This window comes from Amblyraja radiata, chromosome 2 (genome assembly GCF_010909765.2).
Source record: "Amblyraja radiata isolate CabotCenter1 chromosome 2, sAmbRad1.1.pri, whole genome shotgun sequence".
Taxonomy (NCBI): Eukaryota; Metazoa; Chordata; class Chondrichthyes; order Rajiformes; family Rajidae; genus Amblyraja; species Amblyraja radiata.
In genome coordinates, this window is record NC_045957.1 from 65,375,197 (window position 1) to 65,497,590 (window position 122,394).

Consider the following 122,394-nt stretch of genomic DNA (forward strand, 5'->3'; position numbering starts at 1 on the left):
AACCACACTGGAATAGCTTGGCTAGTGATCTGGGTAGTTCTGTAGTGCTACAGCCAGGCTGTTATCTGGTCTCATGAATTTCACTGTACCCTGTGTGTTCAGTCCTCTCTTTATATCACAGTGATATAAAGCAAAATGTGAACAAGGAATTCCATTATATCCTGATGTATATGACTATAAACTAATAGTAAATTGATTCAAATTGACAAGATTAATTTTGTTATGGCAGGAATCTCAGATAGAAAGCACGATAACCTATTCAGACTGCTGACTGAATGCTTGCAATGCAGCATAGTCCTACGTGATGCAAATAGAATTAAAAGAGTGAACAGCCCCATTTCTGAAAGGAACTTATGAACTAGCTAGACATTTGGGCTTAGAGCTAAGAGCCTCTGCAGTGATATCCTAGAGCCAAGATGACTTGACCCCCACATCCACAACCACCTTCCACTGCGTATGGTAGGAATCCAACCACTGGAGTCCATTGAAGTCAGTTTTACCAGGTCTGTTTAATGTCATACTTCACCAAACATTGACCACGTTAAAGGACTGAAAGCATTTCACTGTACCTCAGTACACGTGACAATAAACTAAACCAAGAACTAAGATTCTAAGCTCATCTCTGAAATGCAGCTGTTCATTCCATGTCTGACACAAATTGGGCATCTCAGAAAAAGTTACTTGTGACCAATGGCCAAATAGTGGATATGGAGAGGATGTTTCCACTAGTGGGAGACTAGGTGTCATAGCCTCAGAATTAAAGGATGTTCTTTTAGGAAGTAGAAGAGAATTTTTTTTATGTCAGAAGGTGGTAAATCTGTGGAATTATTTGCCACAGAAGGCTGTGGAGGCCAAGTCAGTGGATATTTTTAAGGCAGTGATAGATTAAGATAAGATAAGATAATCTTTATTGTCATTGTACAAGACAACGAAATTCTGTTGGAGCAGTCCTCCAGCTGCACAGGAATATAAGTATAAAAATACAATTTAAAAAAAGAACTCTTAAAAAATTTAACTATAACCATAAACATACAGGAGTATTGGCGGGTGTGTGAGAGAGAGGGGGGGGATCAGTGTGGGAGGGGGATAGAGTTCAGTAGTGTCACAGCTCTATGGTAGAAGCTGTTTTTCAGTCTTGTCGTGCGGGCGCTCAGTGTCCTGTATCGTCTTCCTGAGGACAGGAGGGTGAAGAGACAGTGTCCAGGGTGTGTGCTGTCTCTAATGATGCCCTTGACCCTCCGGATGCAGCGGGTCCGGTAGATGTCCTCCAGACTGGGGAGCTGGGTGCCAGTGATCCTCTCAGCAGTCTTGATGACGCGTTGGAGAGCTTTCCTGTTCTCTGCGGTACAGCCAGAGTACCATACTGTGATGCAGTATGTAAGAACTGACTCAATGGCTGACCTGTAGAAGCTCACCAGCAGCTGTTGTGGGAGACGTGCCCTCTTCAAGCACCTCAGGAAGTGAAGCCTTTGAAGTCCTTTCTTGGCCGTCGCCGTGGTGTTGACGGTCCAGGTCAGGTCATGGCTGATGTTGACCCCGAGGTACCTGATGTTCTGCACAGCCTCCACTGTCTCGCCGTTAATGGTGATGGGCTGATGGACGAAGGTCTTCGGTCTCCTCCTGAAGTCCAGGATCATCTCCTTTGTTTTTTTTGCGTTGAGGATCAGGTTGTTCCCACGGCTCCAGCTCACCAGGTTCTCTACCTCTGTCCTGTAGGCGGCCTCGTTGTTACTCGTGATCCTGCCTACCACGATGGTGTCATCTGCAAACTTAAATATGGTGTTGGCCTCGTGGGTGGGTTTGCAGTCGAGAGTGTAGAGGGAGAAAAGGAAGGGGCTCAACACACAGCCCTGTGGTGCACCGATGTTCAAGGTGATGCTGGAGGAGACCTGCCTCCCCATGCGCACAGTCTGTGATCGGCCGGTGAGAAAGTCCAGGACCCAGCTGCTCAGGTGTGTGTTGAGGCCCAGGTGGTCCAGCTTAGTGACTAGTTTATGGGGGTGGATGGTGTTAAAGGCGGAGCTATAATCTATGAATAGCATCCGCACATAACTGTCCCGCTGGTCAAGGTGTGTCAGGGTGGAGTGGAGGGCCAGTGACACTGCGTCCTCCGTCGACCTGTTTGCCCTATAGGCAAATTGGTGGTGGTCTAAGGAGGGGGGGATGCTGTTCTTCAAGTGTCCCAGTACCAGACGTTCGAAGCACTTCATCACCACCGGTGTCAGCGCCACTGGCCGATAGTCATTGAGGGACCTGATGGCTGATTGTTTTGGCACAGGGATGATTGTGGCTGTCTTGAGATTGTTGATTAGTACAGGTGTAGATGTTATGGGGAGAAGGCAGGAGAATGGGGTTAGGAAGGATAGATTAGCCATGATTCAAGGGCTTTGATATGATCCACTGGTTGTGGGATCACTGCCCTCTGTCTTTTGGATGCTGGTATTGCTGTTAGAATGTATGTAATCTTGCACTGCAGCTTCACTAGGTTAGTACTTTATGTCTAGGTACACCAAAATGCTCTTCTAGGCACAACCTTTGGCATTCATCCTTGAATTAATGTAGTTCATTTGGCTTGATTGTAATAGTAGAATGAGGAATTTGCCAGGATATGATGATAAAAAATATGCCAGGATGCAGCTCTGCTGCTGAAGGTCCACATGGACACACAGCTTCTGGATACTCTGTTCTGAGTTACAGTGTCTGTTATAGATCTATTCCATTCAGCATAACAGAAAACACACAACATGATGAGGTTGTTCTCAATATTTGTCTCCACAAGGACTGTGTGAAGGTCATTTCTATGAAAGCATGGATCGGCATGGATCAAGGAGGTTCATCCCTTGGTCTGGTTGATTCACCATCTGCCATTGACCCAGTCTCACAAGTATGTCCACTGGAATTTAACACGCCTCAGTTAGTGATGATACTACCAAGCCACTCTTGATAATGAACACTTCACTGCCCCACCCAGTGTACATCAATGCCATCACATCTTCCAGTTCTTCTTCCATTTGTGCTCAACATCACGGAGTACTGATTAATTAGACAACCACATTGGTGCTGTTTGTTCGGCTGGAGTATCAAAGAAGGAATTTATGCAGTTGACATGAGAGGGATTTGAAATTGTAGCTCATGATCACTCATCTAAGCATCTGGGTTATTAATATCATAAATTTAAAACAATGTCATCACCAGATTCCTGGTTCATTTCTGGATCACCAGCTTTAGTTGTTGATACATTGTACATGTTTTAATATACCTGTAGCTTTATTTCAGCTTTAATATACATAGATATAATTATGTGCACTGAAGTCACTTTTAGTTATTTAGTTATTTGGAATCAAGCTGCGTCAATCTTACGGTATTTAGCGTGCAATATAGGATGCAGACTGAAAAGAACATACAGAGAAAATGCTAAATGAGGGGGAAATGGAGAAATGCTATCAGCAGTAAATTGTGCAAATCTTTAGAGAACAATTTTCTTCCCTCAGCTTCAAGCAGCATTGAAGTTTGAGATATATTTGTTTCCATTAGAAAGGCTTGTGACCAAAATCTGCAAAGCCTGTAGCTCCACAGCCTTTTGACACCTTTGCTCTGGATATTAATTGGGAGAAGAACTTCTAGAACCTCATGGCAGACCAACAATTTGTTCTCCAATAGACCATTGGAATTATTAAAGTGCCATACTGGAAGTACTTTCCAAGGGGTGGAAGAGTGGAGAGCTTTATCAGGATCCCCCCCCCTTTATCCCCCCCCCCCCCCCCAATGTTTTGTGAAACATGTATTTTGCAATCAGTTCCCACCCGACTGTGTGCTGCGGAGTTGCGGTGGCCTGCCTGGTCAGCTAGCTCAGACTGAAAAGAATTGGACCACTATGCTGCTTTCCTTACAATCTTCGAATACGCCACTTGTTGGTGGCGGCGCGACTCGTTGCAGCGGCTCCTACAGCCTGTCTGTCTTTTTTTTATTTTTCTCTAGTTAAATGTAGTGTTTGTGTTTTTTTAAGCTTGGTTTTAAATGTGTATATGTGGGGGGCGGGGGAAACCGTTTTAAATCTCTTCCCTGTTCGGGAGACCCGACCTTTTCCCAGTCGGGTCTCCGTTGTCGTTGGGGCCTAGCACCGTGGAGCGGCCTCCAACCTGAACGACCCGGGGGCTCGGGAGACTGCGGACTGCGGACTACTCACCATCGTGGAGCTGGCCGGCCTCGGAGCGTGGTGAGCGGTGGTGACTCGCTGCTGCGACTCGACTCCTGGGGCTCGGAGGCTCCAGCAACGCAGCCGCAGGTCCGGTGGACTGGGACATCGGGAGCTCACGGGTCCGGGGGGAGAGAGAGACCGCTTCCCGGAGCTCCCGCAACGCGACTTCTCCAGCCCGTGTCGCGGGGTTGGAACGACCCGGAGCGGGGTCATACATCGCCCGGCACGGCTTCATGGCCGTGGGACATTACAGCGCCCGCCGGGGGCTCCGACCTTGTACTTTCAGACCGGGAGCGGGGCCGTAAATCGCCCCGCGCGGCCTAAAATGGCCATGGGACATATCATCACCCGCCTGGGGCTTGGACATCGGGAGAGACATGGCGAGCAGGGGAGAGAAAAGACTTTGCCTTCCATCACAGTGCGTTCACTGTGATGGATGTTTGTGTGAACTTAATTGTGTGTATGTCTGTAGGACATTGTTTTTGTTTGTATGGCTGTGGAAACAAAATTTCGTTTGAGTCTCACTGGGGCTCAAATGACAATAAATTTGTATTGTATTGTATTGTTGTTGAATGACCTCATTCAATGTTACAACCATTATATAATTCTACGGAAGGAACTGCAGATGCTGGTATATACCAAAGAAAGGCACAAAGTGCTGCAGTAACTCAGATGGTCAGGCAGCTTCTCTGGAGTTAAAGGATGGGTAAAGTTTCGGGTCGGTGCCCTTGTTCGAAGAGGAAGAAACCTACATGGTCAGAGGGAGAAAGGGCAAACTCCACACAGATGGCACCCAAAGTCAGAATTAAACCCGGGTTTCTGGCGCTGTGAGGCAGCAGCTCTAGTGGGCTGAGAAGTCTGAAGAAGGGTCCTGACCAGAAATGTCACCCATGCTTTTTCTCCGTATGATTCCACGACACTGGTGGCAAACTAACTTTCCAGAAACTGAATGGTATGCATATAATAATGTAGCAATTCGCGCTTTATAAAAGCTGTTCTCGATTGTTAGTAATCACATTCAATTTAACAGGTAATTTCTTTCAGCGATCCACAAGACAACAACACACCTGTTCACAACTAAACCAGAGGACAAACAGGTGATGAGTGCTACTGAAAATTATACCAACAATGATGGTTTCCTCATTGGTTTGTTTTAGCTTTCTTTTATACGTGCCATTTATAATACTTGCCATTACGTTTTAATAAAATAGCCACCTGGAGTCAATCATGATCAATACAGTTTGCTACATTTCAGAAGGAAATCCACCTTAGGTAAAAGCTTCAATTCTTTTATCACAAAGCACCTGTATCTCGACTAGTGGGAGCTGAAGACTCGATGGGAAATTAAAGGGCCTGTCCCACTTACGCGATTTTTTTCGGCGACTGCCGGCACCTGTCACTAATTACCGTCCAGAGGGCCCACGGCTGAAGCCTCCGAAGCCTCGTGTGTGTGTGTGAGTGTGCGCATGCGCGCACGGCCGCCAAGAAATTGTGTCCCCCCCATGTTTTGATATCGATTTCCGTGCCTGGGTGAGCCTAACATCTGTGGTAGGCAAGTTACTAGAGAGGATTCTGAGATAAGATATGTGTGCAGTGATGAGTGGTGTGCCTTTTGGATTGGTGCTGGGCCCATTGCTGGTTGTGGTTTATATCAATGATTTAGTTGATAATGTCCAAGGCACCATTAGTATGTTTGCAGATAACACGAAAGGAGGTGGTATCATAGAGAGTGAAGATAGTTATCAAAAATTACAGCCAAATCTTGATTAGTTGGGCAAGCGAGTTGAATAATGGTTAATGGAATTTGATGCATACAGTAAGTAAGAGGTATTGAATTTTGGGAAGTCGACCCTGAACAGGACCTTCACAGTGAATGGCAGGGCAGAACAGAAGGATCTAAGGGTACAGGTACACAGTTCCTGGAAAGTGGCATCAGTTAGGTAAAGTGGTAAACAAGACTTTGGTACATTTAGCTTCATTATTCAGGGTATAGAAGTGGGACATCATGTTACAGTTGTACAAGATGTAGGTAAGGAAGCATTTTGAGTATTGTCTTCAGTTTTGGATGGATGTTATTAAGAGTGCAGAGATTTACAGAGACATTGCCGGGATGCGGGTTTGAGCTATAGGGAGAGTTTGGACACGCTAAAACTTTATTCCTACTAAGGGTATATATTAGAGAGGTGTATAAAACAATCCTGTTTATAGATTTTAGCTCGGCCTTTAATACTATACACCCGATTAAACTCTACAATAAAATGTTGGACATGAGCATCCACCCAGCCATGTGCCATTGGATTCTACACTTTCTAACAAACAGACAGCAAAGAGTCAAGGTGGGTGAAAAACTCTCCAGCCCTTTGACTCTCAACATAGGAGCCCCCCAAGGGTGCGTTCTGTCACCCCAGCTCTTCTCACTTTACACCAACAACCTCACATCCCAATGCAGCTCAGTTAAAAAATTTAAATATGCAGACGACACAACAATAATTGGCCTTATCTCAGACAACAAAGAATCACAATACCATCTAACAGTCGATAGCGCAGTCAAATGGTGCGCAGACAACAACCTCCAGCTTAATACTTCAAAAACCTTAGAAATCATCATAGATTTCAGACGCAATCAAAACCACAAACCCCCGGTCCATGTCAACTCTTACCCCATAACCTCCACGAACTCATTTAAGTTTCTAGGCACCTATATCTCCAATAATCTAAAATGGCACATCAATGCAGACCACGTCATCAAGAAAGGTCAACAACGCCTATATTTCCTCAGACTGCTCAAAAAGTTCAGTCGATAAACACCTCCTGGTCCGTTTCTATCAATCAATCATTGAAAGCATCATCACCTCCTCAATCACAGTCTGGTACGGTAACACCGATAGTCACTCACTACACAGAATACAACGCATTGTCTCCAAGGCCTCCAGGATCATCAACTCCCCCCTCCCCTCAATCCATTCCAGTTATCTCCAACGTATCTCACAACGGGCAAAAAAGATCATCTCGGACCACTCCCATCCAGCAAATCACCTTTTTCAGTCTCTCCCTTCGGGGAGGCGCCTCAGGTCACTTGCTACTAAAACCACCCGCTTTAAAAACAGTTTCTTCCCCTCAGCAATAAGAACTCTCAATTCCGTCCAATAATCAGACAATAATATGACTTTTGATGTGTACAGTGTCTTGTCTATGGTCTTTGTTTGTTCTTTTGCACTATGTATTGTTGGTGAGATTTGTGATTTGTGATGTGGCATGGATGCACTTTATTACGGTGATCTGTGTTATTAGTGGTATGTAACAAAAGCAGTGTACCATCATGTACCGAACCCAAATACCACCAACCCTGGTTGCGTGGCAATTAAAGATTCTATTCTATTCTATTCTATTCTTTTACCCACTGTGGTGGAATCAAGAACCAGAGGACATACATAGGTTTAAAGTGAGAAAGAAAAGATTGAATGAGAACCGTAGAGGGTGATGGGTATATGAAATGCGCTGCCAGAGGAGGTAGGTGAGGTAATAACAAGATTTCATACACAATACACAATAACAACCCCCCACATTGGATCCCTATCAGTTTGCCTACCGCAAGAATAGGAGTACGGAGGATGCCATCTCAACGGCACTTCACTCCGCCCACTCCCACCTCGACAACAGAGACACTTATGTAAGAATGCTGTTCATCGATTACAGCTCAACATTCAACACCATTATACCCTCTAAACTGATCACCAAACTCGGTAACCTGGGCATCGACCCCTCCCTCAGCAACTGGATACTGGACTTTCTAACCAACAGACCCCAGTCTGTTTGGTTAGACAAGCACACCACTTCAACCCTCACCCTGAACACCGGCGTTCCACAGGGCTGTGTGCTGAGCCCCCTCCTCTACTCCCTCTTCACTTACGACTGCACACCTGTACATGGTACTAACACCATCATCAAGTATGCAGATGATACAACGGTGATTGGCCTCATCAGCAACAACGATGAATCGGCCTATAGGGAGGAGGTCCAGCTCCTAGCAGCATGGTGCGCTGACAACAACCTGGCCCTTAACTCCAAGAAGACCAAGAAGCTCATTGTAGACTTCAGGAAGTCTAGGGGCGGCACGCACACCCCCATCCACATCAACGGGACGGAGGTGGAACGTGTTTCCAGCTTCAGGTTCCTGGGGGTCAACATCTCCGATGACCTCTCTTGGACCCACAATACCTCAACTCTGGTCAAGAAGGCTCACCAGCGTCTCTTCTTCCTGAGGAGACTGAAGAAGGTCCATCTGTCTCCTCAGATTCTGGTGAACTTCTACCGCTGCACCATCGAGAGCATCCTTACCAACTGTATCAGTATCAGTATATCTTTATTGTCATTTCCTGAGTACTCACATACCCAGAGGAAACAAAAAAACGTTGCTCAACCAGTGTCCATTCAGTGTGCAGTGCAAATAACAACAAATAACTAGAAATAAAAAACATATATCATGAACAAATTAAATTAAACACTCTACTCTCTACTAAACATCAACAGGCGTTCCGATCGACAGCTGCTGCAGTGTGTCCAGGTTGGTGGTTGGTGCGCGATACTTTGGCAGGGGGCTAAATCCGTTTATCAGTCTTGTAGCCTGCGGGAAGAAGCTGAGGAGCATCCTGCTGGTTTTGCAGCTAATGCTCCTGTACCTCTTCCCAGATGGCAGGATGGAGAATATGTGATGCGATGGGTGGTAGGGGTCTTTGATGATGGAGAAGGCTCTGTTGATACATCTCTTCCTGTATATATCCAGCAAGAAAGGGAGTGGAGCACCAATAATCCTGCTGGCGGTCTTCACAATCCTGTCAAGTTGGTGCCGTTCGTACTCCTTGCAGCTCCCGAACCAGGAAGTGATGCCGTTGGTTAATGTGCTCTCGATTGTCCCCCTATAAAAAGTTCGTAGGTGTGTAGTGGGGAGACCTGCTTTACGTAGTCTTCGGAGAGGGTGTAGTCGCTGCTGGGCTCTCTTGACCAGTGCTGTGGTGTTGGTCGAGGACGTCAGGTCATCTGACAGGTGGAGTCCTAGGAACTTCACGCTGCTGACCCTTTCCACATCAGCTCCATCGATGTGCAGAGGTGTATGGTGTTGTTTTCCCGCCCTCCTGAAGTCAACCACCATCTCCTTAGTTTTTCCCACGTTGAGAATGAGGTTGTGGGATTTGCACCATCCTGTGAGCAGCTCCACCTCCATCCTGTACGCCGACTCATCATTGTCACTGATGAGACCCACCACTGTTGTGTCATCAGCGAACTTGTTGATGAAGTTGTTATTGAGTCTAGCAGTACAGTCGTGTGTAAGCAGACTAAACAGCAGGGGGCTTAGGACACAGCCTTGGGGCGAGCCAGTGCTCACGGCTATGGTTTTTGATGTCCTACTGCCCACCCTGACTGTCTGCTGCCGTTGCGATAGAAAGTTCAGGACCCAGTTACATGTGCCAGCATCAACCCCCAATAGCTCCAAGTTCTCCACCAGCTGCTGCGGAATGATTGTGTTAAACGCAGAGCTGAAGTCTATGAAGAGGATCCTGGCATAAGTATTTTTCCGATCAAGGTGTGACAGTACAAGGTTCAGTGTTGTTGAGACTGCGTCCTCTGTGGATCGGTTGGCTCTGTAGGCGAACTGCAGTGGGTCTAGGTCGGCAGGTAGACTCTTTTTGATGTGCTGCATAACCAGTCGCTCAAAACACTTCATTGCTATGGGTGTTAGAGCCACTGGTCGAAAGTCATTATGGCAGGCTGGGTTTGTTTTCTTCGGGACAGGGACGATGGTGGCACTCTTAAGACAGTTGGGCACTACTGCCTGGCTGAGTGAGATGTTAAAAATGTCTGTGAAGACATCTTTCAGTTGCTCGGCGCAGTCTCTTAAAACGCATCCAGGAACTGTATCACAGTATGGTATGGCAACTGCTCTGTCTCCGACCGGAAAGCATTGCAGAGCGTGGTGAAAATTGCCCAACGCATCACCGGTTCCTCGCTCCCCTCCATTGAGTCTGTCCAAAGCAAGCGTTGTCTGCAGAAGGTGCTCAGCATCGCCAAGGACTGCTCTCACCCCAACCATGGACTGTTTACCCTTCTACCATCCGGGAGGCGCTACAGGTCTCTCCGTTGCCGGACCAGCAGGTCCAGGAACAGCTTCTTCCCTGCGGCTGTCACACTACTCAACAATGTACCTCGGTGACTGCCAATCACCCCCCCCCCCCCGGACACTCCTCCCACAGGGAAATAAACTATGTCTGTATACATGTAAATAGATTTATTTATTGAAATCATATTCTATGTCGCTCTTCCAGGGAGATGCTAACTGCATTTCGTTGTCTCTGTATTGTACACTGACAATGACAATTAAAGTTGAATCTGAATCTGAATCTGAATCTGATTTAAAAGACACTTGGACAGGTTCACAGAAAGGAAAGGTTTAGAGGGATATGGGGCAAATGAGACTGACGTAGATGGGGCATCTTGGTCGAGTTGAGCTAAAGGTCTTCTTTCCCTGTTGTATGACTCTACTGAGATTCACTAAGCATAAGGGGACTGCAGTTAGATAAAGGAATATACATAACTAGTATGGCCCAGAAAAGATCACACACAAAATTCCTGCCCCGGAGGAATCAGTTGGGGATTTTTATAGTCAGTAGACCAAGTTATGTTCATGCATTGACCTGCTGAATAGCCTGTGTCAGGCATCCAGGAAAATCATTCCAACAGCTCACTGCACTCCTGGAGCCCACCTTTTACAGCATGGATATAGAGGACTGCTCTTTGATGGGAACTTGCAGGAAGGAGCAGATGACAACAAAGTGGGAGACCTTCTCTGCACAGAATTGCATGTCACCTGTGAGCACTCCAGACACTGGCAATGGTGGTCTTCAAAATGATCCCTATGGTTTTGATTGTAATTCCCCCCTTCAGCACTTCCAAGTCCCCTGTCCAGAGTGGCGAATCATGGAAACTGGATTAGTATTCGTTGTTCCAAAACTCCACTTCTAATGGTACAGAACCTGATAAAGGGCATGCACACCTGTATTGCTCAGGATGAAAGAGTTATGCAAGCTTTCCAGATGTGGCATTGACCCAAGGATGTACTGGCAGTATTAACACACTAAGCATATTCAGAGAATAACTATTTTTGCAGTTGGTTCACAAAGCAGTTTTTCCTACCCCAAATCTTTGGAAAGACACTAAACTATTATTGAAATATAGGAAAGTTTATACCAGTGCAGCATGATGACCTTTACTTCAATGGTAACTATTTGTACTATCTATACACAGAAGTGAGAAGAGGCAGATGTCAGCCACTGCCTGGAATGGTTAGAGATTAAGATGTTCTGACTGATGATCATCTGAATGGACAGAGTGATGAGGCATTTTAGCCCACGAGGCATGTAACCATATTTCTTCCCAATGCTTTTTTTAAAAGACTCAAACACTGCTGGACTAACATTGTGTCCAAATACAGTCCAAAAGCCTTCCCCTAAAATTAAAATAATTGTTTATTGGATAAATCGACTGTTACCATTTAGAAATTAGTCATCACAAGCAGCTTATAACCTCTTCAATCTGTCAGTGAAATTTGTGAATTATATTAATATCTTTGTGCTTATTCCTAGTAAAATATTTGAATAGCAATATTGAGTTTTAAAAACACAAATCAGGAAAATGTATCAACCCCAACAGTTGCATTGGATCCAATTGGGCTTGAGAGAGGAAATACTCTGGTGGAACACTTTTTTAGGTTAAAAATGATCCACAAATGCAAGTACCTAATTAAATCTGTTACTCTGGCACCGTGTCCACAGAAAATGCTGGAGTGGGGGGAACATGGCTTAATTTCTGCAGCGAACATTGGCTTTGACTGCACATCCAACAATAATGGCCAGGATGGAACGGAACATGAAAAGCTACATTTATTTTATTTTAGTTTAGTTTAGATATACGGCTCAGCAACAGACCCTTCGGCCCACCGCGTCCTCGTCGACCAGCGTTCCATGCACATTAACACAATCCGACACACACTAGGGCCAATTTTTACATTTACCAAGCCAATTAACCTACACACCTGTACATCTTTGGAGTGTGGGAAGAAACCGAAGATCTCTGAGAAAACCCACGCAGGTCACAGGGAAAACGTACAAACTCCTTATAGGCATCACCCAGAGTCGGGATCGAACCCGGGTCGACGGCGCTGCATTCGCTGTTAGGCAGCAACTCTATCGCTGCGCCACCGTGCTGCCCTTTTTAGTGATGGTTTCAGTGGATTATTCACTAGAAGGAATTCAACTGCACCATTGTATCTCACAAAATCAAAAAGGTTATCTTGTGTTTACATTCTGTTCTTTTTATTGTGTCATGAAGAACAAAACCTCATATCAGTCACTTATTGTTCAGATATTATGTTTTGTAATAACTGGACCTTTGGGACATTTTTTCCAACGTAACAGTTTGTCTATATTTTTCTTCAATGCAAGTTCCCTGTGGACTTGCAGCACAGGCAACAAGGGAAAACTGACAATAAGTTGCTTTATGATTTGAGAAATGCATCAGTAAGACTGTATAGGGATGTTTTTTGCCATCTAGTGGCTGGGACAGCACAGCAGCAGTTTGTCTTCCTTCCTCACCAAACAATTTGACTTGAAGGTTTTAAGACAGGGTGGGAATGTGTTCTTGTAATTAAAAAGTGTCTCAATTTCAGAGTGCTCCAGCCCTGATCTAATTTGTGTAATTATTACCAGATATTGTTAGCGAAACCAGGAAAGCAATAAAAAGTATCAGAACATAAGAAATAGGAATACACCCCTTATATCTGCTCCGCCATTCAATAAGATCATGGCTGAATTTATTTATTTTCTCAGTGCCATATTCATGCATTAATGCCATAGCCTTTATTTTCATTAATACCAACAACAACAAAAAATGTCCTGTATTGCATGCATACACCAAATACAGGCTGGGTGATAAATTCCTCAAGTTCACCACACTCAGGATGCAAAGATTTCTTCTCATCTCAGTACTGAATGACGTCCATTTTTGAAAATGCTTCTAGACATCACAGCTAGGGGCACATTTACTTCCATAGCTAATAAGACTGAAGAATCATTAGCAACCCAAAGTATGAACATAGTAACATGAAACATAATGTTCAATTGATTACAATAAGAGAAATAAGAGGAACATATGGGAATATAGAGAAAAAATATATATTTTAAAGCTTCAGCAGCAACTAATTTTGATACACTCGACACTTGTAAAAGTTAGTTTCCAGGGTTAGAGGTAGTCCAAGCGAATTTAAGGCTCACCATGTCATTAAAAGGGCTATGGATATTTTTCTGATGAATTCAATACCTTTATCTGATTTCAAGGCTCTATTTAGCCTCTTTTAGACATTTCAATACAGGAATGGTATTAAGACCATCCTTGTCTTTGGATAATCTTCAAATTTTTCCAGATACCATCTGCAATGAAAAGATAAATGATATGGCTTGCGAATATCAACAGAAATATTTCATGACACGAATTTCCATTATTTGGACTATATTTTCTGTTTTCCTTAAGTGTTATAACCCAATGATTCCCAACCTTTTAAAAAGTTACACTTGTTCACACAAGTACAGTTAAATGCACCTGTACTTCCCAAATAAATGCTGACTGGTGACATAATCAAAATAATCAACATAATCATGGACCATCTTCACCCTGGTCATCCCCTCTTCTCCCTTCTCCAGAAACGAGAAGCTACAATTGCTTGAACGCATATACCACCTGATTCCGGAATAGCTTCTTATCCCTGTTATAAGACTGCCGAACAGTCCTCCCATCAACTATGGTGTAGTCCAAATCTTTCAACCTACCACATTGCAGAAATTGCACTTTAAAAAAATTGCACTCTCAGCAGCTATGACCATATTCTGCACTTTGGTATTTTTCTCTCTGCACTCTCATACTTTTGATTGTATTTATGAGCAGGTCTTGACTGTTATGCTACACACAGGAAGCTTTTCATTGTATTTTGGTACACCTCATCGATTTATTACGTATAATATGGTGCAATATAACTCTGGTAATTAACCGTTTTAGAACTAGGTGTGGGGTGTGGAAAGATATGAAGTAGGTATATCCCTTTTCTTTTCTGTTCTGTTTCTTCTTTTCCCTTTTTTCTTCTTCTTTTCTCTCTCTTTTTTTGATTTTTAAAAAAAATATTTCTTTTTTTTTGCTCTTCATTTCTGGGTTTATCTTTTTTTCTACATCTCCATGGGCTCTTTCTCTCTATCTATCCACAAACTACCAATTGTTAACTTTTGGGGCCTACACATCACTATCTTCCTTAATCTCTTCTTCTTTCTTCTTTTCTTGCGGCTATTATTTTTATATTGTTAAATTTAAAACAAGAAGTTGTACACGAAATGAATGTTATATACCATGGTTTATACAAATGTACATTGCTTCTAATTAAAAAAAAAAAATAATAATAATAATTTTGGTACACCTGACTAGAAAAAACCAATACCAATAACAATGTCACATGTCCCAAGCAAAATAGAAAAATGCTGGAAATACTCAGGAGATCAGACCGCATCTGTGGGAAGAGAAACACAGTTAACCGTTCGTATCAGAGACCACACGACAGAACTGAAAAGACTATAAAATAAGCTTGTACTGAACTGCTGAGTATTTCCAGCATTTTCATTTTTTTAATATTTTCAGCATCTCAGCTTTATTTGATGTTACCTGTATATGCTTGTTCTTTCATGGTGTTGGAGCTATCTTAGGGACAAGAATAAATAGCTGCCCAACGTGGCATCAATAAACCACCGGGTGGCGCCATACAATGGCAGCATCGCCAACAGTCTGTCTCGTCTTTTTCTTTCTTTGTTGTTTTTAGTATGCTGTTAAGTTTATCTTTTAGTGCAGGGGTCGGCGCATGTCTGTGAGCGGATGGCAGGCCACATCTATCACGTGTACACATGGATCCCGCCCCGGATGGCAGGCATCAAATCACGTGTTCACATAGATCCCATCCCTGCGAGGACGCCACCCGGAGCACTGGCCCCTAGTTATGGGCGCTCACGAACATGGCGTACCTACGGACCATTGCCTTGGCTCTGTCCTGAAGGCGGTGGCTCAAATACTCACACTCACTCGTCCCCCGCCTATTGACAACCCCGATCCCGACAGTGAAGCCCAGACACAGAAGGTGCGCGGCCGAGCCGACGGCTTTGCGCAGGATGCCGTACAGCCAGAGCTCGGCGCTTGTCTTCGCTCGCCGGCTCCGCCATTGTGGCTGCCAGTGCAGGCCTTCTTGCGTCCTTGCGTCACCGCGCCTGGGCGCCGCGGCCTCAGGCCCGGGAGGTACCAGAGATGACGGAAGCCTGCAGGTCTGATGATTACCGTGAAAAAAACTACGCCTACGGGCCAGATGATTTTGGGTTACGGGCCGCATTCGGCCCGAGTGCCGTAGGTTGCTGACCTCTGTTTTGGTGTATCTTTAGCTTTGTATTATTTGGGGGGTTGAGGGAAACTTTTTAAAATCTCTTTCCTCGACAAATATGGGGTTTTTTTCTCCGTATAGTATCTCCGAGCGCACTGTGGCCTAACATCGAGGAGCTGGCAGCCTCTTGCTGGGGATCGACTTTGAGAGCTCCAACCGCGGGAGCCTACGGACAACATCGTGCAGTTCACGTTCCCTTGGTTAGGGACCGACTTCAGGTGCTCCAAGCCACAGGAGCTTCGACCGCCCGATCACAGGAGCTTCAATCGCCCCGAAGCGGGATCTTCGATCGCCCCAACTGCGGATGGTTCGACTACCCCGTCCACGGGAGAATAAGGAGGAAAGAAAATAAGACTTCATTGCCTTCCATCACATTGAAGAATGTAGGGGAGCCACTGTGGTGGATGTTTATATTAATTTTTATGTAGCTGTGTGTCTTTTTTCTGGTATAACTGTATGGTAAATCACATGTCACTGTACCTTAAATGGAACACGTGACAATAAAGGACCATTGAACCATTGAACTGTTGTGAGAACTGGCAGGTCAATTAAAACATAGAAAATAGGTGCAGGAGGAGGCAATTCGGCCCTTCGAGCCTGCACCGCCATTCAATATGATAATGGCTGATCATCCAACTCAGTATCCTGTACCTGCCTTCTCTCCATACCCCCTGATCCCTTTAGCCACAAGGGCCACATCTAACTCCCTTTTAAATATAGCCAATGAACTAGCCTCAACTACCTTCTGTGGCAGAGGATTCCAGAGATTCACCACTCTCTGTGTGAAAAATGTTTTCCTCATCTCGGTCCTAAAAGATTTCCCCCTTATCCTTAAACTGTGACCCCTTGTTCTGGTCTTCCCCAACATCGGGAACAATCTTCCTGCATCTAGCCTGTCCAACCCCTTAAGAATTTTGTAAGTTTCTATAAGATCCCCCCTCAATCCTCTAAATTCTAGCGAGTACAAGCCGAGTCTATCCAGTCTTTATTCATATGAAAGCCCTGACATCCCAGGAATCAGTCTGGTGAACCTTCTCTGTACTCCCCCTATGACAAGAATGTCTTTCCTCAGATTAGGAGAGCAAAACTGTACACAATACTCCAGATGTGGTCTCACCAAGACCCTGTACAGCTGCCGTAGAACCTCCCTGCTCCTATACTCAAATCCTTTTGCTATGAATGCTAACATACCATTCGCTTTCATCACTGCCTGCTGCACCTGCATGCCTACTTTCAATGACTGGTGTACCATGACACCCAGGTCTCGTTGCATCTCCCCTTTTCCTAATCGGCCACCATTCAGATAATAGTCTACTTTCCTGTTTTTGCCACCAAAGTGGATAACCTCACATTTATCCACATTATACTGCATCTGCCATGCATTTGCCCACATATATGTTTATGATCTTTCTAATCAAATAAACAATATTACAGAAGTCACACGGATTTCCTGTAATATATGCATCCCCAAGCCCCCTTAGAGGGTTGTATATCCAAGGAAGGCAAATGCTGTTTTAAGTAGTTGGTACAATTTAAATTTACTCAATTCTTATTCAAACTCAAATCAAAATTTGTAATATAAAAAATGACATATGAATACAAAGCAGAAGGCAGTACAAATACAAATCAAATGTAGTTACTTAAGAGTTTCACAAAATAAAATTTATGTCATGTTGAAAAATCACCCTATTCAGCGTATAGATTTACAGTTTGGAAATATTGTCAAATTAGCAAGTTGGCGACACTGGGTATCAGCAAGATTAAAAATAATGAGGAAACTGACTCAAATACTGAGAAGAATGTAAATGCTGTATTTAAGTTCTGAAAAATTTGTGATGAAGCAGGAGACTGCAATGACTCTTCACCATTACAGATGAGGATTATTAAAGACTGGGATCCTTGTTGTAGTTTGGTGCAGATTGTGTGTACATTGTGGGGACTGCCAGCCTGTTGACTCAACCTACAGGTAATTAGTTATACAATGTCACAAATCTCAGAATGATAAATCAAAGCACAAAAGCAGGTGTGTATGATGGGAAATTACTCTACTTTTCACTGAGCTAAGCTGTAATTTAAAGAGGGAGGCAATTGCTGAAGCCATGTCTTCTCCCGCTTAAGATGCCATCTGCATCGTCTCACCAAGCTGCAGCTAGTTGCTTCCTCATACATAATGTAATACACAAAAAATATGTATTCCTGCCCATTTTCATCACCTGGCATTTAAAGTAAGTTGAATTAAACAACAGACAAGGTAATGATTTAAATTGAACCTACCTATGATGTTGGGCAGCCCGAGAAGCGAGAATTAAAAATGTAAATATGGCAAATGCTGCACTGGGCAGTGACCAGCATGCTACGGAAAAGCCCATCCATTCTACTATTTCTCCAAGGAAGTTGGCACCGGACACATATTGAAACATTCCACCTTTAAAATGGTTCAAATAAATTATTTGGAGAGATTAAGTGCGAGTTTCTATAAAAGGTAAAATGCACAATTAATATTTTTCATTAAAAATCATTCACTCACCTCGTGGAATTTTGTATCCCGTTTCACCAGGTTTTCGTAAGTTTCTGAGGATATGGTCGGAATGCAGGTTCACTAATAATCCGAGAAACCAGAGTGCTGAGCCTAAAATCAAGAGCTTAAATTTGACACTAACTTCATCAGCTTCATTCAACTGCCCACAGTTTCTATCTTGGAAATAAGATTTAGTTAGCAAGGAAAGGTTATGTGCTTTTCAATGTAAAAATGTATCAAGAGAATTAAAACATATTTGCTTTGCAGTGCTAAGAGCAGTCAGAAATTAATTAAAAACTGCTTTGTTATTTGTACTATTGTGACAGAGTAAAAGTTTGGGCTAGATGTTTTGGGACAATACTGGGGTGGCTTTCTGCGGTCACCTTTCTCTTGTTTTCCCACTTTCACATTGCACCTTGAATGTCAGAAATGAGTTAGAGGTCAGTTGCTGGTGGGTGTGAGGGATGTGCCGGACTGGCCCATTAATCGTGAGATTTTTTTCAGCGTTCAACTTTATTAAAATTAAATGAGAGAGCAACTGCTAGCAGCTGCAGTCAAGCATAGAAATCAAGAAAGTTTCATTCCAACAATGTTGAAACACACCATTCAAATGCAAGGCATGCAGTTAGGGTGTGATTGCCAGTAAATATTATGGAGTGTCGAATTATATGTACTGTATGTGAATTTTGATAGTGTAATATCCACCAACTACTGCCAACTAACATCTGTCATTAAATATTTATACTTAAAAATATGCAATCTCATTCCTTCAGATTTTAACCATTATTGGATGTTTTTAAGAAAACTATTTTCCTGTCCCTTTTCTTTAATTCTCTGCTAATCTTTCTGCTTTTATTTGACGATTTTATATTGAATTAAATGTTTCAGTGGAACTTCCTACTTTACCTTCTGTGGCTTTCATATTTACTCAGCTAAATGGTGGGAGGGAAGGACTGCTACGGTAAGTGAAATGCACACATCAGCAGCACTTTGATACAGCTACCTTAAAGGCACTTTACTTCTGGTTTTGATGCAAATTGGTTGTTGTCAGTGTGATATAATAGTAAGATTAAAGGAGAACTTACCAGTTTGAAGTTTGATCTTGATTTTATGAGGAGTTACGATGAGCGATTACGTGAAGAAGGGCTGTCCGTCTGCGTGCGCGTCAATCTTCAAAGCAGCGGTGTTAAATCACAGATAAAAAGAAGACCTGAGAATAGTAAGATTGTGAAGAAACTAGAACTTCCATATGACCTTGATAGTATGAGGGTGGGAGTGATGGGCACGTAATCGCTCATCGTAACTCCTCATAAAATCAAGATCAAACTTCAAACTGGTAAGTTCTCGTTTAATCTTACTATTTTACTTCGGAGTCACGTGAGTGACTACGTGAAGATTTCAAAGCTCTGTGATTTTACGCCGGTTACGAATCCAGGCGTCACACACTGAATGGATTGACCATGGATGCGTGTAATCATTAAAGCATTCAGACATTACGTAGTTAAGTAAAGACACTGATGCTTTAAATGAAAGAAAAGTTTAAAAAAAATAGTTACCCCTCCCAACATTGGGGGGAAACTAAGGGACAAAACTTAAAATGGTACGTGCAAACACCCCCAGTCCGGTTATGGGTTTGTTATAAAATCTGTGGACCGTTATTTCATTCATCCATCCTGCAGCCACTAGGATGTCGTCAAGGGGCACGTCCATAGCTCTTGCTGCCGACGTAGATGCAGCCCTGGTGGAGTGAGATTTAACCATATAAATGTTTACTCCTGCTACCACCATTACCTCTTTTGACCATCTGGAGATGGTTTGAGTTGACACCTTTTGGTGTGTTTTTTATGGCTGATGAGGACCGATTGTTCTGAGCCTCTGAGGTTCTCCGTAACTCTCAGATGGTGGTGTTAGTATGCCACCACCCACACAACCGTTGGACCTCTGGATATGCCAAGAACTGGATCTCCATCCCTGGCATTCCTGGCCTGCTCTGTTTTATCAGGTTCCTGATTAGGAATGTTATGTTGTTCATATTGGTGGTCCTGTAGTCCAACCGTAGCTTTTGCAGTGTCTGGACTCTTTGTCAGCATACCACCTTCAGGGTTAGTTATAGGCGGTCCCCACTGTCAAAGTAGGGTTAGTACCATGCTCACATCCCATGTGTCCATGTACCTTGGCCTTGGAGGTCTTAAATTGTAAATTCCCTTCATGAATTTTGTTGTAAAGGGGTGCGTTCCTATCGAACCGTGCCCTGCTTCCAGCATCAGATAGGAGGAGAGTGCGCCTCTGGCACTATAGATTGCACTATAACTTTGTTTGTTGTTATAGTACAGAGTTGATAGGAACTCCAAGACATCCGTTATCTGAACTGTGTTGTATTTGTTTGGACAGTCCTATGCCTTGAAATGGACTCCTCAGAATCTGCAGACCAACAAGTTATACGTTCATGTAGTGGATTGATTGCTCCCTGTAACTGGGTTCACTAGGAGGTCCCTGCTCTTGGGTACAACCATAACTGGCTGGACTATAATTCCCAAATTTTTTGGGGACCAGGCTTGAGTAGGCCAATCTGGCACTACCAATATGCCTGTGGCTTAGTCTTGCTTGATTTTTGTCAAGCATCGGTTTGTGAGACAAATTGGCCGAAAGCATACATAAACATTCCTCCCCAATTGAGGGAGAAAGCATCCACTGCCTTGCTCCTGGATCCAGCTCGCAGGACACATATCTGGGTAACTAATGGTTAGTCTAGATGCAAACGGATCAACATCTGGTATGCCAAATCGTGTAGTTATTTTGTTAAATACTGTCTGATTCAACATCCATCCTGTGTTGTTATTAAACATTCGTGATCCAGCATCTGTCACCGTGTTATATCTACCTCGTAGATTTCCCAAATATTCCTCTCGATACACCAGTGCCAAATGAGGTTCGACAATCTGTCGTAAGATACAGATTTTACACCACCCTTGTTAATGGATATATGCCACCGCAGTGGTGTTATCAATCTGAATTTGAACAAGCACCGGTTGCATATCGCTACAGAGAACCTTGAGTCCATATTGTGCCCCCAACAATTCTGGGTAATTGATTCCATGTGTTGGGGAATTACAGACTCCTGCTCATTCCATCTGCCCCCACAGCTTTAGACTGTGTTGGTGGCTCCCCATCCTTAGCCGCTTGCATAGGTCTGAAGAACCCTCGATGGCTTTCGAGCAAAATTTCCCTGAGCTGTCTCCCATTCGTTATCCACCATAGTTATTCAACAATGGCAGTTTGCTCATTCCATCTGCCCCCACAGCTTTAGACTGTGTTGGTGGCTCCCCATCCTTAGCCGCTTGCATAGGTCTGAAGAACCCTCGATGGCTTTCGAGCAAAATTTCCCTGAGCTGTCTCCCATTCGTTATCCACCATAGTTATTCAACAATGGCAGTTTGCCAATTCGGCCTGCATGTAATCTGAATGTTCGTTCCTTTGCTTGCTGTAAATTCTGGTAATGCAAAGGCCCGTGACGTACTGCTGGGAATGCAGCTACTATTTGCCAATTACACTCGCTGTTTGCCTGATAGATGGCTAGTATTTGACTATCAGGTCATAGCAGGCTTAATTAATATTATTGTTTGCCCCTAGGCAAAGTCACCAACATATTTACTGTTTTTGATAGTAAATTCTAGGTAATCAATTACCCTTGTAGGTGTCAATTTTGATTTAACTGGATGGATGAGGTAACAAATTTCAAACAGGGTTTTGGTTTGCTTTGACTGATGCTTCTGCCAATTCTTGGTGACTCCAAAAATGAAAATGTCCTCCAAATATGCCATTACTATGTGGTTTTGAGACCTTTGAGTCCCAGAATTGGTTTCCGTAGTTTAGTCAATAGTCTAGGAGCTGATGTCAACCCATTTGGCAGAGCCATGCCATCCAGCTAAACTTAAATATCTCCTGTTCTTAGTGAATAGACACCGAATAGTATGCATCTTTGAGGTTGATGCATGCCATGTGACCATTTTATAGGAAGCTCCTATAAAACAGTAGTTAGACCGTAACAAAAAATTGCTGTTTCTGAAAGTCTGTACTGCACAAATGAGTTAAACCTGGATGAAGTGACATCCTCCATCTGTCACCTGTCCTGGAAGGCAATCCTGCCCAAAATACTGGGTGTTCAAGAAGGAACTGCATATGCTGGAAGATCGAAGGTACACAAAAATGCTGGAGAAACTCAGCGGGTGCAGCAGCATCTATGGAGCGAAGGAAATAGGCGACGTTTTGGGCCGAAACCCTTCTTCAGACTGATGGGGGGTGGGGGGGAGAAGGAAGGAAAAAGGGAGGAGGAGGAGCCCGAGGGCGGGGGGATAGGAGGAGACAGCTCGAGGGTTAAGGAAGGGGAGGAGACAGCAAGGGCTAGCAAAACTGGGAGAATTCAACGTTCATGCCATCCGGACGCAAGCAACCCAGGCGGAATATGAGGTGCTGTTCCTCCAATTTCCGGTGTTGCTCACTCTGGCAATGGAGGAGACCCAGGACAGAGAGGTCGGATTGGGAATGGGAGGGGGAGTTGAAGTGCTGAGCCACCGGGAGTTCAGGTAGGTTATTGCGGACGGAGCGGAGGTGTTCGGCGAAACAATTGCCCAACCTCCGCTTAGTCTCCCCGATGTAAATCAGCTGACATCTAGAGCAGCAGATGCAGTAGATGAGGTTGGAGGAGATACAGGTGAACCTTTGTCGCACCTGGAACGACTGCTTGGGTCAAAATACTGGGCCTGCCTTGAAGACAATTCCGGTCCGAGTTCCAAGTCTGCTTGGAACCCATGTATGTTGTGCAGTAAAAATAATCACATGTTGTTATCTGTTTTTTTTAAACCAGATCTGAAATTCATGTCATTGTCATTTTGAACAAAAACACAAGAGTAAAATTACCAACATGTAACTGGTCCACAATCCCTTGTTTCAGTAAATCAAGGCCCACCTACCTCCATGGCTACCGGTGGTCTTGTGGTAAGCCCAAAGGCCCCTGATGCGGGTTCCTTTTCTCTCCTTGATTTGGAGTAGGACAGGTAGGAAGTGTGGATTCCATGTTTCTCCTGACCTCTGCTTGGGTCTTAGCCTGAAAACCTCATCATACTGAGCCTGCCTTGTAGGACAATTCTGGCCATAATTCTGAGTCTGCCTTGAAAGAGGACTCTGATCATATTTCCGTGTCCAGCTTTCAAGCTACCACCGGCTTCAGTGAACCGCTTACCCCCTATGGAGGTGTGGGGTGTGTTGTCACCTACTGATGAAGTTTGCTTGTCGTTGGTACCTTGATTGGTCCGACAGCTTTTGCTTCCTTCTTCTGGTCTTACCTGAAGAGAGGATTCGGTGGCTGGTTTCTCCATAGTCACCCTGATAGCGCTGTTCCCTTGCCGGCATTTGTGCGGATATTCTGCCAACTGCTCTCTCTTGAGGCCATATGCATGTGCTTCAGTATGTTCATACTTTAATTCGAGATCAGTTACCTACTGATCTCGAAACCAAATTTCGTTTGAACGTCACGTGAGGTTCAAATGACATATAAATGGTATTGTATTGTATTGTAATTCGAGATCAGTTACCTACTGATCACTCACACTCCCCTCCACTGAGAGTGAGATTTGTAGGCAGCCCTGAAAACAGGTGCTGCCGCAGGCCCCTGAGGATACCTGCGCTGACATGGCCCCTCCAGCGGGCCTAAATGAGATTCTTGCTTTGGGTCAGACTGAAAACTGACCGTGAATGCTCCTCTCCTCAGAGCAGGAGACATTTGCTAGATCTCTATCCAGGGAAGCACCCAGTGGAACCTGGATGATTGCAGAAGTATTTCTTTGCCCTTGTGGCTAAGGGGATCAGAGGGTATGGAGAGAAGGCAGGTACGGGATACTGAGTTGGATGATCAGCCATGATCATATTGAATGGCGGTGCAGGCTCGAAGGGCCGAATGGCCTACTCCTGCACCTAATTTCTATGTTTCTATGTTTCTATGTTTTCTTTTGTGCTTATTATTTATTTTATGTAAAGCACTTTGGTGTCAATGCAAGTTAACTTAAACAGTGCTATATAAGTAAAAGTTACTTACTTACTTCCTTTCTTCTGCTTGTCCCTGGGAAGGTTCCCCCCCCCCCCCCCCCTGCTTTTGTACTCTGATTCAGAGTGGTGTCTTCCATATGTACTTCCCCCTCCAATGGGGAAGACATTGGGCTGCCCCATTGTGCAAGGCTCCCGGCTGACACAGCTCTCTCCTTTAGAGCAGGTCATTGTTGGAGCAACTTCTACAAAAAGTTGCTCCTATGTGGGAGAGTCGTTCTCAGACGCTCTCCGTTGAGGGAGGGTATCCCTTTCCCCCCCCCGGACTCATCTGAGTCAACGGGTTGTTTGACTTGCGGGTGGTTTTTCCCGTACTGCAGGACCACCAACAGAGCTCCTCCTCCTGCAACAAGTCTCCTGCCGGTTCTGCTGCCGGCGCTAAATGTTGGGAAACACCGTCGCCACCGCTAGTGGGAATGCTGCGGTCTTTGGCAGCCGACTTCCCCGCGGACCATATCCTCGACATCTGGGCCCTGAAACTACAAAATGTTTCAAGCCCGAAAGAACGCAGGTAAGTGATTCAACTTTCCTTACCTGTCCATCCTGATGGCCTGGGAGGACACAATGCCTGCCAGTCTGTCGCGCGTTGCGTTCAGACGTAATGACGCGCACGCAGACGGACGGCCCTTCTTCACGTAATCACTCACTAGTCACGAAGTAAAATTTCAATAATACTTCCAATCTGAAGTTGGAATTTGCCAGAGCTCAAAGTTGGGAGTATCAGCAGCACTACATAGCAGCATAGAACATAAGAAACCAGAAGTACAGAAAAGAAACAGAACAGAAGGTTGTTGTATTGGAGGATGTTAACTTTCCCAATATTGACTTGGAATGTCATAGTGCAAAAAGTTTAGCCGAGGTCGAATTTGTCAAATGTGTTCACGATAGTTTCCTCCGGCAATATAATAATAATAAATTTTATTTTTATAGCGCTTTTCTAAGACTCAAAGTCGCTTTACAATAGTAACAGACAATAGCAAACGGAGAAGCGGCGAACAAACAGCGCCAGCGTCCTCTCCGTGCAGCACATAAAGAAAGAATACAGACATAACAATAATAGACATTTAATCGGAATAACATATAATCGGAATATAACAAATAATAAAGACATCACAGAGACACAAATTAAAAACAGAATTCAATCCAAAAACAGAAAATCAAAAACACAGTGTGAAGAGAGAGCAGCGGCAACCAATTCGTGCCAGCGTCCACTCTCCCTTCACGGCAGCCATCTTGGACACAGACCTACAAGACTACAGTTAGACAAAAAAAAATGTAGAGGTCCCCACTCGACAGAGGGCAACGCTTGATCTAGTCATGGAAAATTAGGAGCGGCAAGTGGATGAAGTGTTTGTGGACGAGCCTTTAAGAGATGGAACTCTGATGTCAATTACTGCTACTTCAGTTCCACAATTGCAGGAACAAGGGAAACAATGTGTTTAATGTGCATTAATTCAATAATTAGTATGTTTTATGTTTTAAATGCACACACACTCACTCAATATCCTTGGAAAATCATGCTTCATTACTCCAGGATAAAAAGCATCAATTTATATGTAACACCAGGTTTACAAATATTTATATGGGTGAAAGAATTTCAGCCCACTCAGTCTCATCTTCAACTGCAGATTAATTTTGCAGTCTCTAAAGCAGAACCAACACTAGCAGATTTTTGAGCACAGCTATCAGATTATTCAGCATTCTGATCCATTCAAATTGTTTCCTAAAGCTTTCACTCTTCCATCTTTCTGATATTAACAATATCTCACCACAAATTATTTCTACAGTAAAACAACTACCATGATAATACCACAATTTAGAAAAGTGCCTTTAAGTTAACTCTAGCCCAAATTATCTGACATTAGTTTTAATCAATTGCAAAAGTGTTGAAGTGAGCCCAAACTTTGTATCACCAACAATTTTTTAAAATCAGATTGAACATTTAACAAAATAGCATGTTGAGTCTGTCATTCAAAAAGTAATGACTGCTACATTGTTGAGAAAAATGTATACCATATTTGAACTTGTACGACCACCAAGTCAATAATAATGGTATTTAAATGTTGCTAAAAATGTGAAAATATCAATAGAAACAAATTTTAAATTAGCAACCAAAGCCCAAATCTTTCATTATCTGTTATCCTTTAATGGCTATGGCAACATTGTCATTGTCTACAGTTTTCTGCATGGTCCAATTTGTTGTAATGGCAAAATAAAGAAAACAACATAACATCAATTGAAAAATATGTGGGATAGGTACCAACATTCTGCACTAATTTTTCCTTCCAGCATAGTCTGCAATTTTGATCTTTCCTGAGGATATTGGAACAAATCTTCTACAGCCTAGCACAAACACAACCCTATTAATACAAGTACCATATCCCATACTGTAATTATTGAGTGCTACATTATTACACTCACTGGCTTTTGAGCTAACAGCAGAAGCATCCGTGAAACGTATCCAATGAGAAAAAGGTTTGCAAAATGAGGAACTAAGAAAAAGTTAAAGGTACAAAGGCAGTAATAAAAAAATATTTGCAAGTGAATGAATGAGGGAATGGTGAGCAATAAAAAAGATTACAAGAAAATATAAAATGCAATTTTCTCTGTAAAACTTGCCATGACAAATAGCAATTACATAATAAGGTTCAGTTTAGTTTAGAGAGATACAGCATGGAAACAGGCCATTCGACCCACCAAGTCCACACCAACCAGCGATCCCTGTACACTAGCACCATCCTATACGCTAACAACAATTTTACCAAAACCAATTAACCTACAAACCTGGACGACTTTGGAATGTGGGAGGAAATCGGAGCACCCAGAGAAATCCCACAGGGAGAATGTACAAACTCCAGACAGCACCCGTAGTCAGGATCGAACCCGGGTCTCGGGCGTTGTAAGGTAGCAATTATACTGCTGCACCACCATGCCGCACTTTAACTAGGGTTAGGAAATGAAGATCCGTTGACTTTTGCAAAATAACCTCTGCGGGAGACTTTGCAACAATCATTTGTAAATTGTAGAATCAAAGACAGGTGATAAGCGGATAATTAGACAAAGGCCAGAGATAAAAAAGACAGAAGGTGTGAAGCAAAAGGATTGAAGAATTCCAAATTGTGAAGCAGGAGGAATAATATAGTTTGAAGGGGAGGGGGGAGGGGAGGTGGAGAAAAGGTGCAAGTTCAGGTGGGCAAAGGGAAAGGGAGGTTCAGGGAGAGAGTTTTGTAGTTACATAAAATTGGAGAATTCAATGCTCATTCCTTTGGGTTAGAAGGCCACCCAAGCGGAATACGAGTTGTTGTTCCTCCAGTGTGCCTGTGCCCTTACTCTGACAATGGAGGAGGCCCAAGAGAGAAAGGTCAGTATGGGAATGGGAAGAGGAGTTAAAATCGTTAACAACCAGGAGATCCAGTAGGCCTTGTTAGACCAACCGCAAGTGTTCGGTGAAACTGTCACCGAGTCTATACTTGTAACCTTATCTTTTAATCATCCGCAGGGCTACCAACTCTCACGCATTGAGCGTGAGACTCACGCATTTTGCCAAATTCTCACGTTTTCACGCTGATCACAAATTTCTCACGCTGTGTCGTGAGAAATTCTGTGATCATCGAGAATTTCAAAACTCATATCAACTGCATGGGCCGCGGTTGTTGGAGAGCCGGGGTTGAGGGAGGGATGGAAGCAGAAGCAGCGGCGGGGACAGATGCGGACGGGGAGCCGGGGCTGGCGAGTGTTTGCCGGGCTGGCGGGTGTTTGCCAGGATGGCGAGTCGCTCGCTGCAGCTCCGGCCATGAAGCAGCCTCAGTGCAAGAGTCCCGGGCCGTCGGAGGCGTCAGAGTCTCTGCGCCGAATTCACCCTGGTGACCGGCATGGATCAGGCTGCGGCTCGGTGCATCCTAGAGGACAACCAGTGGCTGCTAGAAGTAGGCACCACGCACTGGGTAGAAAGGGTGGAAGATAGTGGCCTTCAAATGGGGGTAGTTGGAGAAAGCATCCTGCTTGCCTGCTAGATTTTCATTTTACTGTAACTGCAGTAAAAATTTTCCCGATGTTGGGGGAGTTCAGAACCAGGGGTCTCAGTTTAAGAATAAAGGGTAGGCCAGTTAGGACTGAGATGAGGACAAACTTTCTTCACCCAGAGAGTTGTGAAACTGTAGAATTCTCTGCCACAGAAGGCAGTGGAGGCCAATTCACTGGATGTTTTCGAGAGAGTTACATTTAGCTCTTGGGGCTAGTGAAATCAAGGGATATGGGGAAAAAACAGGAAAGAGGTACTGATTTTAGATGAACAGCCATGATTATATTGAATGGCAGTGCTGGCTCGAAGGGCCGAATGGCCTATACCTGCACCTATTTTCTATGTTTCTATGCTTGAGAATATGGCAATAAAACTCGACCACTTCATTTTGAAGCATTCATGCATGGTGGAGGTATAATGTAGTCATAGAGTGATACAGTGTGAAAACAGGCCCTTCGGCGCAACTTGCCCACACCGGCCAACATATCCCAGCTGCACTACCTGCTTTTGGTCCATATCCGTCCAAACCTGTCCTATCCATGTATCAGTCTAACTGTTTCTTAAATGTTGGGATAGTCCCTGCCTCAACTACCTCCTCTGGCAGCTTGTCCCATACACCCACCACCCTTTGTGTGGAAAAAGTTACCCCTTAAAAAGTTACCTCTTAAACATACGGATTCCAACCAACCACGTAATGAATATCATCCATTCCATAGGTTTTATTTTTCTGATGCCATTTAAACTTCACTTGGATTTCAATCACTTCAATGTAAAAGTAATTGGGAATGGGGAGCATTGGAACAAAAATGTTCCCTCGGTACATATTTATGCCCCTGTCCCACTTAGGAAACCTGAACGGAAACCTCTGGAGACTTTGCGCCCCACCCAAGGTTTCCGTGAGGTTCCCGGACGTTACAGGTGGTTGCCGGAGGTTGCAGGTAGTGGAAGCAGGTAGGGAGACTGACAAAAACCTCCGGGAACCTCCGGGAACCGCACGGAAACCTTGGGTGGGGCGCAAAGTCTTCAGAGGTTTCCGTTCAGGTTTCCTAAGTGGGACAGGGGCATAACAGTAATATAATAATATATGCATGTTGGTAGGCGCAATCAAAACAAAGATTTTTTTTATCATTGTTGTGTTATGAATACCACAGAAAATATGATGTACTCAAGATCACATTTAATAGAATAATATTGCTTAAATATATAGTTATTGGACTTTGCATTTTGGAAAAGTCCCAGCTGAGAGGAAGACAGCAAAATACTAAAAATATTGGGGGTGAAAATCACTTCAGGACAGTTTGTTAGGAAAATGAAGGAAATGGAAACAGAATACTTATACAGCTAAGTGAGTATAATTTTATGGATGAGAAATTGTGTTCAACCAATTGATGACGTATTTGACAAAGTAACTATCATGTTAGATAACGAGGAAGCCAATGGATGTAGCAAATTTTGGGATACAAAATTTGGTCTGTGAAGTATCCCATAAAAGATTACCGCATTAGATAAGCACGTGTGGACTTGAACGTATTAGGTTGTCCAGGGGGTCAGATATGGAGCTTTATGTGTGGGCCAGATATATTGTCAGTGCAGAGGGACTAGGAGCAAGGCCAAGGTGCATCCAGAGTCAAGGTCTGGAATAGTACTAGGTGTGCAGTCAAAACTGGGTCAATGGGAGTGTTCAGCACTGGGAACTTAAGCAGGTAAGCAGCTCTGATCAGGGTAGAATAGGGGGCCAGGTGTAAGGCTGGACTCAAGGTCAGGAATGAGAGAAGGTATGCAACTGGAGTCACGGTCAGGAGTAGTAACAGGTGTGCAGTGAGACCCAGGTTGGTCAACATGGGCCGAGTGTTTGATTATAATCTGATTTCCATACATGAATATACTAAGATCATTCATGTGCTGCACCTGTTGATCAGAACCTGGCTCTACTGTGGAATGTAATTAGGAATGTAATTTAGCTTAACCTTATTCATAGCTAATCCAATTTAAAGCATAAATATTGCATTCAAGTGCGAGTTAAAAGTCACCACGGTATGCACCAGATTGCACAATTTCAAGTTGAAAAATGCAAAAGCTCCATGCCAATGGGAGGGGGAACACCCTATGTTGCTAAAATAGGGCAGTGCAATGGCAGGTCATTGCAGATCAAGTGATAAGTTTAAGTAGGTACTCTTAAACAGTTTTCTTAATTACACCAAACATCTGTCAGAATACCACTACATCCTTTTTAAGCTGCTGCTATGCTCTTTGCTACAAGTTCAGCTACAGTGCCCTCCATTATGTCTGGGACAAGACCCATCATTTATTTATTTGTCTCTGTACTCCACAATTTGAGGTATGTAATAGAAAAAAAATTACATGTGGTTAAAGTGCACATTGTCAGATTTTAATGAATGCCATTTTTATACATTTTGGTTTCACCATGTAGAAATTATAGCAGTCTTTATACATAGCCCCCCATTTCAGGACACCATAATGTTTGGGACACAGTAATGTAATGTAAATGAAAGTAGTCATGTTTAGTATTTTGTTGCATATCCTTTGCATGCAATGACTGCTTGAAGTCTGCGAGCTGGGGGTAGAGAGGGAGGGGGGTAGATAGGGAGGGGGGTAGATAGGGAGGGGGTAGAGAGGGGGAGGGATGGTAGAGTGGGAGGGGGCAAGAGAGGGAGTGTAGGCGTGGCAACTACCCTCCCCACCCCCTTGTCTCTCTACCGCCCTCCTCTCCCCTTCTCTCCCTCAAACCCCCCACTCTCCCTCACCTCCCCAGTGGCCCCATCCTCGCGAGGCCTCGCCGCTGCCGTTTCAATGTCTTCTTCACTACCGCGGTTTCGATGCCTCCTTAATTGCCGCGTAAAACCTCAGCCCGGGTCGGAAAAAGCGGAATGTTAATTTAAATGCCGCCCTCCCCCTGACATCACTGGAAGCTGGTGGCCGCCCACTCCCCCTTTGTGACGTCACTTGAAGCGACATTTGCCATTTAAAAACTTGGTTTTAGCTATTTTTAAAATGTTATAACGGGAAATATGGCATGAAATGTGAAGTGAAGCAGTTTATTAATAATCTGTGAAAATGTAAGTGCTAATGTGCAGCGTTTTGAGGAAACATAGAAACATAGAAAATAGGTGCAGGAGTAGGCCATTCGGCCCTTCGAGCCTGCACCGCCATTCAATATGATCATGGCTGAACATCCAACTCAGTATCCTGTACCTGCCTTCTCTCCATACCCCCTGATCCCTTTTGCCACAAGGGCCACATCTAACTCCCTCTTAAATATAGCCAATGAACTGGCCTCAACTACCTTCTGTGTCAGAGAATTCCAGAGATTCATCACTCTCTGTGTGAAAAATCTTTTCCTCATCTCGGTCCTAACAGATTTCCCCCTTATCCTTAAACTGTGACCCCTTGTTCTGGACTTCCCCAACATCGGGAACAATCTTCCTGCATCTAGCCTGTCCAACCCCTTAAGAATTTTGTAAGTTTCTATAAGATCCCCCCTCAATCTTCTAAACTCTAGCGAGTACAAGCCGAGTCTATCCAATCTTTCCTCATATGAAAGTCCTGACATCCCAGGAATCAGTCTGGTGAACCTTCTCTGCACTCCCTCTATGGCAAGAATGTCTTTCCTCAGATTAGGAGACCAAAACTGTACGCTGTAAGATTAAATGAAAACAGACAGACAGGCACACACACACACACACACACACAGGATCAGACTTTTATAGGTATAGAGATAGCGAGTCTCCCCCCAACCTCCAATGTTCCAGTGAAAACATTCCAAGTCTATCCAACCTCTCCCTGCAGCTGAAGCCCTCTAATGCATGCAACATTCTGGTAAACTTCATCTGCACCTTCTCCAAAGTCTCCACATTCTTCCTGTATTTTTTAAATGGAGAAAATAAAAGCTTTGTATATAGCTGACAAGTTGTTCACTGGCAACAAATGGATTGGCTGAAGCTGAATATCTATATTAACAGAAGCAAATTTTTACAACAGCGTAAGATTACCTGTGAGGAAGCGTGGATCAGTTATCCAGTTTGAGGTGTAAACAGCATACTTGATTAGGTACCTGGCCTGCAGATATCCATTATATGCGCAAAATGTGAAAGCCAATGAAAAAGCGATGAAGGGTGATGGTTTTCCACCTCTGATTAAAAACGGGAACAACAGTGACCTGCAATGACCAAGAGAATAGTTCATCACTTTTTCTCCCCCTCAAATAAAGTATTGCAGGGAAGTGCTAATGAATCTAGCTAATTAACATAATTTATGACATTGATGGGCGATATCTATTGCTTTTCATTTTGATACTTAGTAATTTTACTTTAAAAAAATCAGATTTGTCCATTTTCTAACAGGCTAGAGGAAAGGTTAAGCTTATTTAAATGCAATATCAGAGCAATACAGCCGTAATCAGTAACCCACTCTCTCCTAAAAGCCCTGCACGTGGTTTCATTTTTAATAATTAATAATGCTATTCAATATCTTGCGAATGATGTAATTGAATCTGTCTGCACTGTATAATGCATTCCAGACCAGAACTACTCATTATGTAAAATTTAAAAAATCCTCATGCTAGTCACTCACATTCCATGACCTTTCCTAATTCATGACACATCTAACAGGTAAAGTTTATGTTGTGGCGGCACCTGGTGGCAACCCAAGGGCACAACAACCATCGGCTCCGGAGGGCGGCGTCTTGGTGTGGGAGGCGCTAGTCACGGGGTCGGTACCTGAGTTGGTATTTAAGGCCGGGCAATCCCCTTGACCTTTAAGGAGTAGGGAGCTGTATTGGAGAGAATAAACACGTCTAGTGCCCACAACTCGTGTCCGATTAGTTTTTGGCTGGACTCCTTCGCGTCCCCGCCGCACTGGTGACCCCAACGCCCAGGAGTGTAATCCTGGAAGGGAATTTTGAAAAGAAGATGCATTCTGCCGCTGCCGCCTACGAGGCCGAACTCAATGCGGTCTCCCTGAAGCTACCTACGTTTTGGACTGGTACACAAAATTGCTGGGGAAACTCAGCGGGTGCAGCAGCATCTATGGAGCGAAGGAAATAGGCGATGTTTCGGGCCGAAACCCTTCTTCAGACTGATGGGGGGTGGGGAAAGAAAAAAGGAAAAAGGGAGGAGGAGGAGGAGCCCGAGGGCGGGCGGATGGGAGGGTGGGAGGAGACAGCTAGAGGGTGAAGGAAGGGGAGGAGACAGCACGGGCTAGCCAAATTGGGAGAATTCAATGTTGATGCCATAAGGACGCAAGGACCCCAGACGGAATATGAGGTGCTGTTCCTCCAATTTCCGCTGTTGCTCACTCTGGCAATGGAGGAGACCCAGGACAGAGAGGTCGGATTGGGAATGGGAGGGGGAGTTGAAGTGCTGAGCCACCGGGAGGTCAGGTAGGTTATTGCGGACTGAGCGGAGGTGTTCGGCGAAACGGTCGCCCAACCTACGCTTGGTCTCACCGATGTAAATCAGCTGACATCTAGAGCAGCGGATGCAGTAGATGAGGTTGGAGGAGATACAGGTGAACCTTTGTCGCACCTGGAACGACTGCTTGGGACCTTGAATGGAGTCGAGGGGGGAGGTGAAGGGACAGGTGTTGCATTTCTTGCGGTTGCAACGGAAAGTGCCCGGGGAGGGGGTGGTGCGGGAGGGAAGGGAAGAATTGACGAGGGAGTTGCGGAGGGAGCGGTCTTTGCGGAAGGCAGACATGGGGGGAGATGGGAAGATGTGGCGAGTGGTGGGGTCACGTTGGAGGTGGCGGAAATGGCGGAGGATTATGTGTTGTATTTGCCGGCTGGTGGGGTGAAAGGTGAGGACCAGAGGGACTCTGCCCTTGTTGCGTGTGCGGGGATGGGGAGAGAGAGCAGTGTTACGGGGTATGGATGAGACCCTGGTGTGAGCCTCATCTATGGTGGCGGAGGGGAATCCCCGTTCCCTGAAGAACGAGGACATTTCCGATGCCAGGGACTTGGTTTCGACAGGCCGAATCCCAATTCTTCATCCGTGGCGTCACGGCCGATGAGACTCGTTACCACTATGTGGTAAATGTCCTTGACCAGCAGACGGCCGGTCAGGTAATTCATTACCTGGATAATCCACCAGGTAATTACGCAGGCCTCAAGAAGCAGCTGCTCCGTATCTACGGGCCGAGACGAATGCAGCGCAGCTGTCAGGTCCTTAACATGGGCGGGCTCAGCGACCGGATGCCCTCGGCCCTCATGAGCGAGATGCTCACATTCATGGGCGACCACCGGCCCTGTCCACTCTTTGAATTTACTTACCTGCAGCAGTTGCCGCGAGAGGAACACCTGCGCCCACCTGCGTCTACTCTTCCAATGCCTCAGTGACCATGGCCTCGTAATTAACCCTGGCAAGTGCCAATTCGGCCTTCGGGCCATCAACTTCATGGGGCATCAGGTGACACGGCACAGAGCAGTGCCTCTGCTGGACAGGGTTGAGGCAATCCGTCAGTTCCCGCGGCCTGCTACGGTACGTATCCTCCGAGAGTTCATCGGGATGGTCACATTTTACCACCGGTTCTTTCTGGCGGCTGCCAAACCTTTGCAGCCGCTTTCCCAGTTGCTGACGGGCAAGCAACGGGAGATACTGTGGGATGTTGTTGACACGGCGGCGTTTGAAGGGGCAAAGGAGGCCTTGGCTCGGGCGACTATGCTCCTGCAAATCATCGGCCGATGCCCCCACAGCCCTTACCATGGATGCCTCAGACTCTGCGGTCGGCGGCATTTTGGAACAGTCGGTTAACGGCCTCTCGCCTTCTTTAGCCGTCACCTGAGCGCGGCTCCTCGCTACAGCGCTTTCGACAGGGAGTTGCTCGCCTTACACCTCGCAGTGCGGCACTTCCGGTACTTCCTCAAGGGCCGTTCCTTCATAGCCTTCACGAACCACAAGCCCCTCACATTTGCGTTCACATAGGTTTCTGATCCTTGGTCCGCCCATCAGCAGCGCCAGTTGGCGGCTATTTCGAAGTATACAATGGGCATCCGACACATCGCCGGGAAATGCAACCTCGTGGCGAATACTTTGTCCCGTCCGGCAATTGCAGCCATGCTTAACCCGTCCTCGGGAATAGATTACTCCACCTTGGCGGAGGCCCAGCTGGCAGACGATGAGATACCAGCGTACCGCACCACAATCTCTGGCTTGGTGCTTGAGGACGTTCCGTTGGGTCCCTCGGGTTCTATCCTCTGTGACATATCCACGGGTCAGCAGAGGCCTATCGTTCCGGCAGCCTGGCGCCGTCGCATCTTTGATGGTCGCTACGGTGGCTGAATGGTTTATGTGGCACGGACTTCGGATGCAGGTCGCTCGCTGGGCCAGGGCGTGCATCCCGTGCCCGACATCGAAGATGCATCGACACGTCCGGGCGCCCGTTCAAGACTTCGCAGTGCAATGCCGGCAGTTCGATCACGTACACGTGGACATCGTGGGGCCACTGCCTCCATCCCAGGGTGGTTGACCGTTTTACGCAGTAGCCGGAAGCCATCCCGCTCACAGACACTTCAATTCAGTCGTGCGCTCGTGCCCTCGTGGCAACTTGGAATGCCCGCTTTGCGGTTCCACTTCACATCACGTCCGACCAGCGTGCCCAGTTCACGTCTGAACTGTGGTCCACCATGGCCCGCCTGTTGGGGACGCAGCTCCACCACGCGACAGTGTACCATCCACAGTCAAATGTGTTGGTGGAGCGGTTCCAACGCTGTTCGAAGGCCGCCCTGAAGGCTCGACTCACGGGCCCTGGGTGGATGGATGAGTTGCCATGGGTCCTGTTGGGGATTCGGACGGCCCCCAAGGAGGATCTGTCAACTTCCTCCGCAGAGTTGGTATATGGTGCTCCGCTCACCGTCCCCGGGGAGTTTGGCCCTACTGGTGATGGGTCCCAGGAACCCCCGTCATCAGTGCTGGTCCGCTTGCGGGAGAGGGTCGGCGCCCTATCTCACATTCCAAAGTCGCGTCATGGGGTGGCCCCTTCCCATGTGCCACTGCAGCTGATGGGCTGCCCGTACGTTTTTCTTCGCCGTGACTCCCACAAGTCACCCTTGCAGCGCCCGTATGAAGGTCCCTTTCGCGTGCTGCGGCACGGGCCTACTACATTTGATTTGGACATGGGAGGCCGGCGTGAAATGGCGTCTGTGGCTCGTTTGAAACCGGCCCACTTGGACCTGAGCGAGCCAGTCCATGTGGCTTAACCGCCCCGTCGTGGGCATCTGTCGTCCCAGGCTCCCGGAGATTCTTCCGAACCGAGCAAGGCCCCGGGACGTGGGATTGTATCTACGAGTTCAGGCCGCCTCGTTCGGCGTTACGTCTGGTTCGGTGCCTCTGGTTCTGGGGGGGGGGGGGCGGGGGGTGGTCATGTGGCGGCACCTGGTGACAACCCAAGGGCACAACGAACCATCGGCTCTGGAGGGTGGCGTCTTGGTGTGGGAGGCGCTAGTCACTGGGTCGGTACCCGAGTTGGTATTTAAGTCCGGGCAACGCCCGTGACCTTGGAGGAGTAGGGAGCTGTATTGGAGAGAATAAGCCTGTCTAGTGCACGCAACTCGTGTCCAATTTGTTTTTGGCTGGATTACTGCGAGTGCCCGCCACACTGTCTAATTTTTCACATCCTTCAAAGTTTTAATCACCTCTATCATATTCCTCCTACCCCAAAACCTATTTTATTGTGAGAACACCCCAGGTTCTACTTCTAACCAAATAACTGAAGTTCTGCCATTCTGAAATCATTTTAATGAACCTTCTTTGCACTTTCTCGAAAGTCTTGGCTCTTCCACACTTGGTACTTTATGTCACATGTGTTAGGTTATTAGTTCCATAATGTTTCACACCTGCATAGTTGCTGATCAAAGTGATCCCCAAGAAGGTCTAAAGCAAGGTCTAAAAAAGTTTATAGACCACTGGACTATTGAGGGTAGGTCAGTGGTCATGAGTTGAGTGGGTTGTTATGATCAATGGCAATGCAGATCATGGCTGCGATAAGGAGGTTCAGAAAGAACACTTTCAGGGCACTACAACTGTAATCAGCAACTCCTATCTTCATTCTCTGCAGAATTTCCCAACCAACAGGAAATCAGTCTACCAGCATTATTGTGGGTGTCTTGATTTGTAAGTCGTTTAGGAAAGATTTCATTGGATATTCTGGTGAAACAGTGTCTCTCTCCATGTGTGCTGTCTACTATGCAGACAATTTTCAACATTTTCTATTGTAATTTCAGATTTCTAGCATTTGTGTCTGTTCCTGCTTGTGGCATTTGTACTGCACTCGTGAGATGACAACAAACCTGGACTAGTCAGAGGGGGGGGGAATTGTACACCAATTTCATGCCTATTGGTGGGCAGTATCTGGATTGATTAATTACACATCTTCTATACCATATACAGTAATGGAAAATTACTTACTTACCACCCACTTACTAAGTCTTAAATAAAATATGATCACTATCAACTTAATGTGGTCAGTCATTATAAATTCATTATGATCTTGCATTTATACTCTTCCAGGCTGAGCCACTTGATCTCCTGGTTAGCACCCCACAAGCACTGTTAGAATTGCTTAGAACATATTCACAAACTTGTCATTCACCCATCTGGTATCCAGAGGGAGCTTCCCCTTGCAACTGCATGGATATTATATTCCCAATTGTTTTTGAAGCAGTATCCGTGCCACTGCGGTGTCTGCGTACTACGACGAATATTACTATTGACCTACAGATTTTTCGCCAGCATAGTTTGGTAACAAAACACGCAGGCTTACCTGTGGGTGTAGTGGCAGATGAACATGCCGAGCAAGAGCTGGTTGGGAAGTTGCACTGGTTTGTTGCCAGCATTGATAAACAACAAATACAGTGGGATTGCCAAGGATGGGATCTCTTGGATAAACCATGCAGCCTTCACATTGACCAAAAATCCGAATTTACTGGATGTATATCTCCCATAAGGCATATCAATAAACTGCATGGCCAAGAAAGCACAACCACCCATAAGGATGATAAGCCATGACATCGTTTCTATGTGCAACTCGCCTTCATTGTTCACATCCAGAAGAAACGGAAACATAGGTTGCGAGAACATAATGGAAATTTATTGCCAGTTGCCTTTTATTTGCATGGGGAAATCAGTCCAGCAAGATTGAAATTTTACTGCAAAATGCAGTGCTGATGAACTGAATGGTGTTCCGAATGAAAGGGCGGTCCTTGAACCCAGTTCACTGGGAGGAGAATTCCGTCTGAACCATTCAAGGGCGGCGCTTCAATGGTTTTGAGCAAAGATCATGGTTTTGAGGGACGCTGCGACGACGTTGCTTTGGCAGTGCCCCGGAACAACACGAGTGAGCGAATGGGAGGGGAGCGGCAAGCGAAAGAACCATTCACAGTAGAGCTATATGTTCAGCTTCCCCGTCCAAACCAAAGATAGCTATAAGATCTTTGGTCCAAACGAAGGGACGGGCAGAATGTTTATCGCTCTCGATGAGGTGCGCGGCATGTTGGAGCTTTTAATTGAGATATAAGGAACTGCAGTTGCTGGCTTATAAACAAAAATACTCAAAGTGCTGGAGTAACTCAACTGGTCAGGCAGCATCTCGGGAGAACATAGATAGATAGTTAGATAACATTTCGTGTCGGGACCCTTCTTCGCTGTGATGGGGGGACAGGGGTAAGAAAGCTGGAAGAGAGGAAGCGCAGGACAGTCTGGCAGGTAATAGGTGTAAGAAGGAACTGCAGATGCTGGCTTACGCCGGGGATAGATACAAAATGCTAGAGTAACAGCGGGTCAGGCAGCATCTCTGGAGAGAAGGAATAGGTGACGTATCGCGTCGAAACCCATCAGACGGTAGTTACAGGTTGAGGGGTGGGGGTTGATTGGCAGATGTTTGTTCAAAGGCCAAAGAAGAAGAAAAAGATATGAGATAAGGATAGAAGAGTTGAAGATTATGAAGCCAGAGAAAGAAAAATAGTTGGAAAGGGACGAGTGGATGGGGGAAATGGATGCAAATCCAGGTGAGGCACGGGGAAGGGGGGGATAGGCAGGGGAGAAACCCAACTACACGGCTTTGGTATGTTAGAACATCTGGAGGAAATCCATGTGGTCACAAGGAGAATGCAAACTCCTTCAATAGCCTTCTGGGCATGCACGTGCATCACATCAACTGCATTACCCCCAACTCCATTTTTTTTGTCATCTAAAATACATAAGATTTGTTAAAAATGATTTGCCCGTATAAATATCTTCTGGCTTGTATACATTAATCCACCAGTTCTCTTATACTTCGCTATTTGAGCTTTTATTCTGACATACGAAATGGAAATATAGAGAACCTGTATTTATTTATGCCTAGCTAAAGAATCATGTGATGAATTGAATGTACCTTGCACTTAACATACATTACACAAAGATCCTTTACCGATCTGGCCAATTAGAGGCACATCAGCAAACCATAGAACTGGATTGGAATGGAGTTGCTGTACTGCTACCCATGTTATTAGAGAAGTCGTACAGGGATTGGAGTCCAAATCCCACTATGATGGCTGTGGAATTTTAATTCCATTCTGGAGTTGAAACTAGTCATGGGTCATGATGAGTACAACATTTACGAATCATCGGGTTTACATGTTTTAGAGGGGAGGAATCTGACATCTTTAGCTGCTCTGACCTATGTGACTCCAGACCCACCAGTAGGATTGATTCCTGAATGCCGTCAGAAATGCTTGGTCAGCCACACAGTTAGTTCCAGGGCAATTCGGGAGGCCAATGACACTAGTCTTGTGTAGGAAAGAACTGCAGATGCTGGTTTAAATCGAAGGTGGACACACAATGCTGGAGTAATTCAGCGGGTCAGGCAGCATCTCCAGAGAGAAGGAATGAGACCCTTCTTCGAAATAACTGCAGATGCCTTCGATTTTTCCAGCATCTGCTGTTCTTTCTTAAACATTTCGTGTATTCCACTGCGAAATCTCCTCAAGGTATGTCTACTTTGAAGAAGTTCTCCTCCGCTCTCCGAAGACATTAGCCGCCTCTTCCTTTCTTCTCGACCCTCGCCTATTCCTTCTCTCCATAGATACTGCCTCACCCACTGAGTTTCTGCAGCATTTTCTGTCACCCTTCTTCAGACTGATACACTGATCTTGTCACTGACGCCAGCACTCTAAAAAATACAGTTTTACAAAAATGTTATCTAAGAACCTGACGAACTGTTGAAGAAGAAATAGAACGGCAAATTAAAGGTGTGAATATTGTGAAATATGAGAGTTAAATTATTTTACCAGACTTTACTAAATATCGGAGATGCTGTGCCGGCAGCTGGGTGCAGGAGGTCTCAGAGCATGCGCAATGCCGGCAGCTGGGTGCGGGGAGGTCTCAGAGCATGCGCAATGCCGGCGTTAGAGTGCCGGCAGCTGGGTGCGGAGGTCTCGGAGCATGCGTAATGCCGGCAGTAGAGTGCCGGTAGCTGGGAGCGGTCTCGGAGCATGCGTAATGCCGGCAGCTGGGTGCGGGGAGGTCTCGGAGCATGCGCAATGCCGGCGGTAGAGTGCCGGCAGCTGGGTGCAGTCTCGGAGCATGCGTAATGCCGGCAGTAGAGTGCCGGTAGCTGGGAGCGGTCTCGGAGCATGCGTAATGCCGGCAGTAGAGTGCCGGTAGCTGGGAGCGGTCTCGGAGCATGCGTAATGCCGGCAGCTGGGTGCGGGGAGGTTTCGGAGCATGCGTGGATCCCAGTGCTGGCCTGGCCTTCCCTTCCCTTCCCTCCAGCGGCTGCTCCACTCTGTTGGTGGAGGTGGCAGTGAATCAGGCACTGACGTTGCAACGGGCTCAGCACGTTTCCTCGGTTCATTGCTCTGCTCTGCACGATGGGGAGGAGGAAGAACAGGCCCAGAAACCGGGAGAACACGGACATCAAGCCCGTAGGTATTAACCCGGGCCGGCGCGGCCCCGGCGACCCTTCAATACGCCCGGGACACACACGCTTGATTGATCTGCTCCCTTCAGCTCACAACAACAGCGGCAAAGTTTGTCTTTCAGACGAACCACGCAAATTGACCACAAATATTCTTTGCTTTAACTGATAGTTTCGAGCTTTTTTTTTCATAGACTATTTCTGGTTTAATTCCACGTTGCTGATACGGATCATGTTGGTGTTAACGTATCATCTGTTACAACTTTAATAACGGTTCCCTCTAAACGTCAAAGTAAATCGACACGTAGCCAATAATTGGGGATTAAAGTAGTGTATTTTATGAACCAAATTGTTTGGACTCAAGATGCGATTTGGTTGTCTGCTTTAATGCAACATGTGCTTAGCCCAAACCTTCGTGTGTCGATGTATATTTTAATATATTGGTCATCTCTGGTGCCATGCAAAATATGCTTTACATCATAACTATGGTAAAGATTGGAGCATTTGTTCTGTAATTGAACGTGTTGCTATTTCCTTAAAGTTGGCGATTCTTTGATTTTGCAGGGTTGGGGAGCTGGCTACCAAGACATTATTAAAGAAAATAAGCTATATGAAGAATATTACCAAAGACTAAAGATTGTTCCTGAGGGAGAATGGGATCAGTTTATGGCAACCATGAGGGAGCCATTGCCAGCCACTATTCGGATAACTGGATACAAGAGGTAACTGAAGTAGAAGATAAATTATCTGAATTTTGCAGTTGCAATTTGCAGCAGTGCTATTAGTATGCACTATTATTAAATTAGGCTGGATGTCAATACCTGCATCCTGTACATATGACTTTAATAGAAAATCAATGTTTCTTTCTGTGCTGGCCTGCCCTGTCAAAAGCAAAATTACACATGCTGAAATTCTGTGATCAAAACACTGGGCTGCACAGTAGCGCAACTGGTGTAGCAACTGCCTCGCATACCAGACCTGGATTGATCCTGATCTTGGGTGTTGTGGAGTTTATATGTTCTCCCTGTGACCGCATGGGTTTCCTCCGGAGGTCCCACATCCCAAAGATGTGCGGTTTTGTAACTTAATTGCCTTCTGCAGTGTGTTGGGAGTGGATGAGAAAGTGGGAGAACCTAGAACTAGTGTGAATAGGTGATTGATGTGCAGCCTGGACTCAGTGGACTGAAGGACATGTTTCTAAGTGTAGGAAAAAACTGCAGATGCTGGTTTAAACCAAAGATAGACACAAAAAGCTGAAGAAGGGTCTTGACCCAAAACATCACCTATTCCTTTTCTCCAGAGTTGCTGTTTGACCTGCTGAGTTACTCCAGCTTTTTGTGTTTAGGACCTGTTTCCATGTGTCTAGGATCTGTATCTTTCAATTAATCAACAAAATGCTAGAAGTATTCTGCAAATTAGGCAGTATTTGTAAGAGTGGGACACAAAGTTAACATTTCATTGACTTGATTGCCTTCATTCCACAAAACCTCTTGCAAAAACATTTGCCATGGGCATTTAGTGGAGAGTGGCAAATTAAGTCGAGTTAGTGACAAGAAACTATGGTTAACGGTCAACCGGAATGATGGATAGGCTAGTCATGTTTTTTTTGTAACAGAGGAAAATGATTTGAAATGTATGAAATTCAAACCAGATGGAGTAAATATGAGTGGCATAAGAAACTGCAGATGCTGGAATCTTGAGCAAAACACAATGTGCTGGAATAACTCAGTGGGTCAGGCAGCATCTGTGGAGGGAATCGAAATGTATACTGTAGGTTATCCATTTTCTCCACAGGTGCCCCCTGGCCAACTGAGTTACTTCAGTACTTTGTGTTAGAGTGATTGTGAATGGAACGTTTCTCTTTGACAAGGTGACAAAGTCAGAGGGTGTGGATTAAATTCAATTGCAATAGTGGTTAGAGGGGAGATGACAAGGATTTTTTCACCTAAATGGACTGGAACGTTGTCTGAAAGGGTGATAGAGACAGAAAACCTCACCACCTTTCACAAGTAATTTAATGTTCAAATGAAGACCACTAACCTGTAAACAACGAACATAATGCTGGAAGGTATGATTAAGCTGGGGCCATTTTATGAACAAGTATAGAAGGGATGGACTGCATTGACTGAGTGTCCTAAATGTTGTACGATTCTGAGTACAGCCAAAATCATTTTTGAAACAGTTTCAACATTTTTCTCTATTCCTCTTTAAAGTCACGCAGAGGAGATTTTGCATTGCCTAAAAAACAAATACTTCAAAGAACTGCAAGATTTAGAAGTGGAAGGGCAAAGGATTGAGGCTCCACAGCCCTTGAGCTGGTAAGAAATGTACAAAAATATCAGTGCCATTGAAGTTATCTACTTGAGCAGATTGATTAAAATGAAAATTTCTCATGCAGGTATCCCAGTGAATTGGCTTGGCATATTAACATTAGCAGGAAAATATTGAGGAAATCACCAGTCTTGGAGAAGTTCCATCAATTCCTTATTAGCGAGACTGAGTCTGTAAGTATTCAGGAATTATTAACTTTTGAATTCAGTCGACTAAGATGAAAAGCAAGTGTACAAGAGTGAAATTTTGTATTTTACTTAATACAGTGTTGTTGAGATCTTCAACAATCCTGCAAAAGGTATTGGGCTTGGATTCAAAGTAACCCTGTTAAAAAGGTTGAAATTGGATATCGCAACATCTTGCTTAGCTATGCACAATTGAGCACTGATTTGTTATAGCACTCTTGATATTGTGAACTGAATAATCACTGGTATGTAACCTCTCCCATCCCTTCTCCCCTGTAATGTAGTGTAGAGTGAGCCATAAAGCAGCGTGCAGACTTTGAGGGCTGAATGAATGAATAAGTTTATTGGCCAAGTATTCACATACAAGGAATTTGCCTTGGTGCTCCGCCCACAAGTGACAACGACATACAGTGACAGTTAGGAATGACACATAAAACATTTAACATTAATAATAAAACATTATTGATTAAACATGTGAATTAAATAAAATACCAGAGCATAAGGAGACTACAGATTTTGGGGTATTGAGTAGAGCTATTACGCGTGGGGAAAAAAGCTGTTTTTATGCCTGGCTGTGGCAGCTTTGACAGCCCGGAGTCGCCTCGCAGAGGGAAGTGATTCAAAGAGTTTGTGGCCAGGGTGAGAGGGGTCAGAGATGATCTTACTCGCTCGCTTCCTGGTTCTTGCAGTGTACAGTTCATCAATGGAGGGAAGGTTGCAGCCAATAACCTTCTCAGCTGATCGGACGATTCGAGGCAGCCTCCGGATGTCGTGCTTGGTGGCTGAGCCAAACCAGATAGACCTTCAGCCCAGAGACATTAGGTTAGACAAACTAGGTACCAATGTCTGACTATGGGAGTGTGTATGGGGTTACCTGAATTGAACGGAATTGGGAGTCTGCCAGGTACCACCCACTGCGTCTAGACCTGAGGGACCCCCCAAGGGGCCAGAAAATGGGTGCCATGGGAAAATAGATGAGCCATGTTGTACTCTATGAACTCAAGTTGTTCATTTGGCATTATTTTTGAGTGGTACCTTGCTCGTCTATATGCTAGCCCATTTTTTAGGCCTTGGTGGGGGGTCTGGCGGACCTTTTGCAGCGGGAAAAATGTCTACCGTTTGTGTTGTTGATATAGGCGTGGCAGTGAGCACATCATGGGAGTGGATTTAAGTGGTACCTCACTCATCTATTTAGCACCCTTTTTCTGGCCCCTTGGGGGGGTCCCCCAGTTCTAGATGCAGTGGTTGGTACCTGGCATACTCCCAATTCTGTTCATTTCAGGTGACCCCCTACACAATCCCATACTCAGACGTTGGTACCTAGTTCGTCTAACACAATGTCTCTGGGCTGAAGGTCTAAGACCATGATGGAGAAGGTGAGGACAGACTCTATGATGGCCTTTTAGAATTGGACCATCATTGCCTGTGGCAGATTGTGCATCCTCAGCTGCTGCAGGAAGTACATCCTTGGTTGTGTCTTTTTGACTGTGGAGTCGATGGTAGCCCCCCATTTAAGGTCCTTGGAGATGATGATTCCCAGGAACTTAAAAGACTCCACAGATGTGACTGTGGTGTTGTTGCTGGTGAGTGAGGGGAGGGGGAGCTCTCCTAAAGTCTACTATCAATTCCACTGTCTTAAGAGCATTGAGCTCCAGGTTGTTGCGATGGCACCAGGACGTCAGCTGTGTCACTTCCTGCCTGTAGGCAGATTCTTCCCCATTCTGGATTAGTCCAATCAGGGTTGTCGTCTGCAAACTTGAGAAGCTTGACAGAGGAATCAGTGGAGGTGCAGTCATTGGTGTAGAGAGAGGGGAGAGTACGCAGTCTTGCGGCGCTCCTATGCTGAGGGTTTGCGGGTCTGAGATGTGCTTTCCCAGCCTTACATGCTGCTTCCTGTTTGTCAAGAAGCTGGTGATCCACCGACAGAGGGGTTCAGGCACAGTCAACTCGGAAAGTTTGGAGTGTAGTAGCTCTGGCACAATGGTGTTGAATGCAGAGCTAAAATCAACAAACAAAATCCTCGCATAGGTCCCCTGGCAGTCTAGGTGCTGGAGGATGAAGTGCAGGCCCAGGTTAACTAGATATTTTGATTGTAAAACGCTCAACAATGATGAGCTCACCGTTTATTATTACTAGTTTTATTATTTGGGAAGTGCTAGTCGAAGGCGGAGCCCTTACCGGACACATCTACAGGGATTGACCAACTAGGGCATTATGCAATGGTTGCCTGCGAGCGATGATGTTGGGATAGGCTGGGGAATATAGTGTGGCTCCACATAACTAAGATGTGTGGTTGAGGGTGGCACCCTTGCTGGTAGAACAAATGAAGGCCATTGTGGTGGACTGACAGTACTTGTTCCATGTATTGCCAGAAGACATGGGAGAACTGTTCTGGTGCCAGTTGTGTGTTCCTTCTCATTTCTGGGATTATACCCTGAGTGATAAGTGAAGTAAGTATATACATGTGAAGAGAAAATTGCAGTATTATGGAAAGAAACACTGACATGTGAAACACATTGTGCAAATCTTACAAAGAACTGGTCTTGCTTTCCTCTGTGATTTTTATAATATTGTAACATTAAATATGCATGGAGTGAAGTTAAAAATGTCGACATCCTTTCAAAATTAACTTAATGGTTCTTTATCACCTTGTACTGTATCCCTTGTCTTTTTAGTTAGTTGAGTGGATCTTAGATTGTAAAATGTTTTCATGAAGATAATTGTTGTCTTCTTTCTCCAGGGAAATATCAGTCGGCAGGAAGCTGTCAGTATGATCCCTCCTTTGCTGCTTGATATCAAATCTCATCATAAGGTACGAAGGATGGAGTCTCACAGCTCAGAAATGGACCCATTGGCCCAACCATCTGTGCCGACCATCACGCACTTGTCGCCAATACAATTGTTTCCTTTTAAATTCCAATCAGCTACCATTCCCTGGCCTATAATTCCCCATAGCCAAATAACCCAACAACCAAAACATCTTTGAAAAACAGGAGAACACCCAAATACCCAAATCAGTCTCGCAGCTTCGGAGCCAAGGCGCAGCAGTGCCAACTGCAGTAACAATGTACTGCTTTTGTTGTTGCTGTTCCGGAACACCTTTCTACAATATAGAACATAGATCAATGCAGCACAGGAACAGGCTCTTCAGCCCACAATGTCCGTGCTGAACATGGTGCCAAGATCAACCCTTGTCTGTGAAGCTATGACACCTATGGCCTTTTCCACGTGTTTTGTTCAGTTTGATCAGATAGCAATCTTATTCTAGATTTTGTCCAATTTTCATTTACGAAGAGTGGTCAGCTTTGAGAAAATTTGCACCAATAACAATTCTCCTGATTATGTAAGATTATGTGGCAACATGCAAAACAGCTCTTGCATGATATAGTTGCTAACTCTGGGTATTTGCTCCAAATATGTTCTGAAATTATTGACACGATGCTACGGGTCCGATTTCTCAAAGTAATAAATAGTAAATTTCCCCCAGGATATGGTCAAGAAAAAAAGTTGTCTGTTCTACAAAATATTTATTTCAAAATGTAAATCGATGCATTGTTTTTGTGCATACCTATATATTTGTGTACACATTAGCTTGAATTAATTTGTAAATTCATTGTGATTCTCGTGACACATATTTGTTCTTGTTAGATTCTTGATATGTGTGCAGCACCTGGATCAAAGACTGCTCAGCTGATTGAGATGTTGCATTCTGACATGAGTGTTGCTTTCCCAGGTAATAATTTTATGATGGGTGTTGGTTCAAATTTCTCAAAGTTGAATTCTTCAGTTCATTATAACTAAAGAGATCTTTGCTGTCAGCAAATATCTCCACGATTATTAGTAAATGTTTTCATAGCAGTGATGCGATTAACTAGGAAAAATCTTAGAATCCTAAGCAATAAACAATACACAATAGGTGCAGGAGTAGGCCATTCGGCCCTTCGAGCCAGCACCGACATTCAATGTGATCATGGCTGATCATCCACAATCAGTACCCTGTTCCTGCCTTCTCCCCATATCCCTTCACTATCTTTGAGAGCTCTTTCTAACTCTCTCTTGAAAGCATCCAGAGAACCGGCCTCCACTGCCCTCTGAGGCAGCGAATTCCACAGACTCACAACTCTCTGTGTGAAAAAGTATTTTCTCAGCTCTGTTCTAAATGGCTTATCCCTTAATCTTAAACTGTGGCTCCTGGTTCTGGACTGCCCCAACATCGGGAACATGTTTCCTGCTAAACAAACTGCTGTTGGAGCTCAGCAGGCCAGCCATCATCTGTGGAGGCTGCCTGACACGATGAGTTCCTCCAGCTTTGTTCATCTTTGCTGCAGATTATAGCATCTGCAATCTTTTACGTTCCTATTATGAGTTCTAGATTAACATGAAAAGGCAATTTTTCACAGCTGCTTGCATTACAAAATTTGTTTGATTTTAGTGTTTGTGTTGTAGCTTATAACACATTGATTTTATATTTCAAAAATTGCATTAAAGTTGACATTTTAAAAATGCTTACAGTAGAAAGCCCAGCGACAAAAGGACAGTCAAATTTTAAATGTTTTTGTTCCTGAATTAGATGGCAATGGGGTTGTATTACAAGTTGTACACAAGCAGGTTTTTTGTCGACCACTGACTGCCTTCCCTTGGCCATAGTAGGTCATCCCGCATTGGTCCCGGCGCGGCTTTCTGCTGGGAGGTTGGTTTCAATCACATGCCTGACTACTTGCAGCATAGGAGCTGTCTCAGGAGGAGACAACCTGTTGTTCTCACAGAACTGCTTTGATACCCAGTCAGGCTCAGTGTTCAAGTTCATCAGACGTCAATGTTACTAAGTGTGTGGACACCTTTTACATTCACAAACATTGAGAAACACTAGGAATCTGTTAATAAAACTTTGTTTTAAAAATGTTTTTTTATTGATTGGCCATAAAAAAAACTACTGAAAATACTTTCACGCTGAAAAAAAGTCCGGGGGAGAGGGGGGGCGAGAGGCCAGGGAAATAAATGGGAAAATAACGTCACTTTTTCATGGCAGCCACCTTGCCCATTTTGGACAAGGATTGTCACACTTGGGCAGTTTTCGCCTAATGGAGGCTTTCTATCCTGACATCTGGGAAGCCTGTGTAGGTGCACGCTGGCCTATTGGACTACATGAGGCGTCCACTGGAACCGCTTCAATAATGGCAAGGTGCACGATGTTGACACTGACTTAGGCCCTTAGCAGAGTTGGAAGGCATTAGTTGCACATGGGCTCCTGGGAAACTCCTGCCCCAGTGGGTTCATAAGATCTGCCACAATGAATTTTCATAGAACATTGTTTGCTATATTTCACATATACAGTGCCCTTCATAATGTTTGGGACAAAGACCCATCATTTATTTATTTGCCTCTGTACTCTACAATTTGAGATTCGTAATAGAAAAAAATCACGTGGTTAAAGTGCATCGTCAGATTTTAATAAAGGCCATTTTTATACATTTTGGTTTCTTCATGTAGAAATTACAACGATGTTTATAAATAGCCCCCCCCCCCCCCCCATTTCAGGACAACATAACGTTTGGGACACAGCAATATCATGTAAATTAAAGTAGTCATGTTTAGTATTTTGTTGCATATCCTTTGCATGCATTGACTGCTTGAAGTCTGCGATTCATGGACATAGCCAGTTGCTGGGTGTCTTCTCTGGTGATGCTCTGCCAGGCCTGTATTGCAGCCATCTTTAGCTTATGCTTGTTTTGGGGGCTAGTACCCTTCAGTTTTCTCTTCAGCATATAAAAGACATGCTCAATTGGGTTCAGTTCGGGTGATTGACTTGGCACTCAAGAATTGACAATTTTTTAGCTTTGAAAACTTCTTTGTTGCTTTAGCAGTATGTTTGGAATCATTGCCTTGCTGTAGAATTAACTGGCAGCCAATGAGTTTTGAGGCATTTGTTTGAACTTGAGCAGATAGGATGTGTCTATACACTTCAGAATTTGTTATGCTACTACCATCAGCAGTTGTATCATCAATGAAGATAAGTGAGCCAGTACCTTCAGCAGCCATACATGCCCAGGCCATAACACCCCCACCACCGTGTTTCACAGATGAGGTGGTATGCTTTGGATCTTGGGCAGTTCCTTCTCTTCTCCATACTTTGCTCTTGCCATCACTCTGATGTGCGTGAATCTCCGTCTCATCTGTTCACAAGACCTTTTTTTCCAGAACTGTGGTTGCTCTTTTAAGTACTTCTTGGCAAAGTGTAACCTGGCCATCCTATTTTTGCAGCTAACCAGTGGTTTGCATTTTGCAGTGTAGCCTCAGTAATTCTGTTCATGAAGTCTTCTGCGGACAGTGGTCATTGACAAATCCACACCAGACTCCTGAAGAATGTTTCTGATCTGTCGGACAGGTGTTTGAGGATTTTCCTTCTTATATGGAGAATTCTTTGTCATCAGCTGTGGAGGTCTTCCTTGGCCTGCCAGTCCCTTTGGGATTTGTATGCTCACCAGTGCTTTCTTTCTTCTTAATGATGTTCCACACAGGTGATTTTGGTAAGTCGATGGTTTAGCTGATGTCTAACAGTTTTCTTCTTGTTTCTCAGTCTCATAATGGTTTCTTATTGGCACAACTTTGGTCCTCGTGTTGATAAACAGCAATAAAAGTTTCCAAATGTGATGGAAAGATTGGAGGAAAGTCTAGGTGCTGAGAGCTCTCTTATACCTGCATTAAGGAGGCAATTAAACACACCTGAGCAATTACAAAGACCTGTGAAGCCATGTGACCCAAACATTATGGTGCACATGGGGGGACTCTATGCACAGCTGTAATTTCTACATGGTGCAACCTAAATGTATTAAAAAATTCTCTTTAATAAAACCTGACAATGTGCATTTTAACCACATGTGATTTTTTTTCCTATTACAAATCTCAAATTGTGGAGTACAGAGGCAAATAAATAAATGATGGGTCTTTGTCTCAAACATTATGGAGGGCAGTGTAATGTAAATTGCTTTAGTGAAGCAATTGTTGATGACTGGTGGAAATATTAGCAGACCTTTGTGTTTCCAGAAAAAATTAGCCCTTCCTAATTCTACTATTAATAAAATTAGTATTCTTGCTGTCAGAATATTTCCGATACTGCTATTTTATTGTGCCTGGTAATGTATACTGGGGAAGCATAAAGTTGAAAATTCATGCAGAATCTTGGGTGAGGATATAGCTCTGGAACAGGCATAATGCTTTCAATAGTTTAGCATATACAGCATTAGATGTAAAAATACAAATTAACACTTTTTTGGAACTGTGATATTTATTATATTTATTATAATTTGGATGTCAATTTTCAAGTTATTAAAACAACATACATTTAAGCAGGACCAATTAAATGCAGTTTTGGCAAATAAGATAGACAATCTCAAATGTGACCATCAATCGTTACTAAAACAATGCAGGACCATCTGCCTGGGGTAATGAAAGCGAACTTTTATGGTGCATTTTTGTTCTTTTTGTATAAGCATCCCATATTTGGTATTGCGTTGTGTTGAATGCTTTGAAATCTGATACTGGATAATGTTGGGAATGTTTAATGGCTGGAATAATCAATGGAGCTAGAATCTGAAAATTTAAATCTTGAACAGTTCATTCAATATTTACTAACTTGTAATTGTTCAATCTTGGATGGCAAGCTTCTGCTATTGTTTCCTTTTTATTTTTAGAGGGTTTTGTAATTGCAAATGATGTGGATAACAAGCGCTGTTACCTGCTGGTTCATCAATCAAAGCGCTTGCATAGCCCTTGTATTATGGTCGTTAATCACGACGCATCAAACATTCCGAGGTTGCATATGGTAGATGCTGATGGCCAACGAAGCATTTTCTTCTATGACCGCATTTTGTGTGATGTCCCATGCAGGTACTTTTTTATGGTTTGAATACTATTAATGTATTAGTCTTCTTGTCTGAGAATGATACTTTCAGTGCAGCTAAATATCTATTCTAGTGCATGTAAAGAAATTCCCAGTCATGATTTATTTCTCTCAGAACCTCATCTCTAAATTACTTCTCTTTTATGAGATGGAAGAAATGTGTCAAAGTATATTTTGGGTATTATACCTTGCACTATATATAAAATTCCTTATAAAGGGCCTGTCCCACTTAGGCGACTTTTCAGCGGAGTGCCTGCGACCTTCTAGCTCGAGGCACTCACCTGAAAAACCGCCAACTGGAACGGCGACCGTCAGAAGTTGTGTGGCTTCTTATAAGTGTCTCCAGTCCTCTGTCTCCCCCCCCCCCCCCCCCGCAAAAACGGTGCCCAGGAAAAACGGCCAAGCCAAGGTCATACAGTCACACACCGTTATGAAGAGGATGGTTAAAGACTGCTAGCACAGTGTACAGTAAGTCCTTTAAAAGAGCGGGGGGGGGGGGGGGGGGGGGGGGGGGGGGGGGGGGAGACAGAGGACTGGAGACACATAAGAAGCCACACAACTTTTAATACGCCAGAGATACCCAGCTGTGAAGTTTAGCAGGCATTTAACATTACCGGTCGGTTTTCCTTGGTTCTGAAAACTGGTGCTTTTTTTTCCCCCCAATGACCCAATGCAAATGCCCGGTCAGCAAAGGAGATTAACTAACTACCCACGACTACCTACAACGACATGGCGACCCCACTACCACTGCACCTACGACTACAAAAGTATCGATTTTTTTCCATGGCGACCAATTTTTGGTCGCAGAAAATGTTTCAACATGTTGAAAAATTTGCTGCGCCCAAACTTAGGCCGCGACTAGTTCCCAGCACCAAGATTCAAGAGAGTTTATTGTCATGTGTCCCTGTAAAACAATGACATTCTTGCTTTGCTTCAGCACAACAGAACATAATAGGCATTGACTACAAAACACATGAATAAATAAACTGATAAAGTGCAAATAACAAATAATGGGTTATTAATGTTCAGAGTTTTGTCCGAGCCAGGTTTAATAGCCTGATGGCTGTGGGGAAGTAGCTGTTCCTGAACCTGGTCGTTGCAGTCTTCAGGCTCCTGTACCTTCTACCTGAAGGTAGCAGGGAGATGAGTGTGTGGCCAGGATGGTGTGGGTCTTTGATGATACTGCCAGCCTTTTTGAGGCAGCGACTGCGATAAATCCCCTCGATGGAAGGAAGGTCAGAGCCAATGATGGACTGGGCAGTGTTTACCACTTTTTGTAGTCTCTTCCTCTCCAGGGCGCTCAAGTTGCCGAACCAAGCCACAATGCAACCGGTCAGCATGCTCTCTACTGTGCACCTGTAGAAGTTAGAGAGAGTCCTCCTTGACAAACCGACTCTCTGTAATCTCAGGAAGTAGAGGCGCTGATGAGCTTTCTTGATGATTGCATTAGTGTTCTCGGACCAGCGAACATGTGTGGATCATGAGGCGAGCGCAGAGCCTCCTGCACTCGCCTAAAAAGTCGCCTAAGTGGGACAGTCCCTTAAAAGCATGCTTGCCTTGAAAGTGAAATTCCAACTAAATTAGCTATTTATGAATGTTAAAGGCTGTCAGTGGATTGTTCCTAGGTAATGGCGAGAGGTGAATAAAGGCAAAAACTCATCCTCTAAATATTGCACCTGTCTGTACCAGACATTGACTTTACTGTGGTGCTGAACAGTTTTCATTTCCCATTAAATTATATCTCTCATCCTGAGGAAAGTAAAGCAGTACAGGTAAATAATGTAGTTGAAAAATCACACAAGCTGCTTTTGTTAATTGGACAAAGCACAGAATATAGGAGGAGGGAGGTTTTGCTGGAATTGTATATTGTACTTTAGGCCACACTTGCAGATGGGTTTAGTTTCGGACACTATATTACAAGAAAGTTATTTTATTGAATTGGATATGCATCAGGTTTCTTTGGAATAGAGGAAGCTGGGGTTGCATAATCGAAGTCTGTATAATCATGAGACACCTAGCTAGAGAAAATAGGAAACCGTCCCTATTTCTTCTAGTTGAAGATCAAAGCTAGGGGCTGAGCTAATTAGTAATTGCGAGAAGGGGGGGTGAGTTTTTTTTCCACACCTGAAACACTGCTGGAAAGAGTGGTGGAAATCAAGAACCCTCAGCACATTTAAAAAGTGCAAAGATTTCGAACAATGAACTTCAAGGTTGTGGCCCCAGCATTGGCTGGGTAGAATTTATTATTTCTGGTATTGAAATGATGGGGAAAATGGCCTCTTAAACCTTGTATGATTTTTTTGTATATTTTGGTATAGCTTGCTCACTTGAGTGGAATTCAGATAATAGTTTAAATTTGAGGTTCTGCACATGTGTGTCTGTTAACCATTCCTTCTGAATTTTGAGAATACTCTTAATGATTACAGTGGGGATGCAACCTTAAGAAAGAATATTGATGTGTGGAGAAAGTGGACAACTAGCAACAGTCTACAGCTGCATGGGTAAGGCAAGCTGCCTGTGAGGAGCAGCTTGATTCATCTACATTTATTTCTAAAAGAGGTGGGCTCTTTTCGATCCAATACATTAGCACCAATGACAATTGTACAAAGTTCTCTGAGGATGCAGTTATCTGTTTTAAATATGTGACATATTTTGGTCTATGGGAGATCATTCTATGCTTTCAGCTGATCGCATGTACTCTCCTTACAAGCTTATGGTTAAATGAAGATAGCTTTTTTACCCATAGTATATGCTGTTGTAAATTAGACTAAATAAGACTCAATAAAAACAACAGTTGCTTCACACAAAACAGTTTTCGTACCTGGATTATGTAAAATAACACACTAGGATTTCATAACGGTAAGCTGGTTTTCAGACATGTAAATTATAAAAACCTTATAACTAATTGACAGATTCACCAGCAACTGACTACATTATGGAAGCTTTTAACTTTTCAAAAAGTCCTAAGTCTGCTTGGATTTTGTTCTTGCTTTATGTATTGATCCTTAATTTTTGTATGCTTCATAGTGGTTAATTGGGGTAATTTGTGAAGCAAATTTTTTAACAGTTTTTTTTTTTTTACCTTGCTGTCCAAGTTTACAGCAGAGAATTGCAATTCGTGGTGTGGAACAGTTGACTGTTGGAGGAAGGATGGTCTATTCTACCTGTTCTCTGAATCCTATTGAAAATGAAGCTGTGATATCAGCTATTCTTGAAAAGAGTGAAGGTGAGCCTTTCCACTGTAGTACAGTTGTGAAATGTAAAGTTGTGGACTGGTCTTGTGAGCTAAAATTCTGTATTCGAGCTCAACTTTAAAATTACTGCAATTGGTGTAATTTATCTGAAAAGAATACTTGCATGTTGAAAAATATAACTGTTATAAAAAATATTATTCCGTTCTTAGGACCTAGAACCTGTAATTAAACATATTGCATTATTTATTCGTTCGCTCATGTGTCAGACGACATATAACTCACTGTTGGCTTCTGTCGTCGTCGTCCAACATGTTGACAGAATTGGTCACCCGACGCGTCACAGAGTACATCGTGTCGTCGTTTCCCGGGGATCGCCACGAGGATGCTTCTGTCATGATCCCCGCATTATTTATTAATGGCTTGAGATGGGGGAAGAGAGCCTCCATGTTAATTTTTCAGGTTTTGTTGGGAATAATTTAATTTTATAAATGTAATTTATAAAAAACATAATATGCATGCTTGATGTTTATTTAATATGAGAGATTAGATGACAAAGGTTATTTGTTATAGGAACTCTGGAGTTGGTTGATGTTTCATCTGAATTACCAGGATTGAAGCGAATGCCTGGTTTAACAACATGGAAGGTAATTCTACAGAGCTGGGAATCTTTCTTTCCCTATTCAAGATGTGTTAAAGCAATATGGTATCTTTATGTAAGCTGTGAAAGCTTTGTGGTCATTAAAGTTCAGTGAATATTGGAAACCAGTGTCTTCTAAACTTGCCACTGATGAGAAAGCTCACATTTGAATTCCATTCTCGACTGACTGGTACATGCTTATTCTTAATGTTCTTTCACCGTGTTGGTAGTAGGGTATCGGGAGAGAGAATTGGTGGTGGGGTACGTGAAAATGAGGAGCATGGAGGTTTTTTTTTTTTTTAGTTTGTACTGGTTCACACATTGAGAGTTGTTTCTTCGATTGTATGCTCATAAAATCTATTTGCTCTCAGGTAATGACAAGAGAAGGTCATTGGTATGATGAGTGGTCAGACGTGCCAGAGAACAAACACACCCAGATCCGCCCTACAATGTTCCCAATCAAAGACCCTCAAAAGCTCAAAATAATGAATCTGGAACGATGGTTAGTTGTGGCAAGTTCTTACAATACTGCAAGTACAATTTATACAATATTTAAACATGCAAGTAAAATTATAACATTGAAATAATAATATCTAAATAGGATGTAATTCATGTATTTGAAACTAACTTGGAACTAACCTTGGCCATGTCCATGATTTGCTAAAGCCTCAATTTCTTTACAAAAATTAACAAGGGGTTTTCATCCACCTTGTCATTGGTTTAATGTGAATATGATGTAGCAGTGCATTAATTAATAAATAAGACTAATTTGAAATATGACACTATATGGAATCAACAATTTTAAAATGCTTTTGAATCACGTACCTAAAACTGTTCATGCTGTTAGCTAATTTATGTTAAGTTAATCGCATGTGTACACATTAAAACATTACCCTGGTCTTGAGTTTGCCAAAAATGTAATTTTAATATTAACATTTTGCTGTAAATGCTTGAATTAGATTTTGACATGCATTGCCATGTTGAAGAAAACTAAAATTAGACAAGTGAGTGAAATGTTTTTGTCAGACAGAATATCTAAAACTCCATGGTTCCTTTCTACTTGATTGGCATTTTGATTATGTGAAGATCATATGCAGTTGATGTTTGTATGTTTAAGTATTAGCACGAGCTTTGAAAGGTTTTGCATAATCATTGGCTTACATGAAATAAATCGTGGAGCAAGATTCAAATTTCACTTATCCAATAATTCAATTTTCTGGTAGCATTAGGGTTCTACCTCATCATCAGAATACTGGGGGCTTCTTTGTAGCTGTTCTGGAGAAAAAGGCGCCAATGCCATGGAACAAGAGGGAACCGAAGGTAACTGTCATCGCTTAGTTAATCTTGGAGGCCATTTAAAAATTATTTTTTTCATAACTCTATTCGAGCTTATACTGATCCACTAAAATGGCCCTTGCTTACATTTGTTGGACAAAATGTTTTGAAGTAAGTTATAGTTACAATTTTCCAATGTTCCAAATTGGAGGAAACTTTCTATCAATCAATGTTACCTGTTAGACAAGCAAATGGGAAGTTTGGAGTTGGTAGAAAGTTCAAGAGAAGTGACTGAGGTAGTTGAGCATCACAGTGTATGTGGAAAGTAGACAAAAATGCTGGAGAAACTCAGCGGGTGAGGCAGCATCTATGGAGCGAAGGAATAGGTGACGTTATGGGTCGAGAACCTTCAGAAGAAGAAGGGTCCCAACCCGAAACGTCACCTATTCCTTTGCTCCACAGATGCTGCCTCACCCACTGAGTTTCTCCAGCATTTTTGTTGACCGTCGATTTTTCCAGCATCTTCAGGTATGTCTTAAACAATGTATGTGGAAATTGACACTACTTTTCCATGATGGTGGCTTGGGACAGCATATGATTGGATGATAGGAACCAAAAATCGATCTTTAGCAACCCCCTGTAATGTTATTGCTGATGATCAACTGGCCGCAGCTGGTTAGAATGGAGTTGAACCTTATGAGCGTGTTCCCATTCACTGACAAGATTGAGACGTGTTGGAATAGAAGGCTGCGTCCAATGTTTAAGATGTTATATGCAGGTTAAGAAGTACGAAGTAGGATTCATTACTTGTGTCACGATATTTGCTCTTGGTATGATCGCAGTTGTTTGAATTGCAAAGAAGGGTGGAATTTGGATTGGAGCGATTCATACAAGTGGGTCTTAATGATGTGGGTGCTGATCTGAGGACATGAAGAAGAAGAAGAAGAAGAAGAAGAAGAAAACGTTTGTGGTTTGATGATGGCTGACAGGGTAGAAGTTCTAAATTTTGGTTTTGAAAAATACAGTGATTGCACTTTGAAGCAGAGAGGAAGCAGTATTTCAGGGGAGAGAACCTTTTGCAAAATCTGCTGACATTGGCTTTGAAAAGCAGTCAGGTGGTCAGTAAATTAGTCGGAATAAGGTTGAGAGAGTAGGAAGTGGGTTGCAAACAAAATGAGTCAAATAAGCAGGAGGATAAATGAAAAAAAAAACCGAAGTTGCAGGATTAATATTGCAGGTTTAAGGTGGAGTGGGTAATAGATATATTTTTTTAATTGTTCAATAAGCCAGGGCCAGGAAAGGAAGTAACATGAATACATTATTAGTGACAGCAATCCAAGAGCTCCTCATAGGTGTAATTGGGAATAGAGATAGAGTAGCTCGATATTTTAAAATAAGTAGGGAACTCAGCAATTCCAGCTGATCCTGAAATGGCAGTTTGGAAAGATTGGACCAGAGATGAGTTGTACATTGAAGCGCAATGAGAGATGACTTAGTAGAGAAACATGTTGTCTGATATATTATGAGTGATGATGAGGCTCGAGAAGCATGATGACAGCCAGTGAGAGCGAATGAGGGTTTTTTAAAGGATCATATTTAAAAATAAATAAGATTGTTAAGAGGAAAGAGAATATTTATAAGGAAAGGTTGGGTTGCTGCTCATGATGAATTCCTCAGGGATTTTGGAAGAAGTCAGAAGAGTGACTCAGGCAATCTACATGCTTATTTAACATGTTTTTGTTTTTATTCAGTTGCGACGCAAAGCAGAAATGGTTAATCCTTCAGCTGAAGGTGCTGATGAAAAATCTGCAGCAGTGGATGAAACTAAAATAACTGATGGTGAAGAATCATTGGACAATAAGGAGACTATTTTTTGGTAAGTTAGACACTGGTGCATGGAATTTATCAAGCATTTTGTTCTAAAATATTGATTAGAGTAAACATCGCACAGTATTTGGAACCTTTTAAGCAATGGGCAACATTTGTACTGACGTAGAATTATGTGATATGGTGCCCTTTCAATCTGAGCTAACTCGTCAACTTTACATTGGCAGAGGCAAATCACAAAAACTTTTGCAGTGTTAATAAAACAGGGTGAATTTCTTTAGCTGCATCTTTGTGTAGTGGCTTGTTTCAGAATATTTTCAGGTAATGCTTCCACGTTTGCATTTATAACTTCTCGTTTTGAAATATTTTTAACTCCATATGCTATGTGAGTCTGCAGCCAGATTTAATCTATTTAAAATAATTGAAAAATGATTCTTTGTTCATGGTCAAAAGAATAAACGGATATGAAAACTGCAGTTTTTTAATAAATATTTTAGTGTAATTCCTGTTTTTTTGTTTTTTTTTAACTTCAGTCCACCACCATCAAAGAAAATGAAATTATTTGGGTTCAAAGAAGATCCGTTTGTCTTCCTGAATGAAGATGATCCAATATTTCTCCCAATACAGTAAGAATCTTTTGAAAATTGTCATCCTGTTTTACTGAGAAGAATTGGTATGGCCAGTGATTATATTTTGTTTAGAGTCACTGAATTTCTTTTGTCCATCTCATTCACTTTCAACTGGAATATGTTGACGTTTTGGTGAAAGGCCATCAAATTGAAAAGTTAACTCTGTTTCTCTCTCCACAGTTGCCACCTGACCTGCCTATTTGCAATATTTTCTGTTTTGTTTAGTATTTGAACCATTCTCGGTATTTTACTTTTGAAATGTGATCTGTATTGCATTGGACTATTGGGGGGGGGGAGAGGCGGTGCGGAGAGGAGGCACTGAAGAGAGAGACTTCCAGATTCCTTTGATTCATTTTGGGGAGAAATCACTCTTTGACTTTCTTACAGAGATTGTTAGCATATGGTGTTTGCAGTAGCAGTACAAGATTATGACTACTGTGGAAGTGGGTGAAGGGCAGAGTTGTTGGTACAAGGGCAGTTTGGGATGAAAAAATATACAATATTGCAAACCCAGAATTTGATATAGATATAGTGTTACTATATCTATATCATTAATAATTGCTGACTACCCAGCTGAAGTAAAACCTTAGCATGTAACTTTTCAACATAATTGTATAAGTGTTGTAAAAATAAGCCTGAAGGTTTTGTGTCTCAATGCAAGGAGCATTTGTAATAAGGTGGATGAGTTAAATGTGCTGATAGTTATTAATGAATACGACATAGTTGGGATCACGGAGACATGGCTCCAGGGTGACCAAGGCTGGGAGCTGAACATCCAGGGATATTCAATATTCAGGAGGGATAGACAGAAAGGAAAAGGAGGTGGGGTAGCGTTGCTGGTTAGAGAGGAGATTAACGCAATAGAAAGGAAGGACATTAGCTTGGAGGATGTGGAATTGATATGGGTAGAGCTGCGAAACACTAAGGGGCAGAAAACGCTAGTGGGAGTTGTGTACAGGCCACCTAACAGTAGTAGTGGAGTTGGGGATGACATCAAACAGGAAATTAGAAATGCGTGCAACAAAGGTAAAACAGTTATAATGGGTGACTTCAATCTACATATAGATTGGGTGAATCAAATTGGCAGGGGTGCTGAGGAAGAGGATTTCTTGTAATGTATGCGGGATAGTTTTCTAAACCAACATGTAGAGGAACCAACGAGAGAGCAGGCTATTCTAGACTGGGTATTGAGTAATGAGGATGGGTTAGTTAGCAGTCTTGTTGTGCGTGGCCCTTTGGGCAAGAGTGACCATAATATGGTTGAGTTCTTCATTAGGATGGAGAGTGACATAGTGACATTGTATAAGGTGTAAGAGTGTTGTAAAAACAAGCCTGAAGGCTTTGTCTCAATGCAAGGAGCATTTGTAATAAGGTGGATGAGATAAATGTGCTGATAGTTATTAATGAATATGATATATGTTGACATAGTGACATTCAGAAACAAGGGTTCTTAACTTAAAGAAAGGTAACCTTGAAGGTATGAGACGTGAATTGGCCAAGATAGACTGGCCAATTGATTCTTAAAGGGTTGATGGTGGATATGCAATGGAAGGCATTTAAAGACCGCATGGATGAACTACAACAATTGTTCATCCTAGTTTGGCAAAAGAATAAATCAGGGATAGTATCAAAGTATAACGAGGGAAATCAGGGATAGTATCAAAACAAAAGACGAAGCATACAAATTAGCCAGAAAAAGCAGCCTACCAGAGTCCAGCACAGGAAGACAAAGGGCTTAATTAGGAAAGGGAAAATAGATTATGAAAGAAAACTGGCAGGGAACATAAAAACTGACTGCAAATGCTTTTATAGATATGTGAAGAGAAAAATATTAGTTAAAACAAATGTAGGTCCCTTGCAGTCAGAAACAGGTGAATTGATCATGGGGAACAAGGACATGGCAGACCAATTGAATAACTACTTTGGTTCTGCCTTCACTAAGGAAGACATAAATAATCTGCCGGATATAGCAGGGGACCGGGGGTCAAATGAGATGGAGGAACTGAGTGAAATCCAGGTTAGTCGGGAAGTGGTGTTAGGTAAATTGCATGGATTAAAGGCCGATAAATCCCCAGGGCCAGATAGGCTGCATCCCAGAGTGCTTAAGGAAGTAGCCCCAGAAATAGTGGATGCATTAGTGATAATTTTTCAAAACGCTTTAGATTCTGCAGTAGTTCCTGAGGATTGGAGGGTAGCTAATGTAACCCCACTTTTTAAAAAGGGAGGGAGGGAGAGAGAAAACGGGGAATTACAGACCAGTTAGTCTAACATCGGTAATGGGGAAAATGCTCGAGTCACTTATTAAAGATGGGATAGCAGCACATTTGGAAAGTGGTGAAATCATTGGACAAAGTCAGCATGGATTTATGAAAGGTAAATCATGTCTGGCGAATCTTATAGAATTTTTCGAGGATGTATCTAGTAGAGTGGATAAGGGGGAACCAGTGGATGTGTTATATCTGGACTTTCAGAAGGCTTTCGACAAGGTCTCACTTAAGAGATTAGTATGCAAACTTAAAACACAAGGTATTGGGGGTTCAGTGTTGATGTGGATAGAGAGCTGGCTGGCAGACAGGAAGCAAAGAGTAGGAGTAAACGGGTCTTTTTCAGAATGGCAGGCAGTGACTAGTGGGGTACCACAAGGCTCAGTGCTGGGACCCCAGCTATTTACAATATATATTAATGATTTGGAAGAGGGAATTGAATGCAACATCTACAAGTTTGCGGATGACACGAAGCTGGGGGGCAATGTTAGCTGTGAGGAGGATGCTAGGAGGCTGCAAGGTGACTTGGATAGGTTGGGCGAGTGGGCAAATGCATGGCAGATGCAGTATAATGTGGATAAATGTGAGGTTATCCACTTTGGTGGCGAAAAGTAGACTATTATCTGAATGGTGGTCGATTAGGAAAAGGGGAGATGCAACGAGACCTGGGTGTCATGGTACACCAGTCATTGAAAGTAGGCATGCAGGTGCAGCAGGCAGTGAAGAAAGTGAATGGTATGGTAGCATTCATAGCAAAAGGATTTGAGTATAGGAGCAGGGAGGTTCTACGGCAGTTGTACAGGGTCTTGGTGAGACCACATCTGGGGTATTGTGTACAGTTTTGCTCTCCTAATCTGAGGAAAGACATTCTTGTCATAGGGGGAGTACAGAGAAGGTTCACCAGACTGATTCCTGTGATGGCAGGACTTGTATGAAGAAAGACTGGATAGACTCGGCTTGTACTCGCTAGAATTTAGAAGATTGAGGGGGGATCTTATAGAAACTTACAAAATTCTTAAGGGGTTGGACAGGCTGGATGCAGGAAGATTGTTCCCGATGTTGGGGAAGTCCAGAACGAGGGGTCACAGTTTAAGGATAAGGGGGAAGTCTGTTAGGACCGAGATGAGAAAATTTATTTTTACACAGAGAGTGGTGACTCTGGAATTCTCTGCCACAGAAAGTAGTTGAGGCCAGTTCATTGGCTATATTTAAGAGGGAGTTAGATGTGGCCCTTGTGGCTAATGGGATCAGGGAGTATGGAGAGAAGGTAGGTACAGGATACTGAGTTGGATGATCAGCCATGATCGTATTGAATGGCAGTGCAGGCTCGAAGGTCCGAATGGCCTACTCCTGCACCTATTATCTATGTTTCTATGTTTCCTTACGACCATGTAGCTCATTCTCTATTCACGAAATACTGATTTTTGAGCCAGGACATTCAAGAGTAATATTGGGAAGAATGTCCCCACAAAAGGAAAGTGAAAGTTTGGAATTATTTTCACCCGAAAGCCAAAGATCTTTGGACAGCTTTTGAATTTCTGTATATCCTGTCTGCGGTACTTCTGAAGTGAACTTAATCAGCAGGATAGGCATAGCTGACTAAACATACTGAGATAAGATTATCTATTTCAATTTTGCATGAAGTGATTTGAGTGAGCCATGATTAGGTTTGTTTTATGTGCTGGTGCCCTGATAGACTATCTATTTTGAGCAAAATATAAACATAGATTTGTCAATGTGATTTTTAAGGAATTTTTATCAAATGGATCCAGCATTTCCAAAGATGAATGTCTTCACAAGGACACATGAGGGGAAGAAGCGTCATCTGTATATGGTTTCCAAGGAATTGAGAAATGTGCTTCATCATAACAGTGAAAGAATGAAGGTTTGTTTGCAAATTTTCCAGTCTACTTTAAAATTCAGATGCATTGCACTGGTAGCCTTTGAAAATCATTGAATACTTTAGTTTGCCAAAACACATTTCTGTTTTTAGTGTCTTAATTTGTCCGGTATGTGATGTTCGACTGGAATTATTTTAAGACTTAAAACAAAATAAATTGCTGGAATCGATCAGCAAGTCAGATGGCATCTGTAGAAAGAAAGATGGTGTTAATTGTCCAGATCAAGATGCCTGATTTTTGTTTCAGATTTCCAGCACCTCCAGATTCTGATTCAGTTATTATTTTAACACCAATTTTAAATAATGTAATAAATAAATTATAAATGTAAGCCTAAAAATATCAAATTAAATCTTGCAAATTTACAGTTAAAAATGGCCATTTGGTTTCTGAAACCCTTACTGTCTAGAAACACTTGTCTAATCCTCCCCCCTGACTTTTAACACATAGCATTAAAGTGCTCATTAAATGTTCTTCTTTTTCTTCTTGCGAATGAAACATAAACCAAAGGAATAGTTAGATCTCAAGCCGGGTGTTGAGCAGCCAGGTTGTTATGTCTGCCAGTCCCTGAGCTCCATTTGGTGGGTGGTAGAGCGGGCACCCAGAGATGACATGGTATTCCTTGCTGCCTGACAGAGTTCCAAGTCTCTACCTGCCACCTAGAATAAAACTAAATTCTTCTTGTCCATTCTAATTCTTCTGTTAATTGCCTTAAATCTATGGCCTCTACCATTAACCTCTTCTTAAGGAAAAATAGTTTATTTATTCAATTTCAAATTTATACATCTTAATTAAATCTCACAACTTTATTTGTTTAAAAAAAAATGTAACTGTAGCCCAACACATTTCTCCTCTGACTAAAATGCAAACACACTTCTTAAAGTTTATTATAACCTCTGTGCTCTTTATTCTATGCCTCAGCCAACAAAGCACGATATCTCTGTGTACCCGGTAACCACTCTCGAGTCATAGAGTGATACAGTGTGGAAACAAACCTAATTTGGCCATACTGGCCAACATGTCTCAGCTACACTAGTGCCACCTGCCCACATTTGGTCCATATCCTTCCAAACCTGTCCTATCCATGTACCTGTCTAACTGTTTCTTAAATGTTGGGATAGTCCCTGCCTCAACTACCTCCTCTGGCAGCTTGTTCCGTACACCCACCACCCTTTGTGTGAAAAGATTACCCCTCAGATTCCTATTAAAACATTTCCCTTAAAACCTTAAACCTATGTCCCCTGGTCCTCGATTCACCTACTCTGGCCAAGAGACTCTGTGCATCTACCCGGTCTATTCCTCATGATTTTATACACCTCAATAAGATTACCCCTCATCCTCCAAGGAATAGAGTCCCAGCCTAATCAACCTCTCCCTATAGCTCAGACCCCTGACAATGTAAGTCTTCTCTGTACCCATTCCAGCTTGACAACATCTTTCCCATCCCAAGACAATAGACAATAGGTGCAGGAGTAGGCCATTCAGCCCTTCGAGCCAGTACCACCATTCAATGTGATCATGGCTGATCACAATCAGTACCCCGTTCCTGCCTTCTCCCTTTATCCCCTGACTCCGCTATCTTTAAGAGCCATATCTAGCTCTCTCTTGAAAGTATCCAGAGAACTGGCCTCCACCACCCTCTGAGGCAGAGAATTCCACAGACTCACAGTTTTGTGTCATTTGCAAATTTGCTAATGTTAATTGTAATCCATTATCTAAATCATTAATATATATTGTAAATAGCTGCGGTCCCAGCACTAAGCCTTGTGGTACCCCACTAGTCACTGCCTGCCAATCTGAATGGGACCCGTTAATCCCTATTCCTTGTTTCCTGTCTGCCAACCAATTTTCTATCCATGTCAGCACTCTACCCCCAATACAATGTGCCCTCATTTTGCCCACTACTCTCCTATGTGGGACCTTATCAAAGGCTTTCTGAAAGTCCAGGTACACTACATCCACTGGCTCTCCGTTGTCCATTTTCCTAGTTACATCCTCAAAATGCCAGAAGATTAGTCAAGCATGATTTCCCCTTCGTAAATCCATGCTGACTCAGACTGATCCTGTTACTGCTATCCAAATGTGCTGCTATTTCATCTTTTATGATTGACTCCAGCATCTTCCCCACCACCGATGTCAGGCTAACTGGTCTATAATTCCGTTTTCTCTCTCCTGCCTTTCTTAAAAAGTGGGATAACATTAGCTACCCTCCAATCCAAAGGAACTGATCCTGAATGTATAGAACATTGGATAATGATTACCAATGCTTTCATGATTTCTAGGGCCACTTCCTTTAGTACCCTGGGATGTAGAACATCAGGCCCTGGGGATTTATCAGCCTTCAGTCCCATCAGTCTACCCAACACCATTTCCTGCCGAATGTCACCCCAGATCCTCTAGCCACTAGTACATCAGGAAGATTGTTTGTGTCCTCCTTAGAGAAGACGGATCCAAAGACACCCTCTATTTGTCGGCCTTTTTGCCTTCTGGGGTGTGTAGATGTGCGCTCCCTCTGCTTCACTACCTCAGTACTTATGCTTGGGTGTATTTGCTTTTTTTGTCCTCTCCAATCAATTTTCCCTAATTTGAGGAAGGACATTCTTGCTATTGAGGGAGTGCAGCGTAGGTTTACAAGGTTAACTCCCGGGATGACGGGACTGCTATATGCTGAGAGAATGGAGCAGCTGGGCTTGTACACTCTGGAGTTTAGAAGGATGAGAGGGTTCTCATTGAAACATATAAGATTGGTAAGGGCTTGGACACGCTAGAGGCAAGAAACATGTTCCTGATGTTGGGGGAGTCCAGAACCAGGGTCCACAGTTTATGAATAAGGAGTAAGCCATTTAGAATGGAGACGAGGAAACACTTTTTCTCACAAAGAGTGGTGAGTCTGTGGAATTCTCTGCCTCAGAGGGCGGTGGAGGCAGGTTCTCGGGATGCTTACAAGAGAGAGCTAGATAGGGCTCTTAAAAATAGCGGAGTCAGGGGATATGGGGAGAAGGCAGGAATGGGGTACTGATTGGGGATGATCAGCCATGATCACATTGAATGGCGGTGCTGGCTCGAAGGGTCAAATGGCCTACTCCTGCACCTATTGTCTATTGTCAAATAGAATTCCGTTGATTCCTTGCTGGTGTCTGCAGCTTTTCTCCCCAGCATTCCCTCTCCACTTGTATTTCAAGTTGAATCAACAGTGGAGTTGGGAAGGGGAGTTGAGAATGTATTTCCTCTGAGTTATGCACACCTGGAACTTGTTGGTTGAAAGTAAATGCAGACACTCTCAACACATTTTAATGTTTTTATAAAATATAAAACTAGTAAAGGGAGAGATTGACAAACAAGATTGAAGCATATTCGTTTCTTGGACTTTATGTCTAATACATGGGTAAAACTATTCCTGATGAGTTGATTTATCATAAGTTTTCTTTGGCATCTAAAGGTTTGAAATTCAAACAACTTTCTGTTTTCCCCACATAATATCTACATGCATGCTTTTGCATTCTTAAATGAGCATTTAATTTTTAATGTTAAGCATGCTGTGATTTTTGGTAGGTGATCAACACTGGAATTAAAGTTTTGAGTCGCAATAATGATGGGGAGGAGTTTGGCTGTGCCTTCAGATTGGCACAAGAGGTATTGTTAATTTGTCATGTTTTAACATTTCTGTGATAATATTTCTATTTTAGATATTTTTTACCTGTGAATAACAACTATAACATTGAAATTATTAGCTTGTAGTTTATTATCAATACAGGTTAGGTTTTAAATTATGATTTTAAACTTCCCTAAAATTTGAAAAGAATTAAAAATTAAGTGTGTACTTGTGTACAATTTCAACATCTCTAACCAATTTTTGCAATACCTGTAAATGGTGTTATGATTGTGGTTTTAATTGCTTTAACCATTACATTAATTGCTTTATTAGTATACATATAGGCCTACCATCTACCCTTCTAAATGTATTCAATATGTACTTTATGGAAACAAAAGAATGACTTAGGATCTTTGGAAAAATAAATATTGTATGACTAGAATTGTCTTTTGGTTTTGATACTTCAAGTTTACAGTCTATTCCAAGAAATTTCAATGCTTGCTGAATTTAAATTAACGATAGTGGTCATATTGTTAGATGTAATGATTTCCATGTAAATTTACAAATAATGCTGTAGAATCTCCTATAAACCTAAATTAACCAAATAATTGTCTCTAAAGTTTATTGTGCCTCAAAGCACAACTCTTGCCTGCTTTTTCTGTGGTGTCTGATTCAATCCCATAATGCTACTTGGATTCTAGCCAAGTTTTGCATTTGTGTATAGATTTTTAACTGTGAACGTAAATGTGATGGGACATGGGCAAAGATTGCTCAATTTCTGGCAAGGAAAGTTTATTTGTAAGGAAGATTCAAACTGATCATCAGGGTTTCAAGGAGACCATGCCAGAGAATCATCAATCAGTATTAAGCTTTCAGAAGGCTATGAGCTCCAATTTGAATGCATTCAAACATTGACACTATCACCTTCATTTTATGTTGTTACATGTTTGAATTGCACTATTGAGAATGTTATGTTACTAAGTGCCTCTGACTCGCAAGTTACTGACAAATTGATAATTGACGTACAAATTGACAATTGATGTAACAAGTTCAGTTTTGCCTGCAGTTTAGCTGGTCAGATAGAGAATGTTAGTTCCACTTAATTTTCAGCACAATGGCATCACATGACCAAAACCATCATTGAGATTTCAACTGTCCAATTTGTAGCTTCAAGTTTTACTTCAGCTTTGTTGCTCCTGAAGCTGACAGTTCAGTCTCATATGCATTTGTATATTTTTTCCCTCCTGTTTGTTTTAATCTTTTGTAGGTGGACTTTGGAAAACTACTTTTTATAATGTGATTGGATTTTGAAGCATTAAATTCTGTTGCCATCCGCAACCTACCTTGTGTCGCTCTGACTTCCATTGTTCAGAGTGTAGTATGATACAAAGGAAAACCTGTATAAATAAATAAATTTTGAGTAAGAAGAGCTAAACTTGACTTTTGTTTCTTCAGGGTATTTACACTATAAATCCATACATTAATGGAAGAATCGTTAAGATCTCAGTTGAAGATGTTATGGTACTGTTGACACAAGAAAATCCATTCATCGGTAAACTTACAAGTGATCCCCAAAAGCAGGCCAAGAAGCTGAGTATGTTATATTGGCAACTTGTCTTTAAGTGAGAGGGCATCTATTTAAGATTATATATAATTGTTCTGGTTACATCTGGAAGAAATAAGTGAATGGGTATGGTTTTGCTGCTGTTTGCATTTTTGTTTTTGCATTACTTGTATGTTGTAGGCAACAATTAGCTAAAACGTGATATAGCCCACTGCTTGCATCTTATGGAATATACAGTTACTTGCAAGCTGACTGTGTTCACTGTTGTCCTACAAAACTGTTTCAAATGTACCCCCATGCAGCTCCCTTGGCAGGAAGCTGCTGACAGAAGCTAGAATGTACCTTGTTGATGAGGCTCTCCAAGTCAACTATGCCATCTGGGAAATGGAAGAACAGAAAGCACAGATAGTGTCATAAACAACCCTCAATGGTCTTGAGCTTGCCTGCTGTCAAGATCTCTGAATGTTTCTGACATTTGCTATTTGTTATATATTAACTCAATGTTAATTTTCTATCTTTAAAAGTTCAAAGAAATATGGAAACATTTGAGTAACCATTTAAAAAAAAAAAACTGAAACGTTACCACTTAACAAGTCCCTAACAACTGTTCTCCATTGATTTCAATGGACGATAAATCTATCCGAGATTGTTAAATCCAATCCAAGATTGTTAAAGAAGGAACTGCAGATGCTGCAAAATCGAAGGTAGACAAAAGTGCTGGAGAAACTCAGTGGGTGCGGCAGCGTCTATGGAGCAAAGGAAATAGGCAACATTTCGGGCCAAAACCCTTCTTCGGACTGATGTAGGGTGGGGGTGGGGGGGGAGGCGGGAAGAGGAAAGGAAGAGGAGGAGCCAGAGGGTTGAGGGAGAGCTGAGGAGGGGAGGAGACAGTGAGGGTGACCTGAAATTGAAGAAGTCAATGTTCATGCCGCTGGGGTATAAACTGCCCAAGCAAAATATGAGGTGCTGCTCCTCACTCTGGCAATGGAGGAGGCCCAGGACAGAACGGTCGGATTCGGAATGGGAGGGGGAGTTGAAGTACGGAGCCACCAGGAGATCAGGTTGGTTATTGCGGCCCGAGCGGAGGTGTTCGGTGAAGCGATCGCCAAGCCTACGCTTGGTCTCACTGATGTAGATCAGCTGACATCTAGAGCAGCGGATGCAATAGATGAGGTTGGAGGAGGTGCAGGTGAGCGGAGGTGTTCGGCGAAGCGATCGCAATGTGTGGAGGTGTTCGGCAAAGCGATCGCCATTGAGCGGAGGTGTTCGGTGAAGCGATCGCCATTGAGCGGAGGTGTTCGGCAAAGCGATCGCCAAACTTCGGGCCTCACTCACCCAGACTCGCTATGATTCTACCGAAACTTCAGGCCTAACTCACCCAGACCTGCAACGGACCCCAATTCTACTTCATCCTCCGGACGATCCACGTCTTCAATCAAATTTATGTCTTCAGGGAACGGGGGTTCCACTCCCCTACTATAGATGAGGCTCTCACCAGGGTTTCTTCCATACCCCGTAACACTGCTCTCTCTCCCCATCCCCCCCATTCATAACAGGGGCAGAGTCCCCCTCGTCCTCGCCTTCCACCCTACTAGCCGTCACATACAACAAATAATCGTCCATCATTTTCACCACCTCCAACGTGACCCCACCACTCGCCACATCTTCCCATCTCCTCCCCGTCTGCTTTCCGTAAAGGCCGCTCTCTGCGTAACTCCCTGGTCAATTCATCCCGTACCACCCTCTCCCCGGGCACTTTCCCTTGCAACCACAAGAAATGCTACACTTGTTGCTTTACCTCCCCCCTTGACTCCGTTCAAGAACCCAAGCAGTCGTTCCAGGTGCGACAGAGGTTCACCTGCACCTCCAACCACATCTATTGCATCCACTGCTCTAGATGTCAGCTGATCAACATCAGTGAGACCAAGCGTAGGCTTGGCGATCGCTTCGCCGAACACCTCCGCTCAGTCCGCAATAAACAACCTGATCTCCCGGTGGCTCAGCATTTCAACTCCCCCTCCCATTCCGAATCTGACCTTCTGTCCTGGGCCTCCTCCATGGCCAGAGGGAGGACCACCGGAAATTGGAGGAGCAGCACCTCATATTTTGCTTGGGCAGTTTATACCCCAGAGGCATGAATTGACTTCTCCATTTTCAGGTAGCCCTCACTGTCTCCTCCCCTTCACAGCTCTCCCTCAGCTCCCTGGCTCCTCCTCTTCCTTTCTTCTTCCCGCCCCTCCCCCACCCTGCATCAGTCTGAAGAAGTGTTTTTGCCGGAAACGTTACCTATTTCCTTCGCTCCATAGATGCTGCTGCACCCGCTGAGTTTCTCCACACTTTTGTCTACCCAAGATTGTTAAAATTGATTTGCTACGTTAAATGGTGGTGAACCTCAGTCAAGCACCATGCATCAGTGTTTCTCTGCAATGTATGTAAAATTAGACGCTTACTGAGGGGAAAAAGTCAAGTGTTTAACTATATTCGCTCACAATAAGGAGGCTTACCGTGCTGTTAAGTTCTGGGAATGGAATAAAATTGGATGCAGTAAGGGAAGCCGATGTACTAGTGAATTATTGTCACAGAATCCAAGACCTGCTGATGGAAATTTAGCACGTTTGCAGAATGCTGCTGCTTTTATCTTCTGTCTCTCACCAGCTTATTACATTTTATATCACTGAATGGTTTTATAGTAGCAATGCAAGCCAATGCATTAAGATTCAACACAATGCTTATTGATGCTAAATATCAAAAAGAAAATGCAACCTAATGGAATTAATATGTGCTAGTAAATATACAAATAATCAAGTAACTTTCTTTGTTTTATAAAACAGGTATGGGAAGCATTGTGCTGAAATATGACCCCGATACTTTGTAAGTTTATTTTCTTATTGGAACTAAATTATATGCCTTTTGATATGTTTGAATTCTCCTCTTTTACTGTTGAGGTAAGATGTGTGTACATCTGCAACATGTCAAGTTGAGTTTATTGACATATGTCCAAGTATGGCACCTAGACTCATTGAAACACAAAACAAATACATAAATTAAACGTTCAAAAAGAAGCCTGATTGTACCAAAAAGGCAGCAGTGCAAAAAGATAATTAGAAAACAAACAAGTCCATGGTAGTGCAAGAGGTGGGTTGTAGTGTTCCACTGTAGTCTTTCCTGAACCTGGTGATGTAGAATGGATGGCATCCGGACCTCCTATCCAATGGTAGCGGTGAGAAGAAGGCACGCCTGGATGGAGGGGATCCTTGATGGTAGGTGCCTCTCCTTGAGCCAGTGCCTCATAGATGCTTTCAGTTGAGGGGAGGCTATGCCCATGATGGACTGGGCTGAGTCCACCAGTCTCTGCAACGTATGGCATTACTGTGTGTTGGGATTGCCATACTAGGCCATGATGCAACCAATCGGGATACTTTCTACATTACATTAGAGTATTTGGAGGCACACTAAATCTCTATCATCTTGCAAGAAAGTAGAGATGCTGGGAAAAGCTTTTCATCGTACCTTAATGAACTAAACTAAACTATTTTTTCATGATTACATCTATGTGTTGGGCCCAGGACATGTCAACTGAGATGTTAATGCCCAGGAATTTGAAGCTGCTAATTATCTCCACCACCAACCCACCAATGAATACTGGCACATGGTCTCCTGACTTTCCTTTCTGAAGTCAGTGATTAATTTCTTGGTCTTGGTGACATTGAGCAAGAAGTTATGTTGTGACACTATTCAACCAGGGGTTCTATCTTTCCATCATCGCCAGTGATTCAGCCAACTACAATGGGTTGTTGGCAAATTTACAGATGCAATTGGAGGTGTGCTGAGCCACACAATTGTGGGTGTAAAGAATGCAAGGCATGGTCTAAACACAGGGCCTGGTTGGTCAGTGAGGGGATATTATTACCAATCAGTACTGATTGAGGTCTGCTGATGAGTATGTTAAGGATCCAGTTGCAAAGGGAGTTTCAGAGGCAAAGGCCGTGGAGCACAGTGGTGGGTTTGGAGGGGATGATTGTAGAATGGCAAGCTATAGTCTAAACTGCAGCTTGGCATCTATTCCTGTTATTCAGGTGGTACAGAACAGAGCGGTGAGCCAGTGGCTTGGCACAGTCATAGTACTATGATCAGAATGACAGGTTTTATTGATTGTAAGACAAATAGTGACAGTTGGATTTTTTAAAAATGATTGTCACATTTCCTTATTTTGTTCATTTGCAATGTGAAATTCACAACCTGCAAGAGAGGAATTTGAAGTCGTAACCTCTGCTTTGCTGGTTCAGAATGCTAATCAGCCTGCCATAAATAGTGGATGAATTGAGAATGTAAATTGGCACACACCACTCCTGTATTCCCATCCTTCTGTGAAATATTGGCAGGTTGCATCAATAACCCTGTGTGCTTCCCCTCCCCCCCCCCCCCTTTTTTTCACATACCCATAATTGCTGTGATCTTTGACAGTCTCAATGAACGTGGGGCAAATTTCTAATGTTCTTGCTGGTTTCTTCATCCTCTCTCCCTTCCCCTCCCCCACATCCGTATGATACAGATTACAATTAATCCAAAATGACACAGTTCATGCGTTTACCTGCACCAGTGTCCCATTTTGTCCTTGCTCTGATTATAACCCTACCAGATCTATTTCCAATTTACTACCTGACTTTAGCTGCCTGTTTACTGTGTGTCCTACTAGAGTTATTTGGCCCTGTGTGTATAACCTCCAGCCACTTGATGCTTGTCATTAAGCTTATTCCTTGTTTCATCCCTTGGAAAATTGCTTTACCTTCTAACCTGCTTTTATATATTTCCATAAAACGATTTGCTTTGACTATTAGCTTTTATTTTTTAATTCTTCCTTCCTCATTGACCATTCTGTGAAGCACTGATTTGTATTTTCTCTCTCTGCTGTGTTCAAGTGTATTTAGCATGGGGGCTTATCTCCCGCTTTTGGCAAACTGTAGATCAAATCTGCAATGCTATATGTGGAAGGCTTAGACTTTGTTCAATCACTCTGTTCAAGTCATTAGAAGCAATGTTAACTTCTATCATAAAAATGAAGCATCGGGTCAAAAATGTTTGGCAAAAATATTCCTCTTCCAATGATCCATTCAGGATCTAAAGGCTTATTTCCTCCCAGGCCCCCCCCCCCCCCCCCCCCCCCCCTCCACCACCACCACCTCCTTTCTCCCTTTTCCTTCTCTTACTTCAGTATGTTGGAACCTGTGTACTGGCCTTTTAATTGCAACTGTCCCATCATTAGAAATGGTGAGGTCTTCAGACCAAAATCCCTTTATAGATATAATAACTAATATGGGGTAATTCCCTCCACTGCCCTCTGCCCAACCTCACCACGTGGAAAATACAACTTGTCCTTTAGACCGACTAATTACTTTTCCCTTTTGTTGTTTTCTCAACAATTCTGTCTGCAGGAACAAGGAAGGTCCAAAGTGCCCTATTGTATTGTGTGGCTGGAGGGGAAAGAACTCAATTCGTGCTTTTGTCGCCAGGAATGAACGTTTCCATTACCTACGAATGCTGGGAGTGGAGGTCTTCCGAGATGGGAAAAAGGGTGAAGGATCTAACAAACTGGTTGCAAATTCTGAGAAAAATATGGAGCCAATGGAAGAAGGCATATTGAATGTACAGGGAGAAACTGAAAATTTGAAACAAGATACTGAAAGCTCACAGGAATTTGCTAAATATGATGAGATCTTGGGTGCGGAAGAACCTGAACAAAAAGAAGTAGAGCATGCACAGATAGAAATTAGTAATTCAAAAGTAATGCAAGCATCAGAATGTACTGATCCATTATCAAAAATTGAGAAAACTGGTAATGCTGCTGTGGCATGTCCAGATGAAGAAAGACCTAAGGTCGAGTCAAAGCAAGTGATAAATGTGGACTGATATAGATTGCAGGACAAGAAAGCTAACTGCCAAATTGTTTCAAGAATATATAATTTACATGCAATCCACAGTTTAGTATTTGAATGTCCTCAAATCTTTAATTACTGGACATGAAGGCTTAAAAAATTGGTTACACTTATTCAAGAACTCTAAATCAACCTCCTGACATAAATATCATTATTTCTGTTGTTATCTTGGCCGTTTGCCAGAAATTTCCTTCATGGGAAAAGGGTGAAGCAAATGTGTTCACGGGGAAAAAGAAGAGCTGTGTCGTGTTCAAGGTGATATGCTTGGCGGCTATGGGGGGGAATTAATTCATTAATTTCAACCATTCATGTCTTTCCAAGTAGTTTAACAACCCATTCTCATGAAAGCACTACTTTTAAAATGAAGTTTTGTGATGTGTTTGGTGTCATTTTTATTATAACCTAGACAACGTGACAATTTTGTTAAGTGTTCTGTGAATCCCATTGTTACATGTTATTTTAATGGTTGAATTTATAAATATGGATTGCTACATTTTTTTTAGTGCTTCCTCAAATTTTTGGATAATTTTCCCATGACTGTTTAGATAGTTGTATGGATGGAACATATTGCCCAAATTTGCCCAAGTGACGAAGATGATAATTTCTCCCTTTAATTCAAAAGTATTTATTCTGCAAAATATTTACTAAGGGAACAGTTCTGTATTTTTCTTAAAAATGGTTACATATGTCAAGACGGTTGATTTTCAGTCAAGATGCCATACTTTGCCTGTTAAATAATAAAACATGCTAAATTTTCATTTTCTAGGTGTTGGCTTGTTCTATTTGATTTTGTTCACTAATGATTCCTGGTGACTATCCACAAATTGACTCTTGCTGAGATACCAACCTTACTGGTGCGTAACAATATAGATCTTGGAATCTGCAATCCAATCTTCTCTGAAGTCTGTTCACCTAGTGCACTGAAGACTGCTTGTTTGTTACTGCTTCAGTGTTGAACTAGAATATGTTCTTTGTTTACATTTTAGCATCCTACATTTAAAGTATTTTGACTGAGTGTGGGCAATGAAAGGTTTGCCTTCATTGCAGGATACCCTTCAAGATGGAAAAGGATGGTGTAAAGTTGTTTGATTTGAGTGGGTGCAAAACTACCCTTGGAATGTGTAAAGGAGTGATTGCTGACACACTGTAACCTTTACTAGGAGTTTATTATAGCACATGGCACACACGTCCCAGCACTGACTGCATCCAGCCTTCAGGCGTACTGGGACCTAGTGGGAGGAACAAAGGGAGGATACCACAGTTATACTAATATGATGGGGCGTGGTTAGTGGTGATGAGGTAGCTACATTATAGGTTGCATGCATAAACCATCTACATCCTTCCCCTTACAAATTAAACAAGTTACAGCAATGGCAGGTTGGTTATACAGTACCTGCAAAGCTAAGCAAAGCTAAGCGAACTCTCCGTATCGAGCCTGAGGTTTTAGAATCCGACCCGAGCGAGTGCGCACAGCACCCTCACCCTCCCCACCCGAAAGAATAGGAGGAGGGACAGGAACAGAAACAGGAGGGAGAGAGAAGGTGGATGGAGACCCAAGCTTGGAAGGGGAACCGAGAGGCACAGGTGAGCCAGGTGAAACAGAAGGGGTAGAATGAGCAGAAGTCGGAGAGAGAGAAGACCTGACGGGACGACAGGGCCGGAGGAGCGAACCCTGGAAGAGCAGGGGGAGGGGCCCGAGGCAAACGGACCGACCGGGGCATGCAGGTAGCAGAGGGTAGGTTAATTGAGGAAGGCTCGACACGCGATGGAGGGGTATACGGAATCGCAGGAGGTGGTTTGGGCTCGTTGACCGCCAACAGGTGCTGGCGGCTGCGTCGGTATACAGTCCCCTCAAAATCCACCAGGTAGGACCGTGGCGCGCTGTCGAACCCGACCACGGTGGCGAGTCTGGAAAAACCGGTAGAAGTCTGCAAATGGACGACCTGGCCAGGCAGCAGTGGGGATAGGGGGCGGCAGGATTTGTCGTGCGAGCGGCGCTGGATTTCGTGCTTCTGAGCAATTCGTTGCTGGACATCAGCAGGCTGCAGGACTTTGGGCATCAGGGACTGCTGGGCGATCGGCATCGGAGGGCGAATAACTCGGGACATGAGGCGTTGGGCAGGGGATCGCATAGTACTGTCTCTGGAAATGTTCCGAAGGTTCAGGAGACCCTGATAGAAATCCCCGTTGGAGAGACGGGATTGTTCAAGCAAGTGCTTTGCGCTGCGGACCGCCCGTTCAGCCAGTCCATTGCTCTGCGGGTACTCCGGGCTGCTGGTGAAATGATTGAAGTTCCACTTCGCAGCGAAAGCTTGAAATTCGGCACTAGTGAACTGGCGGCCGTTGTCTGTCTGCAACCGAACAGGGGAACCAAATGTGGCAAAGTGACGGCGTAGCTTACTGATCACCATCTCGGAGGTGATGGCAGGGAGAAGGTCCACCTCGAACCAATTTGAGTAAGAGTCTACCAACACAAGGTATTGCTTCCCACGCCAGTCGAAAATATCGGCAGCCAGCGAAGACCAGGGCATGTCAGGGGCAGGCTGTTGTAGAAGCGGCTGTCGCTGCTGATGCGGGGCAAGAGAGTTGCAGTCCGTACAGGAATCCACCCTGGCCTTGATGTACTTTGCCATGCCCGGCCAGTAATATTGTTCCTGGGCATGCGAGATAGTGGCATCTGCCCCGGGATGCCCCATGTGGGCCGCGTTGAAGTACAAACCATGCAGCGAGGCAGGGACGACCACTTTGTGTCCCTTGATAATAATACCGTCCCGGAGGACCAACTCATCGTGAACCAGAAAATAGGGGTGGACGCTAGCAGGCAATGAACCCCGTTTGGTAGGCCACCCGCGCTTAATGACAGCAGCAAGCTGTTGCAGGTCGGGGTCGTTAGCGGTATGCTCAACCAGGCACTGGAGTTGCTTGGAAGGGACGAAGTTAACGTTCAGTACCTGTAAGTCCGACTGCTCGAAGGGGTGCTGGTCGCAGGCGGTCCGGGGGGCCCTGGACAGCGCGTCAGCCACATGCATCTCGGTGCCCCTCTTATATACGATTTTAAAGTCAAACCGCTGTAGCTGCAGCATCATCCGCTGTAGCCTGGCTGGAGCGCAGTGTATAGGCTTGTTAAGTATCGTCACCAGGGGTTGGTGATCCGTCTCAACGGTGAACCTGGTGCCAAAGAGGAAGTCCTTAAACTTTGAACACGCGAACACCACAGCCAGCAGCTCCTTCTCTATCTGCGCATAGCGCTGCTCTGTGTCCGTCATGGTCCTGGAGGCATAAGAGATAGGCTGCAGCGAATCACCATCATGGGGCTGCAGTCAAGCAGCACCCAGTCCAAAACGAGAAGCATCGCAAGTAACCACGACCGGACGCAGTAGATCAAAGAACTTCAGAGTAGGTGTGCTGATCAGCTTCGTCTTTAGCAGGTCGAACGCCTGCTGGTGGTGTGGAAACCATGACCAAGCAATGTCCTTTTTAGTAAGTTGTCTCAGGGGTGCGCTCAACTCGCTGAGGTCAGGGATAAACTTGCCCAAGTAATTGACCATACCCAGGAAGTGCTGTAGACTGATAACATCTGTCGGGGCAGGCAGCTCTGAGATGGCGCTGGTCTTTTGCGGGTCGGGCTTTAACCCGTGGGCCATGAAAATGTGGCCAACATATGTAACCTCAGGCACCCGGAACCTGCATTTTGACTGGTTCAGCTTTAGATTGATCTGCCGTGCGCGGTCCAGAATCTGTCGGAGGTGGCGGTCATGTTCGGCCACATCCCTTCCATAGACCAGAATGTCGTCCACAATAATCGCGCAGGGCAGCCCTGCAAACAATTGTTCCATAGAACGCTGGAATACCTCGCTGGCGGAGTTGATGCCGAACGGCATCCGCAAAAACTTAAACCTGCCGAAGGGCGTACCGAATGTGGTTAAGTCCGAGGAACGTTTGTCCAGGGGTATTTGCCAAAATGAACTTCTGGCATCGAGGACGAAGAACACCGTGGCTTGTCCGACCTGGGCAGCAACATCTTCGACAGTCCTCATAGGGTAGTGGGGCCGTTTAATCGCCAGATTCAAGTCCTTAGGGTTGATGCATACCCGTATTTCATTTTTTCCTTTCTTCATTGTGGCGACCATGGTGGAGACCCATTCGGTGGGATCGCTGACAGCCTCCAGCACTCCCATGTTAACCATGTCCTTCAGCATAGCCTCCACCTTGCCCTTCATGGCGAACGACACTCTATGGGGTGGGCGGATCACAGGCACCACGGATGGGTCTGTTGCGATTTTATACACCAGCGGCAGCTTCCCCAACTTGTCGTCAAACAGGTCCGGGTACTCGGATAGAGGATCCATCACTGCTTGCACCTCGTGGACCGTACGGTCAAAGGACACCAGACCAAGATCCTGGCAGGCCTGGTTGCTCAGTAGAGTTACACAGTCGCAATCCAGAATAAAGAACGACAGGTCACGGGAAGATTTCTGTAGCACGCAATGGAAGGTCGCCCTCCCCACAGGTGTTAGCTCCTCTCCCCCATAGGCACGCAAAACAGAGCGATCTGCAGTCAACAGCTCATTATTCCTTATCTTGTGAAACAGTGATGTTGACATTACGTTCACTTTTGCCCCCGTATCCAGCTTCGCAGAGAAGGACTTATTGTTCACAGTAATGGTCACAGATGGATCGGGGAGGCGAGATCGGCTGTGGAGGAGTGTGTAAACACTTGCATCTCCCATGGAATAGCTGAGCTCAGAGCTGGGGGCAGTGTCGACAGAGGACTGAGAATCCATCTCACTATCAACTTGCTGAAGGTTGTTTAGGAATTGTCTAGGAGCTGAGGGCACATTCCCACGGGACCGGCAGGCAGCTGCAAAATGGTTCATTTTCCTGCAGAAATTGCAAGACTTTCTGAGGGCTGGGCACTGTGACTCCGTAGGATGCACATAATTACAGATTGGACACTTCTGAGAGCGCGGGACCCGAGATGTACGAACGGGCCGCGGTGGAGGGCGAAAGTTGTCCTGCATACGTCGTTGTCCAGCAACACCAGTCAGATTTATGGCTCGGCTGTCAGATCCCCTCTGCCCATGCGGAGGGGTAACCACTTCGGCGATGCGGCACGCATGCATTGCTTGAGTCAGGGTTAGGTCAGGCCGTTGCAGCAAGTCGGCACGTAGTTTCTGGTCAAGCATGCCAGTGACGAGAATGTCCCTGGTGAGCTGGTCGCGCATGGTCTCAAAACGGCACCGCTGAGCAAGGAAGCGCAGGTCAGCGATGAAACACTCGACAGGTTCGTCCGGCTGTTGCTTCCGTGAGAAAAACCTGGCCCGCTCCAGTATGCGGTTGGAGGGCAGGTCGCAAATCTCCGCAAACTTGCGCAAAAGACATACCGGGTCATCGGCAGATTCAGCTGGCTCGACCGGCTGGCCGTTGTCATCCAGGACTGCTGGTTCGTAGACGAAAGCCTGAGCTCTCTTCATTACGTCGGGACCGGCCAGGTTGAGCAGGAGTGAGGCTTTGACCGCGGCTGGGTCATTCCGGTGCGCAATATTGACAAAGTGAGTGTAGTCCATCACAAAAGTCGACCATCGCTCCGCAAAGTCAGCGTCAAAGACAAGGGGAGATGGCTTTCGGCATGAGGATGCCATATCAAAGGAAGCCCAACACTGGGCACTCGGGGGACAAATAAAAGAAAACCGGTAAACGGGAGGCGCGAGTTTAACTTTCTGACACCATGTAAAGGAGTGATTGCTGACACACTGTAACCTTTACTAGGAGTTTATTATAGCACATGGCACACACGTCCCAGCACTGACTGCATCCAGCCTTCAGGCGTACTGGGACCTAGTGGGAGGAACAAAGGGAGGACACCACAGTTATACTAATATGATGGGGCGTGGTTAGTGGTGATGAGGTAGCTACATTATAGGTTGCATGCATAAACCATCTACAGAATGTTTATAGAATGTGATTTGGGATCAAAATTAACATTGAAAATTGTGTTTTTTAATAAAGGAATTAAGAAAAGGTTAATTAGAAAAAGGTCAAGCTAATTTTGTCAAATTCCTATGATTTGGGCAACCACACAGTGTTACAGAAGGGTTGCGAAATTAAATACTGGATCATAAATAGCAACTTATGGAGAAGATGAAAACAATGCCTTTAATAATTTTATAGTAAACATGTTGGTATTCAGTTCGTTATTTAGCCTGCAGGTATATAAACAGGAGCCCATCAACCTATAATCTGATTTCCCTTCGTTATTTAACTCTTCCCCTCCATAAATCTGTTCTGTGATGGAACCTTCGTGGAGAAAGGAAGGAGGTGGTAAATATGTGTTAAGGAGAATGACAGGAGAGGAAAATTAAATGAATGTTGTTTATCAGTGCATCTGTTTATCTGATTTAAAAAGAAATATAAAACCAAAATAGATATTTGGATAAATGTCTACGTTTTTCTATCACATTTGTGCCACAGCTATTTTTTTAAATACAGATTTGTAAAGCAAAGCACGTTATTTGATTTTCTCATGGTTATCTTTCAAAGCAATATACCATATCTTGCTGGTGTGTAGCTATTCAGGGCTACCTTGGACATATTTTAAGCACATTAATGGCATCCACACCACAAACTGCAGTAAGGCATTTAAATGACATTGTAAAATGGCAGTCTAGTAGCAGCTTGCTGGTTGTTCTACTGCAATGTCAAGGTGAAAGCAGCTTTCAAGTCATCTGATGTGTGCCGTGCATTTGATGACTACTTTATTGCTGCTGCCACTGACAATTAACTGATTGAATAAACACGTGGTTGATTTCTATCTACAGCCTTGAACAATGATGCAGCTTCATTCTACATTCCTCGAGGTTCAAATGTTGAAAAGTTGATGGATAATACAGCTAGGATTGAAATTCTTTATGAATGTAGCTTTACTCTTGTAATGTTTTACAGCAATGTACATCATGCTGAATAATGCAGGGCTGTTTGGCACTGTAACACTGCTTTTATCCACACTGTTTTAGTCAGAAATGAACTGTAGCGAAGTACATAAAACCAGGGATTTTTACATGTCATTATGCAGTCAACTATATTTGATATTTTAAAAGGTAAAATGAATTTGTCTTTTTCCTTTTGGGAGAGGTGGGTTTATTTAATGCGGAGTTGATCTTTGATTTTAAATGATAGTTGATCTGGAAATACAATTCCAATGTTATCTAAGTTAATTAAAGCATACAATTTAGTGCTTGATTTACTTACCAATATCCAAACTCATTTTGAGGAATTGTTTTGAAGATGAGTGCAAAATTACAAATTACAATGGTCAGTACAGTTTACTTGGGTGAGGGATCTTGTGCTTTACTGGTTGCCTAGACGCTTGGTAAATGGTTAATTTAAGGGAGACATTTGTCCTTTGCTAATGTGGGTGTATTATTCGATTTATGTCCCCTCCTTCATGAAAAGCATCCTGGGACTGAACTGGTTTCTAGTGCAGTATAAAGATAGCTATGATGTCGTTAACATCTATAAAAGGAAGCGTGAAAATATTCAAAACACACACTGTCAACAGATCCTGATGCGCACTAGGGTTCATCCAGCAGGGGTCAGCAAATAGGCAGAAATATAGCTAATTTTACCCCATCCTCTATCTATGACGGTCGGTGTCGGTGGTCAAGTTGAAATCTGCTTCAAACAAATGGGACTCAAATCCACAATGTACTTAAAATAAAATATATCAATATTTACGGATATCAGGTTCCATGTAATTTTTCATTCTGCATAGAAAACTTGGAAATAGTGCTTTTACAAATCCCTACGTGATTTTATTTGCTTTTTTGATTGTGCATTAATGGCATGATCAATTAAACAATGCAAATGATTCGGGACTATCAATTTACTTTGACGTACAATGGCATGACAACTCCATTTCCCAAATTTAGAATTTATTGTCAAGCTTTTCACTCCCAAAATATCACTGAATCTAAACCTAACTACAACCACCCTACCAACGTCTCTAACCTTTGTGATGCAGCAAAAGAAACACGATTTCAGAAATCTGAGATATAAAACCAGCCACAGAAATACTCAGCACAGTGCAGCGGGCAGTGCAGCGAGAGGAACATTTTCAGATCAATGACCTTTCATCTGAAATTAAAGGAGCTCTGATGAAAAGTTACTGATTCAAAATGTTAACCATTGTTCCTTAGACTCCAATGGACCTGTGTTCTTATTTTGCACCATACAGGCCTTGCACAGCATCTGTCATTTTCATCTTACCCATAGCTTGTTCCCCTGCTGACTATCCTCCACCAATATTTCAATTCCTTGTTGTCAGCAAATTCTTAAATAGACATCCTCTACTACATTGTTCACAATCTAGATTAAGAAACAATTTTATTAACTTCGAATAAAAATAATGTGCATTGTTTTTCTTATCCAGCTCATCGTGTTGGACAGTTGATGCAAGTCGAATTATCTTTTGGAATTAGAAACTAATTGTTTGGAAAATGTTACTTATCAAATGAGGTTTGTATTAGGATGATTTGCATACACTTTTCTAAAGTATAAATGGAAGACCACCTTAATAACCTGCACATGTTCTGTTCTTGTGACTAATGGCAGTGCCTTCATTCAGAATAGGACAAATGGCCTTCAACTAACCTCCAGCTACAGCTTGGCTTCAGTTTGGCTGAGCTCCAGCAAAGCTGACGTACTTGGATCTTTCTACCGGTATTACATTTCTGTTTGCTTGAAGTCAGCATGCACAACTGTAATTACAGATGGGACCTACTGAAGAATTATAGGATCTTTTAAGGTGAGAAATGTTAAAAGTGGTTAAGATGACAAATGTTTGAGACCAAATGGAGTGCCTTGAAATGGTGCTGGGCCCATTGCCAGCACCGATCCAATTTGGATGAATGTGTATAAGGCATGAGTATGTATAGGACATAATGAATAATTTTGATGGTGAGACTAAAATAGGTGGTATAGAAAGTGAAGATGGTAATCAAGAATTATAGTGGGATCTTGATTAGCTGTGCATGTGGTCTGAAGCATGGTTCTCTGGAAACTTTCAAGAGAGTGCTAGATAGGGCTCTTGAAGATAGCAGAGTTGGGATATGGGGAGAAGGTAGGAATGGAGTACTGATTGTGGATGATCAGCCATGATCAAATTGAATGGCAGTGCTAACTTGAAGGGCCGTATGACCTACTCCTGCACCTATTAAAATTAAATTTAAATTTCTTTATTTATATAGCACATTTTTAGTCAACTTGCATTGACCCCAAAGTGCTTCACATAATTACATCCACACACACAGGCAAAGGTGGGTGAAGTGTCTTGCCCAAGGACACAACGACAGTATGCACTCCAAGCGGTATTCGAACCAGCTACCTTCCATTTGAAATGAAGGACTTTGTAGCGCTGTGGGGTGATAACAAGGGAGTGGGACCAGTTGTGCTATCATGTGGAGAACTAATGGATTCAACAGGCTGAATTATTTCTTTCTGTGTTTTAACCATTCTGGGGTAACTCATCTGTGAGAGGAAATGAAGATTCAGTTTAATATCTCATCTGAAAGACAGCACCTTGATCAGTACAGCACACTCATTGTCCCCTCCCCCGACATCAGTCTGAAGAAGGGTCTCGACCCGAAACGTCACCTATTCCTTCTCTCCATAGATACTGCCTCACCCACTGAGTTACTCCAATATTTTGTGTCTACCTTTGATTTTATCCAGTATCTGCAGTTCTCTCTTACACACCCCTCCCTTAATATGCAGAGGAATATGAGATTTGATGAGTATTCATGGACCTTAACTGTTTGTAAAGGTTGTGTTATTATGGTTGTTTTGCAAAACTTATGGCCTTTGAGCAACATAGCCACATGGAGCTTAATCAGTAGAAAATAAAAAATATCCACATGGAAAAGCTGTGGAATTTTAACCAATCCAATTGAGTTTTGAGCAATCTTTGACCATCTGATATGATGCTTATGTCAACATTTTTCAATTTCTTCAAATTAGAGGCAAGAAAGAACCAAGGGTAGTTCAGTGTGGAAACACGCCCTTCGGCCCACCGAATCTGCGCCGACCAACGATCACCTGTACACTAGTTCGATCCTACAGACTAGGGACAATTTACAGAAGCCAAGTAACCTACAAACCTGCACATCTTTGGGATGTGGGAGGAAAGCGGAGCACCTGGAGAAAACCTACGCAGTCGCAGGGAGAATATTGTTAACTCCGTACACACAGCACCCATAGTCAGGATTGAACCCAGGTCTCTGGTGCTGTAAGGCAGTAACTCTACCACTGCGCCACTGTGCTGCTGATTACCATCACATATGAATAATAGGCTGCCACAGATTGTGCCTGCGAATTTTGAAATAAACTGATTAAGGGCCTGTCCCACGAGCATGCGACTCCATGCGGCAAGCGCGACTTAACGTGGTCGCTTGAGCCGTACGGCCTCGCGGGGCTGGTCACACTTCGATCGCCGGAGCCGTATGGAGCTGGTCCCGGCATCGCGCGGGGCTCCGAAAAACTGACCGTGTTCAAAAATTCCGCGAGGCAACGGCCTGCCGGCCCGCAGCTGCCTCGACGCCGTACGCAGCGCCTCGACGGGCGTGGGCAGCGTCTCGACGGCATACGTCACGCGCGAACTTCCTGTCACTCACTCGAACCTCCGCGCAGCCCCCGCTTCCAGTTTGGTCGCGCTCGCCGCATGCAGGCGCATGCTGGTGGGACCGGCCCTGTACGGGGATCACTCGACTTCCGCGTGGCCCCCGCTTCCGGTTTGGTGGCGCTTGCCGCATGCAGGTCGCATGCTCGTGGGACAGGCCCTTTACTTACCTGAAGTGATGGGTTAAATTGGCAGTGATTGAGGAAAAGCATAATGCAGCAACTTACGTCTTCACTACCAGTTGCATTATCACACACAGAAAGACCAAGTGAAAGGAAGCTAAAGTTATAATTGTTGTCACCATTTGATCGTTTTAGGGGGCACTCCACAGTTGTGCACATAACTCTTCATAAATTTAAACCAGATAATCCTATTTGTGCACCTCATTATTCTGCACAATCTATATATTACTAACAGGAAATGTAAATATTGTAAAACGATCAAGGTGCTGGAGTAAAATAATAAAATTCAAGCTACAACTAGAGTGGAGATCATCATGTTCAGAGCCTATTGGAACAAGTTCAAGATGCTTGTGATTCCCTGATCATGCACCTGCCAACTTATTCAGTTCTTGTGCGAGACTGCATTAAATTACCAGTCAGATACATATGCTGAGCTTTTGTTTGCATCTGCAGCAAAAGGTTACACACAGCAGGTGATCTGGATCCATCGAATGTAATTCACAGTCACTATGTGGTCAGACTTGCTGAGCAGCTGAGCAAAGCAATGGTGAAACGGTCCCTGTAAATAGCAGAGTCTGAGTAACTGAAATCACTCAATATACTGACAAATTTTGTCGGTGTGATTTTAGATATTTACTGATAAAGTTCAGACCTTTCATATGGATGAGGATCAGAAGAGAAGTGAGCCCAAGAATTTGCCACTGAGATAGTCACATCAACAGGGGCTCAGAGGTAGAGTTGCTGCCTTACAGCACTTTCAGTGCCAGAGACCCGGGTTCGATCCCGACTACGAGTGCTGTCTGCACGGAGTTTGTACATTCTACCCGTGACCACGTGGGTTTTCTCAGAGATCTGGTTTCCTCCCACACTCCAAGTGGTGTACGAGTTTGTAGGTTAATTGGCTTGGTATAAATGTAAATTGTCCCTAGCATGTGTATAGGATATTGCTAATTTGCGGGGATCGCTGGTCGGGCGATCCCTGATCCCCGTCCAAGGGCCTGTTTCTGCGCTGTATCACTAAACTAAACTATCAACTCAGGACTTAATGCAAATGTTAATGAAAATGATGAGATGGCTATCACCATCTGCAGTTGATGGCATTTATATTTTCACTCAGTTAAATGACAGTCCCAGACCAGGCACTGTTAAATGCATCAGATTGTTATCTACTGATGACTTTGGAAAGCTGGATCCAGAAACCAGCAGTGGAACTTTGTCTAGGAAATGCCAAACAATTACCTCTCAGGTACTGGGCCAGGTTACAATACAATACAATAATAATACTTTAAATTACAATAATACTTTATTAGCCAAGTATGTTTTTGCAACATATGAGGAATTTCATTTGCCAAGTCAGTCATACAAATTAAAAGCAACAAAACACATAAAATACATTTTAACATGAACATCCACCACAGTGACTCCTCCACATTCCTCACTGTGATGGAAGGTGAAAAAAAGTTCAATCTCTTCCCTTCTTTGTTCTCCCGCGGTCGGGGGCCTCGAGACTTCAGTTGACGATATTACTCCCGTAGCTGGAAACGGGCCTCATCAGGATGATCAAACTCCCGCATCAGGGAGATGTCAGCTCCACGCGCCGGGTGATCGGACCCCGAGTCGGGGCTGTCGAACCTTCTGTGTTATTGGAGCTCCCGACTCGGCCTCTCCCGAGACTGCGAGCTCTCGATGGTAAAGTCCCCAGGCAAGGGATCTTCTCCGATGTTAAGTCCACTCCCCGCGGTGCGGCTCAAAGTCAGTCCCAAGCAGGCCTCCAGATGTTAGACCGCCGAGCGACCGGAGATACCATCCGGAAAACAATCGCATCTCCGGCAGGGTAAGAGATTGAAATAAAGTTTCCCCCAACCCCCTCCCCCACCCCCCAAATAAAACAAACCAGAAAACATTAGCACAAACTTTTAAAACATACTAAAAATAATTGTTTTAAAAAGACAAAAAACAGACAGACTGTTGGCAAGACTGTGATCGTGCAGCACCCCTGGAGGTATTTTTGTTGATAGGAGGTTCAACCTACCATTGCCCATGGTGGATGTTGCCCATTCCAACATGGGGACTCACCTCCCCACCAGTAATGTGATCGACAGAAAGAAGATTCGAGAAAGCAGCTCATGTCATCAAAGACCCGCACCATTCTGGCCACATCCTCATCTCATGGATACCACAGAAGGTACAGGAACCTGAGAACCGTTACCTCCAAGTTCAAGAGCAGCTTCTTCCCATATCTATCCTGCTGCAGCATGTTAATCTTCATCACTCTCCACACCACCATCACCTTTTGTGTTATCTGCGGAATTACCAATTATATCTCCTACATTCACATCCAAGTCATACAGAACAGGGGTCTTAGCACTGATCCCTACTGTACACTGATGCTCACAGACTTCCAATCAGAAAAACATCCTTCCACTACTACTCTCTGCTTCCTATCACCAAGCCAATTTTGGATCCAATTAGCCAGCCAGCCAGCCAGAATCCCACATGTCCCTTAACCTTTTGGACCTTCCAACTATACAGGATCTTGTCAAATACCTTACTAAAATCAACACAGACATCATCTACTGCCATGCCTTCATCAGTCCATTTTGGCAATGTCTGTTGCCTTGTCCTCAATTGTTTTTGATATTTGAATTTTCAAAAATCAATAAAAGAATTGACGAGGAATTCATATAGAAGCAAGGAACATTAGATGCCAGTTTACAAGAAAAGCACAAAAACTGCTGGCATAACTCAGCTGGTCAGGCAGTATCCCTGGAGAACGTAGATCAGTGATGTTTTGGGTCAGGACCCTTAACCCTTCAACATGCTGAAAAATGCCCACGAGTAAAAAAAAGGTCGCCATGGAAAGAAAATCGATATTTTTTTCCTCGTAGGTTTAGTCGAGGTAGGTCATAATAGGTCGTAATGCTATCATAGGTAATCAAAGGCAATCGAAGCTAATCGAAGGTAGTTGAAGCTCGTTGAGAAAAAAAAGGTAAGTAAACCGACCGGTAATGTTAAATGCCCGCTTAACTTTATTAAAAGTTGTCTGGCTTCTTAAAAGTGTCTCCACTCCTTCTCCCCCTTTCTCCTCCACCCCCCCCCCCCCCTACCCCCCTCCGCACTCTCTAAAGGACTTACCGTTGCTGTGCCAGCCGTCTTTTACCTTCCTGTTCATCGCGGGTGTGAATTTCAGACAGCGCTCCCTCGCTTTCCCTGGCCCCCACCTTTGCGATGTGTTTGTGTATGTGTATGTGTGTGTGCGTGTGCGTGTGCGCGTAGACGGTCGACCCGGCTCGCGGTTTCATCGCTGACGGTTGATCCAGCTCGAGGTTTTTCAGACGAGTGCCCTCGAGCTTGAAGGTCGAAGGCAGTCGCTGAAAAGTCGCGTTAGTGGGACTTTCTTCATCTTCAATTAGTGCTAAACATATAGCATTCCTCATCTTTGTAATCATTTTTTTAATAAACTCCTATGTCTGAAGCCATTACATTTTTCCTAAACTGGTGTCCAGAACGGGACACAATATTTGATTGGTGGCTGAACCAGTTTTATAAAAATGTGATTGTGGTTTCCATGGGCCCAGCAATGCAAATTATGATCAACCTATCTGCCAATTCCATCAGCCTGTTGGCATCTTCTTGAAGGCTGTTGCTGATCTCCTCACAGTTCACTATGCTTTCAAGTTAAGTGGTGTCTGTGAATTTGGAAGTTCGAATGATTATATATATTAAGAAAAGCAAATGTGTGGAACTCCATTGTACAATCTGAAAAACAACGTTTTAGAATTGTTCCTTGTTTCCTGCAGCTTAGCCGGTTTTCTACTTACACTTGTGCAATCTCTTTGTATTCAAAAGCCTTCAGTCTTGATGACAAGAATAATATGTGAAATCTTCTTAAATTGCCTGTGCAAATTTATTTGTAGCACATTTCCCTTGTTCACCCTTTCTGTCACTTCATCAAAAAAACACAGTATGGTTAGTTGAGCATGATTTGGCTTTAAGCAACTCTATGGGACTTTTCTAATCAATGCACACTTGTCCAAGTAACTGCCAATTCTGTTCCTGATGACTGTCCCTCGAATTTTTCTAACTACAACGTGTAAACTGAATGGTCCATAGTTAAATTGTTTATTCCTATAATTTGTTAGAAACGGTACCCGGACGGGACGTCGAAGGACGAGAAGCCGAAGCTAAGAAGTGAAAGCCCAGATACCGAACGGGCACGACGCCGAAAGGATACAAAGCCGAATGGACACGACGCGAAAGGATACAAAGCTGAACGGACACCACGCTGAACGGACAAGACGCAGAACAGACATGACGTCGAAAAGCCGCTGAATGCACCTGATGTCTCCGGGGACGGGATTTGTCCGAGACGGGAGGGTGGGCGGGTTGAGGTTGCGTTTGTAAAATGGTGGCAGTGACTCCAAGCTGCTGCGATTGCCACAGAGGCTTTTCGACGTCATGTTCGTTCCCCGTCAGATTTTAAGCCGAAAAACAATCTGACGCACAAGAAGCTGAAATAATAAATAGGTATGAAACACTGAAATACTTTAAAAAGTCTATATTTGCTGCAAGAATACACAAATTTATTATTTAATATTTTTAAATGTAACAAGGTACAACAATTTAACTATTTACGAAATTTATGAAAATTACAGATCAAAGCAGACGATGAGCAAGGAAATGTAGAATGGTTCATTGTTGGCTACGGGGAAGGTGACAACAAGACATATAAACAGTAAAATTAATCATGACAGAGAAACTAATCGGAGAACTAGGGTGAGGGAGCGACGGAGAGAGAAGGAAAGCAAGGGAGACTAGAAGCTAGATAAATCAATATTTAGTATAGAGCCAACTGAATCCATAGCTTTCGGCCCTTATTATTTAATATGCTTTCTTAGTCGCATCTGGTACATGGAAGCTGTTTGAAGCTGAGCATCATCATGTGCCCTAGTCACGTGCTTTTCAGAGAGCTAAGTTTTCAATCATATAAATGCTCCATCACCTGCACCACTCACTTCCACCTTTATAACATCACCCAGCTTATTTTCTGTGTAGACCTTCATCCCATGCCCTACAAGTCCGTGCCGAACAACTTTTTTCCCTTAGTCCCACCTGCCTGCACTCATACCATAACCCTCCATTCCCTTCTCATCCATATGCCTATCCAATTTATTTTTAAATGATACCAACGAACCTGCCGCCACCACTTCCACTGGAAGCTCATTCCACACCGCTACCACTCTCTGAGTAAAGAAGTTCCCCCTCATGTTACCCCTAAACTTCTGTCCTTAATTCTGAAGTCATGTCCTCTTGTTTGAATCTTCCCTATTCTCAAAGGGAAAAGCTTGATCACATCAACTCTGTCTATCCTTCTCATCATTTTAAAGACCTCTATCAAGTCCCCCCTTAACCTTCTGCGCTCCAGAGAATAAAGACCTAACTTATTCAACCTATCTCTGTAACTTAGTTGTTGAAACACAGGCAACATTCTAGTAAATCTCCTCTGTACTCTCTCTATTTTGTTGACATCCTTCCTATAATTGGGCGACCATAATTGTACACCATATTCCAGATTTGGTCTCACCAATGCCTTGTACAATTTTAACATTATATCCCAGCTTCTATACTCAATGCTCTGATTTATAAAGGCTAGCATACCAAAAGCTTTCTTTACCACCCTATCTATATGAGATTCCACCTTCAAGGAACTATGCACTGTTATTCCCAGATCCCTCTGTTCAACTGTATTCTTCAATTCCCTACCATTTATCATGTACGTCCTATTTTGATTTGTCCTGCCAAGGTGTAACACCTCACATTTATCAGCATTAAACTCCATCTGCCATCTTTCAGCCCATTTTTCCAAATGGCCTAAATCACTCTGTAGACTTTGGAAATCCTCTTGGTATCGTCTGCATACTTACTAATCCAATTTACCACCCCTTCATCCAGATCATTGATGTACATGACAAACAACAAAGGACCCAACACAGATCCCTGAGGCACCCCACTAGTCACCTGCCTCCAACCCGACAAACAGCCATCCACCATTACCCTCTGGCTTCTCCCATTCAGCCACTGCTGAATCCATCTTGCTATTCCTGCATTTATACCCAACAGTTTAACCTTCTTAACCATCCTTCCATGAGGAACCTTGTCAAAGGCCTTACTAAAGTCCATATAGACAACATCCACTGCTTTACCCTCGTCAATTTCCCTAGTAACCTCTTCAAAAAATTCAAGAAGATTAGTCAAACATGACCTTCCAGGCACAAATCCATGTTGACTTTTCCTAATCAGACCCTGTTTATCCAGATGCTTATATATATTATCTCTAAGTATATTTTCCATTAATTTGCCCACCACTGAAGTCAAACTAACAGGTCTATAATTGCTAGGTTTACTCTTAGAACCCTTTTTAAACAATGGAACAACATGCGCAGTACGCCAATCCTCGGGGACTATTCCCGTTTCTAATGACATTTGAAATATTTCTGTCATAGCCCCGGCTATTTCTACACTAACTTCCCTCAATGTCCTAGGGAATATCCTGTCAGGACCTGGAGACTTATCCACTTTTATATTTTTCAAAAGTGTCAGTACTTCTTTTACTTTGAAACTCATAGTATCCATAACTACTCTACTCGTTTCCCTTACCTCACATAATTCAATATCCTTCTCCTTGGTGAATACCGGAGAAAAGAAATTGCTCAATATCTCCCCCATCTCTTTTGGCTCTGCAGATAGCTGCCCACTCTGTTTCTCCAATGGATCAATTTTATCCCTTGTTATCCTTTTGCTATTAATATAGCTGTAGAAACCCTTTGGATTTACTTTCACCTTACTTGCCAAAGCAACCTCATATCTTCTTTTAGCTTTTCTAATTTCTTTCTTAAGATTCTTTTTACATTCCTTATACTCCACAAGCACCTCATTTACTTCATGCTGCCTATAATTATTGTAGATCTCCCTCTTTTTCTTTTTTTTAATATATTTTTTTATTAAAGGTAATCAATTACAGTGCTTCAAACAACTTTATATCAAATTAATTCAATTTGCATTAAGTAAAACACTAATAATACTTATCTACTATTTTTTTTTAGAAATAATGATAGAAAAAGAATAGAACAGTTATAAATCATTAAGAGAGTGATTAAATAATAATTTGATTATATATAAGAAAGAAAAGAGAAACGAAAAAAAAAAAAAAAAAAAAAAAAAAAAAAAAAATGAAAAACCACAATATGTATTGTTAATAACACTACTACAAGTGATAGTATCAATAAAGACATATATGTTAATTCCAATATAAAAATGAATTATTCTCACCAAATCCCGCAGGGTTCACGCCGAGCTGTGTTGCCAGGAACAGCTACTTCTCTAAATACTGTATATATGGAGACCATATCTGTTCAAAAGAATTATACTTGTCCAATAGGACAAATCTAATTCTTTCCAGATGTAACGTCTCCATCATCTCTGCTGCCCACATTTTGGTTGTGGGGGATAATGTTCCCTTCCAAAATTTCAATATGATTTTTTTCCCAATTATCAAACAGTAATCAAAGAAATTTCTTTGATTTACTGTAAGTGATAGATGTAAATCCGGAATTCCAAATATTATTAGCTTTGGGTTAGGGTCCAATTTAACTTTGATGACTTCAGAAATAACTTTAAAAATTTCTGTCCAGTAATAATTCAATTTAGGACATGTAACGAAACTATGTATTAAATTTGCCTCTGCTTTCTTGCACTTATCACAAATAGCGGAGAGATTCGGAAAAATACTATTTAATTTAGTTTTCGAATAATGTAACCTATATAATACTTTAAATTGTATCAATATATGTCTGGCGTTTAATGAACACCAGTGTATTCGTTGTAGACTTTCTTCCCAGTTTTCTTTTGTTATAGCCAATCCCATTTCATTTTCCCATGCTTGACGATATATTTCCGTTATTGGATTCTCCTTATCCAAAATGATGTTATATATATAGGCTATTAATTTTTCTGTATTTGGATATAAATTAAACAGTTCGTCTAACAGTCCTGCTTCTTTATTTTTATAATCTTGTGTATTGGATTTAATATAATCTCTAATTTGTAAATACCTAAACAAATGTTGTGGAGACAATCCATAAATATCTTGTAACTCCTGGAATAAAAGAAATTTTCCTTTTCTATAAAGGTGTTCTATCCTTGTAATTCCTAAATCATCCCATTGTTTAAACCCCCCATCTAATATAGCAGGTTTAAACAATGGGTTATTCATAATTGGTAATCTAAATGAGAGATTATCCAAATGTAGAGTCTTAACTATTTGTTTCCAAATACGTCTATTATTATATATTATTAGGTTGTCTTTATAATTTTTTTTTTGTACTTCCGTTGGTGCAAAAATTATCGAACCTACATTGAAAGGATAGACAGTCTTCCTTTTCTATATTTAACCATGTCGGTTCATGATCCATATTTACCCACCAGAAATTCATATTCTTAATCTGAACAGCCCAAAAATAATATAAAAAGTTTGGAAGTGCTAATCCTCCATTTATCTTAGCTTTGCATAGATGTTTTTTATTTATTCTGTGATTTTTATAATCCCAAATAAAACTATTAACAATATTATCAATTTAAAAAAAAAAAGTTTTCGGAAGAAAAAAAGGAATAGCCTGAAACAAATATAACAACTGTGGTAGAAATACCATCTTTATGGCACTTATTCTACCAATCATGGATATAGGAAGTGTTTTCCAATATAAAATATTTTTTCTAAGTTTATCTAATAGTTGAGGATAGTTGGATTTTATTAATGAGTTATGAGTTTTAGTTACGTTAATCCCTAAATATTTAAGTTTGTCTGTAACTACTTTTAATGGGTATTGTTGTAATGTATTTAGATTTATTCCTGTTATTGGCATAATCTCGCTTTTATCCCAATTAATCCTATACCCAGAAAATGCACCAAACTTAGTTATAATGTTTAGCAGGTTGGGAATACTAATTTCCGGTTTTGTAATATAAATCAAAACATCATCTGCATATAAAGAAATTTTATTAGTTGTTGTATCAGTATTATAGCCATATATTTCAGGTTCAGATCTAATTTTTTCCGCCAATGGTTCTATCACCAATGCGAACAATAAGGGTGATAACGGACATCCCTGTCTGCATCCCCTAGAGAGTTTGAATTTGGCTGATAAAATTTGGTTAGTCAAAATTCTTGCAATAGGATTCGAGTATAAAATTCTTACCCATTTACAAAATCTATCCCCCAATTGAAACTTTTCCATTATATTAAATAAATACATCCATTCCACCTGATCAAACGCTTTTTCTGCATCTAATGATATAACCGCTAGTTCCGTATCTCGTATTCTTTTTGAATATATAATATTAAACAAGCGTCTGAGATTATGGGATGAATAACGTTTTGGGATAAAACCTGTTTGATCATAATGTATTAATTTAGAGATCACTAAACTTAATCTCCTAGATAAGACCTTAGTTAATATTTTTTGGTCTGTATTTAAAAGGGCAATCGCTCTATATGATCCAGGATCTTCCAAATCCTTATCTACTTTAGGGATGAGTGTAATTGTGGATTCATTTAGAGATTCTGGTAATTTTCCTTGGTCATATGCATATCTATACATTATTTGTAATCTTGGAGAAATCAGATCTTGAAATTTTTTATAAAATTCTGCACTCAGGCCATCTGGGCCCGCTGCTTTTCCGTTCTTTAGCGAACTAATTGATTCTATAATGTCTTTTACTGTTATTTCAGCATTTAACAATTCTCTACCTTCCTGATCTAAGCTATTGATTTGACATTCCTGTAAAAATATTTCCATACTATCTGTTTGTCCTGTTAGTTTTGACAAATAAAGATTTTTATAATATTGTAAAAATCTATCATTAATATCTTTTGGAGTAATCAGTATATTTCCATACTCAGATCTAATTCCGTGTATCATCTTCTCATCTTCTAATTTTCTAAGCTGTCGTGCTAGTAATTTTTGAGGATTATCTCCAAATTCAAAATACACTTGTTTAGTTTGTTGAAAAAGTTTAATAACTTGATTAGAATATATTTTATTTAATCTATATTTTACTAATGCAATTTTATTACTTAACTCTTTGGAAGGCTGTTTTATATTTTCATTATCTAGACGTTTTATCTCATTTTCTAAATTTTGTTCTATTTTTCGATTTTCTTTATTGAGATGTGCTTGTGCGGATATTATTGCGCCACGCATGAATGCCTTAAATGTGTCCCAAAATAGTGATGGGGAAATTTCAGGATTATCATTAGTTTCAAAAAATAATTTAATCTGATCCATCACATATTTACAACAGTCATTGTCCTTTAATATCTGAGGGTTAAATCTCCAGGTAGTAGTTTTATTAGATATATCTTTTAATTTTATCTTAAATGTTAATGGCGCATGATACGAGATGATAATATTATGATATTTTGCGTCATACGTAAAAGGAAGTAATTTAGAATCTATTAAAAAATAATCTATCCTCGAATAGGTTCCATGTACGGGCGAGAAAAAAGAATATTCTCGTCCGGATGGATTATCTAACCTCCAGATGTCTTTAATATTAGATGTATTGATAAAAGCATTTATGAATTTACTTGATTTCGAGGCAGTTTTCCTTTTTGCAGATGATCTATCTAGATAGTTATCTAAAGTACAATTTAAATCACCTCCAATTATTAAATTGTGTTGAGTGGATATAGGAATATTATTAAATATTTTCTTAAAAAATAGTGGATTATCAAAATTAGGGGCATATATATTCATTAAAATTACCTTTTTTGAATATAATTCCCCTGTAATTATTACATATCTACCTTCTTTATCCTCTATAATAGAACTTTGTATGAAAGGTATACCTTTGCGAATAATTATTGCAACTCCTCTAGATTTATGTATAAATGTAGAATGATACACCTTAGAAATCCATTTAGCTGTTAATCTATGTTGAGCATCTTTTTTAAGATGAGTCTCTTGAAGGAAAATGACATCTGTCTTCAATCTGTTCAACTGAGCTAACACCTTTCCCCTTTTAATTGGCTCATTAATTCCTTTTACATTCCAACTGCAGAAGGTTACTCCATCACCCCCAGTCTTCACCTTTATATCATGCATTTTACTATTAGGGCGGCTTTTTTTGGAGTAGCCTTCTTGACTCCCCCAGCTCCCCGTTGCGCCCGGACATCGATCCAATGAGAATTTCTATCCACCTTAATCCGCATCTATGTCTTCTTAAACTAAATACACAATATCCTTCACATCTACATTCAAATAATATATAATATAAGATCAATAAAAAACAAAAACAATAAGAAATATCAATAATAAAAAAAAGTAAAGGGTGTTAATAGGGTGCTCAGAAAAAAAAGAAACTACACTTATATAGTGTGTAGTATGTGAAGGTGAAAGCCACACTAACGTGGCCATTAATCTAAAGACTTCCGTTTAAAAAAAAAAAAAAAAAGATGTTAATTATACCAGCTCCTATCTCAAATGCTATATATATTGGGGTGGGGTATTAACTTTATATACTTAGTACTTAGTAATTATTTCTATTATTCATATTACTATTTGCTAATTACTAATATCAATTGTATTTAATACTATAATATGTAATACTATTATCATGGAATAATTAAATATTTTCTAATAATTAATACAGAACTACAACTAAATGTCCATTATTCCACTTCCTTCTAAGTGAGTATTTCATAACCACAGGTCGATGATAAAAGTTCAGCTCTCTCCTTCTCCCTCGGGTCCTTCCTCCGCGTCTTCTCTCTCTTCATCTTCTGGCTTCTGCTGTATGCCTCGGGCGAATTTCAATGCTTCAGTATACTTAACGAAACGATATTCCTTGTCATCATAAGTTACTCTCAGTGTTGCTGGGTACATCAAGCCATATCTCAGATCCTTAGTATTCTGTAAATTCCTCAGGATACCTCTTGTTTCTCTAAATAGTGATCTTTTCTTGGCCACTTCTGCTGGATAGTCTCTAAAAATACTGATGTTGTCTCCCTCGTATTTCAGGTTTCTCTTTTTTATTATTATCTTCATCATTTCTTCGAAGACATGATCAAAGGCCACTTTTACAATCATTTGTCTGGGCGATGACCCTATCCCAGGGGCCCGTCTTAGAGCCCTATGTGCACGGCTCAACAGGGGTTCTTGATCCAAATTCAGAATATCCTTTAAAAGTTTTGCAACAAATTTTCGAGGATCTTGACTCCCCTCACGACCTTCGCTCAGACCAACTATACGCAAATTTTTACGGCGTTGGCGTCCCTCCAGATCAATACATTTCTCGTTTGTTTTGCGTAATAATTCTGAGAGGCGTTTGTTCTCGGCACGGAGTTTTTCGGTCTCCTTAGTATTCACTTCAGCAATCTTAGTTAGCTCTTTAATTGCTTCGCCTTGTTGGTCTAGCGAAATTATAGTAGGATCTATCTTGCCATCCAGCTTTCTTTCCATCCCAGCAGCTATATCCTTTACCTCCTCGATTTGAGTTTGTAACTCGGCATTAGCCTTTTCCTTCCACTCATCCATCATACTTCTTACCGTCGTTATAACTTGTTTTATTAAGTCTTCTTTAACTTTCTCGTGATACACCAGCATATCCGCTTTTAAACTTTTTATCTCCTCCTTATACTCCTTCCTCTGCTTCTTTATCTCACCTAGAATAGTAGTCTTGAGTTCCTCCATTTCAGCTTTCCTCTGTGAGACATCTTCTTGAGAAGCAGCAGCAGCCGCACCCGAGCTCAGGCCAGTTTCTCTTCTCATAGATTTTTTTCCAGTGGTGGGGGGAGGGGAGCGCTGGGTCATAATTTCTTCTTAAAATCGCGCGCCTGATGATGTCACGCACCTTTTAAACGCTGCCGGAGCCGTTTACAATCGATCTCCTGTGGTAAGTGCGTTTGTTTGACCCTTTTACCCCCGTTTTTAATTCAGTTTTTTGCGGAGCTGTAATGGCGCGATTCCACTCACATCATGGCGCCAACCGGAAGTGACCGATCTCCCTCTTTTTCTGAACAAGATGTCCAATTTCCCTTGAAAACCAGGGCTCTTTCCAATTTTTACTGTTTCCTTTCAACCGAACAGGAACATAAAGATTCTGTACTCTTAAAATTTCCCCTTTAAATGTCCACCATTTCTCTTCTACATCTTTCCCATAAAACAAAATGTCCCAGTCCACTCCTTTTAAATCATCTCGCATCTCATCAAAGTTAGCCTTTCTCCAATCAAAAATCTCAACCCTAGGTCCAGTTCTGACCTTCTCCATAATTATATTGAAACTAATGCTATTGTGATCACTGGACCCAAAGTGCTCCCCAACGCATACCTCCGCCACCTGTCCCGTCTCATTTCCTAACAGGAGGTCCAACACTGCCCGTCCTCTAGTAGGTACCTCTATGTATTGCTGCAAAAAACTATCCTGCACACATTTTACAAACTCCAAACCATCCAGCCCATTTACAGAATGTGTTTCCCAGTCTATGTGTGGAAAGTTGAAATCTCCCACAATCACTACCTTGTGCTTACTACTAATATCTGCTATCTCCTTACATATTTGCTCTTCCAATTCTCGTTCCCCATTTGGCGGTCTATAATACACCCCTATAAGTGTTGCTACACCTTTCCCACTTCTCAGTTCCACCCAAATAGCCTCCCTAGATGAGCCCTCCAATCTATCCTGCCAAAGCACTGCTGTAATATCTTCCCTGACTAGCAATGCAACACTTCCATCTCTTGCCCCTCCAATTCTATCACACCTGAAGCTACGAAATCCTGGAATATTTAGTTTCCAATCACAGCCCTCCTGCAACCATGTTTCACTGATCGCCACAACTTCATACTTCCAGGTGTCTATCCAGACTCTAATCCACCTTTCTTACAATGCTCCTAGCATTAAAATATGCACATTTAAGAAACCCCCCGTCTCTTCTTCTCTGTTTATTTCCTTTTTATTCTTTCTCCTCTTGTGTCCGAGTGCTTCCCTTTTCTGCTTCCTGTCTCCCATTCTGTCTACTAGCTTTCTCTATTTGAGTCCCTCGCCCCAACCAGTCTATCCCCAGTGACCTTTGCGAATTTCCCCGCCAGGATATTGGTCCCCCTCGGGTTCAAGTGCAACCCATCCTTTCTGTACAGGTCCCACCTTCCCCAAAAGAAGTCCCAATGATCCAGAAACTTGAATCCCTGCCCTCTGCACCAGTCCCTCAGCCACGCATTTATCCTCCACCTCGCTCCATTCCTACTCTCACTGTCGCGTGGTATGCCTTTGATACTTTGAGGCTACTATTTCAAAGCTCTCCTGGCTGGCTTCCCACCTAAGTTGATGTTCATGTTTAAACTTGCATCAAATGCACGTATTACACCAAAACTAGTCTCCAAGATTATTAATGTTTCTTTCACACATCTCTGTAACTTTGTCTGTACAAGTCTTCTGAATCTCTGTACTCCCCCAATTCTGGTGCATTGCTCAATTCTGTGCTCCCCCATTTCTGGTTCATTCAAGAAAAGGCTGCCATGCCCTCCACTCAGCTTTATGAACCCAAATCTTTTTACTTCTCTACCTTTTCAATTAAACTTTTTGCTCCCTTTCGTTTCCTCAGTCTCAAATTTTGGAACACTTCTGTTTGATAATGCTCTGTTTGAGACTCCTTGCAGAAATGTGACTGTGAAAACGACCAAAATTAGAAAGAGAAGGAGTTGGAAATTATTGTGCATTTGAAAGGGTTTATTTGATAATCCAAAAAGAAGAAGTGCCTGAGGATATTTTAATACATAAGAACCAGGTGGCGCAACGGCACAGTGGTAAAGATGCTGCCTTACAGTGCTTGCAGCGCCGGAGTCCCGGGTTTTTCAGTCAACCAAGCTGTCTTCTTGTCCAAAAATGTAACTACTGGAGGAACTCAATGGGTTAGTTTAGAGATACAGCGCAGAAACAGGCCCTTCGGCTCAACGAATCCGCACCAACCAGCAATCCCCACACATTAGCACTATCCTACACACTAGGGACAATTTTTGCTTATACCGAGTGTAGTGTGGGAGGAAACTGAAGATCTCGGAGGAAACCCGTGAGCGATCAAACCCGGGTCTCGGGTGCTGCAAGCGCTGTAAGGCAGCAAGGCAGCAACTCTGCCACCGTGCAGGTAGCATCTGTAGGTGGAAAAAGACAGACATATCTCAGATCCTTTTTCAGACCGATGGAAGAGAGAGAATATAGCTGGTAAAAAGAAGTAAGGGGAAGGGGTCGGGCAAGTGCTAAATGGAGAAGATGAAAAGGTGTAAATGGTGGACGTTGATAAGAAATGTGCAACCGGAGAGAAGAATGATGGGGGGGGGGGAGGAGAGGAGGGGGAAAATAAATGATGGATCCGGAGTAAGGTGGTACAATCAGAAACGTGATTTTTCAGGCTTAGAGCTGCTCAGGTCATCCAGCAAAGTCATTTCTAGAGTCACAAAGAATGTAGACACAAGGAACTGCAAATTGTGGTTGAGAACAAAATTAAAACATTTTTTTTAATAGGTTAGTCTGAAATTGGAGAATTCAATGTTCACGTAGAAGGTAGGTATTATGATAATCAATTTTTCTATGCTATAGACAAGGTGATTTAAAAACCTGGTTTGAGAATTTTTAAAATGTACAGCTCTCATTTCTTTGCTTTGGGACCACACGCTGTTAGGGCCAGTGGTTGAGTGGGATTGCGGTGAAAGAGATATTGGCATTGCATATCAAAGCCAATTGTGTTGCTTCAGCACAGAAAAGGAGAGACTCCTTGCAGAAATGTGAATGTGAAAACTACTAAAATTAGAAAGAGAAGGAGTTGGAAATTATTGTGCATTTGAAAGGGTTAATTTCAAAGCCAACTGCTGGCTGTCAGCTCGAAACAGAATGTGAGAAGCACTCAACTGCTACATGGAGCTGGCTGTTAGCCAGTTCCAATGGGGATACCTTATGAAGAAAAGCAAATAAGTAATTGTGCATACACAAAAAAGCTGGAGAAACTCAGCGGTGCAGCAGCATCTATGGAGCGAAGGAAAAAGGCAACGTTTCGGGCCGAAACCCTTCTTCAGACTTGTGCATGCTCTGTTTGCTGGTTTATTCCAAAACAGTGTACTTGTAGATAGGAGCACCAGACTCAAGCATTAAATACATTTCATGCTTGTAAACTACACAATCAATTTTGTCATATACTAACCAAACGCAAAACTAATCAGAGATGAAGAAACTATTAGTGTCATCATTGCCCACATTAAATCTACTTCCATCTGAATATTTGTGATTTTTTGTCTCCACATGATCTTTTTTTATAGAATATATAACAGTGCAGCACTCTTCACCCCATGGTACTGGCCTTGCAGTAATACCCAGATCCTGAAAATGAATGTTAAAAAAAACCTTATAATCCACCTTGCACAAATGAGTAATTTTTAACCATCTTCGCTGTCTATGATAGCACCTACTTTGTGTTATCTGCAAACTTACTAATCATACCTGTTACATTCTCATCCATATCATTGATATAAACAACAAACAGCAATGGGCCCAGTGCTGATCCCTGAGACAAGCCACTAGTCACAGGCCTCCAGTCTGAAAACAACCTTCCATCAACATGAAGAAGGGTTTCGGCCCGAAACGTCGCCTATTTCCTTCGCTCCATAGATGCTGCTGCACCCGCTGAGTTTCCCCAGCAATTTTGTGTACCTTCCATCACCTTGCTTCCTTCCTTCCTTTGTGATTCGTAATTCTAAATGTCTTTAATCCATCACTACTTGTAACATTTTGCAATGCATCCTCTTGAAACGTATTACATTCAATTTCTGCATTAAATTTCACTTGGCATCTATTTGCCAAATTTACTTAATACAATACAATACAATACAATACAATTCAATTTATTGTCATTTGGACCCCTTGAGGTCCAAACGAAATGTCGTTTCTGCAGCCATACATTACAAACAAATAGACCCAAGACACAACATAATTTACATAAACATCCATCACATTGCTGTGATGGAAGGCCAAAAAAAATTATCTCTCCACTGCACTCTCCCCCCCGATGTCAGAGTCAAAGTCAAAATCAAAGCCCCCGGCGGGCGATGGCGAATTGTCCCGCAGCCATTAAAGCCACGCCGGGTGATGCAAGGCCGCACACCGGGTCTTGGTGTTAGAGCCCCCGGCGTGCGCTCGCAGTCTCGCAGCCATTCCAAGCCGCGCGGGGCGGTGCTGTAAGGCCCCGCTCCAGGAGCTCTTCAACCCCGCAACTCGGGCGGGAGAAGTCGCCGTTGCGGAAGCCCTGAAAAGCGGTCTCCCTCCAGGGACCCGCGGGCTCCCGGTGCCGTCCGCCAAACCCGCAGTTGCAGCCTCCGAATCTCCGAGGGTCGGGTCGCAGCAGCGTCCACCACAGCTCCACCCGCTCTGGACTCGGCCAGCTCCGCGACGGTGAGGTGAGTAGTCGGCACCACAGCCCCCGGTCTTCCTGTTGGAGGCCGCTCCTCGTTGCAGCCCCAACGACAACGGAGACCCGACAAAGAAAAGGTCGGGTCTCCCGTGCAGGGAGAGATTTAAAAGTTACCCCCCCCCCCCCACACCACCCCCACCCCCCCACACACATACCCCAACAAAAATAACAAAAACTACATAAAAACATAAGATATAAAATAATAAAAACGCAGACGGACTGCAGAGGCCGCTGCTGACGAAAGTCGCGCCGCCCACCGATACTTAACTGTATCTTCTTCTGTTACTTAAAATTCTCATAATGAATCACACCTCTACTTTTGTTTTAAATGCAAATGTTGCTGTTGTGTCCCATATACCCATATCTCCAGAGCCTGAGCAATTTGACTTTTTATATTCCTTAGTCATAGAAGTATCAATTACCAACACATACTTTTCCTCTGTCCTGTAATCACATGACATGTCTGCGCCTTCTCATATTCACCCAGCAACATCATGTACCTTTCGATTGCGAAGGCAAACCTCATGAGTTGGCCTTGCCAAGATCCCAGACTGTACATGGTCCGCCCTTAAACCTTTAACAACTAGGGATAAAAAATCTTATGGTTTATCAGGCAGACTAAACCCTGATTGGTATTGGTTTTCCAGTATAATTTTAAGAGTAAAGGCAAGCTACGACCAGCCCCCCGGAAAGCAACTGTGATGACTGGGCAACTGTGAAACCGACAGAGGAGATTCTGACGGAGAGTCAAAATGGCATGGGTGGTGGTGGCATCAAATGATGTGTGGGCTGGACAAACACTTCTCTCTTTGGCTCCTCATTATGGAAAGTATTTTCAAATAGCTTTCCGTTCCTTCTGTGTGGAGCCCGCTAATGATTCCTTTAAAAGTCACTTGATATGCCACATGTAGCTCAAGAAATCTTTGTGAAACAGGAGCATTTCTAAAACACATTTTTGAACTGGTTCTAGAATGATTTAAGGCCCCTTCCTGGCATATTAAACATGCGTAATGTCTATTTAAAGGCTGATGCAAGCGATGGTTCAATTGTAGTTTTATTGTCACATACGCAAACATTCAGTGAAATTATTTTCATACATACAATTCAGTAAAGTCATGCTTAAGCACAGTGCCCAATTAGAAAAGTGTACCGAAATGTATTAAGACATATGTGTTGTGTATTATTGTAACTTACCGTACTTCTAATAAAAATATTAAAAAAAGAAAAAAAAGAAAAGTGTACCGAAATGATCCACTGAAACTGCATGCATATTTGGGCGCCATTTTCAAAGTCCCGTCCGCGTAATAAGTTTTATGAGCAGCGCCCGAACCAGGCAAGCCCCATGCTGCTGCAGGGCATCCAGCCGTCACCTTCATTGGATGTAAGATAAGATAAGATAAGATATCATTTATTTGCCACACAACCAGGATCGGTGGAATTTGGGTTGTCAGCAGCGATACAATAATAAAGAACACACAACCACAATAAAAATGTAACACTAACATCCACCACAGCATTCATCACTGTGGTGGAAGGCACAAAATTTGGCCAGTCCTCCTCCATTTCCCCCCCGTGGACAGGACCAGAGTCCAGAGTCAGTCCAGGATCGGCTCTTCCTCACCGGAGACCGCGGCTTTAAGTTGTTGTAGGCCGCAGGCCGGCGGTCGAAATTTAAAGCCTCCACCGCAGCCAGAAGCACCGTAGACTGCAGGGCCGGCGGTCGAAGCTCCCCTCCAGGGGTGATGGTAAGTCCATGCCGGCCCCGCGGTAGAAGTTGGCCGCGGGCCGGCAGTGGTGGCTTCTTCTTCCCCCGGGTCCCCAACGAGGGATCCCGGGCTGTAGACGCCGCACCAGCTGGAGCTCTGCAGACCGCGGCTTCAGGCTGCGACTTCAGGCTGCCGGCTGCCCCGGGCCAGCGAAACGGAGCGCTCCCCTCCAGCGAGCACCAGGGAGGGCTCACCCGCTCCACGCCGAGAGTCCACGCTGCGCCCGCCGCTGAAGCCCCGGGCGCGTCTCCGGGAAAGGCCGCGCCGATCCTTGATGTTAGGCCACGGGGGAGGCGACCTGGAAAAAGCCGCCTCTCCATGGAGGAGGCGACCGAAGCGGGTTCCCCCTTACCCCCCCACACCACCCCCCACACACGAAGGAACATTAAATACATACTTTAAAACATACTAAAAAAAAATGTAAAAGTTGAAAAAACTGACGCGCTGCTGACATGGCTGCACACAGAGGAGCGCCACCTACACGGGGGCGCTCTGGATGTCTGGATCGTCCAGCGAGCCAATGTCTCTCTACTCACCTGTCCACCTTTGTGTCCCGGAGGCGCGTCCCACAGCTAACCTTGAGGCCTCAGTCGGCCAGACCTTGGTTCCCTCTCCTACTGGCCTTGCTCCTCGCTTCTCTCGCATCCACAAGGGCAGCACGGTGGCGAAGCTGGAGAGTTGCTACCTTACAGCGCCAGAAACCCAGGGTGCTTGTCTGTACGGAGTTTCTACATTCTCCTCATGACTTGCGTGGGTTTTCTCCGGGTGCTCGGGTTTCCTCCCACACTCCAAAGACATACAGGTTTGTAGGTTAATTGGCTTGGTATAATTGTGAATCGTCCCTAGTTTATGTAGGATAGCGTTAGTGTGCAGGGATCACTGGTCAGCGCGGACTTGGTGGGCCGTGGGGGCCTGTTTCCGTGCTGTATGTTTAAACTAAGCACAAATCTCCAGACTAAGCAGGGTTCGGCTTGGTGGCTTCCCCCAAGTGTCTAGTGTGCCCAGCTGTACGGCCCGGTGATGCTGCTCAGATAGATTTGCTGGTTCTCCTGGATTTGCCTCAAATGTTCAAGAATTGAATGCTAATGTCTATAACACCATTGCGAATGAACCACGAGAAAAAAATCACAGAGGCACTCACAATATTTTTACTTATGAGCTATTATAATGCGGGAATTGGAGAAACAGTTTGTTCAACTGAGTTTAAATAAAAGTATTTGTTCATAATACAGCTGCTACTGAATGGCAGCACATTTCAAGAACACTCGATGCTGGGTGAGTGAGGGTGAGGAGATTGGAGGCTAAACCATGCAATAAAATCTTGAAGGATACATATCTGAGTTGGCAAATTTATTCAATGGTACGTGAGCCAATGAACTAGAACAGCAGCATGGGCAGGAGGTGAGGGGTGGCAGGACACTTGTGACCAGGCCAGGAATCCCCAGAATGACAAGCCAGACTTTGAGTTCAAATCCCACCATCGCAGCTGTGAAATTTAAATTCTGTTCACAATCTGAAATTTTCTTTACAAAAGCATGTAATTAGTAAAAATACAATACAATACAATACAACTTATTTGTTGTCATTTGAACCCAGAGGTTCAAACGAAATTTGGTTTCTGCAGTCATACAAACAAGAAGAAGAACCAAGACACAGCACAATTTACACGAACATCCATCACAGTGAATCTCCTCCTCACTGTGATGGAAGGCAAAGTCTTATCTCTCCCCTGAACTCCTCGTTCTCCTCCCGATGACAGAGTCAAAGCCCCCGGCGGGCGATGGTAAATAAGTCCCGCGGCAATTATAAAGGCGTGCCGCGTAATACAAGGCCACGCTCCAGGTCTTGATGTTGGAGCCCCCGGCGTGCGCTAACAAGTCCCGCGGCCATTGAAAGCCACGCCGGGCAATGTAAGGCCCCGCTCCAGGTCATCCTCAACCCCGCAACTCGGGTGGGAGAGTCGCAGTTGCGGAAGCCCCGAAAAGCGGTCTCCCAGCAGGGACCCGTAGGCTCCCGGTGTCACCGCCTACCGGGCTGGCGGCTGGAGCCCCCGAATCTCCTGGGTCGGGTCGCAGCAGCGCGCCACCACAGCTCCTCCCGCTCCGAACTCGGCCAGCTCCACGATGGTGGGTAAGTCCACAGCTCCGCGACTGGAGCCCCAGGTCGTTCCGATTGGAGGCCGCTCCACTGTGCTCGGCCCCAACGACAACGGAGACCCGACAGAGAAAAGGTCGGGTTCTCCGTGCAGGGGAAAGATTTAAAAAAGTTTCCCCACCCCCCACCCCCCGCCCCCCACACACAAACCCAGTTTAAAAAAAAAAAAAAAACTACATACAAACGAGACATAAAATAAAAAAGACGACAGACGGACTGCAGAGGCCGCTGCGACGTGATGGTTGCACACACTCAATAGACAATAGACAATAGGTGCAGGAGTAGGCGATTCAGCCCTCCGTTCACTGTGATCATGGCTGAACATCCACAATCAGTTCCTGCCTTCTCTCCATATCCCTTGACTCCGCTATCTTTAAGAGCTCTATCCAACTCTCTCTTGAAAGTATCCAGATAATTGGCCTCCACTGCCTTCTGAGGCAGAGAATTCGACAGATTCACATCACTCTGGGTGAAAAAGTTTATTCTCATCTCTGTTCTGAATGGCCTACCCATTATTCTTAAACTGTATCCCCTGGTTCTGGACTCCCCCAACATAGGGAACATGTTTCCTGCCTCTAGCATTTCCAATCCCTTAATAAACTTATATGTTTGAATAAAATCCCCTCACATCCTTCTAAATTCCAGTGTATACAAGCCCAGCCGCTCCATTCTTTCAACATATGACAGTCCCGCCATCCCAGGAATTAACCTCGTGAACCTACACTCATTAGAACCCCTCAATAGAAAGAAATCTGTCATCCTTACTTGGCCTGGCCTAAATGTGACCAGCTCTACAAATGTAGCTGACATGCTGTCAGAAATGGCCCAGCAAATCACATCAGCTTTAGGGGAATGCAAATGGAAAATAACTGCTGAGCTTGCAGTGACACCCAGATCCCAATTAACTAAATCATGACCTAATTTGTTAAAGCTAGTCATGGACATTTTTACACTTGGTTTTAAAATAAATCATTAATACCATAATGGAGAAGCATAAAAATAGCTCTTATTGACCATATCTGTCACAGAGCCTTATAACGTTGACCCGATACGGATGCTGTTTAATTGGCGCAGCACTGGCCACGTCAATGTCATGCTGCAGCACAGACGTCTGAGAAGGCACATCCGAGAACAGTGACCCATTTGACTCCACCAAAGCAAGCAGATCACCCCGCTGACTTTCAGTCAAATGAGACAACCGCAAGGGAAGCGACTCCAAAGCCTCAGAGTTACACAGCTTTCCCTGCGTCACTGCCACAGACAACCGTGCCTCACCCACATCACCACCCATGTCAGGGGGCAGCACCACTGCAGCCAAAACAGGCTTAGACGAAACCGAAGGACACAGCTCCTCCCCATCAACCTCCACAGGCTCCTGCTCATGGTACTGCTCAATATTTAACAACATCATTACCTGACCAAAAACCTTCGACATGAAGTTGGAACCTTGGTCACTTTGCACAACCTTGGGCAAACCGAACAACGAAAAAAACTTAGTGAGAGACTTCACAATGGTAGGGGCAGTAATTCTACGCAAAGGGACCACCTCCGGAAAGTGGGTAGACGCACACATAATTGTCAATAAAAACTTGTTGCCCACCCTTGTCCGAGGTAGAGGACCCACACAATCAACTAGAATCCGCTCAAACGGCTCATCGACCACAGGGATTGGATATAAAGGCGCAGGAACAATCGATTGGTTCGGCTTTCCTGCCACCTGGCAAATGTGACAACACCTGCACTGCTGTTTCACGTCCTTTTTCAACCCTGGCCAAAAAAAATTCCGTAAGATACGGTCATACGTCTTATTGACCCCCAAATGTCCACCCAGAGGACCATCATGAGCCAAACAGAGTATCTCGTCCCTATACCGACGAGGCATCACAATCTGATCAACCACGCTCCAATCATCATGCCCAGATATATCCAAGGGAGACCACTTTCGCATCAGTAAGCCCTCCCTTAGAAAATACCCCTTTGCTGTGGAATCCATATCCCCCTCAGGCACCGCGCAGTCGAACAGATCAGATAAACCTGGATCACTCTTTTGCTCCTCAACCAGCCGGTCACGTGACAGTGACACCGGCACATTTCCAGACACTATCCCATCTTGAGATGTAGAAACACCCTTCACAACACATGATCTATCATCCTGATCCCCAAAAATGCTCTCACTCAGGTCCACCACATCCTCAAACTTCGCCTGGCTCTTAGCCATAGCCCTCGTGACAGCACAAGCTGCGAGGACCCTCGGATGCTGCATAGCCAAACTATCAGGACTCTGCACCATCGGAACAGCCGTCACCTCAGGAGTAACTAAAACTCTACCTCCTGCCAAGTCATTCCCCAAAATTACAGAAACTCCCCCAACGGGAAAACACGGCCGTAACCCAACAGTTACCCGGCCTGAAACCAACTCGGACTCGAGACTCACGGTATGCAAAGGCACTACCATGTCATCCATCCCGAATCCTACCACAGGGACACTTGACCCAACCGTTGATTCCCCAGAAAACGGCAGTACACTATCCAATATAAAGGACTGAGTAGCACCAGTATCACGCAAGATGGATACTGGAACTCTATCACCCCCATCCTCCAGAGAAACAAAACCATTCATGATGAACGCAGAATAATTCCTACACTCATCAGACTCAGGCACCTCAGGTACCACAGGTGCCTTCTGTGTACCCACCAAAGCCATAGGCTTTGCATTTTTCTGCTTCAGAACGGGACACGACTTTAACATGTGCCCTCTCCCTCTACAATAGTAGCACACAGGACCTTCCTTAGTCCTCAAATTTCCGTCAACCTTATCAGCTCGGACCTCCCCCTGTATCAATGTGCTGCCACTTGCAGGCACAGAAACACCTTTGACACTGCCACCGGCGACACCACCACGATCAACCGGCCGTGCACCAAAACTATAGGATCGCCCAACAAAATCAGTTTTATGAGTCAATACATACTCATCTGCCAACACCGCAGCCTCACACTGTGTTTTTGATTTTCTGTTTTTGGATTGAATTCTGTTTTTAATTTGTGTCATTGTGATGTCTTTAATTACTTGTTTTACTCCGATTATATGTTTTTATTCCGATTACTATGTAAGGTGTCCTTGAGATTTTGTATGAAAGGCGCCCATTAAATAAAATTTATTATTATTATTATTATTAGACACCTCATTCACCTTCTGCTCATTAAGGTAAGTAGTAACCCTCTCAGGGAGACAGTTCTTAAAGTCTTCCATAATCATCAAGGCCCGCAGTTGCCCAATATCCTTCACTCCTTGAGAAGCGCATCACCTGTCAAAAAGTGCCTCCTTCTCCCTAGCAAACTCCACATAAGTCTGACTATCAAACTTCCTAAAGCGCCGGAACTTCTGCCGGTACGCCTCTGGAACTAATTCCTAAGCCCTTAATACTGTAGACTTCACACACTCATAGTCCAGACTGCTTTCAACAGACAAAGACGAGTACACCTCCCGTGCTTTACCCACAAGGACACACTGCAATAGCAAGGTCCACATGTCCCTAGGCCACTTCAAGGACAAAGCCACCCGTTCAAACACTGTGAAAAACTTGTCCACATCCTTCTCACTAAACGGGGGAACTAGGCGGATGTTCTTGCTCATATCAAACTCCCGTTCCCTAGAAGAGAACCGGGAAGTACCTACTTCCCTCTCCCGCAGCTGAAATTCAGCCCTTTTGGTTTCCTCCTCAAGCTCAAGCCGTTTCATTTCAAGAACATGCATGAGCTCTTTCTCTTTTAAGGCCATTCTCTGTGACTCAAACTCCATCTCCTTCAACCTAATGACTGCCTCCACGTCCTGACCAGGCTGAACAGAAGGTGGGGGACTGTCTGCACAGCCAGGCAAAACCCCACCCTCCACCAACGCAGTCCACAACACCGATTTAATGGACTGTTTCTTTGAATGCTTGTCAATAGGCACGTCATAGTTCTCTGCCAGCAAAATCAAATGCTCCTTCGTACATCTATCAAGCAACTCCCGACTAGGAGCCTCAATAAAGTCCTTCCCTTTAAACTCCATATCAAATGTAGCACCAAACCACCAGCTAAACCATGGGCACCAATGCTACCACAAACAGGGAAGAAAAAATTCCCTCACACACACAGACTTCCTCAGTCACCAGAAGCCTACCAAAAAAAAACCCCCAAAAAAGTCTAGGGTCCTCAAAGCATCCCGGACGAGCCCCCATTTTGTTACGACTCCCGAATGCAGGTACTTCAGAGCCGCGTAACATAATTCAAAAACCAGGTTCAAGTTCAAAAATAGTTTTAATTATTCAATGGAACACAAAACCTAAACCTGATTCAAACAACCCAGTCAGGGATATGGATGGACTGACAAACAATTTAACAGTGCTCCAGCCAGCCACGTGATGGACCGTCGAACCGGAGACTCTAAAACCTGCCTAAAGAGATATAGCCCTGAAACAAAATACACGAAAACACTAAGGTCAGCCCTTATCCGTCCCAATTCAATATTTGTCTACAAGTAATGGTGAAAGTACACAAAGTTCTATGCCATGTGGCCTGGCCTTCCGCAGCTCACACCAGCAGTCTGCTCACAAGTCAGGGTCGACGAAGAAGAGAGAGAATCCTGGGAGACTCTGGTATTTAAGCTTCAGATGAGTCACCCGTCACCTGACGCAGCTTGGCCAATCGGGTACAGGAGTCTTTAACCCCGTGATTCCAGACTCACAGCCACGAGGCCTGCACTCGGAAGAGAAACAGAGAAAGGTAAGTACATAGCATTCACTAGGGGGGGGGGGGGGGGGGGAGCGCCTAACAACATTCAGCAGCAGAAATCTGCTCATATCAGTTTGACTTTGTGTGATCTGCTGTGTTGTGTGAGCAGCCAACATGCGTTGTTCATCTAAAGGGCCAGTCTCACTTAGGCGACTTTTTAGGTGAGTGCAGGAGACTCTGCGCTTGCCACATGGTCGCCACATGCTCGTTGATTGTCTCTGGTGAGTCTCCTTCATGGCCACGAGGAGTTCCCGCATTCATGTTGAAAAAATTTCTGCGACCAAAAATTGGTCGCCATGGAGAAAATCGCTAATCCTGTAGTCGTGGGTGCAATTGTAGTGGGATCAGCATGTAGTTATGGGTAGTCGAGGTAGTTGTAGGTAGTTTTAGTTAATCGCCTTTGCTGATCGGTCATTTTCATTGGCTCATTGGGGGAAAAAACGTAAGCAGGAGTTTTCAGAACCAAGGATAACTGACCGGTAATGTTAAATGTCCGCTAAACTTCACCAGCTGTGTATCTCTGGCTTATTAAAAGTTGTCTGACTTCTTAAAAATTGTCTCCACTCCTTCTCCCCCCTTTAAAAGGACTTACCGTACACTGTGCTAGCCGTCTTAATTACAGCGCCAACCTTCCCGTTCACCGCGGTGTATGTCTGTATCACCTTGGCTTTGTACCGTGTGAATTTCAGACAGCGCTCCCCCGCTTGCCCTGACCCCCACCTTTGCTGTGTGTGTGTGTGTGTGTGTGTGTGTGTGTGTGTGTGTGTGTGTGTGCGTGTGCATGTGTGTATGTCCGTGCGTGCGTGTTCCAGTTCCCGTTTTTTTTCAGTCTGCTGAAAAATCGCCTAGTGGGACAGGCCCATTAAGATGTCACAATGGAAGAGGTATGTGTAGGAGGAAACTGCAGATGCTGGTTTAAACCGAAGATAGACACAAAATGCTGGAGTAACCCAGCGGGACAGGCAGCATCTCTGGAGAGAAAGGGCAGCATCTCTCGACCCTAAACGTCACCCATTCCTTCTCTATAGAGTTGCTGCCTGTCCCGCTGAGTTACTCCAGCATTTTGTGTCTAACAATGGAAGACACAAAAGTCCTTCAGACTCACAGATGGAGCTTGGCTACATTGGAGACTTGGAACACTGTGCTTTTGCAATTTATTTTTTAATTATGCTGTCCATTAATAGGCAATTTTTCACAATTGGTTTCAATCAAAGCCAGAAGTGAATCATCCTGTGATTTCATTTGCAAAAATACTCTGATCCTTTTGATTTGAGGAAGGAAAATAGGTTCAAGGATATGATGTGCCAGGAACATTAATCAGATGTCAGATTTGGATAATTAATGAGGATGATTAATTAATTTATGGGCTGCATACTACTCATAATTTTCAATCTTACATTGAGTTGTGGATTTCTTGTCAGACAACATTAATAAACCTAATTACATTTCTAAAAGGGATTTTTTTTGCCATGAATAAAATTGATTGAGAAATTAGCATTATGTGAAATGTTTAAAATAAATTTAAATAAATAGATTATAAACAATAATAATGGAGATCTGTGTACAAGGCAAAGTATTGACGTAGACAGTATAACACATAATATTTAATCCACCTTTATAGCATAGCTTCTGAAATACACCTTGGATTATATATTACTAAAGAGGAGACAAATACAAATGTTGACAACAATTTTTTTAAATGGCGCAATCTCTATTGCTTTATCAATATTGCTAGTCCCTGCAAAATATACATTTAGAGCAGCACAGTGTAAAGCAGTTGCTTCACAACTCTAGCAACCTGGGTGCACTTCGAATGCTGGGCACTGTCCGTGTGGGGTTTGCATGTATTCCCTGTAACTATGTGGGTGTCCTCCAGGTATAGACAAAATGCTGGAGTAACTCAGCAGGTCAGGCAGCATCTCTGGAGAAAAAGCATGGGTGACATTTTGGGTCGGGATCCTGAGTTCTTTGTACTATTGTCATAAGGTCATAAGTGATAGGAGAGAATTAGGCCATTCGGCCCATCGTTTACTCTTCCATTCAATCATAGCTGATCTCTCTCCCTCCTAACCCCATTCTCCTACCTTCTCCCCATAACCTCTTACATCTGTACTAATCAAGAAATGTGATTAATAATGTAGTTATTAAAACAAGTCAGTGTTTGGTCTGGTTAATTGTGTGCTGAATCTGTGGCAACAACATGATATTTCCTGTACTGTCTACCTGCTGATGAGTTTCCAAGTTATCCAAATAGTTTGGATAGTTGTTCAGTAGTTTGGATGCTGACTGTAGTTTTCAGAAGTAGTTGGGTAGAGATAAGGCATTGCACTATTTAGTTTTCTTATTCTACTTTAAAAGCCTAAACAACCATCCTTAAAGGTTGACATAAGATCCTACACATGTAGGTCTTGAACCCGATTAAAGTAAGAGTTGCCTTCATCCCCCACTGGAACATTCATTATCAAAGATCTTCAGTAAAAAACAAAATGTGGAGGAACTTAGTCGTCCCAAACATCTTCACTCCATTTCCCCCCACAGATGCCGCCTGACCTGCTGAGTACTTCCAGCAGTTTGTTAGTTTAAGCTTTAAAGAGTACACACAAAATAGCCTGGGAAATGTAGGAAGTAACTGCCGATATTGGTTTACACCGAAGACACATAATGCTGGCGTTGTAAGCTTCCCCCCAGTCTAGTTTCAGTCAAAAACGATGGAATCAAGCACTTGCGCAAACCTTATTTTGACAAAACACAATTACAGTTCAACTACTATACTTAACCACCATGGGTTCGATCCTCATATCTGCCTGATCAAGCCCCGCTCTTGATCCCGACTTAACCTCGCTCAAACAGAGACACTCCAGAAGGTCACGCAGTCCTAAGCGTTCTCCCAGAAGATCGACACAGGACCTCGGTGGGAGCGGTCTTTTATAGGTCCCCGAACCTCGAGGGGCCGAGCCACATTGGGGTGGTCTCTATACAGTCCAATAACAGATATCGATTAACACAGTATATGACAGACATTTCCTCAACCCAATAATACAGTGGCTAATACATTGTATTCAAACAGTGTTTCTCAAAGGAAACGAACATCGCAACATGTGCCCTGATATGCAAGAAAACCAGACAAGGCTCAATACTTAATCCAATCAACATCCAGCAAAGTAAAGCTTTGCAATATTATTTACAATGTGTATGTCTGGTTTGCATTCATCCAATCCATTCCACGCAATTTGCACCTAATTGTCAGGATCTGCAGATGTTCCCATTCTCTTCCTGCAGCTCTGATCTAGGCTCTAGGCAAACTGGCACCATTCTGCAGCTTGTCCTATTTCTGCAGAAGGCACATTTAAATTGAACAAATGGCCTAGCAGCCCAGAAGCCTTTACTCAATTTTAGTGTCCTGGCCTCTCCAATTTGGGCAGAATTAACAACGTAACTCAGCGGGTCCGACAGCATCTATTGAGAAAAGGAACAGGTGATGTTTTGGGTTGAGACCCTTCATCAGACTCACGATCTTTTTTTCTAAACAGGGCAGAAGTTCAGCTGAGGGAGCCAAAAAGGAGGGGGACCAGTGGAGACGAGAGAAGGGGTCATCACTGGATGGTGAGGACACTTTCTGAAAGAAAAAGGCACAGAGGCAGAGACGACAGAAGAAAAGCTTGTAGGATTTATTTTTTACATGATTGATTTGGTGTGTTGTTCTTCACCAGAATACCCTGCTTCATTATCAACTCTCTCTAAGCATCTACTTGATCCACTGCCCAGTCCATCATCGGCTCTGACCTCCGCACCATCGAAGGAATCTATCGCAGTCGCTGCCTCAAAAAGGCTGCCAACATCATCAAAGACCCACACCAGCCTGGCCACACACTCATCTCTCCCTTGCCATCGGGAAGAAGCAGCTTCTTCCTCACAGTCATCAGGCTATTATACAAGCCATCAAACAAACTCTGAACAATAACAGCCTATTGCACTTTATCTGTTTATTTATTGTGTATAATATATATATATATTGTCTACAGTATACAGACACACAGAACTTTCATCTCCTGTCCTATATTATGTTTACGTATTCGGTTGTGCTGCAGCAAGCAAGAATTTGATTGTCCTATCTGGCACACATGACAATAAAACTCTCTTGACTTGACGAGTTGAATGGAATTGGTATGCCCCTCTGTGATAAAGTGGAAGGATGAAGATTCTGGCTGGATGAAAATTAAAGCTCTTGTACATTATTGCCTGCAAGGGCTGAGCTGCTAGTTTAGTTTAGAGATACACCGAGTCTATGCTAACCATTGAACACCCATACACTGGTTCTATGTTATTTTCACATCCTACAAATTAGGAGTAATTTACAGTATTGCCTTTGTGTCTTTGGAATGTGGGAGGAAACCAGAACACCTACAGAAAACACACGTGGTCACAGGGAGAATGTACATACTCCGCACAGACAGCACCCGTAGTCAGGATTGAACCCAGGTCTCTGGCGTTGTGAGGCACCAGCTCTACCGCTGCACCACTAATTGATTCACCCTCCAAACACTCCATCTTTGCAAGTAACAATAAAAATCTATGTGTATTTCAAGCCTCTATTGCATTTATTTATTAAACCTCTCTGATGGTATTTTTAGTCACTGATAATGTTGTTAGCGACACACAGGCTGTGGACTTATCTCTTCTGCTTCATCTCTGAGCAGCAATATTGATTTTCCACTCTGTTGGATACAAATTTCAAACCATTTACATAAACATGGGCCAGCCAACATATCAAAGATAAAGTGAGTGAACAATCATTGGAATACAATGTTAATCATATTGAAAAGAAAGATTATTTGTCTAATGCAGTAAGGTGGTCTGGAACCTAATTAAAGTATGAGTGCATTTCATCCCCGGCTGGAACTTTCATTAACAATAGAATAATGGACAATTCTAAATGTGACACAGTGCTATAAAGCAATCAAAGAACCAAGGCAACATTGTTGGCTGTAATAGCGAATTTCAAATGATTATGAAGTCGTCTGATCCTGCAGACTCTTTTGTGGCTTTATGGTGGACAAAGACATTTTTTGTGTTTTGACGATTGGCTTTATCTCTGCTGCTGATTGTTCTTGCAGTTTGGTTTCTGTTCGGAGTGCCTCAGTATAACATGACACTAATTCTGTCAGTTATCAGAGAAATCTTTCTTCTTCTAACTGCAGTAATTTCTTGCAGGAACACAATTATATTACTGAAATCTTTGCAGAAGTGTAGAAACAAAAGACATTGTGTTCTTGTATATTTAACACTATGACCCAGAAACCATGATATGTGACTCTATTTGTAACATGCCATATGGCTGTTGTGATGAGTATCCAGTGACTCAATAGTGGCACTTACGCTTCAGAGTCAGAAAAGGATGGGCTCAATTTGCATTCCATGCTTTGTGATGGATAAATATTTGAATGAGGAATTGAGGGTTATGGGGGAGTGGACACCTGCACAGGTCAGTGGGGCTGCTTTGAAGGGCCAGGCTGCCTGGTGATCACGTGTTCTTGTACAGTACTGAACGAGTGCCAGTGTTGCAGTGCTAATTTTTTAGGTGCCGGAGCCGTCAAACAGGGGCGTCATTTCAGGTTTTGCTCGGGTGGGGGGGGGGGGGGGGGGAGTTATTCTCCCAAGAGGGTCAAACAAGATTATAGCCTATCACTACATCCCTGTGTATAACTAGTTCAATAAAACATATAATATTTAATTTAATAATATGACCAAATATTGCACATTTGCACTCACTAATTATCATCAAATATAATTATCAAGCAAGTAAAGAAAAAGCTGGTAATCATGTATTGTTATAGAGGTGGCGGCCCGGCACCAACTCGCCCTGACTCTCCCGCAGCTCTGGGCCTTCACACACACTCTCACACACCCACTCGCTCGCTCACCCACCCGCTCGCCCACACTCTCACGCCTGCAATGGACCACAACTCTACTTCATTCGACGCCAGATCCACACCCTCAACAAACATTTCCTCGCCTATCTGGACTCTACCAAGGATCACAAGCTTGCCCTCCTCCAAACCGGTCCCTCCACCGACACTCCTCGACTTGACCGACCGCCCGCTGGACCGCGGTGTCGCCTGCCCAGCCATCACGAAGCCGAGATTGCCACCATGATGAGCAGCAACAACGTCCACCGCCTCTCCGACCCTCACCGCCTTCCCAGCCAAACCCAGACCTGAACCACCGTAACTGCCGCGGCTGCCGACAATCACCGCCAATCTGGGGCCACCGCGTTGTTGTCACCGACTCTCACCACCTCCCCGGGGCCAACGATGCTGCTGTCGCTGACCTTCAGTCTCCCCGGGCCACCGATGCTGCTGCCGCTGCCCCGTGGGACGACAGATCCCCATCTGTCGTCCCATGGGATGCAACCATGGGACATCAGATGGCACAATGGGCTAAGTGTTCGGCTGGCGACCGGAAGGTAGCCAGTTCGAATCCCGCTTGGAGTGCATACTGTCGTTGTGTCCTTGGGCAAGACACTTCACCCACCTTTGCCTGTGTGAATGTGTGTGAGTGATTGGTGGTGGTCGGAGGGGCCGTAGGCGCAGATTAGCAGCCACGCTTCCGTCAGTCTGCCCCAGGGCAGCTGTGGCTACAGAAGTAGCTCACCACCACCGAGTGTGACTGAGGAGTGAATGAATAATGCGATGTAAAGCGCCTTGAGTATTCTAGAAAGGCGCTATATAAATCCCATCCATTATTATTATTATTATCTCTACTCCAGCCTCCCACATCGACTCCGCCTCTCACCTCTCCACCAGCCACCAGTGGGCCAGAGCCATTACCTCACCAGAGTTCCAGGCTCAGCACCAGGCCCACCTCCACGATGCAGACAACACGTGGTCTGACTCCACTGGGTCCTACTGCTACCCCACCACACCTCCTACAGGGAACCTCAGTAGTGATGGGTCTTCCCCATCCCACTCTTTCAACCAGGTTACCCCGCTAAAGTTCCCATGTTTTTATTTGGCTTTTTTTTTTACAGAGGTGCCGAGCGGCGCTCCAGTGAGCTCCAGCAGCACTGCACGCCTGGCGAGTGCTGCATTGTCAGAGGCACGGAATCAAGGCTCCTTCCATTAGACTTTAGTGACACAGCACGGAAACATGCCCTTCGGCCCACCAAGCCTGTGTGTTCTATTGAGTTTCCAAAGTTAAAATAATGGCCTCCTTTTAAAAATAAAACAGCATCCCGAGGTTGTGTAAAGCATTGAGTAAGTGGAGCTCCTCTGCACTGAAAACCATTTTGTTTGGATTCTATAATAAACATTTAGTGCTTTCTTGAAATGAGTGGTTGCCCCATTCCCTGGGTCGAAAGGGGAACATAATCTTTTCCAATCTTTTGGATTGTGACAGACTGCAAAAGTCATGTATGCTCCAGCAAGTTTAGAGATACAGCGTGGAAACGGGCCCTTCGGCCCATCGGGTCCGCACTGACTAGCGATCCCCGCACATTAAAGGGCCTGTCCCACTTGGCTGTCATTTAGACGACAGGCCGGTAGCACAGCCGTCTGGAGCGCGTTACATCATTTTAAGATAGACACAAAATGCAGGAGTAACTCAGCGGGACAGGCAGCATCTCTGGAGAGAAGGAATGGCTGATGTTTCGGGTCGACCCAAAACATCACCCATTGCTTCTCTCCAGAGATGCTGCCGGTCCTGCTGAGTTACTCCAGCATTTTGTGTCTATCTCCAATCGTCTTGGCCCCGCTCTGGGAGTATGAGTGGGGGCGGATCTGCAACGGCAGTGAGCCCCAGGCCGAGCTCGGCGACCGTTTGCCTGCTTCTGCTGCTGTTGGAGGTGAGACGTTGCACCGCGCCAGGGTCTTGGGCCTATCCCACTTTGGCCGTCAGTTACGCGACAGACCGGTGACACGTGAAGATTTCGTGCAGGTCGAAGACCACACTCCTCCACACCACGCGCCCGTCCTGCCCACATGTTAGCAGGTCGCGTAAATGGCGCGCGAATGACAGCCAAGTGGGACAGGCCCTTAACACTATCCTACACCCACTAGGGACAAGTTTTTCATTTACCAAGTCAATTAACCTACAAACCTGTACGTCTTTGGAGTGTGGGAGGAAACCGAATATCTCAGAGAAAGCCCACGCAGGTCACGGGAGAATGTACAAACTCCGTATAGGCAGCACCCGTAGTTGGGATTGAACCCGGGTCTCTGACACTGCATTTCCTGCAAGGGAGCAACTCTACTGCTGTGCCACCTATTGTTCTTTCAGGAGAACAAGTTTCATTATGTTAAAGTGACTGTTGGAACCAGTTTGCCTACCGGGCCAACAGGTCTACAGAGGACGCCATATCGGCGGCCCTACACTCTGCCCTGACCCACCTGGACAACAACAACTCCTACATCAGGTTGCTGTTCATTGATTTCAGCTCTGCCTTTAACACTGTCATCCCCGCCAGCTTGATCACCAAACTCAGCGGATTTGGCATCTCCACCTCCCTCTGCAACTGGACACTGGATTTCCTCACCAACAGACCACAGTCTGTCAGGGTCAACAACCTCACCTCCTCCACTATAACACTGAACACCGGCGTGCCACAGGGCTGTGTGCCCAGCCCTCTCCTCTATTCCCTCTTCACCCACGACTGCATCCCTAAGTACGGATCCAACGCCATCATTAAGTTTGCTGACGACACCACGGTGGTAGGACTGATCAGTGACAATGATGAGTCAGCCTACAGAGAGGAGGTCCAGCACCTGACAACCTGGTGTGCCAACAATAACCTCGTCCTCAACTCCAAGAAGACGAAGGAAATTATTGTCGACTTCAGGAAGGTCAGAGGAGGCAGTCATACCCCCATCCATATAAACGGGACTGAGGTGGAGCGCATCTCCAGCTACAAATTCCTCGGGGTACATATCTCGGAGGATTTGTCCTGGTCCCTCAACACCTCCAAGCTGATCAAAAAGGCACAGCAGCGCCTTTACTTCCTGAGGAGGCTCAAGAAAGCCCACCTGTCCCCCCAGATCCTGACCAACTTCTACCGCTGTACCATCGAGAGCATCCTGACCACCTGCTTCACGGTATGGTACAGCAGCTGCACTGTTGCGGACAGGAAGGCACTACAACGGGTGGTGAAAACCGCGCAGCACATCATCGGTGCCCCGCTCCCTGCCATGGATGCCCTCCACCGAAAACGGTGTCTGAGATGGGCTGGGAAGATCATTAAAGACCCCTCCCACCCCAACCATGGACTGTTTGCCCTCCTCCCATCAGGGAGACGGTACAGGAGCCTCAGGTCTCGTACCAGTAGGATGAGGAACAGCTTCTACAATTATACCATCACATTGCTGAACTCGGAGTCCCGCCGATAGATTTCTCCGGTCCCTCCGTCCCCATTGTTTAATTCCGCATTTTTGATTATTCTGTTTCTTCTTTTTTTTTTTTTTTTTTTTTTTTTTTTAATTTCTATATGCACTACTACTACGGACTGACGCAAAACTGCATTTCGTTGTACCCATACTCAGTATTTGTGCAATTACATTAAAGTTGAATTGAATTGAATTGAATTGTGGAATGTGAGAATGGTGGTCTGGATATTGTGTCAAATGTGATAAAATGACACTGCAGTCAAAAGAAGTGCACTTGGTCTTGTCCATAAAAGATGATTTCTTCAACCTTTATTTGAGTGGTGCAAAAATAATAACACAATTCCATGAGTGTGTTGTTATCTGTGTGCCTTAAAGCAATGCAGTATTTCCAAATAAGAACTATCACCAGAAGTCGTATGAGGATTTATGTTGATCAAAGCTGGGAGTGGTACAAAGGACATGGAGTAGCCACTCTATTTATCTGAGGCACAATTTATCTGGATATTGTTGTGGTGGCCTCCAGGTGCCCGGATCGGTGAGGTCATTTCCCTACAACAAAGACAGTCGATGCCCTCCGATGCAAAATGTGATAACTTTGAGAATCTTTTGGTTTAAAGGAGACTAAAATAGTTGCTGGATTTCCAATCTTAAAATAATGGGCATATTTTAAAAATAATTTGGTCAAGTTTCTTCCTTTGATAAGATCAAAGATTCAGAAAATGTAACAGGATATTGAAAAATGTGTTCTAATTTGTCAATCAGTTAAGCAAATCCGATTCATCTAATTCCAACCCCAAATTTGCCAATTTAAATTGAAATAGGTCATAATTTCATGAAACGTTGACACCTGTATTCGTTTTATTTTTAGACATCCTGCAACATTTAACTGAAATCAAAGAGTTAAAATAACCTGGTCTGACATTGTGATACCAAAAACAAAACTAAATACTGGGGATACTCAAAAGGTCAGGCAGCATCAGTGGAGAGAAAATAAACCACATTAATGTTCAGTCATTTTACCTTTCTGACTAATGACTCATCAGTTATTAGTCTAACTAAATGTGTAGTTTTATATCATTGTGCTAATTTATTTGAAATTAAAATAGTACCATGTTGATAGATGCAATAACAGATTCCTTTACCAGACAAATATGCCAGAGGTTTGGATTGATAACATGGCAATTTGTGAACGTGAATTCATTTCAACAATTGTACACATTAAACCGGTTATCTGTAATAACAGTGCTGAAACAGTTTGTCCTTTAGGGAGTACATTCTGCTTTGTTACTAAATTTCTATTGCATTTTCGCTGTCTCTTAATCGTTCTTTGGAGTAGCCTGCAAGATATTCAGTTACGTCACCAGCTAGACAGAAAAATAAGCAGGTACTATCGTAGAATTTAAGTGACATTTGGACAGGTACACAAATAATACAGGTTGAGAAGGTTATGGGCCAAGGGCAGATAGGTAGGGCTAGTG

The 122,394-nt window shown here is 43.5% G+C and overlaps 2 protein-coding genes across 3 annotated transcripts; one reads left to right on the forward strand and one right to left on the reverse strand.

Moving 5' to 3' along the window:
* Positions 1–12,547: 12,547 nt before the first annotated feature.
* srd5a1 (steroid 5 alpha-reductase 1) lies at positions 12,548–38,667 on the reverse strand. The gene is made up of 5 exons (XM_033048096.1): positions 38,123–38,667; positions 32,359–32,525; positions 18,238–18,339; positions 17,985–18,135; positions 12,548–13,677 (listed from the first exon to the last, which is right to left on the reverse strand). The coding sequence occupies exons 1-5, from the start codon at positions 38,437–38,439 to the stop codon at positions 13,611–13,613; spliced, it is 804 nt and encodes a 267-aa protein (XP_032903987.1). The 5' UTR covers positions 38,440–38,667; the 3' UTR covers positions 12,548–13,610.
* Positions 38,668–40,997: 2,330 nt separating this feature from the next.
* On the forward strand, positions 40,998–75,244 carry nsun2 (NOP2/Sun RNA methyltransferase 2). 2 transcript variants are annotated; one of them, XM_033048108.1, is made up of 19 exons: positions 40,998–41,264; positions 41,822–41,979; positions 43,471–43,575; positions 43,656–43,761; positions 46,514–46,585; positions 47,422–47,506; positions 51,465–51,660; positions 54,100–54,174; positions 54,769–54,899; positions 55,438–55,511; positions 55,876–56,006; positions 56,728–56,824; positions 58,531–58,655; positions 59,140–59,232; positions 63,249–63,384; positions 66,950–67,030; positions 68,445–68,583; positions 71,385–71,424; positions 73,986–75,244. In XM_033048108.1, the coding sequence occupies exons 1-19, from the start codon at positions 41,211–41,213 to the stop codon at positions 74,458–74,460; spliced, it is 2,373 nt and encodes a 790-aa protein (XP_032903999.1). In that variant the 5' UTR covers positions 40,998–41,210; the 3' UTR covers positions 74,461–75,244. The 2 variants fall into 2 exon arrangements, with proteins under 2 accessions (XP_032903999.1, XP_032904009.1); XM_033048118.1 differs by having other exon boundaries at positions 41,073–41,268.
* The last annotated feature ends 47,150 nt before the right edge of the window (positions 75,245–122,394 follow it).

Excerpts from the sequence above, each read along its gene's own strand:
- srd5a1 (XM_033048096.1), bottom strand. The coding sequence starts at position 38,439 with ATGTTCTCGCAACCTATGTTTCCGTTTCTTCTGGATGTGAACAATGAA. Across the intron at positions 32,526-38,122 it reads ATCTGCCACTACACCCACAG|GTCACTGTTGTTCCCGTTTT; the intron begins GTAAGCCTGCGT and ends TGGTCATTGCAG. Across the intron at positions 13,678-17,984 it reads CGGGCTGCCCAACATCATAG|ATGGTATCTGGAAAAATTTG; the intron begins GTAGGTTCAATT and ends TTTTCATTGCAG.
- nsun2 (XM_033048108.1), top strand. The coding sequence starts at position 41,211 with ATGGGGAGGAGGAAGAACAGGCCCAGAAACCGGGAGAACACGGACATC. Across the intron at positions 51,661-54,099 it reads TTGTGTGATGTCCCATGCAG|TGGGGATGCAACCTTAAGAA; the intron begins GTACTTTTTTAT and ends TAATGATTACAG. Across the intron at positions 67,031-68,444 it reads CCTTCAGATTGGCACAAGAG|GGTATTTACACTATAAATCC; the intron begins GTATTGTTAATT and ends TTGTTTCTTCAG.